This window comes from Centroberyx affinis, unplaced genomic scaffold, assembly GCF_046629955.1.
Source record: "Centroberyx affinis isolate AG114_WGS23_722 - 3 ecotype Tasmania unplaced genomic scaffold, CSIRO-AGI_Caff_v1 ptg004026l_1, whole genome shotgun sequence".
NCBI classification, from domain to species: Eukaryota; Metazoa; Chordata; class Actinopteri; order Beryciformes; family Berycidae; genus Centroberyx; species Centroberyx affinis.
This window is the reverse complement of record NW_027281827.1, coordinates 211,328-355,506: the sequence shown is the minus strand read 5'-3', so window position 1 is coordinate 355,506 and position 144,179 is coordinate 211,328. Positions and strand designations below refer to the sequence as shown.

The window sequence follows — 144,179 nt, the reverse complement described above, 5'->3', positions numbered from 1 at the left end:
AGTAGACTAGAGATGCACAGAAGATAGGCTCGGTTGGGAGCCCAATGTGTATGAGTACCACAGATAAGGACACACAGGTAAGTTTTAAACAAAGTATTGTATTGCAGTAATTTATAACAAACATAAATACAAAACACAAAAATAGGCCTTTTCTGTTCAGTTAGTTCCAAGAGGGAAGAGGGAAAAAAAAATTCAGTTCATTCCTACCACACACTGTGGAAGGGAGGTTCAGTTCAGTTCAGTTCAGTTCTAATCCAGGTTAGTTCGCCATCAAAAGGTATCCAGGTGGTCCAGGCAACACCTGACAGGACAACACAAAAACCCTGACCGCTGACTGTAGAGAGTTTAAGAAAGAATCTGTCAGGGAACGCTGGGCGTCTACCAACACGCCGACCAGCCAATGAGAGGAAGAGGAAGTGACCTTGCCTAACCCGGATATGTATATTTCGGAAGCGATCCGGGATTGGCTAGATTGTTGTTAGCGGTCCAGGATTGGCTAGATTGTTATTAGCTTTTTAACCTGGGTTACATATACTTTCTGCGGAAACAAGTTTGGTTTGATTTGTACTAAATACTAAATAATATTTTTGCAGAAAAAGGAAAAGTACCAAACTGGCTTCGGACTCCGCAGGGTGCTCAGGCTTGCTAGCTGAACTAACTGAATTCTTCACACACCAGCTCCCCACTGCACAACCGTCTACAATTGGTCTAAAATATCATGTGGTTGCTTGTGTTGCCTTATAGAAAAGCGTTTCCATTTCCTTTTCCTTTTGCCGTGCGAGATATACTACTATTTCCAGTTTCCCTAGCTTACGATTATTAATAATTAATTATTAAACTAACAATATGTGGTGACATGTTTCTTTTTCAGGCATCTTTCACCTTCGTTGTTAGTACACTTCTTCCACCCTCCCCTCCCCTCCCCTCCCCTCTCCAACACACTCTCCAGCACGTCTCGCTCGCTTCTCCGCCGCCGTATCAGGATTCCAATATTGGCTCGAGCTCTGCCCCCGACCCCTGACCCCCGTCACCCTCACACGTGTTTACACTGCTCAAATGCGAGGGAGTGGAGTGGACCGGACCCCCTGCCTGTCGCCGCACGCCTCCCGTGATCACAGCCTTATTTACAGTCATCTCCCACAGCCCCCTGATTGATGGCAGCCGTCTCATTAACGCCACAGCAGCCCAAGGCCTCCTAGTACGTCTGATCTGCACCTCCTCCCTCACCCCGGCCGCTGCACTGCAATTAAAAAAAAAAAAGAACAACCCTGGAGACCAGCTACAGCCAAGAGAGAGAGAGACGGAATGGGTCGGATCCCATAGCTTTGCTCTTGTTTCAGAAAGAGAGAAAACGCAAAGAGGTGGGGCGGGGGGGGGGAAAGCGGGGGAAGGTGAATGATTTATTAGTGTGGCTGGACACTTAATAATTACTTAACACACACACACATAGATCACCTTTACAGTATTTCTGTCAGACGACGGCGCGGGAATGGAAATGACGCGTGATTGATGCCAGGAAGCGCGGGCGCGGCCCGGGGGGGGGTGGGGGGTGGTGGGGGGGGGGGCAGTGCAAGGTCTTACTTATAAAAACATCAATCAGGGAGCATGGTGTGTGAAGCCAGGGGGTTGTGAAAAACCAGAGGCGCCCCCCTGCCGCTCCCCCCCCCCCCCCTCCTGCCCCTCAACCTCCACCACCTCTCACTAGCTGAACTAGACTCACCTCAGAGGGAAGTGGGGTTCCTTCGGTCGGTTAATGAAGACGCCGCCGCGGCTACAGACAGAGCAGAATGTGGCGTGGAGTGCTCTCATCACACAAAGGGCCGCGCAACCTTGTTTTGCTCTCCGGGGCTGGAACGAATAACGAGTGAGGTAATAGGAGGCATGCCATGGAGTCGGTCACACTGCCGCCATAACCACTGCTTATTTATATATGCTGAACAAAAATATAAACGCAAACACTTTTGTTTTTGCTCCCATTTTTCATGAGTTGAATTAGAAGCGCTCACTAACACGAATTTAAACAAATTTGTGAACAAAATTTGAGAGCAATAAGCCTTTTGTGTGCATAGAAAAAGTCTTAGATCTTTTATTTCAACTCATGAAAAATGGGAGCAAAACCAAAAGTGTTGCGTTTATATTTTTGTTCAGTGTATATATTTTGACTCTTTTTTTTTTTTTTTTTGCAAGTGAACATTGTTTTTCTTCCTAAAATACAGCAGTGTAGTGCAAAAAAATAAAGACAATGACAGAAAAAAAAGAAACACAAAAAAAAAAAACCCACAGGGGATATGCAGAATTTACCTAAATTACATAAAGACAAATATTAAAAGTTCAGATGGCCTTTTTTGATATGAGAGAGAGAGAAATTGCGTCAATGTAAAGTCTAATTTCCTTCAAGAATAATGTGCAACCTGAGATGAAGTCATCTCGAAAACGACTGATCATTGTTTTGTGATTTATCTTCCTGCTGTTCGCCATGCTCTGTTGAGGCTCTTCTCTGGAGCGTAGGAGGGGAGGACAGTTCATTAGGCCTATTCCAAATGGGACTGGGCCACAATAACCCAGCATTGAATGTAGACTGCACACCGCACATTACAAGTACTTTCAATGGAAAAGAAGCTGTAGGCCAAATGCGATGGAAAATCAGCTTTTATTCAGATTCATCATGCCTGCAGAGAGGAGACGGCCCAACAAAAAACCCCTCAGTGTTACTGGGAACAAATGAATGCTACGCAATTTATCTTTCATGGCTTCTAATGTGTGCGGGTCTTGTGAACCAACCAAGACGTTCTCTGTAACACGAGGGACCTAACTGCAGGGTTGCGGGACGGTGACTTGTTAAACGTGGGCGGGCCAAACATTTGTGTGACACGTTTGACCCCGGAGTAAAAATGGAGGTAAGTAGAACACTGCTCCGTGTAAGTAGGGCTGGGCGATATGGTTGAAATCAATATCACGATAATCATAAGGATTTTTCTCAATATCAAGATATATCATGATATGGTACATGTATGCAAAATCACGTTAAATAATCAAATTAATGTTCATCTCATTGAACTGTACGGAATATTATTGTTTATCGTCTTTCAGTGGAATCATATCGTGATGATATGAAGATATTTTAATATCTTGACATATTTCTGCTGTCTAAATTGATGATGACAAGCAAATTTTACTTAAAAACTCTCATAAAATGAGGTATGGTTTAAAGTCTGAGATTAAAGTCAGAATTCTGAGTTTAAACTCAGAATTCTGACTTTTTTCTCAGAATTCTGACTTTAAACTCAGAACTCAAATAAATTTTTCACATGTGGCCCTAATCCTCTTCCGTAGAACTGAATGGTAATGTTAGGTGTGATGTCAAACAAAACAAAAATATTCAAATAATATTCCTACCATACCTCATTTTATGAGAGTAAAATTTGCTTGTCATCATCAATTTAGACAGCAGAAATATGTCAAGATATTAAAGTATCTTCATATCATCACGATATGTTTCCACTGAAAGACGATAAACGATAATATTGAATTATCGCCCAGCCCTACGTGTAAGACTATGAATTACAACGATTATGAATAATTAGCTAGTGTAAATTGTAATCAAGTATTCTAGAGAAAAGAAGGCGAAGCAGCCATAAACAGTTATTTACATTTTATATTTACAGTGATTTGCATTTGTTTTAATAGTTATAATATGGTTATAATACAGTGCTTGCCTGTTGTCAAACTTTGAAACTCAAAACAAAATTGAATTCTATTGCACCTCATGATGAATAATATACTTTTAAGGAAGTTTTACAGTAACACACAGTACTCAATTCTATGCACAAAATGGCAGTGAAAATAGGTAGTGTGACCTGTTTCTATAACAAATGTAGGCTATTCATTATTTTGGCCAGTAAAAAGTATTCTCGGCGGGTACATTATTTTAGTTTACCAGCAAAAAGTGAGCAAAAAGTTAATTTTGGACACTGCTTACTGACATTGTTAGCATTAGTGTTGTGACTTGCCTAAGTTAGGTTTGGATTAGTTGAATGTCTGGGTGTGATTAGTATTGCATGACAATGTTGGTAGCTAATAATATTTTTTTTTCTCTACTGACACCAGGCACTCCTCCTCCACTGACACTAGGCACTCCTCCTCCACTGACACCAGACCAGCCTCCCCCACTGACACCAGGCTCTCCTCCTCCACTGACACCAGACCAGCCTCCTCCACTGACACCAGACCAGCCTCCTCCACTGACACCAGGCTCTCCTCCTCCACTGACACCAGACCAGCCTCCTCCACTGACACCAGACCAGCCTCCTCCACTGACACCAGGCTCTCCTCCTCCACTGACACCAGACCAGCCTCCCCCACTGACACCAGGCTCTCCTCCTCCACTGACACCAGACCAGCCTCCTCCACTGACACCAGACCAGCCTCCTCCACTAACACCAGGCTCTCCTCCTCCACTGACACCAGACCAGCCTCCCCCACTGACACCAGACCAGCCTCCTCTCCTTACCATGGACACAGAGAGTCAGGAGGAGATTATCAGTTGGTTGCAGCGTCCAGACAAGTCAGATGACGATGATGAGCTGTCTGAGCAGTTTCATGTTCACACTGAAGGATGACTACAGACTTTTCATGGAGGTGGTCAGGGACAAACAAAATATTGAGGTCAATGGAGGCTTCATGACATGAGTGTCGAATGTTAAACAAATTCAAAATCAGTCTTGATTTAATGAATTACACTGTCAATACTGTAATGAAATCAACTTTCTACTTTTTCAAATGGAAGTTTTTGTTTTTTTTAATATTATATAATTTTATATTTTTTATATTGTGTGTTATGTCGTTTATTTTGTATCATATATTATTAGATTTTTTATATTGTGTATTGTGTATTAAATTTTCTTTCCCATAAAAAATAACTGTAAGCAGATGGAGTTCAAGTGTGTATGGATTGACTTCCATTATTATTTATTATATATTAATTATTTAAATGTAAGTGTTCAGCAAAAACCGAGGTGCTACCATAGACTAAAAATAGGTTATTACCTCAGTATCATAATCTGTAATTACATCAGATAACCAGCTGATGGACCTAGTAAATTAATCTAACTGACACATTTGACCCGCCCATGTTCAGCACATCACCAATGGCAGTGAGCCTAGAATCGACTGACGCACACGTTTAGCTCGTCACCGTCCTGCAAGCCCGCAGTTAGGTATCCTCGGCTCCATGTGCAACTGTTGCACAGCAGTCTGCAGCAGAGAAAACTAGTTTTGTGATTTCCTGATTAGTGACAGTGTGCATGGTGGCAGAGTTGTGTCATGAAATCAGAGCTAATTTTAATTTATGTGCTTTGCAACTTTTCCATTTACTCTCAACTCCCCCTGTGGAGCCTAAAAATGGCCTTTTTGAAATATTTTAACAAACCCCATTTGGACTGCTTGTCAGCAGCAAGAGGCAAGCTGACTTGGGAGCCAATAGTCCAAATCAGAATGTTTGTAAACAAACAGATTGGCTCTACTTCCGGGTGGATAACTCGCACCTGTCGGCAGCGGAAATCGTTTGTTTTAAGCAGCGGTAAATACAAGTCAACTAAACAAAACATTAGCGATTATGCTGAAATCGGGTTGTGTTTGGGGCTGTAATGCCAAATATAGCTTGGTACATAATGGATTAGGTTTGGGCTTTTTCCGTTTTAAAGCAACCTAACGCAATCGGTGGATACAGATAGTAGTTTACAGTCTGCAGCTACAGAGCTGGGGACAGGCCGGCATCAACCACTCATGACCGGATTTTGCGGCAGGCATTTTCTTACAGGTCAGTAATAAAAATGATAAACGTCGCTGTTGGGTAGCATAACGTGCGAGCTTGCTAGAGTGACAGTAATACAGTCTCTCGGTTTTGCTAGTCCCGTTTGGGTCTAGCACAGCAGTAGCTCCGTTGCACTGCCAGTCCCAAGGCGTTCCATTAAAAACCGTTCGGGTAAAATCTTTCACTTCATGTAGGTAAGGTTTCCTGACCGAAATTTTGCCAACATGATAAGCTTTCTGAAATCCTTGAGCCCTTTTCTGTCACACGAGTAAAACATATTGTCAAAGTGCCACAAATGTTTTATCCGCACGGTTTTTAATGGACCGCGGTTCTAGCACAGCACAAGTAGCACAACACACGCAGTGGTTTGTGATCTGGCTTTGCTATCATACAAGATGCTTTACAATCGAGTCTGAAAGTAAATAACGAACAGTCCACAGTTTCTACTATAAAACAAAACACTAAAGAATGACTGGTTTGAAGTCGCTTTGTTAGATCAGCACTTGAATTTGAACTTCTGCTCGCTGAATCACACTAACAGCCTACTTTGTGTCACTGGCTGTCACTGTTTGGCTATATAACATAATATAAAATAAAAACAGAAAGTTATGGTTAATTTGTATAAGACAATGGCCAAAACAGAACTTTTAAGCATTTCTAAACATTTTGGTAAAATATAGTAGTTTGTGGACACATGCTTAAATAGGTTATATATTTAGGTTTTGTTAGGTTATACACTAACAAATATCAACAGCAACGACATCAGGAACGTCTCGTTTTCGGTGGACAGCCAGAACGACATAATGTCTGTGTATTTCTAATCACAAGAGCTTAAAAAGGGGTTTTACTTTGGTTAAATAACACGAAAAATACTGTAGCGCCGACGCAGCACCACCGACGTTATCCACCCGGAAGTAAGTCCTTTGTTGTTGTGATGTCACGCTGATATGACCTATAGAGCATCCAGGTTTGAGTTCTAAAAAAAAAAAAAAAAGTGATTAGGATTTGAATGGGGTTTTGGTTAAAAGCCTGAAAATAAGGTCTGTGGTTAAGACAAGGTTAAGAAAGTTTTCACGTTTCGTTCTGTGAGATAAAATAGACCATTAAACATCCCATTCGTGAACTGTGCTAACAAAGTTGCTAACAAATGGCTAACTTAGACTTAGAAATTGAACTACAATGGGATTGTCGCACAATAACACGTCATAACACACAATAGTCCGCCATAAAGCCTCTGAACTGTAGTACTCATGCTCTTTTCAATTTAGATTGTAGATTTACCAATTTATATATTTTTTTAAAATAGTAGTTTCTTAAATTGTAGTATTGTATTTTTAGTTTGCTAACGTGCTAGCTTGTCTGAAGCTGAAGCTTTGAGTGTTTCTGACGTTGGAGGAATGCAACCTCTGCTGTAGTTTAGAAATTATCTCATATAACAAAATGTATGAATATCACAAGCCTGCATTAAACACAGCTTATTTTTGGCATCAGTCCAAAACCAAAAACCCATTGAAGTCATAGTGGGGCTGCAGCCAGCCCACCATGGTGGAGCTAACTTCTGGGTTGTCCTACAAAAAAACTGGACCACTCTATATTCTCTATCGGTCCAAGTATTACAGGTATGCAAGAGACAAATTATATATAGGTCCAAAATGTATGAACTTATCCTTTAAGCTATTTCAACTACTTACTTATTTCAACATGCTCTTCTCTTCTCTTCTCTTCTCTTCTCACCATCAGGCAACATTGTCTTGTGTATGCCATGTAAAGATTAAATGTTATGAACCTATTGTCGGACATAAGTTGGCCTCCTATTGGCCTCCACTTTTCTGAAAGGCTTAATCTTTTTCATCAGTTATTTATGAAGGTATCGAATAGATCTCAAGTCTTTTTTTGAATGCTGGCCTTGATCAAAACCAAATATAGTCCAAGCAGCATGACCTGCAGCAAACCTTATTACTTCTGTGGTTAAGATTTCATACTGTAGTCATGGCTCATCAACTGAGAAAAGAGCTCACAGTAGTGCTACTGCAAGTCATGCAACCTTCCAGTCGGCCCTTTCCTAAGTGCAAATATATTGAGCGTTATTCAAGTGTTCATTATTTTTACCTTCTGAAAGGACATTTGTCAAGCCTTTGTTAATCGTGTATTTATTTTCCACAGGAGAAACAGCCCTCCGGAGACTGTTATGTTCGAAATGTTGATAAGCACCTTATTTATCCTGTGCTCGTTATTTGCATTATGTTACAGTGTGGGGGCAGTGGCAAGGGACGGGTCTGGAAATATGCAAATGAGCATATTTATGCTTTAATTTACATGAAATAGTCATGGTTTTTCAGCAGAGAGAAGGAACATTAGTGCTACTGCCACACCAGTATTTGCCTGTGCAAATACTGAATATGGAGCAGTATTCAAACACATATTGTTTTCCCCATCTGTAAAGACATTTGTCAAGCCATTTTTAATCCTTACTTTATTTTCTCTTAGCCAGTCTTGGCCATCTCATCGGAGACTTTCATGCTGGAAATGTGAAAGTACCTCAGTTTTCCCGTGCTACCTATTTGCATTGCATTACGGTGCAGGTGCAGTGGCTGGGGAAGGGTCTGGAACCATGCTAATGAACAGCCTTGTTTTAATTAACTTCAAGTTAAAATAGCGTGAAATTGAAAATGATTATTGCCAAAGTAAATATGCCTAATTAGGATATAAGGGGTGTAAGTAAATTATTTGATAACTTTTGTTTATTTGGAGCTGTGCGTCACCTGGTTTGGATTTCAATTTAGGAATTAATCTCTGCAGCAGAAACTGAATGCACAATGGCTGACAATCCAATTTTCTGTGTGCAGCGAAGAAATCAACAGCAAGGGTATCAAAGAGCCTACTGTTCTTTTACTGTTAAGTCTATTATCTCACATTTCAATCATCCTACTATAAAATGAGGAAAACTCCTTCTGTCTGTCTGTCTGTCTGCATCCATTTTGCTCCTCAATGGGTTGGCCAATCAATCTGAAACTGCACATGGGCATTGAACATTGGCATAGGCAGGGACTGACCAAGCTGATTTTTCCATTTTCCCAAATTTACGCTGTTTATGCACATTTTTGGCAAGTCTGCGCGGAGTTGTGGCGCGCGCATCCCCGGGTATGGACTAGTGATGGTTATTATGAGGTTATGGCAGCAGGTTGTGATGAAAATTTGTCTCTTCAAATTCTCAGACTAATGAAAAAAAAAAACCTCTTAAATTGTGTACAGAAAAGTAACATTGCTCATGAATTCCTCCACTTGCCTTTTTCATGGAACAGTCGATAAAGAGGATGAAAAAAAACGAATTGACTTACACAGTATTTGTGACACGTATGTCTTAGGGTTTCATCAACTTCACTGAGAGAATAAAGTATACAGAGGCTCCTTGGAAGTGAAGTTTCCTTATTAGCTGGTAGAGGAGTTACAGCAACCGGACTAAACAATGCTTTCATATTTCAATCAGTGCAACGCAGCAGAACAGATTGAGAAGCTGGTGGTGACAGGAAGGATTCTGCCATTGGGTGATGAATGAGCCTGTCAGATTAGGGACAATTTGATCATGTCCATTGGCTCCAAGTTTAATCTCACTGATTGCATCATGAGCGACGATGCATGTACAGACATATGCTCAGACATTACCGTGTGGACTGGCATCTCCTCCCTAGTGCCTCGTGATTCCCATTCTGAACTGTAATTTGCAATGACACGTCAGTGTTGGTATTAACGTTACAGCAGCTCATTGTCGGTGTACTCACTTCAGTGACAGACACTGCACTGGTGTTTATCCTGAGCGACACACTTTTCTAATATTTTGGTTCTATGACACTTGGCGTGTAATTTTGTTTGGCCTGAAGAAAACAAGCTTTTCTAAATGTGAATATTGCATTTATTTTTGTGTGGAAAATGCTAAGCCCTATGCATTTAACCAAGAGTGTCTCGTCACTGAAGTTACTGGAGCCTCATGAAAATATGTCTCCCATTTGATCCTCTGCCATGCTGGATTCAAATGTACAGACTTTGATTCACAGCTTTGCTATTTCTGGAGACAGTCCAAAACAATTAGAATTTCTTTTTCCTTTTTTTTTTTTTTTTTTTTAAATCCTCTCTGCAGTCAGGTGGACAGTCCAACACAACATGAGTAGTTCATCAGCATAACATTTTTTATAAGGTTGATAAAAAAATCATTAATTCTTACCAAAAATAGTTTGAAGAAGAGGTATAGCTCAGTGTTTGCTGAAATAAAATCTGCATAGATTCTCTTTTGAGTGACTTTGGAAAGTGACTGTAGCTCAATATGAAACTTTTTCAGGGAGCAATTGTAATTCACAGTAAGAAACCTTTTATACCATAATAGAACCCTAAATGATCACATGAATACAGTAACGACAAAAATGGATACAATTTGACATGAATTGCCCAGGAAAATGTAATCACATCGCATTAAACCAACCGGGCAAATGACTGAATAAAGAATACAAAGAACAAAGAAGAAGAGGCATTATTCAACTGATTCTAAACAGCAACAATTCCTTCAACTCAGCGGTAAATCACTAGGCAGGAATGTGGCACAGCTACTTAGTTACGGCTGCTGGATTCTCCACCACTTAAAACTCTTCTGAGTAGCTGCAGCTATCTGTAGTTGGCATGCTTGGGCATTTAGGTACATTTTGCACATTTTTGAAGGAAAAAGCTCCCGCAGAACGCAGGCTGCTGAACACAATGCTGTTTTAGTCTTTGTAATTAGTTCTGTTATGACTGTAGTGGCATGAACAAGATAACATTCTGTCAGTTATCGCATAATTGAGGCAGCGTAACTAAATGAAGATTTTATTGAGGTAATTCTACACGTGCTCAGATGTACCCAGCCCTGAATTTGCAGAACAGTAATTTAAATCCTTACACTTCAGCCGGAAACAACTGGCCTAATTTTATCTTATCAATTGTAATTAGAGATAAACGGATCAATAAAAAGCAATAGGACTGCACTGGCCCCTTGCCACACTTTTGCCAAATAGCAGCAGTGCCAGCAGGCTAACCTGAGGGTGTTCTTATTACTGTAGCTGCTGTGCATTTTAAAGACTGGTAGAGGCAGCTTCCTTCTCATTGTTCAATTTAAATAGAAAATATTGCTTTTTTATTCCAAGTGTGCATGTGTGTGGTTTTTACCCTTTGGAAAACCAAATAAAAAGTGTACAACAGATTAGTTCAGCAGTGATAGATTTTATCTGTCGCAGGTGTAGAACATCGTATACAAATGGGGACAATTCTGTCGAGAGCTACTGCTGTTTATGCAACAGGACCACTGCACCATTCGTCACAGTACTGTAACATGTGTTGCACTGACAAAATGTCAGTACATTGTGGTGAACACATCACTAGTGTTGAAAACTAATCAGAAGATGCTTTCCTTCATTAGACTCGTAGGTACGCTTGACTTACTACAGGGTTCTAAAGCACAAGTGTTGTGGTCTTTACAGCAACTCAAGTCAAGGTGGGAATTTAATTACTGTATTCCTGTATTTTGATGGATGTGTCTCAATGTACAAAAGTCTTCGCTGAAGTGCATATCTGGCTGTCAGCTGCCATACGCCATGCCTCACTTCAAGTTTTGAATGCAAGGACCTGCCTGTAGCACATTTCAACACCATTATGTAGCATTTAAAGCTGCAATAAGAAAAATTTTCTGACACGTTTGTAAATAACACACACCAAAGCCACTGCACTACAGAAGCCTGCAAAGCACATACATTGCAAAGCACCGTGCATAAAGGCTAACAGCTAAGCTAACCGGTAGCCTACCTAGGGAGAAGTGTCAGCGGTTACCAGTCTCACTTTGACAGATCTTTCTCCGACTGAAGTGAAGAGGTAACTAGCAAGTTTACTAGTTTAAATTTACTCGCTCGCTTCATTGATTCCGCCGTTATGAGAATTTTTTCAGGAATGGGAGGGGGTGAGCACCGCTTTTAAACAGCGAGGGAGGAGACAAGCTAGCTTAAAAATATAAAGCTACTGAATGGGTCAGGAGGAGCTTCGTTCCAGAGCAGACTTTGACAACAAGCTTTAGAAAAGAGGTGAAAACAGCAACAGAGCTGGCTGCTGTGTGGATATCGGTTTATATCATTATGTCTCAGTGAAATCTCCACATAGCACACATTAGTTTCAGGATTGGTTATAAGGTATGATATCGCTTATTGCAGGTTTAAGTGAAGGTCTGAAACACACCCGTAGTGAGTTAGGCTGGGGACACACAATTTTGACTGGAGGCTAGCTGGTAGTTTGGGGAGATTACAGATTCAATTTTAACAGATTGATCTGAGCCACCCTAATAATATCAAACAATGTTTAATATGTACAACCCGACATCTGGAAGGTCCTAAACAACAGCCAATGAGAGCCCGGTTTAAAGGGAGGTGAGGAGGAAGTGTTATATTTGAAGTGATATTATTAATAATAATAATGCATACTTATGTAAGGTTCTTGAAATCAAAAACTTTGGGAACCCCTGTCCTACAATGAATGTAAGTTAGTAGCCAGGTCAGTATTACCTTTTCTCTGATAAAGCCAATTCACCTTAGCACACATTGACCACCCACGTTTTTCTGTTCTTTCTGCATAATATTTCCTGTTGCCTTAATGTGCACATGAGTGAGTCAGCCATGTGTAACAAGTGTCAAATCTGTTGAATGTACCTGCTTATAAAATTGGTCTTTCTCCCAAGATTATAATTATTGCTATTGTACTGGCAAACTCAAATTGATATTAGTGGCCACCTCTACATGTTGCAAACACATTTGGGGAAAGCAGGCTTACTCAGAGCTGGATGCAGCTGCACAAGCTGTCAAGCCTGTAGGGCTCAAAGGGAAGTAGCTTATCCATCCAACTTTTGTGGAAGATGGCAGAATTAGTCTGTGAGGCAATATGTTAATTTGTGGACTCATCTTTGCATGTTGTACCTTATAAAGATATGCCTATTTAAATTTAATTTTTCAACTTTAAAGTGATAATCCACAAGATTCTTGTTTTTGTCGACACCTTTGATCAGTGGTCATTGCTTTGTAGGCACTGGCCCAACATAATATAAAGACACATCATGTATACTGTATACATAAATAATAAGCAATAAATAATAGCAAAACCTATTGTCCAAAAGAAAAAGAGCCACATCTGTATTGCTCATCATTGTCCCTTCTCATCTTGGAGTGCTCGTCCATGAAAGGCAATGCCAATGTTTAATGAGTTTCTTTTTCCTTGGATTTCCTGTTGATGAGTTTCTGTAGGTGGCGCTCTTTTCTTTTTGTTCAACTACCCAGCTCTTCTTCAGTGTATTCCCAACAAACTGCTGTTGCTGCTTCCGGAAGCGTAAAACGCATCAATGCCGGGAAAGAGGTCCCCACGTATAGCAAATATAAAAGCTTTTATGAAGTAGGTTGAATCATTACAGTGTGGTGTCAATCAGCAATAGAGAGTAGCAAAACAGACATTTATTTATATGAAAAAAGTTGCTGATCCTTCCTAACCTGAGGGCATCACAGTCTGTCAACACTTTTAAACAAAATCTTGAGATATTTTTAGTTTATCTTTTACATAAATATGTTATTACAATCATAGCTAATCTGACCTTGATTTTGTTTCACTTAACTTTAAAGTAGGTCTTGTTTTAATCTACCTCCTTTACTGTGACGCTCCCAATGTTATGCATTCTTTTTTATTTCCTTTTTATCTATTTTATTCTATCTTTTACTGTTACTATTACTATCATTACTGTTATTATTAGTATTACTGTTAATATATTATTCAAATTTGCATTATTGTGTTGTAGTCTTTTATTGATCTTATCTTGTTAAACACTTTGTTTTGCAATCTTGCACAAAAGGTGCTATATAAATAGAGTTTGATTAATTGATTATTACTTTAATGAATAAATGATTGAGTAGATAATTAAATATATAAATACCGAATAAGTAAATAGAACCTAGAGGTTCTTTGGGCTCTCATTGTTGATACATCAACACTTTTTTTTAATTTGAATTGCTCAGCTTGAATAATTGCATTAAAAAACTGAATTTGAATCACATAATTTGAATTTGTATTGTTTAACTTGAATAATTGCATTGAAAATCTGAATAGCATAATTTGAAATTGAATTTATTAGTTTGAAACTGAATTCCAATAAACTTGAAACTGAATGCAATATTATGAAATTGAATTCATTTGATCTAAAACTGTATTCAGTTCTCACAATTCAAATTCAGTTCTTGTAATTCAAATTCAGTTCTTGCAATTCAATTTCAGTTTACTGAGACACACATCCTGGTCGTTGAGGAAGAGCAATCGAGTGCAGATTCACAGAACTCCTTTTCACGTCTTTGGCCCGAAAATTCCAGATCCCTTCAGTTCTCTGGACATGATGCTCCGAGCTGAACGCCATCCGTTTTCAGCACGTCGAAGCACGACCAAAGGCTCGAGTCACAGGTTTGTATAAACATATAATACATCTAAGAAGACAGAAGTAGTAGACAAGTATTTTAGTGTAATTTCCTTGGGTAGGGATGCATTAGTGCAACCTTAACTAGGATCAGCGTGTGAACAGCACAACACACAATAGCCCATTACCACAGATTTTTTTTTTCCATGAAAACTTTTCTCAGAATTCTGAGATAATTATCTCGTTAATTCGGAAAAACAGGGCAAATTCTTTTTCTCAAATGAATGCATTACGCTTCCATAGAAGTGTACTGTAGCTGCAGCTTAAAGAGTGTGTAAACACTGTTTTCAGCCATTCTCCACCTAGTACACAATTTTGAAAGTGGGGTGGCGAGCGAGAGCAAATAAGGAGGTGTGTTTGTGATAATGGATCACCCATCTCTATTTGGGGGCAGTAACAATTTTCTGATCATAAAGCATTTGACATTGTCGAAGCTGAAATACCTGCCTTGACAGCAGCCCATAGAGACAGTACCTGTACAACAACAAAAACACTTATCACATGATTTTCAAGCAAGCGCACAAGGACGGACGAGCCCGCCGTGAGCATGGAGGGTGACGTGGTGCACAGTATTTTGCGGAGAGGGAGGGCTTAGGGGCCAGCAAACAGTTCCAGGTTGTTTTTCTTCTCTGCTCACTCGATAACCATGTCGGCAGAAGACAGAGACACAGCCGAGTTTGGGAGAGCAAAGAAACGAAAACCTGATTGTAATGTTGAGTGGAGAAAAGGACACACCATAGCTTTTGACCAGTGGAGAAAGGTCAAGGTGGAAAACCTAATTTCCTGAAAATTAGTGAAATAATCAAAAAGTACTAAAATGCAAATACGTGCTGAGTGCATGAAAATTTGACACGTGCTCCCATATCTCGCATAGCCACACTTCTGTCTCAAACTCATGGAGGTCTGGAGAACTTCTCTTCAGAAAATGTTGGATAACGAGACCTGGTGGAGCCAGAGGCAGACATTTGATTGGCTTAGCGTTTGAATACACACACTCCGTTTGTTTTTCTGTATATAGTAAATAATAATAAAATAACATGTAGGAAATGTTCTGTTGTCTTCAGGACTAGTTGCTACCAATGGAATGGAATGCCTGCAACTTAAGGCTGTCAATCAAATGAAGGGGCGGGAGCTTCCTCTCCAAGCTGCTGCACTGAGATACAGACATAAACATTGCAGCCTAGTAAACATTAAAAATTAAGAATTTCAGAATGTCTCTGAAGGTAATATATTTATTCAACGTAGTCATCGGGGTCTAACAACATATGCTAGGTCTGGAGTGAAATTATGAATATAAACAAATCTATGTTCTACTTTGTTGTTCATCTTTAAATGCAGGATTAATGCTATTCGTGATACAGAAGTCATATAACCATGTTCACAGCTCAACAAATGGGATTCAGTGCTGATTCTCTTTAAAAAATTGCAATGTACTCATGTTAAAGTATTTATTCTGTCATCGGGTGGGATCTGCATTTGGAGGGAACGGTTTGTCAGAGTGAAGGTGAATAATACACAATTTTCTCCTATCAGCACTTAAGTATTTTAGTGTAATTTCCTTGGGTAGGGATGCATTAGTGCAACCTTGACTACGATCAACGTGTGAACAGCACAATACACAATAGCCCACACCACAATTACCACAGGGTAGAAAAACGACCCGGCTATGAAATAGACTAGAATATTACAACAAGACAGAGAGAAAGGAAGGGATGTTGATGGACAAATAACAAGTGGGATTAGGCCAACATTTGTATCAACAATTTTGCCAGCAATTTGCTGTGCAGAAAATACTTGTGCTGCTTCTGTTCTCTGTTGCTGACCTGACATCTCGCCTCAATTACAGTTCAAAAACTGCTTTTTGCAGTTCCTTTGATGCCATTTGTCGACACAAAAAGGCACATCCTTTTTGGTCCATTGCAATTAGTGACTTGCTTTGCTAACAGTGGGCTGTTGTTGACTATATGTACACTCTTCAGCATTCTTGTGCATCTGGGCTTCACAAAACAAGCACATCACAATCCCCGGCTGCTGGGGGAGGCAGCTATCACAGCCGAGGCTATGGAAACATGCCATTGGGAAGGGCCCAGAGGAAAACATACACAGTGCTCTCAGATTCAGAATAGACATGTATAATTTCATAAAAGCTCGGGGACAGTCACATTGTATTAGCATGATGCAAAGCAGTTAGGTCAGTTTATAATGGCCTTCAAGCCATATGATATGAAATACCCATTAATATGGCATGGAAATATATATTGGGTTCCTTCCCATGCACTGCTCACTCCATGCTAAATTTCTGCCTGTTTTCCTTACTTTCCAGTTTTGTGTTTACCATGCCAAAAAGCACACACAATTTTTTGATCTAACTACTTTATCCTCAAATAACAAACTAAGTATACATTTCAGATTACAGCATATTTGATGGAGAAAAAGTCAATCTCGCAAAAGCTTGGTATTTTTCTGCAGTATTTTTCTTGCATTTATGTGTTTGCTATCCCAGTGTCTGGCCAGACTGAACAATTTCATCACCATAATATTATAGAACCGTTTTTTTTCCAAACTTGAATCATCCAGTGGCGCGGTAGGTGGTGAAAATGAAGACAGTGTTCAAGAAGTGGACTCATGCCCGGACTCAAGTGCCTGGTTTAAGACGCATCTCTTCAGGTTACAACTGGACCCTACTTGCATTAACCTATCTTGTACAATCTTCTTCCCCTTCTACTCTTGATAAAAAAAAACATTCTAATCTAATCATCTAATAAAATCAAGTAATTTTGTGCTTGAAGAGCCAAAATGAAGTCTGAAGTGATGCTCATATATTTCGTCACGTGTTCTTAACTGGTATGAAAGAAACCAGAAAAGGTCAATTACAAGAAAGAGAACAGACAAGTCCATCATGCTTAGCTAAAGTTACAGCGACTGGAATCAGATTTGTTTTGACTTTGCCAGTTCTAGTAATTGTCTGGAAATCAATGTCGTTGCAAAATAATTGCCCTTTTGCGAGGCTTGAATAAGCCGTAATAATAAGTAAATGCGTTGGCTCCAACATTGCAGGATTAGACTTTTTTGTACAGTGACAAACATTCCCGAATCAGGCATATCCTTGAAATTACACACCCTTCACAAAGCATTTTTTTTTTTTTTTTCACATGATAACATTTTGACCAACTTCCCCCCCAAACCGATTAGCACCGTAGCAGCTGCTGATGTGTTCACATCAATGATTCCAGAAACATTGTGAGGAAAGAAATCAATTATTGTTTAAACACTAGGCTCCGTTGTCCAGGAATCAATACTTGAGATGTATTACATTCCAGACACTCTTTACAGCGCAGAGATTTTTTTTTTCCCATGGAAAGGACACAAACATTGCATGGAGGTCTTTGTCATTTAGACTGATTCACGACTTGTGTGGCACAGTTAGAATGGCCGCTGCTCTAACTAGGGCCCTCTGTTTCCAAATGATCGGGCCTTGAGCTGATCTGAGAAATCAACATCGCACTTACTGGGAAGCAAAACCAGACACTTGCTAGTTTCGGAGGTTAAGTATTATAATGTCAGAGTATACACGCATATCTACGCTGAATTGCTAAATTGTATGTTTTCTTCTAATGGAAAGGCTAAGACTTCAAATCTTGCTGGCATTCTGCCCAGAACTGATAGAAATGTATGTGTCTGGAAAGGCAGCATGATTTTTTTATTGTTCCAGAAAATGTTCCATTATACTGTAGCGTTGTCATTCTGCCAGTGATCAATAACGTCTGTCATAATGTGTCCAGAATTCTGTAGGCATGATATCCTAAGGTCTTTGTTACCCCGTTTAGCTTATGCGTTGTTATTTCTGTCAGCTAAAGCTAAAGTGATTAATTATGTTGTCTAGCATAACTACATCAACATTCACACATAATGTATTCGTTTTGCTAGAGTAAGTGGAGTTGAACTCAAAAAAATCGTAATACTTTCAGCATTTTTTATCAGCCAGTTCCCCCCCCCCCCCCCCCCCAATTTAATTTGGAAACGTATTCGCCAGGTGATCATTTTTTTTCAACCGTGCATTTTGCAATTAAGCAGTTTCAGGACTAAATACCCCGCAGTTGCAGTCAGTCACCTATAAATTATGTGTTGTCCTGAGTTCAACAGTGGAAAAAAACTGCAAAAAAGGCACTGATGAATTCTTAAGCGTTTTGCAGAGATAGCTTTTTGTTATGCTACAGAGCACAATGCCATCTCAATCTAAGCTAAGCATGTTTTGACTGCGTTTCAGAGGGGAAATGCAGTTGGATACAAGCACATTAAGAGCTTCATTTTGGATGCAGATAAAAGCCAAGTTCTGAACCAAATACCGCATGGACTGAAAGTGTATTAGAGAGGGTTGATTTAGGACGAATGTGAGGAGAGACGGTGACGGTCTGTGCGATTGTGACAATGAAGAGGATCGGGATATTCACTAGACCAGTGGTTCTCAACGTGGGGTCCGGGGACCACCAGGGGTCCTTGAGGGGGTTCCGGGGGGTCCCCAGCAAATTGGTGAATTGTTAAACTTCACCATTACTTAATTTAGAAGAAGTTAACACAATTAGAGAATGTAGTAGAATGACTACTTTGATCATAGTTTCACTGTTATCTCTCTACCTACAATACAGATAGTTTTCTGGACAAAATCATATCTAACAACAAAAATATTCTCAGATTTGGGTCCCAGAGACAAAAACTCATCAAATGGGGGTCTGTGGCTCCAATGTGGACTAAATTAGGGGTCCTTGATATGAAAAAGGTTGAGAATCACTGCACTAGACAACATCCAACACATCAGAAAAAAACAGGACGCCTTGTACATCGGTCATCCCACTTCTAAAATGTGTGATAGGTCTAGTTTGCTCAGTTTTGACAGAATTCTTTGCTACACACAGACATCATTTTGATGTTGACATGGCCTTTTCTGAAGAAACCAAAAAAAAAAACTCCCTCCTCCTCCAGGCTTTTTGTAGACTTTTACTGTGGACTTTTGTTTGATAATTGGGATGTTCTGTGGGCAGAGGAAGTGCTGCCACATCAGCGACGTCAGACAGCAATTGCAGTTTTCTGCGGTGTTTCCAAGAGGCTTTTACCCTTTCTCTCTGTTCACTACATGCATGCTTCCCGCTGCGAGCTTTGATGTAAAACATTGTAATCTACTCTGAAGTAAAGGCATTCCTTCGTTTCTCGGGATGAGACAGAATATTTTTTACCCCCGTTCATACATGGTAATATTCAAGCGATTCGTTAGTGGTACTTGAATGGAAGATACAGAGGTACGGTACATACATAAAAACTACAAGGTGGTTGGTTTGATCTTTTCACCAACATTGCTGAAGAGCCCAAACAGCTCCGGGGGCCAACCCCGTGCTCTGACCTCTTTAAAGCTTCACTAAGCAAGATTTTTTTATGTAAAAAAAAATCCTCTCAAAATCTTTTCAGCCTAAATCATTGGGGCTGGAAGTGATGAATTGAAACTTAATGCCGTGTTCTAGGGATATATATCGAAATGTGACAATGCGTATTGTGGGAGAAAAATGAATTGTGATATTAGCTCTATTTTATTCTGCTGTAGTAATCACAAATGAGATGGCTAATGTAAATAAATTAATTAAAGGTCCCATATCGTGTAAAACAGGATTCCTCTTGCCTCTGTGATTCTAAAGGAGTTGGATGGTCTATCTAAACATGGTGAAAGTATCAAAACACACAGTTGCCAACTAAATCCACACAATCCATATTAGTGCAGCGAGCCTCTAAACGAGCTGTTTGGACTTCCGTAACTCTGTGGCGTCACAAAGGTTCGCTCATTATCATTTTTGTAAGAAATAATAGACTAACAAAGTGTTTTTTTCAGAGCGGTTGTCATTGTTTATTACCGGAGAGTTTTCCCTACCTGTAGCTGCCGGGCCGCGGTGTCTCACGTTTCACTCTGGAAACAGTTAGCCAATCGGAACAGAGGGGTCGTTAATATTAATGAGCCTTAAAGACACAGCGACAGAAACAGCCTGCTCTTGGTAAGGTTCAGAGAGATGCTGGAAAATGAACGTGTAGAAATGGATTGAGAGTGTTTTTGGTTCATGACACCACACACACAGCTTTGAATGGCCCTCAAGACAGAAAATAAAACACTGGAAAGTGGAGAATATGGGACCTTTAATGTCAAACAAAAGTTATGGGTTAGTGTCTGTAATATATTATATGGACACACAAGCTCAATGCTGTTCTTGTTTGATCATAAAATATCTATATATGTCTGCGCAAAGTGTCATGTTTAAGAAAGAGACTGTAAAATAAGTATTTGGTTTCATCAAACTGTCATACTTCCATGTTTTTTTTCAATACTTTCATTCCTAATAATTTATGTATGGGCTGCAGGGAATTCAAGGCAATGTATAGTGATGAGAGGCTTTCTAAAAACTCACTCTACATCTCATCCAGAGTCATACAAAATACAAAAACGCAACTTTGCGCCAATGGGTCTGCACTATACAGTACCTAAATGAATGCTATGCACTGGGCAATTAAAAACAAAAACACACAAGTACAGTTTTGGGTTCAGGCCACTATAATAATGAAGTAATGAATTGAAAAATATGCTGCATAAAGCCAAATGTAGTTTGTAGACCCCCTTTATGGAAAAGAAGGGCTCAAAATGATCATCTTAAACAATTTTAAAATGACTTCATCATCAGTAGCATCAGTATCATCATTATGATAAATCATATGTCAGGATTTGTGAATGGTAATACACCAGTAAGGCATCCACTGACACACTGTTGCCTTAAATACTGGATTTGTTTACATAGTCATTTATTGGACTGGAGACATTTTTTCTCCCTGACATTCATTATCTGAGCTTTTTTCTCAAGGACTGGCAGTATGTGTACATTTTCACATGCTTTGAGGCAATAAAACATTTACATTTCTAGTGTTTGTAAAGACTAGAGCAACCTGTATTTAGAGTTATGATTGGTTAAGAAAGCTCTACAAAGCTTATTTTCTATCCACACGTTAACCTGAAAGAAACTACGTGAATATGGCCCATTTCAGCAGATGAATCCTGGAATGCATCTTTAATTTGGAATATCAAGTGGCTGCATGATGAACTGCTCTTTTGCAGCCAAACTCCACCTTCGGCGCTGTCACTCAAATAAAGTGTGGCAGAATTATCCGTGATTGCATTTGAAATGCAAAGCAGGGCAAACGTTTTAAGGCAACAGGACGGTTAAGATGCAGGCGGTTGTAGTGCAAACTCCACCACAAACAAGGTCTTATTAGATATTTCTTAATGCACATCTGTATTAGGATGACAGCACGCAGCGGGCGGCCATCTCCTGTATCCGGCTCCTCCTATTAGGATGCATCTAGTAATCTTATTAATTAACTCTTCTAAATTAGACGGCGCAGGCGGGGGGTCCAGGGTTCATAAGTGATGAATTATATGAAATGAAGGAAGACAAACTGTGACTCTGGTGATTTCTGCCTTCAGCTCAGGTGATCTCTCGCTGCGGTTTTCACGACTAGAACCCGGGATGGGGTTGGCGTTATTTATCAGGCGCCCGCTACCTGTGATGTCGAGTTCCAAGCGGAACAGCAGGTGATGCGGTTGACGCGCTGGAAACTCGGTTGAATCATGCAATGGAGCAGCTGCCCTTCAGCAATTACAGTTATGAAGCCATAAATCAGAGCTTAATAGGCCAGAGAGTGGAGCGGAGCTAAAAGACCCAATGACGTATGGGGCCTCTGCGGAATCGCCTATCCACATATATAGCCAGTTCATTTATTAAAAATGATTCCTCAGATCTAGCTCTTCGATGTGCATCTTCATTTGACCAGTCGTGTTAGTTAGACTTTGAGTCTTCAGCCTAGATACATAGCAAAATAGCCCTCAGATATGTTATGGCTTTTGGTATTAGCTTGGGTTTCATATAAAATCGGTGCAATGGTTAATTCACAGTAACACGTTTAATTGGCACGCACTGTGAGGTACGCATATTTTGTATGCATGAACTGTTCTTGCATTATGACCGCATAAATACTCCCAATAGAGAAGCACGCGCTTTAATGCTGGAGTACTGTTAGTTTAGAATTAAACTAAATCAGCTTAATTTAATTCAAAGGTTTTGGCCTACACACCCATTTCCACAGAAGTCTTCATTAAGGGTGCAGCACATTTTCCGAATTAACTTCTAATTTACAATGACATTTACAGTAATTTGCAGTATTACACTACTGCATGTGCTTTCCCATTGGGAGTGTGTACTGCAGCTGTTGGTATGGGAATGCATCACGATAACACACCTGTGCATTTTTTTTTCTTGACGGAAAGGACTCATAATAGCGCATACTGCGATCCCATCAGAACATTGCAATGCAAATGAATCTGGTAGGGCTGGTAATGTACACAGAGTGATTACCGTTGCCCTTGAAAGTATAATAATACCCCGAGTTCTGTTCATAACGGTTACAATTCACTCTAATGTGCTTATAATGTTCTTGTGTTGCAAAACCTATAATGCCTGATGATTGCTGGAGTGTTGCCTCATTCACCGAGAGCCAGGTAAGTAAAAACAGAAGAGCCATTACAGGGGATTTGTCTTTTAAAGCCAACCGGTCCTGGCCGGGTCAGACCCTGCTTGTTACAGACACGGACAAAGCGTCTGGCGGAGATGACGGCAGGTGGGCGGCGGCCTTAGGACAGGCCCCCAGTGCTCCCGGTGCTCCCGGGCACCCGGCTGGCTGTGGGAGCCCTTCCGAGCGGAGACGGGGGGATAAACAAAGGTTAATCCTCCCAGACAGGGAGAGGAGAGCGGCTCCGATGTGACAGGCCCCCCCCCACCCCCGCCCCCCCCCCCGTTCATCCACCGATGCCTCCGCTACCTGGAGGCGGAATCCTCCCCGTCTCTCTCTCCGCAAACCGCTATTTGCTTAAACACGGATAGACACTGGCGTTCCCAGAGTGAGTGGAAATGCACCATCAAATGTTGCTCCGAAATTCTGATACTCTGTCCGCGTTTGCTGTTTTGCTCGCTTGAAGTGTCTGTCATGAGGACTATGTGTATGTAAAACACATTTAAAGGAATACTATGTTAAAGACATGCAGGTCAGGTGAATTGAAGACTCTAAATTTCCCAGAGGTGTGAGTGTGTTTGTGTGTAGTATGTTATATACTAGTGTAGTTTATTTATCACAAGCATGTCTCAAAGGGCTTTACATAGCATCATATATAGTACATGTCATATACATACTACATCATATATACATACTACATATACACATCTATGTCACACAGGCTACATACTTCACATACATCAACTACATCATACACATACTATCATCATTATATACATAAGCCTACTATACATACATACAGTACATACCTCATATACATATACATGGTATATGATGCATATGATGTAGTACAGTGATTCTCATCCTTTTTCATATCAAGAACCCCAATTCAGTCCACATTAGAGCCACAGACCCCCATTTCATGAGATTTTGTCTCTCTGACCCAAATCTGAGAATATTTTTATTGTTAGATATGATTTTGTCCAGAATCCCATGACTGTCTGTATTGTAGGTAGAGAGATATGATCAAAATATGATCAAAATCTTTTCTTCTACATTCTCGAATTGTGTTCACTTCTTATGAAAATGAAATAATGATGAAGTTTAACAATTCGTCAATTTGCTGGGGACCCCCTGGAACCCCCTCAAGGACCCCTGGTGGTCCCCGGACCCCACGTTGACAACCACTGATGTAATATATGATGTGTAGTATGTATATGGTGTAGTAAACGATGTATATGAAGTATGTATATGACCTAGTATACGATGTACAGTATGATGTGTATATATATGCAGTATGTACTGTATATGTATGATGTAGTGTGGTATATAACATGTATATGATGGTATGTAAATCCCTTTGAGACTTGACTGTGATAAAGGGTGATATAAATATTTTTTCCCACACTTATACCTTGATGTGACAGGTGTAGAGGTATGGCACAGGAAAAAATAGTGTCTGGTTTTCAATGCTCTTCAGTACATGACTGCCATTTTCAGCATTTTCAAAAAGTAACCAAGTGAATGAAATCAGTATGGATACCCACTGATATTCACCTGGTCGTTATTGGGCGGAGGTATGTGTGTTAAGATGCAATATATTCTGCTAATTTGTAATAGACTGCTTTCTTGTCAGTGTCTCTGCATATGAGAAGCTTAAACCACATTTCTGTTTTTCTATGATTTGTCACCATTTATCATTTTGCTGTGGCAGTACAATATAAATGCATTCAGTTATGTTCCTGAGGCTGACTATCTTGCTGTTTTACTGTAATGCGTCACATTGTTAGCTGACAGCAACTTCTGGCCGTATGCTGTCCTGAATTGAATGGGTATAGTTACATTACAATACAGTAACATCAGTACCTTAAAGGATAATTTAAAGGTACAATAAAGGTGTAATTTTAGTTTGTTTGTTTTTTTGCCATCAGCATTATTGCCCATGAAACCCATGAAAATTTAAACCTACCAATGTATTTACCACAGTCAGAAGCTACTATTGTCTGTTTGCCTGACCTCCCGGACAGACTCCCATTATTTTCAAAAATACTTTCAAAACAGCTGGCAGAGACATACTGCTTTCCTGCTTTATTATACTTATATGTGGGGTGTTCTTGAGCTAATATCGCGATTCATTTTTCTGCCCCACGATACGTATCGTCACATTTTTGCATTGCGATATATTGAACGTTGATATATCGTCCCATCCCTACTTTATATATCCTATAGAGTGTGAAGGCTTGCTTGTTTTCACAGAATGACACAACTGAGAACCACCTTGCAGTAACGGTTGTAAATGATGATGACGATGCAACACGGTCCTACAGTGTTAGATGGGGTATAGACATCCGTCTTTCCTCTCCCTCTCATCAGAATGGAAAGAGGCTTTACGCTACACCCCCCATGTGCCTTAAAGGCGTGGTCGGGGGCGTTGGGGGAACGGGGGGGGGGGGTTGGAGGGGGGGGGTGTGCTCCCTCCACTCACCCTCTGGGGTGGCAGGGGCAGGTCAAGGGCTCTGATTGTCAGTGTTTATTAATGGGCCCTGCAGAGGGGAGTGACAGCAGGGTGATCTCTGTGATGATGATGTCTTATTGCTTTCCATGAGCGCCGCGGGTGCATGCATATTTATGATGCGCCGCCACCTTGACGCCGGGCTAGAAATATCTGTTTAACACCCGGGCCGGTCGGACGCTCGCTAAGGCAGAGCCGGACGGAAACATCCAAAGTACCTACGCTGCATTTTCCCGTAACAAACCACCGAATGACTTCTCACTCGCATTTGTAAAAATAAAAACCCCCATGGGTGTTATGGAGAAAGAGAAGCCCCTCTGACAGTATCGGCCGTATAAATCTCCACTGTACTGATGTCAGCAGTTCATATTAACCGGATGGCTTTTTGACCACCAATTGAATTAATTTGAACTAATTGGTGCGACAGATTGATTTGTGACACTACACGTGTACGTATTAAATATTAACAGCTAGCACTTCCCCGGGGACAGCTGGGATTTTAAAGGGCAACTTGTATGCAGTCATTTAGTTGATTAATACCGGGCCGCTCATTTCTAGGCGACAGATTTGTTTTACTTTGTCTTCACAGAATACAACTCTCCTTAATCTTTGCATTTTTTTGTTCCGTCGCAACAAGACACACAGCTGAAGACACATACAAGCCGCAGATGGGCAAATGGCATGTAACACTGGCCCAGAGGGTGAGCATCGATCTACATGCGCAACCATGTGCAAATGAAGCCTGTTTATTGCATGAAGAGGAAAAAAAACAGAGCTTCTTCATCCTTTGCATTTGCATGTGTCCTCAGCCAGAAGTCGAGATGATCACAGCTGTCCAGGATATATAGGGAGGGGGGCATAGATGTTATGCTGTACTGCCAGTTACCTTGTTTTTTATTGCATAGCATAAATGCAGTGTTAGTTCAACTTGATAAATCTTAGGTTAAGGTGCTGTAGCATAACAGCAGCGGTAATAATCCAAAAGTCGGAGTGGTGCCTCTGCTCCGACGGCCCACAAATCATTAGCCGCTTGATCTCGTCCTCTGGTTCGCTGTTTGCAGCGCAAGATTTGATCTGAGTTCCTAAATCAAACTGCCTTTATCTCTCTCTCTCCTGTCCTTTTGAACAAACAGGGGGAGAAAAATATCTCTCTTCTGCAAATAAGTTGTAGGATTTATCCTGTGCATGTTACGCCGTGATTTGTGATGACAGCAGCTGAATATTACGATGATAGTGTATGGCACTGTAAATCCACCGCCTCATCTCTGCTCCCACTGTCAAATGTATTCTGAAGTTGTGTTTCAACCAACTGAGCCGGCTGAATGGAGAAATAATGAATGCTGTCTGGAGACAATGTCACTCTTATTTTAGATCTCCCAACTCTCTCTCTCTCTCTCTCTCTTTCTGTGTGTCTGTGTCCATCTTCTGGGGAGGTCTCTCCTCCACCTCGTCTGTTCCACACATTCCCTTTCCGCCTCTCGCTGGCCCGCTCCTCTCGATGCGGAGTCACACCACCCACTCTCTGAGTGGCTTGGCTTGTCTCTCCTCCCCTCTTGTAAGCTGCACCGCTGAGATGCTGTCATTTGCGAATGCACGCGAATGTGGAGAGGCGTTTGCTCTTGGAAGACGGGCTGCTTGGCGGGCTCCTGTGATGGTGCTTCAGAAAGCTGAGGTGGCCTCGCTGCTGAGCCAGCGCCACGCTTACAGACTGGATGCCTCATGACATCTGTTTAGTGCGACACTTCTCTGTGTCATATGTCCCGTATTGAGGAATAATCAGTTACATTACATACCTGGAGAAAAATCAATTTCTCATGCGTCCCATGTTGAGAAATAATTACTCTTAGACAAGAAATTGGTGCAATTTTTTATGTAAAGTCTTAATATTGTGTGGTGCAGTGTTAAAGCTACAATCCACGATTTGTGCTCGTGTGTGCCCTCTCTTGGCTGTGCAGGAGGAATTACAAATTTGCGCCAGAATGTAAATAGGTAGTTATGTATGCTAATATGCTAGAGGTAGTTATGTATGCTGATGACTCAACTTTGTTCTGTGCGTCACCAACATTATTGGAGCTGAGAGAGAATCTACATGGTGAATTGCATACCATTACTGAATGGGTAAAAATGAACAAATTAGTACTGAACATTGCCAAAACTAAATGTATTGTATTTGGTAGTAGGAATGTTCTTGCTAACGCCACAGCGCTCAACTTGTCTATAGATGGGATATCAGTTGAACAGGTCACTAAAACCAAATTACTGGGTGTTAAATTAGATAATTTACTGTCTTGGTCTGACCAGATTGATGACATTGTCTCCAAGATGGGAAAGGGCATTGCTATTTCAAGGAAATGTTCTGCATATGTTCCAACTTCTGTTATGATTGAAGTTGTTCGGTTATTTGTTTTGTCACACCTGAAGTACTGCCTGGTCATCTGATCAAGTGCTGCTGAAAAACATCTAAAAAAAAAACTTCAATTGCACAGAACAGAGCAGCCAAATTAGTTGAGGTGCTAATGTGTGTGAGATGCATAAACGATTATCTTGGCAAAATGTGGAGGCGAAATTAAAATCTAGTCTTCTGTTACTCATGCAAACTGTCATCTGGAATAATACACCACACTTCTTTTGTGAAAAACTAGTATATACTGGTTTTTGTCATGGGTATATGTGTGTATAAGTGAGTACTGGTCATCTGGTAGTACCTAGTCCACGAACAAATTGTATGATGAGAACTGTTCTTTATAGAGGTTCATCAGACAGATCAAAAGACTTTCTTTCAAAAAGTCACTAAAACAAAAATTGATGAATCTCAAATAGCTGTTATTGCGTTGTTGCTGTTTTGGAACCTTTTTGTTTGTTTTTATTTATTTTTTTGGTGCCGTGTGTTTGTGACAATTTTGCTTTTGTTTCTATTATAGGTTACTACTATTTATTGTTTTATGTGTAGAGTCATTTCATTTATTTTCTGATCTTTATATTTGGTTTATATGGCTTTTTCTTGTTGATACTGTGTGATTTCAAATTGTCTTTTTATTGTTGTTGTTTTTGTGTGGACCCCAGGAAGACTAGCAACCACTTTGTGGAAGCTAGTGGGGATCCAAATAAAGAATAAAGAATAAATAGTTTGTTTTTAGCATGCTGACACTAACTAGCATGGTATTGAGATCAAAAGTTCACAATTTTCACAATTGAATACCTTAAATTTTAAATATTTTGAAATATGTCAATTCTTCAATTCCAAACTATTTCAAGAAATTCAAGAACCAAAAAAAGGGAAATCCTCACTCTCAAAGGTAAACGTAGCCAGACATTGGACCCTTTATGCAACTTTGTTTCCTTACTGAGAGACACCTAGACAAGTTTGTTTTTCCCACCTACCGAGCCAATCAGCAGTCACTTTAGAGCAGGTATGGTGTTTGGATGAAAGATGATGTAAGACGAACCAATAAAGTACCAAACTTTGTCATTGAAAGTTTTAAAATATTTTGGTCGGTCGTAGCTACAGTACCAACTCCTACTCCCCACCCATTGGCATTTCACAACACTCTCCAGAGTTTTATCCTATGAATTTTTTGGAACGTGTACAGAAATTTACGTGGCATGGCCTTATTTTCCCTCATTTGCCAAGGGCCAAAGAGTCTTTGGATTTTGACAGGATTGCATTAGAATTAACACAAGGCCAAACATCAGCTGCCCGGCCGCCACCGCACCCCCCCCCCCCTACAGTATCATTTTCGGAATAGAATTCGTTAAATACATTAAAACCTCAATCTGGGCTCCAATGAGGGAATAAATCATTCTGCCAGATGCTGAAGGAGCGCCTGATTACTTCTCTGTGCGACTAAGGAAAGGAGGTATTATTTAGGCATGCATCAGGCAAATACAGCCACACATTTTCATTGAGGAATACACATTTGTCTTTCCTTCCAATTCCTATAACTCTGCTCTCTGTGCAGCTTTATTTTACCACGCCCTCTTTTAGAACTCAACCTACACCCAAGTGGATTAGGAAAAAAACCCACTGTTTTTAACCTGCAATTTTGCCTATTGTGTCAACTCACTTCATTTACATCTTTCATATTTATTTTATTTAAAAATTTAATTAGAGGATAAACCCCTTGAGATGCACCATCTCGTTTTCGAGGGGGTCTTCGGGCACAAAATATAGAAGTTAACAACATATAAACAAAAAAAAATACATAAATAACTAGAAGGGCACTCGGAGAGAGCAGACCTCCGCCAAGGTTGGTGCTATTATTGCTTGTTCGTGAATCAGATCCGGATCCGCTCCAAAATTTAATGGGTTCTTCCTTGGCCCATGCTACACCCTTCCACCAAGTTTCATGAAAATCGGGCCAGTAGTTTTTCCATAATCCTGCTAACAGACAAACAGACAGACAAACAAACAAACGGCACCAAAAACATAACCTCCTTGGCGGAGGTAATACTAATGATAATAAATTAAATTAAACAATCCAACGACACAAAACAATCAGCATAGTAACATTTACAAGGACATACACATACACATAAGGGCTCTTACACCATCCCAAACCACACCCATGTAGCGGGTGTCATCCATGTACAAGTGTCATCTGTACAGAGAATGAACAAGAAATAAAATAAATGAACAGACCAAATAACATTATGTCAAAGTGAGTCTGCGTATAAACTAAAAATGAAGGTAAATACAATAATAAACAAGAACAAGTAGATTTAAGGTAAACAAGCAAAGAAGTCTTGAAGTTATGGAAAGAAGTAATCGATCTAAATGAGCTAGGCAAATTATTCCAGTCTGATAGTGCTTTAAACTTAAAAGCACATCTCCCAATTTCTTTAAATAGTCTAGGCACAATAAAAAAAAGGTTGCTGAGTGTGTCTAAGTGAATATGATGATCTGAATGGAACTAAAAGCTGTTTTAGGTATAAAGGATAGTTAAAGTTAACCTGACGCGCCAGATGGTTTGTTACACAGAACCATCTGGGAAGTCGTCCTTGGAAACTATTTGGAAAAGGGCGGCCACTTTCCTTTTCCTTTTCCTTTCCAGCCTGGCAAGATGGATTCTCGCGTGATCGTGATCTCGCGAATCCAGCTGCCTCGCAAGGTAAAGTTAAAGTAAATGCATTTGAAAACAAAGAGCAACCAATGAAAATGTCTCCTAGAGTGAAGTGGTAGCCAGGTAAGTGTATCATACATGAAACAATGATGCGTGCGGTAAGGACACCTCAGGACAAATCTACAAATATTATTGTAAACTACATTTAAAGGCTGAAGATGTGTTTCAGAGGTGTGTTCTGGTATATGATATCACCGTAATCAATAATGGGAAATAAAAGCTGTTGGACAATTTGTTTTCTTACTTGGAGAGTAAAGCATATATGAATATTTGTTGCAGCTCTTGGCAGGGACTTAGCCATTTTTTTTTATAGAATTGGGCCCTTAATGAGATCATCGCCATATTTCAAATCACTTGAGAATTCTAGTATTTTGCCATACAATGTAAATTGATTGCAGAGCTGTTTGCCTCACAGGACTCCTGCAGACTTTGGTTCATGTTTTTTCAGTATGTCACACATTATTATAGCTTTTTACGTGCTGTGGACACAAAGCCTGATTATTGGGGCAGTGGTGACTTTAATGGGGATTCCGACGGCCCATTATTCCGAAACCCCAAACGGACACCTGATAATCTGTGAAGCGGTGTTATGCCTCACTATGCTCTCCTTCAGTAAGTCAAGAGGATATTTCCCCCCATGATATACTTTGAGCGATATCTTTCACAGGCACAAACAAAGGTAATTTAGTTCCTGCCTTATTTTGCTTGTTTTAGTGTAACCTAAGGCTATTTAGGATGGATCTGTCCAAGTCTCCTAACTTAATATGCCATTTATAGGCCGAGAGGTGTGGGGGGGAAGCAGTAGGCATCGAGCTTTGCGATTGGATAAAAAAAAAGTAACCAAGGAAACCATAGTGCTTTAAGTGTTGTAAATTGGTTAAAACTCGTTTATCCGTAATGCGAGTTGCGAGATGGGTGAGGTAAACATGATCAATCAGCAACGGTGACACAACTCAATTTGTTTAGACACCCAGCTCTGTTCTTGCAATCGGAGCGTTAGGCTGGGTGTTTTCAAAAAATGTTGCAAGTAGACTGCAGGAGTGTTTTTTTTTTTTTATGGAAATTTGGAACATAATTAAGGAAAGCATTTCAAAGGTAGCCTCATAAATAATGGAAATTCTGCGTTAAATGTCCCTGACAGCCAATGCTGGCGCTGCAGAACGTGAACCTCAAGAAAGGCTGAGCTGGTCTGTCTGGTCATCAGGTGCCTCCCTTGGAGTGCTATAAATTGACAGAAGTGGGAGACAGTGCAGAATAAATGGGATCGCTCGAATGAGGAACGATCCCTATTAATAACATCTTTAGCGTGACACTCGGAGACTCCAAGCTGGGACATAAATAGTTAGTACAACAGAAAACCTATAGGGCCGAGCCAAGCTACACAGAAAACGAGGCTAATTTGCACATTACTTGTTCTTCATTTCTCACATTTCAGCTAATATTAACAAACCTGAGATCAGGTAATGATTTGGCATTAGTGTTGTTTGAAATCAGTAACGCCAATGATATTGTTACTATGACTACTGCTTGTGACTACTGTGCTCCAGGACAAAAATATATACATAATGTGGTTTGCCGTGATCCATAATAGATGGAGAAACGCCACCGTTTCCCTGCCACTTGGCACCGAGTGTGTTTTTATGACAATGCAATGCATCAGTCATGCTGCTTTCTGATTCTAGATATTGGCTGTCAGTGGAGTGGAAAAATGTACCTTGCAATTCAAATGCTCCTTGCTCATTGTGATGCTGGCTTTTATAACTTGACGTTATGTAGCGTTCACCCCCGTCCGTGTTTGTCATGAATTAAAATTTCCCCAATTTTTCTTTTCCCTTTCTGCTGGAAAGGAAGCCGCCTCCAGCTTTTCCTTCATTTGTGCTCTTGAAATAGAACGTAACTCCGAACCTCTGTGATACATTAAACCAGTGGTTCTCAAACCAGTGGGGTCCGGGGACCACCAGTGGTCCTTGAGGGGGTTCCAGGGGGTCCCCAGCAAATTGATGAATTGTTAAACTTCAGTATTATTTCATTTACAAGAAGTTAACACAATTAGAAAATGTAGAAGAATGACTGTTTTGATCATAGTTTCTCTGTTATCTATCTACCTACAATACAGATAGTCATGGAATTCTGGACAAAATCATATCTGACAATAAAAATATGCTAAGCTAACTATGCTATGCTATGCTTGGGTCTGAGAGACAAAATCTTTAGGGATTATGGGGTCCTTGATATGACATAGGTTGAGAATTACTGCATTAAACAATACTGGAATTTTGCGACTGGAATTCCTTGACGTCTGTGTTTTGCAGGTCATGAAAAAAACAAATTGTTAACTGTTGACTTTCCACCCCGCTCACTTTTTTTTTTTGCAGTCTTTTGCAACACTGCTTTAGCCTCTTAGGATTAGGCCCATACCTCAAGTTAAGTAGCCGGCGAGGTCTGATATTTTACCCAGAGTGCAGTACAGCCTGTCCGAGTGTTGCTTTAGCCCAAGGGTGTGTGACGGATGTGGGTGATGTCTCTGCCCCAGATCTCCAGGAGTGTGTCCCCTTTGATATTCCTTGACTCCGGGGCTTGCATAAGCGCATTGAGAAAAGAAGTCAAGGTCACTCCCACTCTGTCGCTGGAGCCTCATGAATATTATGATTAATCAGAGTCCTTTGGCTCGAATTAATAACAAACCCCGGCATTGTTGTGAAAAGTGCACAGCCCATAGATTTAAGGCTGGAGGTTTGAAGAACTGCCTCCTGTCGCAACCCCCCGATCGGGGTCGAGTTAACCCGTCCTGGGGTTACTTCGGGGCCGTTTAGGACCTCTCTCATTCACACAAACACACACACACACACACACACACACACACACAGACACGAAAAACAACAACAATGCAGATGTTCAGGCCAAGGCTGCCATAACTGGCGATGTGGCTGTCAGGTGTTCAGCAGAGGATGTTGCCCTGGACAGCGACTTGCAAGCTGCTGCAGCATGTGATGATACAGGCTTATGCATGACTCTAATGGTAAGACCTAAAGCCGTTTCTCTTTTTAAAATTTAGATTCACTTGCACTTACCCACATTAACGTTATCAACTGGAGTAAAATAGCCAAACTCTATAATGTATTTTCCACAATACAATCTAACCTTGCCTTTGTCTGACCTGAGTGTTTATCAAATAACCTGGCAATTGTATTGAGCGCACCTATAGGCTATGTATGGATATTTATGAGATTGCTATTTTTCCTGTGACTATAACCACTGTAGTTAATCTCAACATGATTATACATTACAGTGTCATTTATATATTCAAACTCAAAATTTCTTCAAAGTGACAGAGATACAATCCATTAGTCAACAACAAAGTCTTTTTTTTTTTGCTTTGGAGAACGGCAGGTTGACTCGTACGTGACTCGTACGACAGGTCTGGACCACTCGTACATTTTGTTCGTACCTTAAGAGAAAATTCTAAATTGGTGAATTCTGGTGAGAACAAATCTGTTCGTAGGAGTGGTTCTTGCATGAGGCTCATTGTTTGTAATATCTTACTAGGACATTTTTCATAGCACCTCGGCCCAGTTATCAATTCTCATATGTACAAGAGCCAATGTATTGTTCCATAGTATAGTATCCCTTTCTGCTTCCCTCATCTTGTTCTCCACACCTAGCGGTCATGGTGCTGTGCATCAGATGAAGAGCTCTGAGTGTGTGTGTGTGTGTGTGTGTGTGTGTGTGTTTTCTTCAGTTAGAACAGTTAGAATTCTCATTTGGGTCTGTCCTTTAGTTCTGTGGCTTTGTTAATTGAAAAGAGCTGCCTCCAAATAGTTTTTGTTCACTAGCTATGATTGTGTTAAGCAAAATGGAGAAGGGCCTCACACATTGGTATTTGCCTGGGGCCTCCAAATCACTAAAACCGCCCCTGGCCAAGTGCACATCCATCTTCAACCAGCCAATATGGAGAGAGACAGCAAACAATATCTGAAGAGTACCTTAGCCTATCAGTCAACATACGTCACACAGCCAATATCCAGATAATGTGTTGGATTTTGCACAGAAACACATACAAGAATTAAGCCCCTTTCACACAGATGAGAAAAACTTGTAATAAGCACTCACTAGCCCGTGCCTGTAGATACCGGTGCCGTTTAATTTTAAGTTTAAGTTACTCTTTTTTGCTTGATATCCTCTCCTAGCCTCCGTCAAGTGTTTTTAGAAGACTGGTCTGCATTACTAGTAGCTGTATGTATAGCTTGCATTGCTTTAGAGCATTTTCAAACAATAAAAAGATATTAAAAACATAAATGAAACTTCTATTAGTCGCTTCCATCGTTAGCAGCTGATCAGTGTAAACGAAGCTTGTGTTGCTTAGCAGCAAAAGCAAAAACATATGATATCATGACTAGTGAGGGAATTACAGCTATTCTACGGATATGCAGCTAGGCCAAAACTTACTACCACAGTTCAATGCTGTGCAATTCAATTCAGTTCAGTTCAGTTCAGTTCAATTCAATTCAATTCAATTCAATTCAGTTTAATGAATTATGGTAGTAAGCTTATGCAAGTTATGGTAATTTGCTAAATAAAAAAAACAAAAACAAAACAATCTTCAGGTCTACAGCTCATGTCCATGTTATGGAACTTATGTACTCAGAATGAAGAAAAACAAGCTAACAGCAAACTTGGCGTACCCCGGGAATGATGCAGACCCCTTCTGGGCTATCAGTACCAAACATGTCACCTTGATTTGACTGTAGCGCCCCCCTTGGGCCGGTCAGCATAATTTAGAAAATGCCAGAACTCAGTGGGGAGATGCATCATTTCCCGAAGTTTTGTCAAAATGCAATCAGCGGTGTCGGAGATACTGTGCTTTTTTTCCCAAGTTTCGTTAACTCAGCAGTGTCTGGGATACTGCATGTGACTGACCAACAAACAAACAAACAAACAAACACAAAGAGACTGATCTATAGTCCTCCCCCTATTTCCTTGCAGGGGACAAAAAGGCTTTGCTGTGTGTGTTGGTTGTAACTAACACAATGAACAACTCGACCTCTTTAACTTGATAATTCAACTTTTGCAATTTATTGCTATAATTGCGTTATGGCCCACTTTTCTACTTCCGCACCCATTCATTTATAAACAGTGGTATTTGCTGTAATATCAGTATTGATTATGTATCCTGATTCATGTATGGTTCATGTTTGGATTCCCATCGGGAAATCCGACATAACTCGGTAAACAAATTGATCTCAAGGCAGAAAACGCTTGTATGATCAGTTCACCTCTGTTTTTAATTAGTGTGCTTAACAGAGAATAATTTCATATAATAGCCCCGGAGAATTGAATTATCATGTGAAGTATAGTGGCTTGCAGTGTAAACAAAGAGTAGATTTGATGCATTGATGCATTGGAGTGATTCATTTAACATGTAATTAGAGCTGTGAAAGCAGGAGATGGGAGATAGACAGTTTCCTTTAATGCAGTTTGGGTTTTTTTTAATCAGCTCCCTGGAAGCCACCGGGGAGCTATTACTTTCTGTATATCCAGATGGCATGGGAGTGTAATGTTAATGTGTGTACAGGCTGTAAAACACAAGTCACCGTTACCTTGCTTCTCGGTGCAACTCGGAAACCGCCGTTCCTGCTAATTCATCAGCGTTGATTTTTCTCGCAGGACGGCAGCGGTAGTTTCCTGTTTAAGTTCCCCTATCACTGTCCAATTGAAAAGGCCTTGCTTCTGCGGAGGGAGATCACCCCTCTTTATCTGTCACCGCGTTACCCAAGTGGAAACAGGTGTCTCATTTGATGTTCTGCAGGCCCCCTTTCGCCAACTTTATTTATTTATTTGCTTCAATTCTGCGCGTGGTCCCTCTCGCAAATTGAGTTGTTCCGGGCCCGGCTGACGGCTCCGGAGATGTCCAGGGAAAAGCTTGATGGGCAGCAGACAAGGTTTCGCACAACGACAGCATGGAGCCACGTGGAAGGTCATCATCGGCGGTGGGCTTTCTGCTCTCATTTTGGATTCACAAATGTCTTTTTTTTAGGTATCAGTAGTTGTAAAACTGCGGAAACAAATAAGCCTCATAAAAATGTGTACAGAATTTGGTTAGCTCTTATGTCTCACCACGTTAGTATTCACTTTCTCTCCTCTGCAGGTTCCAGTAAGTCAGTGGTTCTCAACGTGGGGTCCAGGGACCTCCCAGGGGTCCTTGAGGGGGTTCCAGGGGGTCCCCAGCAAACTGATGAATTGTGAAACTTCACCATTACTTCATTTATACAATTAGAGATTGTACAAGAATGACTATTCTGGTCATAGTTTCTCTGTTATCTCTCTACCTACAGTACAGATAGTCATGGGATTCTGGACAAAATCATATCAAACAATAAAAATATTCTCAGATTTGGGTCCAAGAGACAAAATCTCATCAAACCGGGGTCTGTGGTCCTAATGTGGACTAAATTAGGGGTCCTTGATATGAAAAAGGTTGAGAATCACTGCTGTAAGTTCTTGTCACAACTCAAGAGTGTCCAGCTAATTTCAAAATTTGCACAGTGCATCTGTGGCGAACCCATGTCTGCGTTCTCCAGGAGCGTTGCTGGAACCTTTCCCTCCAATCTTAGATTGTTTTTGGTCCTTTCCCTCTGTCTGAGAAAAGAAAATAGAATAGTTTGAAAAAACAACAGCTTTATCACAAATGCTGACCTTTAATTACAAAACCTTTGCGGCGGGAGACCTCGGCTTTTACTTAAGTTGACATTTATAAATACTGAAATGTCCCTGTGAATTGCTTTTTGTTGAAGTCAGTGTATAGTGGAGCCAGATAGCATCAGTCCATTTGTCAAAGAATGTAACTGTGGGCTCAGAGGGCTGGCAGGGTGTGTGAAGAGGACAATGTATGGCTGGGCCTAGCCGCCCATGTATGTGGAGGACAGGACTGTTAGCCAAGGGCTTCTCCTATCAGTCACAATAGCGATGGAAAGGCGAGATAAAGATGGTACTCTACCCCCGCGCCTGTGTTTGTGTGCCCGGGACAAGAAATCGATACAGCTGGTTTCAGAGACTATTTTACAGTCAGGGCAGCTCTCGGCTTAAATGTTTGTCTGTTTTAGTCAATGACACTTCTCTGCAAACTATTACCCATGGGGAGCGGTGAACAAACGTGAAACAAATAAACTAGACGCCCGACCCGTCCCGGCACTGTTTGCGCTTACAGATGGAAGCCGGATAACGTGGAAATTTTCTTTACACAGTGTCAAAGAAAAAAAATCTATCGCGCGCTAAGATCCGAGCCATTATATTACAGCCTCTGAGGAAATATTACTTCTCTGGCTGGCTTGTTTTATCCCTGATCTTTCTGTCCACCCATCATCAGAGGGATATGGAGGCGTCTGTGGGGGGATGCGTGCCTCCCACCCACCCCCCCACCCCCCGACGAAAGAGGATTTCCCGTCTGATATGCAGTAAAGGTTATCTGGATCGCAGTCATGCGTCTGTATAACATGCACTGCCAAGCAAAAAACAGGAAAACATTTCTCCCGCCCCCCAAAACTCATTTCAGCTTTTGCCTTTCATTATTGCCACCGCAAACATACTGCACTTATGTGACCATAATTCTCCTTTCAGTGAGCACAACAGAACTCGGATGCCTTGTGGTCGGAAATGAAAGCAAAATCCCTCGGTGATTCAGAGAAACCTTTAGGGTACTCTTTAGCCCCCCTATGCGCCGAAGCACCATATAGGGGAACAGTAGCCTGAAATGAAATGCTAATAATTGGATATCTGCACAAAACCTTCAGATTATTGCCGTCTCACGAAAGACTAGTTTCACAGATTTACTACGGCGAGAATGCTTCTTCTTGCCGCCGAACAGGATAAATAGGAATTTGAATAGGATGCTCCCCCCCACCCCCCACCCCCATAATCTATTCTCATATTTTTCGGGACACTGATGTAGTTTAGCTCTAATGCAGATTATTTTTAGTAAATTATTTGCTTGAACTTCTCCAACAAAAGCTTTTACTTCTGAGAGTAGGCCTCATTTGACAATTCGCTGTTTGGGATGAGGAAAAAAAAATAGAAATGGAAAAAGGAAAAAAAATAGAAATGAAAAAAAAAAAAGGAAAAATGGTGCCTGAGGCTGAGTAGAGCAGACAAGCAACAGCTTCACATCACTCACCTGGATTCAAAAAGGACAGAAATAGCACTAAAAGCACCCACTCTCACTTTGTAACTGTTCCTTTGTTTCTCTGTCTCTTGCATTAGGCTATCTTCATGGCAGCCCATGCACCCTATGTCTCGTCTCCCAAAGGATTTTTCACCATCACAGGCCCGACTACACATTAAAACTAAATGCCACTTTAACCCATGAGACAGTTAAAATCTGGCAGGTTCACAGTTCAACACATATCTATGCAATCTGTGCAGCAAGTTTACTTGGGCGAAATGAGGGAAAATTAATATTTGTTGTCTTCTCTGCTTGAGTAGAGCAGCGATTACAATCTTTTTCATCAAGGAACCCTAATTTAGTCCACATTAGGGATGAGATTTTGTCTCTTGGACCCAAATCTGAGAATATTGTTATTGTTCAACATGATTTCCCATGACTATCTGTATTGTAGGTAGAGCGATAACAGAGAAACTATGATCAAAACAGTCATTCTTCTACATTCTCTAATTGTGTTCACTTCTTGTAAATGAAATACTGGTGAAATTTAACAATTCATCAGTTTGCTGGGGACCGCCTGGAACCCCCCCAAGGACCCCTGGTGCTCCCTGGACCCCATGTTGAGAACCACTGGATTAGATGATACTATGTAGTGGAGAGGTACAGGAGAAAAGGAAGTGTGTTCAAACCCAAATTGTCATAAGGAGCTTTAGAATTAGTTATATTATTAGTTCTTTCTCTGTCTGTCTCTGCATTTCATTATAATATTTCAATATTGTTTTATGTCCTGTGTCATGACTTCAGCATCTCCCTTCTCGACCGCATTTCCCTCGACAAAGAAATCTGCGATGTCATCCTAAACCGGTTACACGAACATTCATTTATATGATTTATTAAATCATAACACTTATCTCGCCACCTGAAAACAGTTTAGTCAATCCTCTGTTGACGATATCTTTTCTCATTCTGCTGCAGCGCCGCTCTTGCGCTTTTTTTTTTTTTTTTTTTTTGTCAGACAAGGACGATTATGAGCTGCTGAGAGCTTGACGTTCTGTTAGTATTGCAGCCAAAGCGATGACTTGTTGTGACAGGGACAGGGAAGTTCCCTCTCCCCGCAGGAGGCTGATTGATTGGGCAGCGAGGAGCAGGCGAACGTCCTTGACAACGGGCAGCGAAGGACGACTCCTCTTCCTCTCTCCTCCACGAACTTTTGCGTTTTGCTGAACTAATCCTCGCCGTTGACATCAAAGAGCTGCGGCTGACACGGGAATGGTGCTCTAGTGGAAGTGCTTCTGTCAAGTTGGATGTATGGTGGATGCGAGTGGTCCAGAGTCATAAAGTAATGCCTCCTGCTTTGACAGTGCTTTTTTTTCGTACCCGTCCCTGAAGTGCAAAAAATGCGAGCCCCCCCCCCCCCCCCTCGCAAATTCAGACGCATTGCGCTGTGGTGTGGGTCTGGAAGATGATGTCAATCTGTACGTCTTTGCATATGACCGGTATGTATGTGGGGATCTCATGGAATTACTGATCATCCCAACAAACTCTACGTGTAGGGATGGGACGATATATCGAAATTCAATATATCGCGATACAAAAATGTGACAATGCGTATCATGGGGGGCAGAAAAACGAATCGCAATGTTAACTCCATTTTATTCTGCTGTAGTAATCACAAATGACGACTTACTCTCCATCCAAACTATATTATTTCCACTTTGTAATGACATTTTTAAATTGTTGTTTACATTCTAGCGAGCCAATGCCATCACATGCCAACGTAATTCTGCACAGTCATATTTATTACATCGTATCGTGGTTGTATTGAATCGTGAACCCCATATCAGGTAATGTTCAGTACATTCACATGGGGTAATGAAATTCGCTGAAATCACCGGTGTCATGGATCCAATCGTATAAGGTCAGGATTTTACAATTCATCACTTCCTGATTTAGCAAAGCAAAATTTAGCATCGAACATGCATTGAAAAGCGTCCTCTGTTCCACTACTGCTTCCATTTTTAATGACAGGAGGAAGATAATAATCGTGCGTACAGAAGATAAAGAATCTAAAGAATACGGTAGGTCATTTGTCACCGATGATTTCTGCAATTATCACAAAACACTGCACGCCTACTTTGTCTTTGTTTTGCTGTAATGCTGTTGACCTGAACAGAACAAACTCCCACACTAGCGCACAATAAAGTGAATCTTAAATCTTTAACTGATTTATAAATGTAGCTACACTCTACTTCATACACAGATGAATGATTGAACCTTTCGTAGACGTGACTTTCTGTTTTCACTCTTCTGTTACTCTTTTTCCACAGTTGTAACTGTTTTTGTTTTTTTTGTGTTGGCCCATTGTACCTCAGGGCTATCAAAAGTCCATTTCTTCACTGTAATGCACTTCAGGACGGCTGCATGGAGCTGCTGATGCTTTCCACTCCTCCACTATACGTCATATCACATCAAAGCAGTGTGTTGTTGCTTCAAGTCCAGCAGTATAACCATTGATTATTTTGTTACTTTCATGAAAGTTCATGGAAATGGCTTCCATATCCACTGTAACATGTATCTTCAACAAAACTTTTAATCAGTGTCTTTTTTTCCTACTTGCTAGAGCTCAAATATTATTTTTTTTTCCCACAAGATTAACATCTGAGATACAACTAACGGGCAAAATGCGGACAGAGTATTGCCTCCCTTTGAGTCGTGAAATTCTATCTCCCTTTAACATTCATCTATTTCAGTTAGGACCTTGTTAAATATTTGCAGTGTGCCAAGTCATACAGGGCCACGGCATCATCGCCATTACCAATGAGCTGGGCTCCTCTTTTAAATGTTAATTGCCTTCCCTCGCGCTTTCTCATTACACCCATTCTAAATGATGTGCTGTGAGCTCCGCTGAAAGTGTGTCATTTATTCTCAGAATGGTATTAAAGATCCACACAGTTATATTGCAATCACATATTTGCCGCAAACGGGAAAAAAAAAAAAAAAAAAAAAGGGAACTGTCCCCCGCGTTATTTGGTGTGCGGTGCCGACGGGAGAGAGCGGACGGTTTCTGTGAAAAAGTGGTCAGTCGAGTCTTTATCCCAGTAAGTAGAGTGCATTAGTGGAGTGCTGGATGACCACATGTATTATGGAATGTGGTATGATCTTGTTAGGTTTCTCCAAGGATACTGGCTGTTGTGCAACTCCTCTGACTCACTCAGCCCCTGCATAATGCATGGGACTGCATCATTAAATATATACATGCCATTTCACCATAGAGTGAAATGAATCATCATTCAGTATCGTAGGTGAGGTTACCACATTCGCAGGCATTAGACTAGATTTTGCATATTTGATTTAGTGGTAAGCATTTGAGCTCATTTAGCGAGACAGGCTATTTGGCACGTTTTACAGTCTGCTGTTGGGCAGCTGTAAAATTATGACTTGTAGCTGTAAGATATATATATGAATTTTGGTATAGTTTAACAATGTCGTGTTATTTGAATATTTGATATAAACTCATGGCTTAAAGGTCCAATATTCTCCACTTTCCAGTGTTTTATTTTGTGTCTTGAGGTCCATTCAAAGCTGTGTGTGTGGTGTCATGAACCAAAAACACTCTCAATCCATTTTTATACGTTCATTTTCCAGCATCTCTCTGAGCCTTACCAAGAACAGGCTGTTTCTGTCGCTGTGTCTTTAAGGCTCATTAATATTAACGACCCCTCTGTTCCGATTGGCTAACCGTTTCAAGAGTGAAACGTGAGACGCCGCGGCCCGGCAGCTACAGGTAGGGAAAACTCTCCTGTAATAAACAATGACAACCGCTCAACCGCTCTGAAAAAAACACTTTGTTAGTCTATTATTTCTTACAAAAATGATAATGAGCGAACCTTTGTGACGCCACAAAGTTACGGAAGTCCAAACGGCTCGTTTAGAGGCTCGCTTTTCTAATATGGATTGTGTGGATTTAGTTGGCGACCGTGCGTTTTGATACTTTCACCATGTTTAGATAGACCATCCAACTCCTTTATAATCAAAGAGTCAAGGGGAATCCTGTTTTACACCATATGGGACCTTTAAAAATGATAATGGGTGATAAAATCTCACACCAACAAACCAATAGCAACAAACAACCATCTCCTTAGAGTTGAAGGTGAACACCGACCATTTTTCTCTCTCGCCCAATCTTTCTTCTCTCTCTCCCAACTTTGAACTGTCCAATGAAGGCAAAAATGCCAAAAAAAAAACGAGAATGCTGAAAATGAATCAATGAATACTTAAAAAATAGTTTCAGATTATGACAGAATGAGTAGAATAGAAATTAGCAGTAATTTGGAAGAAAAAAATAAAATACCCCACCAAAATAACCTGCGATAATATTGTATATCGCGATATTTTGGCGGGACAGTATCGGGATATTACATTTTGGATATGGTGTCAAACTGCTTGGTGTCAAACTCATTGCAGAGAGGGAGATGAGTGTGCCGATCGCCGGGGCCCGGGGCCCTTGCACCTTCCTCATCCAACATGGCTCCGGATCCATGTACTGTAATACCGACCGGCGGAAAGGTCAGCCCGTCCTGATCTTCAGTGTAGGGCTTTAAAAAAAAAAAAACTCATTTTCACAGCTTATGTAATCTCTGAACACATCTTCCTTCCCGACGAGCCCGGGCATCAAAGTGAGACGGAGAGATATCCATACTAATGCTTTGGCTGCATAAACGTGCCCTTAGTGTGTCATCATCATCATAACTCTCTCTCTTTCTGACTCTCTCTCCCTCCCCCTGTCTCTCTATCCGTCTTACTTGATGGATATAATGAGAGCATCGCAGACTGTCTTCGCACCTTGTATAACTATTTCTGGGGATTCCACTTTTTGACAGGGACTTCCAATGTAATTATTTGATTTCTTTTTTTTTTTCCTGTGTTGAGAACAGGGATTTGGAGGGTGGGGTGGAATGGGGGGAGGGGAGGGGAGTGGATGGGAGGGGGGGGGTGATCTGCTTGTCTGTCACTTAGTGAAACCGGTTTGCATCATCCACCAGCTTCATCTATCAGCCCGGCGTGAGATAGCTGGAGATCCCTCGCCTGGGGGAGACCACCGCCGCCTCGCCAAAGCCAGTAGCGCAGAAAACTGTCATACGCTGACGCCTCCTGTGATCTTTCAGATGTGGCGTGGAGACGGCTTTGATTGGGAGACACTGCCTACCCAGGTAGTGGAGTCAAGCGTTCGGCGCATGCATATTTATGGGGTGCGCCCCCACTTGCGTCGTATCCAGATCTGGAGTGCGCGGCATTGAAAGAATAATGAGGTTCATTATAGGAAACCACCCACTTCTCATGACATGCCTTGACCATTTCTTTTTTTTTTTTTTTTTAATCTTTAATAAGTAATTAACCTGGCTGAAGTGAGTTGAAATTGCCCAAAAATGGTACACCTGCAGCATCTTTTGCTTGGCACCTTGTTGCCTTGGAAACCTTGGACTGGAAGCACCAAGCACTGGGCAAAGATAATGTTGGAAGGAGCATCAGGCTCAGTGAGGGGGAAAAAAAAAATTAATTGGTTTTGAGATTCAACCATAACTGACCAAGAGCAGCTTTTGTAAACATAGGGAGGGAGAGGAAACATTGAAAAAGTTTTATAATCTGAACTCGCCGGAAATAAGGATTGGTTCATGCCATGGACAGGATATGCTGCCTTAGCCCGCGAAGGCTATTTGGGGTGGGAGCTTAAGCCTGACACAATGTGCCTATACAATGGATGGATCTGAAGTCTTGGGGATCTGCGGAGGGAAGCACAGTCGTAACAGAAATCCCCACTACAAAGGGAAGGGGTGAAAAGGCAGTTATTTAACCAGATGCCCCACTCAGCAGAGAGAGGATTAAAATGCACTGCTGCTTATCTGGCGTAAAGACCTTGACTTTCAAACTGCAGGTTCCCTCAAAAACATGGTGTGAAGGTCAGCCTTGTATTAGATGTCTTTTGTGTGCTAATGAGAATGCGGGGGGATTTAGGTGTCATCCCTCTTTTCTTTTTACTCACTCGCGTCTATAAAAGAGAGGAATACAAGGCCACGAACAAGTGCTTTTTGTTTTCCACCGTTTTGAGGGGTAGAATGGGTCTCGACTACAAAAGAAACATTCAGAGAGAACTTCATTTCAACTCTTGTATTAAACCTCTCAAAAACAAGGACATTTTTGCAATAAAATAAAAACGATTATTTTTTCCTGCAAAGCTCTTGTGCCATTTTTTTTTTTATTATTATTTTTTATTTGCTTGATTTTCTGAAACTGTACAAGAGCTTGAACTGTAGACACTGAGGCGTGTTCTGGATGAACTTTGCATTTCAGTGCTCAGAACTCTCATACAGCATATTTGCTTCACACCGTAGTATAAAATTGCTTTTTTTGGCTATATTTAGTACAGGGCTAGTTGAGCATGGCATTTTAGCCTGAGCAATGGCTTAACTAACAACAGTATGTACATCACATAATTGACCTCTGCTGTAACAACAGATTTACATGCTCATTTACACCTGGTGCATTCATGAAGGATGACGCACTCTATGCTCTCCATTTGCATAAAATACATTACTACATAAAGTGCTCCGTACAACACAAAGAATATATGTGCGTTGTTCTTCATTATAACTAAATATCATAATCAAGGACGTTATATATGATTGGGTCGGCAGTAGCCTATAGTGCTTAGAGAAGGCTTGTGACCGGAAGGTTGCAAGTTCAAATCCCAAATGGGAAAATGTGTGTGGGGAAAGTGAATTCATAACTTGCCCATTGTTACTGTCTTTTGCTTACAGCTACATTGAGCTAGTGAAGCAGTTTTGTGTAACAAGTTTGCAATGTCGTAAATGTTCCCAATGGTAACGAAACATTTTGGCAAATACATTAGATTCGATATCTTCTTCTTGACAATGCATCGGTGAATGATTTGGTCGTTCTGATTATTCCAGGACTGTAGTAACTTCAACTACAGTAACAGTTGATGCTGCACCTAGCTAGGCGCCATGCAGCATCTGGACTTGTCTGTGTATTTGTTTCTGTACGAACGAAGTAGAGAAATTCAAAGTGAGTCCTCTTTCTGTTTTGGTTGAGGCTCTATCTTTGTGCCGTAAGTCAATTCTGCACATTTTGTAGGAACTATACCTGGGTACAAATAGAAAAAAACACATAGAAAACAACACAAAGAATGAAACAATTCCCACTGTGATGGTCTCATTTTTCTACAGCCATTATACTATGCTATCAAAATTCATTTGAGAATGATACACTGAGGTAAATATTCAGGGGCTTTAACACAATTACAGAGCGCTCGTAACAACTGACAATGCAGTAAATGTCACATAGTGTAAACACACAAAAAGTAGTAAATATTCATTCCATCATCGCTCAACTTTGATTTTGGACGCTGTTGCTCATAAAAAGTATAAACACTAGAGCGATTATAGAACGCATCGCAGAGGTTCAGTCATTTGCTCTCATCTAGTTACTTTACTTTGTTACTATAATTCTAAATAGCAACTAGTTACTTTACTAAGTTAGTCTTTATTAAAAGTAACTCAGTCGAGTGCTTTCAAGTTACCCGCTTAAAAACTTCACAACCTTTATGTACACTGCTGTTATCTACTTATCTGTTATCTACTTAACAAGCAGCTTTCATTTATTCGGGGTCTGATCGTCTTTATGGTAAACTAGTGTGATCACAGAGGCAGCCTTGATTAATCATGTCTGGTCTAAAAAAAATTAACAGCGGATAGCGCTCACAACACATTGGCAAGTGCTTTCAGTTCTCAGATGTACAGGTAACAATAATCTTACCTGTACATCTGAGAACTTAATCTTTCCCTTTTAATCTTACCCTTTTCTTCCATCAGTTCAAAGTAATGCAAATATTCCCAGGTTGTGAAGTTTATTGTTGTGTCCGTTCTGAAAGCGAGTCGGAGCCTACAGACTCCACCGCCTGTCAACAAGCTGCTGCAGTCTGCTTTTTATAACGCCATGTAACGAAATATATTTTTTTAATTGCACTAATTGCAAATGTAACCATTTGAAAGGAAAATAATAATAATACAGTTTGTACACCAGTCTGCAGAATAGCCTAATGTACCTATATGTTATGTAACTGCTTTTGCAATGTTATTTTTCACTCTTTCTTTTTAAATAACAAGTTTCATTCAAGTAAATCTATTGTCTTTATCCGGGTCTAGATAAATAGCATAAATTGCCTCCTCAGCGTACGTTTTATTCTACAGTCTATTACAAAAGTACGGTCTTGCAGAGCTGTTGATTACCGTTTAATTTGAGCTCAGAGAATTAATCGACGACGTTAGGATAAGAGAGTTCCATGATGTTGTCATGACAACTGAGCCAGCGATGGGGTCAAAGTTCAATCCAATTTAAGTCTCAGCGATGAGCGGCAACGATGACACATCACCTGTTATGATCATCGCCGGTGGTGATGATCATAACTCGCTGTACTATAAACTGCCCTTTAATATGGTAAATCCCTGAATAACCGCTGACCTTTTTTTTCTTGACTTTAAGGTAACCAGAAGTTATTAGAAGATCAAGTACGGCTGGATTTATGTGGAGGTCTTGTTACAGATTGTAAACAATTAAAAGATTCAATTAGATGTAGAAAATCTTGACCCAATGTACTGTATGAATGTAGCGTATGTAGTGTTTGGAGGTCATACATGGTTCACATGGAAATAGAATAGAAGAAGAAAAATGAGCTTGTTCTACTGCAGCATAATTAAAGACATCCAGATGAAATTATTATGTTTTGGAGGTCAGTGTACTGATACACAGACAATAGGTTAGGAATTAGACTAGTTAGACTCAAAAGCAGGTAATTCCCCAAATGACACAGGATTACACCCAAAATTATTCCCATGAATCACAGCCACGCCACCATGACAGCCATCACAATGCGAACATTAAAAGACTTACTTACAAATGGGTTTTTCATGTTCAGAAGTATTATTTTGTGGCCCCTTTTTTTCAAAGACAGAGTTACAAAGTCAGAACGTTTGAAGAGGGAGCCTGTAGTGAAATGCCTGGAAAAAAAAAGAAAAAAGTTACATTATACATATGTGTCATTTAGAAGCAGTTTGGAAGATAGAGATTCAGCCTGTTTGGGGGAGAATGAAATAGATTTCTGTGTGTGTGTGTGTGTGTGTGTGTGTGTGTGTGTGTGTGTGTGTGTGTGTGCTTATGAAACCATGTTTCAGCGTCAGCTTCGATAGCTAAAAGCTTGGTTAACAAACAGATGTGTGTTCTTAGGTTTTATGAACTATATTTGTTTTTTGGAAATGTACAGCCTACTTTGACCCAGTTCTCAAGAATCCCTCATAAATTACAAAACATGTTGCCATGTTCTTGCACTTGACAGTGATGGACAATTAAAGATCTGTATCACAGCACAAGAGTGTTGGAATTTGTCAGGAAGACAGCGTTTGGCCTATTCTTTTTGACTACCATTTTTTTTTTTAGATTGGACAAAAACCTGTTTGTGTCTATTTGAGCCTGAATGAAGGATTGCTCTTTTCTCTGCTCCTCATGCCCACTTCAAAGCCATCAGGTCCTCGCAGTGAGATCAGTATTCTATTCACATGCACAATTGGCTGTAAGCAATGGACGTTGAATTAGGGGAGAGGTTTATGCTGAAGATATGGCTGGAGAACACATTAATCTTTTATTTTCTGTCGATAGCGCGACACAACAAAGGATGAAGGCAAGATTAAGCAACGGTAAACACAACAACTGTATATAAGTCCGACAAGACTACAGAACTGCATTGGTGAAATGATGGACAATTCAAAACAATTTCTGCTATGCATATACTGTGACACAATGGATTTCAAAGCAGTAGCTAAATGATGATATTGTTGCAGCTAATAGGATTTCACTTGGTTAGTACATTTCTTTAATCATTTATTGGATCTCCTCTTCTTACATCCAATAACCCGAATTAATTCCCCCCTCTTTTTAAGAAGTCTAGATGTATTATGCACATAATAGTGTAGTCAAATATGTTCTTTGGCTTCTCAATACTTCTATATTTGAAGCGCACAGTAGTCCCAAATCCTTATCTCACCTTAAGGATTTTAATTTGCGCCTACTCAATGGCTGTGAATGTGTCACATTGCATTATAAAATGGATTAATCAGTCAGTAAGAAAATCAAACAATCAATAAATGCTTTATTATAATTCAGTTTGGTCAGACAATGCACATAATAGTGTCATGAAAATCAGTATATTCTCTGCACCCGGGCTTATTGGGAGTGTGCATAAGCCCTTAAACATAAGTACACTCAGGTAGTGCATTTCTCGGCTGTGTTAAGTTGAAATCCACTCAATATGTTCTTGTTTGCTGCTAAATAGCAGATCAACCCCACAAGCTTAAACTGTCCAGCAGCTAATGCAGAGTATTAGAACAAGGTGACCCCCTCCTTCAGTCTCTATCTTGTTCTTTTGGCTCAAATCGGAATCACCAGAAAGCGGGATTTTGCACGTTAAGGTCAGGGGTCGCTCTCTAGTTATCAGCGGGAAAACAGACGAAAAACGGACGAGGCTTAAGGAGAGCAGCGGGTTTATATCGTGACGCCAAGGCCATGTCGATTAAGAGCTGCAGAATGTTTCATGTGAAGTCAACAAAAAGTCTGCCAAAGCTGCCAGAGTCTTAACTGTCACTGAAGAGTTCTCGTTCAGCATTTACAATGGCAATAAAGCTTCTACTCATGCAAACGCCAATTCTAGATAATGTAGGATAACACGACTAAAGAAACCAGATTCCAACGTTGCTACTGTGATAATAGTTAGTGGACTAGATAAGAGGGTTGTAATGTTGTTAATGATGATCATGTTGCCTTGATTACAGTGCTGAACTAGGCTTCATATTGCCCTAAAAGTCTCATATCTAGAGATTTATTAGGCTTGTACGCTGTCTGCTGTCAATGTCACAACTTCAGGGCGAGTCACTTCTTCATAAACACGTTGACATTACTTTAAGACTTTGCTTACTTTGCTGTGTGTCTACACTTTGTTGTACAGTTCAGTGTTAAATGCCCTTAGGTTACTTCAGTGCTTGCGAGTTTGCCTCTTCTCCTTGGGAAGGTCTCTGTAAACATCGGCGGGGTAATTGTCTGAGTGTGACAGGGCTCACTGACAACATCTTAAAACGGCCTTTCAACATCCCGCTTTAATTCTGCCTTCATCACAAAAGTAGTGCTGGGCTTGTTTTTTTTTTTTTGTTTTTTTTTTACATCATTTTTCCATGTGCCATTTTTCTGATAGATCTTCCTTCATATAGTCCCTTTTACTCAAAATGTGCTCCCTAAAAACGAGCACGGCAAAGTCCTGCAATATGTCTTATGAGAGCACAAAGCATATTGGGGAGTATTGGAGGTCTTTCGAGGTTGGGGAGAAAATTGGCCATTTGTCTGTCACAGTCGGCCCATTCTCCCATTACCTGTACAGACCCATTACAAGCTACAACCCTAATAACTCCTCATGATGTACGACTGGGATGTGGCGACCGGCGAGACACGTGAACACTACGCGGGTTTGGGGTTTTATGCCTACATATATATTCCCGATGTGGGTTCTGAGCCTCTGTTTGTTTTGCTGTGCGAAAGTGCAGTTTGTAAAGGGTTCGGCCGCTTGATCCCCAATGACTTAAATTCTTAATGTCAGTGCTTTCCACTGCACTGTGGTCTTACCTCCCGAGAATAAAAAGCCAATGACATATTCAAAACCCCAGAACTCATTCATTCTGCTCAAGAGTTTCCATCCCCTTTCAAGTCCTCGCCACAGAAGGGGAGCTCATGCAGAAAGGATTTGCCCTATCCAAGTATTGTACCTGCTGTAAATGATAGATTTAGAGAGAGAGCCAGCAAAATGGCAAAAAATAATAATCTCTTTGACATAAGACATGACAAGTGAATAGACATAAAAACGAAACCAAGCACACAGAAAATTGGATTTTCAAGAGTGCCTTGTCTCACAAAAAATGACCAGTCAGAGGGTGTTAGTGAGGCAGACTGGCTTTCATTAGCCTAGTCATTTGGCACCACTGAACCATGAAGATGGTTAAGTGATATTATGTTAACCTCCTGTTTTACATCTAGAGTGAAGATTAAATGTAATTAGGTGGCTTTTGTACTTCCCACATAGTCTCTGGGTAATTGATGACTGACTGAAGTCATTTACTGAGTGTCTGCGCTATTGTTCTGATCTCAGGCCTTGGCGTCTGCCATTTTTACAATGATTGATCGAGACCACAGACATCAGCTAGTTTGCTCAGGCTTTTGGCTTCCACTGTGGCCACATCAAAAGGGAAATTCCATGCCCTGTTTAGCAGCTTACAGTATCTCAGTGGTGTTTTTGGCACAGGGTTGGCTGAACATATATATGATGAAAAATGTTGGATTTCTTTATACTGGTCAAAAACATCAAATAGGCTATATATAGAGGACAAATTGGGACAAACATTGAAGCGCTGTACCCTAGGTCTATTGCTTAACTTTGACCTTCAAAATATAATTGATAGACCTGATTCTGATTCTGGGGGCCTAAGAAAGCATGTTGATATTCTCTGCCAGTAGAAAGTATTTTCACAAGAAAGTAGAAGAGGCTTTGTAAATCTCCTAGCAACCGCAGCTGGGGGCATAATGGAGATGACATCCATAGGAGAGTTGGCTGTGCGCAAATAATGGCCAAATATGTAACTGGGCTAAAGAAAAAATATATGTGAATGTACTAATGTTATAAGTTAATAGTCTAATAATGTACATTTGTTTCCAATTTTAGGTTACTGTGACAGTAAACTTTCTTCCCTAGTCTCTGCTAACCTGAACAACCTGTTTTTGCTTTGTTAGCTAGCTAACTAACCAGCAGGCTAATTTAGCAAAACAACCAATGTTAATGTTAATGTTAATGTGTAATACTAGCCACTGCTAGCACTAGCTTCCACTAGATACGTCAGCTAGTGGGCAAATCAGATGTGTTTAACAACAAGACAGTGATGGTTAGCTGAACAGATACTACTTAGCTAGCTAACAAGGTGACATTAAACACTAAATCAATCAGATGGATCAGTTCACAAACAAAAACAGCATAGAAATGAAGCATGTCTGTTGAAGTCTGTTGAGACACAAAGCTGTTCACAGCCAGTTGCCTAAGAGCCGAGGACCTCCAGCATGGCCACCACAGGGTGCATTACATCAACTGAACGCCCTCTATACCCTGTGACCTTCTGAGCTCTGTATTACAGTAGTTTGTTCTGAGTACCGTTTGTGCTCTGACTGCTGCTCCTATGACAACATCTCTTTTATTTATTTATTTATTTATACAGTTTAAAGTTACAGGGATCGTGCACATTAATAGACATTTCTGTAAATGTGCCAGTTTAGCCACCTTGGCTAATTTTCAACTGCAGTCCCTGGGCAGGTGTAGTGTCAGCTACAAAAGACACATAAAATACATTAGGAACAGCAATACTGTACATATAGCAGAGCACACTTCATAAGAACACATAAAATACTTTAAAAATCTAAAACGCTTTAAAATCTTGACTTTGTCTCATGCAAACATCGGGCCAGTGCTCAATGGACAAATCAATAAGCCATAGTCCAATTGCCATCAAAGCATGGTGATTGCAGGGACATATTCAGTCAGTGAATGTTTACCCTTCCCCACCCACGCTCTACTTCTCTTTTCTCCCATATACATCTTTTAACTCGTCCTCAGTCGGGCCAAGTTTTTGAATGTGACCTCAGAGTCCACGCGGTTTGTCTGAATGGAGTGCACATGGTATTTCCATGGCTGTCGGCTAATCTTTGCTCTTCCTTTTCTGCCCTGCTGGATGATGATGATGATGATGATGATGACGAGAGTAGCTTTGGGGCCAGAGGGGCAGATGGGCCCTAATCCTCCACCATCCGCCGATGGTCTGACCTCCATGTCCCCTGAAAGCATGATACCTGTGAATACCCTGATTATGGCCAGGCCAGACTGCACAGGCCCGCGACCCCTCACTGTGCAGGTGAGTGGCGAGGCAGCAGAGTGGACATGATTGACTCTCACTGCAAAACTGCTAGAGAGCCGCATTCCGACGGGGAAAGAGTGAGAGACGGAGGGAAAGGGAGAGAGCCCTCCCTGCATTTTCTGCTCTTTGGCTAATTAAGTGTTATTATCCAGCACAACAGGAGGTACCTGAGAGATAATTGTCCACAGCGACAGCTAAATGTCCCAATCTGGAGGTGAAGCCAAAAGCACTGTAAAAAGGTCACATGCCATTATGCATTCTGCTGATCTTATTAGTGCTGCAGTCTGTCAAAAGACCCGCCGTTAATTCACAGGCAAAATATTTCTTTGATAAAAATGCACCCTTTTCCCTTGACTTAATGAAAGCCCGTCCTGTTTAGGTGGGAAAATGGGAATTTCTTTTTTGTCCTTGCTGAGCTGTTAGTGTAAGAGCCAGTCCCTCCAATTTTGGCTTTCATGCCCACTTAGAAGGATGATCTCTCTTTTGTAGTACAAATGCCAAACTGAAGAAAATACATTATGGAAAGCCTATAGAAGCAATCTACCATATTATAAGAGAATTTATCCCCAGTAATACATGGAATGTGACATATTTGCCCCTTCTAACTCTATTGTCCAACATGATCACATAATCTACTATAGGTTTCTAGGGATTATATTATCCAAAATTTGATATACTACCTTATCATATACTATTTGGAAGATGCCTTTATCCCAAATGCATTACAGCACCACAAGTGCATACATGGCTCCTGTATGAATCATACCCCTAACCCTGGCAACTAGCCCGTCCCTTGCATTTAGTGCCATGCTCATTTCATTCTTCACTGAGCTGCACAGACACATCTTCAAATCAAAAAACAGGATTCCAAAGTCGACATTTCAAAGAAACAACCAAAGTGTGGGGGCTTTGAGATAAACTCTTTGATGCCGAAGCTGGATAAACTCTTAATATTTGTTAATTGTCTGTCGTGCTTGTGTAATGTAAATAGAATTATTCACATTGGCGGAGCTCTGAACAAATGGCACAGCAATATTTTCCTCCTTTATCCATACTCTGATCATAGTCAAAGTTGCAAAGCTGCGAACTTAGTCAATATGAATTTAACAAAGAGTATCGCATCCAAAATGCTATTTGCAATTCATGACATTCTGCTTGCACTGATGGAGAGTCTGTCTTTATAATTCATAGGATCTGCTCATGATTTTTTAAGGCATTTACTCCATAGTGTTTCATTGTTGTTCTTTTGCACTCATCTTCATTGGCTAAGTGACTGTCCCTCTCAGCCAGCCTACATAGAGTTCATAGAGTTTTGTTTTTTGCATATGCATATGCTACTTGGTGGATGCCTTTATCCAAAACACCATACAGTATCATGAGTGCATAAATTTTTCATTTGGGTTGTCCCAGTCTGAACCAAACCTGAAATCCTGCCGTTGTTAGTACTATGATTTTTGAGTCCAAGTCCAAAAGATCTTGTGCTCAGCCATTAGATGATTATTATTCTTAGTCATTACTGTGAATCTAAAGAAGATAGAGACTTGATTCCAAATTGTAAGAGTATGTTTGCAGGGTAAAGAAATCAATATAACTTATTTTACTTCATTTAAGTCGTAGGAATGATGCCTTTGGGTGTAACAGCAAGTTGGAGAATTGTTGGTTAATGTTTATGCATATGAGTGCCTTCTAGTTGACTTATATCTCTTTTATATAAAATTATATCTCTATCATTTTCTTGAAAATGTATACATATCCAACTAAAATCCTTCCTCAGTTTCACTATGTACAGATTGTTAGTTCAAGGACATAAAACTATGTCCTGTGGGTTTGGATTTAAATGAACAAAATGTTCATTCACTGGTTGGTTTGCTTTAAACATAAAATTTACTGCTTATTAATGTGTTTTTGTGCAATTAGGTTGTCAAAGTTGTGATGGAAAAGTCGTCAGTGAAAAACATTCATTCTCAATTTTAAAATCAAGCATTTGGAGGCCATGTAACCATTTGATAGGTAAATTAAATAAATAAATGACTAAAACCAATGAGTCAGTGAAATATTTGCCAAAGAATCCAATGCCTTTCAAGTGAATAAACTGTGTGTATATAGACAAAGGAAGGATCGTGAAACACCTCAGTGAATTTAATAACATAATTGTCCCCAAATGAGGAAACATAGTCTTGGGACTCCTGTTCTTGCTGAGAGCGAGTGTACCATGAATTAATCAACAACTACTGTTGTGATTCCACCCTCCGCTTTGACGAACCAAAAGGAACCATGGATGTACTTTTAATACAGAGCGATATTGCTTTCTTTATCTTGGCGCCGCAGAACGAAATAAAAATCGACTCGCATTCATAAACTGACCAAACAATATGAGACATTGTCAGATAACCGGGCGTCGCTCTGCAGATGACCTCGAGTCGCGGTATTGTTCTAAGTGCTAATAAACGGCGCCCGTCTTCGGCGTTGGCGCAGCAGCAGATGGTTGACGCGAAAGCTTACCAAATAGTGTAAAATTATAAAAATCCGTCTCTATTTGCAGTTGCAAGAATCCCATTATTGGGTGACTGCTTTGTAATATTTATGCTTTTCACCCCTCGTTGGCCCCTGCTCTAATTGCGTCCCCCCCCCCCCCCCCCCCCCCCCTTCTCCTCCCCCGTCCCCAGCCTCTTTGTCAGCCAATCATTCACCGGATACTAATGACCAGGTGCCGACCGCACTGTCCCTCAGATATCATGCCTGAAGACCAGCGTATCGATCCGGGCAAGATTGATCAGGGCAGAGATGATACAGCAACATTACATGATTTATTCAGGTTCTAATATCTTGCGTCAGGACTCCCGCCCCCCCCGGGACCGGGCTCTCCGGGCCCAGAGTACTTTCATCATCCCAAGTATCAGAACCTCTTTACAGACTACAACTTCAGCTCTTCTGGCGGGAAGTGGCTGTGACAGTCTCCACTTAGCGGGGAGCCTGACTGTTTAGATAAATTCCAACACAGTTTCAGAACTGCTGCTCTTTATATTTAATGTGTTATTGTTGGAGGACATTCCCCCCCCCCCCCCCCATTTCTTTCTCTCTTCCGCTTATACCAAGCAGCCGCGTGGTTTGCACTCGGCGGGCAAAAATGAAAGCAGACGAGCAGTTTTTTATTTCTCAAAAACAAGACTTAAGCAAAACAAGACAATCATGCCTCTGACAATAACATATTAGCATTCATCTGTTGGAAAGACTAATTTGTGATGCATTATACATAGGGATGATGGGACAACATCGAAATTCTATATATACATATATATATTGCAATACAAATATGTGACAATACGTATCGTGGGGCAGAAAAATTAATCGCAATATTAGCTACTTTTTATTCTGCTGTAGTAATCACAAATCACAATTTCACAAGCTTGATTTGCACTCTATAATGACATTTTTAAATTGTTGTTTACATTCTAGCGAGCCAATGCCATTACTGGAAAGATTGGCGTCTCAGAAATAAACAGGATTCTGCACAGTCAGACTTTGCTGTCATTGAACTTTTATTTATTACATTGTATTGTGTATTGTATTGAATTGTGAGCCCCATATCGCGTATTGAATCGTATCGGGATATAAGCATTAGGGTTGGGCGGTATCCAATTTTTGACACCGTTACACCTTCCCCAAATTTTCCCGCGGTATACGGTATTACCGTCTGATTAAAATCACATTGTAGGGCTTGGAGGGAGCCGCCAATTCCAAATGATGAATTTATGTAGTCGCTGCTATACCGCTTCCCGCCACAAGGTGGCTGCAGTGCACTTCAACTGTGATTTTCACACAACGACAAAAATGTGATACATGTTCCAGTTTTATTCTCTGAACATCAGAAACGGAATAGCAAACGTTAGATATTTACAACATATTTACAGTGGATGGTCCTGCTTGGGCAGCAGCAGCAGCGGGGGGGCTTTGAACTGGACGAGATGTTCATCCTCGCAGTGGTTAGCGGGTGACTGATTCTGAGATGGGCACGTAAAACGAGAGAAGGACCGGTTCGGGGCTATTTAGCCGGACTAGGTAGCGGGCTTAGCTTGCTAGCTCTATGCTAACATCCGCCTAGCTTGCTAGTTAGCCTGGCTAGCTAACGTCAATATGGCTAGCCTAGTTCGCACCGTCCGTGCAGGCGGGGGTTGATCTTCGAAGAATGGTCGAATAGGTCCCAGTGAATATCGAATAACGTTAGTATTTTTGCTTGAAATGCCCATCCCTAGTCGGAACCCGAAATGCTGCCAAATTGCAGCAGTTGCATCTTTTTAGGGACCAACTCGCTTGCGCTCGCCATCTTTTTTTTTCTAATTCTCCCTTCTGAGGAGAAGCTGTCACATGACGCGCGATTATGATCGCTTCTAACTAGTTAGTCTTTTTTGACAGGTTATTTATTTGACAAATTACATTGTTTACAAAAATTTCTGTCATCACTTTCATAGCATCTTCAACCACACAGACAGTGGTGCTGGATAAACACTCTTAAGGCGTTTATTATATATATGCGCACATTGGGCAGCAGAATTTTTTTTCATGACGGTAATGAAACGGACACCGTTGCTATTTTCAAATACCCCCGGGATACCGTATTACCGTATTACTACCGCCCAACCCTAATAAGCATATCGTCCCATCCCTAATTATACCTACTGACTTCATGTACATACTTAAAGTACTTATCCTATTTGTTTACAAAACCCCATGGCATGGAGGAACCCCGGTAAAACCGCCTCCCAGCAGCACGCAGAGAGTTTGCTCAGGCTGCTCCATACAGCTGTCGGGGGCGTGGGGTGGTGGTGGTGGTGGTGGTGGTGGGGGGGGGGGGACATGCCTTGTTGTTGCACGGGGGGGGGGGACTGGAGGGCAGGTGAGCTTCTGTCAGAGCGGAGGACGGGTCGGGGCCCGCGATGCGTGCTGCCACGTTCGCCGGGGCGCCCGCCGACGGGGAGGGGAAGAGGGTCAGCGGTACCTCCCAGGCTTCCCGTCCCATCGGCGCATCCCATCTGTCCCGCGCTTGACAGGCTGTGAGCTGAATAGCAAGTCGGCATCTGTCCTATAATGAGGCCCCCCCCGCTCGGCATCAAGACATCAAATGCTAACAGGTAGATAATCAAGGCGGAGGGGGTAGGAGTCGGGGTGAAATATAGCCCCCTTCAATCCACTTCATCACAACGTCTCCCTGTGTAAAGTAAGCAATAATCACAACGTTGCTCCGAGCGCACACTATCAATTACACAACGCAACTAAGAGTGATGTGGCCAGGCTAATATGCTTCTAAACGTGCCAAAGATGTTCGGTTTCTTTGTCCAGTTCCCCGCTGTACTCACATCACACGCTCCTCTAAACCCGACTGAGACTACTGTATTTAGGATTCAAATAGCCCAAGCACCGACAGTGTTCTCCCTCGGCGATGCAGCCCCGGCTCCACACTGCAGCCCCTGACACTATGAACCTCCAAAGAGAGGAAGAGAGTGAGTGTGCTTTTTTTTTTTTTTTTATTAAGAGGCTGTTAGAAAGTAAGCACATTTATTATTTACAATAAACTATATGTGTTGCAGACGTCGCGCATGGATGCTTTTCTGGGTCCGAAAAGATTCAACTGGTGACATTTAGCTTTTGTTCCACTTGCTTATGGGGGGGAAGAGAGGGGGTTTCTTTCATTTTTCATGTGGGGCGGAGGGGGGGGTGGGGGGGGCTGAAAGAACTAAAAATTGCACTTTAGGAAGGGGAAGGAGCGGCTCGCCTCGGTTACTTGCTTTGCCGTTGTGACCTTCAGCTTTAAAGGCAAGAACCCTGCTATTTTACAGGTTGATTATCGGCTGGCCTTTGTCAACCGGCAACTTTTTTTTTAATACAGCGTTTGATCAAAAATTTTACATTTGCGCTCTCATTTCCTTTGTTCTCGCGAGAATAGCTGCCTTTCATTCGGGCTCGTTTATTGACATGCACCTGCAGACAGCGAGACGAATTGCAAAATGCAAAGTGCAGCTCTTCCCTGTACGTCTGCAGAGGTCATGGGATATGCACTTTGTTTCACCCCCAGCAAATGACATGGCACTCACATTCATTGTTTGGGTTTTTTTTTTTTCTCTTGCAGCGAAACATCGAGGGTATGTATGCGTAAGACGATGCATTGTTAAATAAAGCAGTGTAGTGTGTGTGGACTTGAAGGAAAATGATCCTCAGGGCTATAAAAAAATCAGTGAACCTTGCTCTTTGCACTCGTGTGCCAAGCATGGCAATTCCTCAGTCCGCTGCACAGGCTCCCCATATTTCCCTCTCCCCTTTGGGCAATATATTCATACGTATACAGAAAAATGAGCACCCATATGGTCCTTCAGAAGATAGTACAACCTTAATAATGAGAGCTCTCATTAGGTAGTGGAACTTCTGACTTTCATGTACTATTATAACATGGTAGCAGAATTTGTGCTAGCAAAGGCTGAACTAAGCTACTGAACCACACCATGTCCAATCTCAGCATTAATGCAAGCTGATTTGTTACCTCCCAAACTACACCAGTCATTTCAGCATTTTCACAGAGATGAAAGCTCAAGTAAAGCTCTATGTTCTGAATTTGGAATGAAGTGGTGAGTGAATGCCTCCAAATTGACTTCTGCAGTTTCACAGTAAAATCAGCCTAGCCAAAAATTGCTAAAGCCATTTAGCCTATGCGGGTTGTGAGGAACACAATCATGGTTTGGTTTGATTAGGAATATACATTTTTTTTTTTTTTATTAAGGTGGACATTAGTATGGATTTTTCATATTGATAGTAGTGACGCTTTAACAATTCCATAAGGATATTTGTATGATTACCATGGTACTTCCATGGAAGTACTATTATTATTAATTACATAGTTGACTATGGCAAAATCTTCTTTTCAACAAATATCAATCCTCAATAATTTGTTGTTTATCGATCACTCTATCTTGCCCTGCATGTAGTGTAACTTTAAGTAATGCTGTTTCACCTGGCGTGTTCACTTGATCTAAACGCAATTTCCAAAGTCTCCCTCTCTCTGCCCACTTAGTCTAATGTGCTGAGGAACAGGACACTATTTTCATACAACTTAGCTCTTTGCCTCTCCCTAAATACCTGCCTAATTGGTAGCCTGCTCATTTATCTACTGCAGGTCCTTTGCTCACTGTAAACACTGACAAAATGTCAGGCTGCCCACGTTCCCACCTGCACCTCCCTACTGTTGTGCTACTGCTAGTTCTTTTAAAATTGTGGGAAATTCACGGAGAATAGACACAGAACATGTTTTTTACATGTGTAAAAAAGCCCAAAGGACATGTGAAAGCTATTGTGATATTCCTCTTCCAAATCCGTGAAGATAGAAGATATTAGTGTCAGATTGCATTGGGGCACAATTATTTTACATTGTCAGTTCAAGTGGAAACTTCATGATATTGCCATAAGACTTGTTCTAATAATTGTGGCTTCTTCAACTGATTCAATGCAATTCGCATATACTTTGCAATTCAAGTATTGTATTCTCACTAATAAGTGTTTTACAAGAGTGCAACAATTTAATATAATTACAAAATGTACAAACATCTAATACATAAATACAAAAATACATAGTTACAAAATTGATTATATGTAATTACAGAATTCATTTCCAGAACACTGACATAAGTGTCACCTATGTCCCAACATAATTGGCTGTTGCGTCTCATACATATTAATAATAATCTCAATATAATAGGGTCAGTCTTAACCAGTCTTTGAGTATGCAGCAGGCCTTCAATTCACAGAGATTCACTAAAGTTGTACGCAAAAATACAGATCTGGTAATAAAGCTTACACTATATCACCAAAATCACCAACTCAGAAAGTCACGCTATTCACCAACCATGCACAAGGACTGGAAAGCTGCCTAACAGCACAGGTCAAAAAAGCCTCTTTGCACCTGTCATGGTCATGCATCATGGTCATGCATATGTAAATTATATGTAAATCTCATTTCACCTATTAATTTCTAGGAGAGGCCATGCAAATCAAGATTGTGCCCAGTTCACACACTGCAACTCTAACTCCACCGAATTACTGGAGCACATATTCGATCTTTTGAAAGGTGCCATCAAAGACTTTGTGCAAACAGTTTGGCCAGTGAGAATGGCTGCTATCTTTGCTGCAGGACTGATTTTCTTGTGCTTTACCAGACATGACCATCAAACAGACCGGGGGGGTCTGGCTCCTCCGTGTCATTCCTGGATCAGATCAGAGAATGCTCCGTCTATAAAGGGGCTTTAGGGTGCAGGGGTGCCAGCCTGTGCCAGCCACTGCTCTTTTGGAGGCCTTGTTTGCACCACAACTTGATTTGCATAAATTTCTTGGTGAGACAAAAACTCTACTTCTCTACTGAGAAACAAAAAAAATGTGCATTGTGATTTCCCTCACAATGCAAGTGAGTCCAGATCTCAGTGTACATAACTTTAGGAGCTTGAGGACTGCTCTTTCCATGAAATATACTGAGCAGATAAATCCAAGTGAAAGCCATAATCCTTTATTGATTTCACCTATTACATCCATTTTAGTCATGAAGGGAGGGTGCAGATGAAAGGGAGGAGGCAGGTCAAATAGGGATTTTTAAGCCTCAAGGCCACGCAGACAGTGTGCAAAAGTGGGAGCAGGAGGGTATGAACACAAAAAACAGTCCTCTCAACTTGAAAGGCATTGTAAACACAGAAACAGGTAACTTCATTCACTGAAGTAGCCTTCATAGTGCTGTAACAAATCAATCTGAATTTTACTCTCATTGAGCTGGGACCTCTGGTGTTTACTAAATAAAAAAAATAGCAAATATCAGCCTGTCGTCTGCAGCCTCCACAATCCCACACCCTCAAATAAGAAACACTGAGGAAAACAAGAAATACAATATTTTGTAGCTTTTATGCAAATCTGACATTTCCCCCTGCCTCTTCCACAGAGCCAGGTTCTCTATTTACCAGAGATACCTGCCTGTGTTACTGCTGAGGTAGCAGCGGCCTCAGTTGAATTCAGTCTTCTTTACTTGCTATCAAAGCATTAATGCCTCTGAAACAGTAATTACAAACATGCAAGTCTAAAAGTTTAGTTGCTCGTATAGCAAATCTATGGGAACTGTCTGTCAACTTCTATCAATACATAGGCCTATCTTGTGGTTGCACCTTTGGGATTGAATTGGAATGCATAGCTGGCAATTTTTTACCCAGTTCTCCTGGAAAAAAAGATTGAGGCAAAGATATTTTCCTAAAGTGAATTGAAAATACCCATCCCACCAAATCTCAAGAGCATAACTTCATATCAGTGTAAATAGTGCATTTCTGATGGGCATATTTCTGTCTGTGACTCCAGAGTATGAGCAAAAAAATATATATCATATACAATTATGCATTCATTGGCTGATTGTCTACCACTGTCAATATTCATGTAATTTCTTATTTACACCCAATATAACTTATAATAAAGTAGGTACTGCACAGCCAGTTTGGACTCTTGATTAAGGTGCCAATAGGTTTTAGGTTTGTTCGGCATATTGGTGCTTCAAAATGTCATTACCGGAGGCCTTTTAAGTGGTATTTACAAGCATTGACCCAAAAATGAAATTAAATCTTTACCTTAGTCAAAATCCCTGCTTACCCAGATATTTTGCAGCACTTTATGAGAGAGAGACATCACAGAACTAAATATCAATAACATTAGGCATTCTGAAGTAATTAGTGAGTGAAACAGTAAATATACACAAAACCAGTAAATCAGTAAATCATCACTAAATAATTCATTTTTTTTCCAACTTAAGCTGTATTTTTGATATCTCTGGCATGCTAGTGATGTATTTAGACCCTTGTGTATCTTGAGGATTGACTTGCACTTACCTGCAGTTCATTGATCATATGTAGCTCCCCTGCTGGCCCTAGCCTAGAAATTCATCACAATTTCATAGAACATGTTGAGGCTAAAATTCACCCTAAAGCATCTGATAAAATCCACACACGCTACTTCAAACAATTCAATCCATATTTGAAATTAAATGTGAAATGAGAAGAGCATTGCTCGCATTCGCAATTACATTTCCGCTTCTGGAACATGAAATAGCGATGGCAAATGCTTTCACATTATCACTCTCTACTGACCTGTCAGTCATTCTCTCAAAGCAGGACCAGGGACAGGACCTAGTCTAGCTTTACCACAACAGCCAACCAATCAGTGTCGGTGATAGCAACGTATTCAGCTGAACTTTAGTATTTATTCCGCTAGGTCATGTGTGTCTAGTGATGAAATTAAATCAGTGTCCCTCAGGGCTCAATTCTTGGGTCTCTTCTTTTTCATCTTTATGGGTTATCAGAAGTCAGTCACATTGACTTCCATAGCTATGCTGACGACATCTAATAGTATATTTCCTGCTTTTTATCACCTAAAAATGTTCAAAGGTGCAGGGTTTTGTATATGCTGATGCAGAGAAAGTGGTACACGCTTATGTTACCAGTAGATTAGACGACTCTAATGCTCCTTTCTTTGGTTTCCTTAAAAAAAAAACTCACTGGACTCATTCAAAATGCAGCAGCACAGGCTTTAACAAGGTCGAGAAAAACAGACCATATTAATTCAATTCTGAAATCGCTGCACTGGCTTTCAGTCAACTTTAGAATCAATTTCTAACTTCTTGAACCGGCTTTTAAATCCCTTAATAGTCTGGCACCTACATATTTATAATTGCTTCTTAAATGTACTGTCTCCTTTCTATGTTGTTTTGTTTGATGTTGATCTTTTATTTCCTTTGCTTTGTTTGTTCCTGTATCCCGGGTATCTTTTTGTTTCCTATGTTTGTAAAGCACTTTGAGTTGCATCACTGTATGAAAAGTGCTCTATAAGTAAACTTTTACTGGACTTGACATGGTGCCAACAGTTATGAAACAAAAATATGTGTTTATGTGCCAAAAATATATGTTTATGCGGCATATAATCACTCCTGCCACTGTCAACATATCCACAGGTTTTCTTGTGTTGTTGCTTTGAAAGAGACTTGCTTCTGTCCACAAGCATGAATTGAATTGTCCAGGAATATAGGAGACACATTATGTAAGTTCTTTCATAAGGTAGATTAAAGGTAGAGCAACATTCTGTGAGTTCTTTTCCAAGGTAGATTTTCACTTTAACAACACAAGAGATAAGGTATTCCTTTCCAAGCTTGAGAGCTACCAGTTTATTGGTACATATCTTGAATTACTGGACACATTATGTTTTGTAGTTTCTGTCTTTTGTTCAGCTCTACGCTACAGCAGTCCCTTTGCAGCCAAGAATGAAATGACTCAGAACTCTGTTTAAAGTTGCAGTGAAACAGCATTTTGAGAGCATCTTGCTTCCTTAATGTGATGTATTTCCTCTTGAAACAGGATGTATGCGCAGGACATCACTCAAAAGTGTAAACCAATGGGATATCAGTTAGGGAGAGAGAAGCAGTTTTATTTGATGAGAAGGGCAGAGGGGCGGGATTGTTACAAAATCTGTGATGGTTTTATTGGTTGGAATCTTTATGTCTCCTCCTGGTACACAATGATGACCAGGACCATGATGACTTAAGATTTTCCGTTTTCCAGGAAGTAAAAGTAATGAGATTTTGATAGAAAAAATACAATAAAATATTTTTTTGTTATAAATTGTCAGTTCAGTGTGACTTTAAAACACATAGACTGTCATATATGAAGACATGGGCTATCGCTACACTGTGAATTCTTCACCGCAGAAATGGACATATTTGAGTCACATTTGTCACAGTACTGTCAGAGTATTTTGTTCTGTGACAGTCCCCATCATATTTCATTGAGCCTGTTGTGCTGGAGTAATAAGGGAGCTCCAGGGGTACAGCAACTTGATACACTCTCAGCCCAGCAGTAAAACAAGTGACTGAATTGACTGCTAAGATGTCAGAGACATCTGAAATACACCTTAAGTAGAAAAAAAAGAAAAGGCCATGATCACACTGGACACTTTTTTGAACACACCTGTATCTTTATCATTATTTTCAATGGTTTGGCGCGCATCTTTTGGCACGTGATATGGAGACATTCATGTCTATAAAGACAGACAGATTGTGTTTTACAACTCTGGAAACACTAGTTTTGGTGCGTATATCTCAGCCGAAAGAGAAACATAACATGTAAGGCACTTTTAGCCTACAACTCAGAGGAAAAACTAGAACAGGAAGTATCCATAACCAGAAAGGAAGTTGCTGGGGTTTTTCAATGTAAAAGCCTAGTTATACAAATTGTGTAATAATTTGCTGATAGGACCAGCAGATTGTAATTTTACCACATCCTAGATATATTATATGAAAATATGATTGTAGTCATATTTTGCAAGGTAAAATATATTTCTTATTTAATCAATGTATGTTTGCTACTACACAATCAGCTTAGGCCTGATCCTTCCTATCAAGAAAACCAAAATAAACTAAAATACAAAATTTAAATAATACTACTACTAATATTATTAATACTATTGATAATAATGAAAGCAAATATCATAGGACAAAGCTGTAGCCTACTGCCATTTTCTAATGTAGTAATGAATGTGCCTTGATTAAACCACAACTTTTATTTTGAAAACGTCAAGGCAGAAACCACATGAAACACTTCCGGTCCAGAATCAGGAGAACGCTGTCTATGTATTCATCTTGCTTTATGGGTGAGAATACAAACAGGAAAGTCTGAAGGTAAAAAAAAATATATAAATCTATAAACAGAGATGCAACATGAGAACTGAAGGTGTAAATAGTTATTCATAGTCATAACATAAGGATTTTATTTGCAATACATGGGGTTGCAATCCTGTTTATAGATTTACAGGACTGACTTTGGGTTTTCAAATTGCTTTTTTATGATTGAACCATTTCACAGTCTTGGGTTACGTGAAATTTGTTTTTTTGGGGGAAATATACAGCAGCTCCATAGAGTCTCCCCCAAACTGTGCTCCAGGCATTTTGTCTTTTGGGGTGCTGCCCTGGGCTCCAAGTTGAACATGACTCAACTGTAGCTGCACTGCGCACTACGTCAATGCAAAAGGGCTCTATCTAGGCAGACGAGATAATAAAACTCCCGGTGCTCTGCTCTCCCGTAGGAGGACATCACATCCTCTGTTTCAGAATCGCTAACTTTCTCATGAACATTTTTATTTTCAGCGTTACCCCCTATCCCTATGTTACTTCAGGTTAGTTAGCTAAGAAGAATGATGTAATGCTCCTTGTGCCCTTTGTCCTCTTGTTCTCTGTTGCCAGCGATGCTCACAGCTGCGCTTTGCATTTAAGATTCAGAAGAAAAGTGCTCTATCTGATGGTGGTGTAACTCTTGAAGTTATAATTTAGATGGTTTATGATTGTGTTGCACTTAACCATTGAGCTCTATTATCCCCTCTAGTAACGCACTGACATGTTCCTGCAATATGCATCATTCACAGTGTTAATTCATATATACAAAACGACTTAAATGTCAGCGACATTTTATCCATGCACATAGTGGGGACTTTAAGCACAAGACATAAACAGGGTTGGGTGCGTGGAGTGTTATTGGCTCAGACAAACAAATATAATGCCATCCACTCTTTGAATGGTTTTCATGTGCCAGATGTGCTTGCATTTTTTCCCCTCACATTTGGTATTTAGTCGTGGCCCGGGCCGAGAGCTTTCATCCCCCACCCCCTCCCCTCAGAATGATCAGCACCCTCTCTGAGACTGTAAATAAGCCCAGCATCCTCTGGGAGCGACTACATAAAACACTCCATGTCCAGCAGACCTCACCGCCTGCCAGAGGCATAGCTAAACCATGGAACCATTAGTTCTATCAAGTGAAGGCAATATCCTAGATATCTCTGTGTATCTAGCAGAGGAACACACTATCAAGACACTATCCCTCTGCGGTCAGCGGTATAAAAAGCCCATGTTTGAGGAACTGTGATCATATTTTTCTGAGATGGGAAAAATATACAGGAAGAAAACTGGGGTGGGTTGTTTTCAACCAGTATATTATTTTTTGTCCCCGCAAGTGATGGGGATTTTAACCCAGCCAATGAGGTAATTTATCACCGCTTCAAGTATCTGATTATTCTTAGTAAGGATTTTTTGCTTGAATGTGAATTTTCCTTTATTTACAGCAAAAAAAAAAAAAACAATTTATGGTGTTTCAGAGCATGTGTATTTCTCTCCATCCTCATGATCAAGAGAGATACAGTGGGATGGGAAGAGAAACAGATCTCTAGGACGTTTTGTACCCTTTAGTTAGTTCTTCAGTCTCCAGTAATCTTGCGTTTCCGATGTTCCCGCAGCCTCGACTTGGCACGTGTATTTAAAGCGGTTCAATTCACCTTTAAATATGCCGTTCCTCTAAAGGTCCCAGCCCCTTGTGATGTGACCCGCATGACTAATCCCATTTAAAGGGGAATAACATGCATTAGGGATCTCACTTTTCTGCCTCGCATTTGCATAATTTTGTTTGGCAACTTGGAAAAGGGCCATTAACAGTACAAAGACACACTGTAAAGGATCGGGGGCGAAGGCGGATCGATACTTTATTTCAACGTCTTTAGCAGCATCGGGGTCCAGATCAGGAGGCATTCACTAATTCAAATTCGTGCAGGAGTCTGTGATGCTACCATTAGTTCCTGATAAGAGAAGACCGTTGTACTGCCTCTCTTAATCTCTGACAGATGCGTCCGCTCGATCAATAGTCTTCTACTTTTTTTGTTCCAGGGAGAAGATTGATTGCCAGCAGTTGCCTCATCATGCTCATTGCCACTTCCTCTCACTCCTCATTATTGTTCCAATTAGGCATTCTCCAGAGACCTTATTGGGGGTGGCATTAAACAGCGGTGACCCCCCGTGATTCACATCAAGCACCGGATGTTTGGCAGAGCAACCTTTGACACCAACTTTATTCCGGTCAAGGAGCGCCTTCCAAACAAGTGGATTAAGCAGTTGTGAAGCTGTCTGTGAGAGACACGGGGATGACCGGGGGAAGTTGCGGCTGGCGCCAGTGAGGAGGAAATAATCACAATGTTGCCTTCTCATGAATTATTAAGTATCCCCTGCCTATTTTAGCACGACTCAAAATGCTGCATTTTCATCTGTGGGTCTGAAGCGGAGAGCAAGGGTGGGTTTTTTTGACGGCTGTATTACTGCTGATAAGCAAGACTGTTTGAGCTGATCAAGTAGTGAGACAAGCGTCGAGAGCAATAGCAGCACAGCGGCAGCGCTCTAGTCACTACGAGCCGTGGCGGCAGAGGCAGCAGCAGTAGTATCAGTCACAGCACAGGCAGCAGCAGCAGCAGCAGCAGCAGCGGCAGCAACAAACTCTCCTGCCTTTTTTTCTTCTTTCTGGAGTTGTATCTTGCTCGCAGGACAAAAGCCAAAGGAAGTAGGAGGGAAGTGATCCAGGGCTGATAGCTGCCATCAAAACAAAAACCCAAACGCAGACCTGGCTGCCCCCATGCCTATCGAATTTGTTTGCAAAATCAAATTTGCAGAGGAGGATGAGAAGCAGAAAGCCAAGCAGGATGGGGACAAGGAGAGCCTGATCGAGGAGAGCTGCACACCTCCGGCCAAGGACTTGGCCGGATTTGCCAACTCCTGCTCCCTACACGGGATTAACCACATCTTTGTCTCCGGTCGCCTGGGCATCCGGCAAACCCTCTGGGCTCTCGCCTTTTTGGCGTCACTGGTGCTCTTTCTCTACCAAGCGGCTAAGTGTGCCATCTCTTACCTGGAGCACCCGCACGTCACGGCTCTGAATGAAGAGGCGACCCCCGAGATGGTTTTCCCCGCTGTGACCATCTGCAACATCAATCGCTTTCGCTTCTCCGCGCTCACCGACGCCGACATCTACCACCTGGCTAACTTGACAGGTCTGCCGCCCAAAAACAAGGATGGGCACAAGCCTACCGATTTGGTGTACCCTCCGCCCGACATGCAGGACATCTTCAACAGGACGGGGCACCAGTTAGAAGAGATGCTCATGAGCTGCAATTTCAGTGGGCAGAACTGCTCAGTGGAGGACTTCTCTGTGGTGAGCGAGAAAGTTTCTCAAAAGTTCTTGCTTTGCTTTTTCCCTGTCAAACGCGTTAAGCGCAAATACGGTTTCTCATGTCGGGAACAATCTGAGGAAGGGTATGTAACTTTTCGGGGCACTTCTTGTTCGTACAAAACTATCTATAAACATGAAAAGGAAACTGTAAGGGGGAGCGTAATTGAAATTCTCTTTGTGCTGGTGCTCATCTCCAGGGGCCATGTGGTTCCCAGGATACATTTCTGCGTGCAAGATTCAGGGCTATGGCTTAGTCACCGCGCTGTCTTTTATCGAGTTCTAAGCAGCAACAGTGTTTTTCTCCAGCCGTGTTTTTCCATGTGTACCAGAATCTAATGTGCCATGGAACAAAGGCTCGCTCCAAAGGCAGGGAAAATAGAATGCCTTTGTATGTGGTTGTATACTTTTCCAAGACAAACTGTGCTTTAATGCTGCCTCCGACTCCAGTCGCTGCGAGTGCATGGCAACAAAATTGTTTTCGAAAATAGCCGACTCTCTCTCTTCCCTTCCCTCTCATCTCCGTCTGTCTCTCTCTCTCTCTCTCTCTCTCTGTCTCCCTCTCTCCTTCTGACATTGCAGAGCAGCTGCCTCTCTCTGAGCTCCTTGTAGCTTTCAGCAGGGAAGGAGTAATGCTCCTCCGACGTTGTATTTCAGTCTCGCTGCTGTTAAGATTAAATATTTAGAGACAGACATACATGATTTTTGCATTAGCCAGATTGACTAAAAGGAATGAAACAATTTCAATAAGAGAGAGAGAGAGAGAGAGAGAGAGAGAGAGTGAAAGAGTTTGTGTCTGTGTTCTGTGCACTATTTATTAAAGGGACTGTCCTTGCAGGAGATGGATTTCCCCATCTCTCCTGCAGGAATAGGAATATGCAATTGCTTTGGTGATGATAAAGTGCGGGTGTCAAGTCTTAATAGGGTGTGTTGAACATTGATATGCTCACCTTCCAGAGACCTAAGGATTCTGTCTTATCACAGGGATTGCACCGCACTACCTTTGATGTGCGGTGTTACAGACCAAAAGGAAATATGACATCTCACCGCTTCCCCCTTTGGTTTCTGCAACAATGTATTGGCACATTTCTCTTTCTTCGTAGTATTTCTCCTGCCTTCAAAGGCGGCGCCTCACTTGTAGACATAAAATTACCTGTGACGTGCGAACGGATTACCCTCCAAGAATTTCTCTCTGTTGTTTAATCCGGTGAAGGGAAATGTCATGCTTCTCGGGGGAGCCGGAGAAGTTTGACGAAATTCGGTGCGAAGCGACAACATGACTCTAAAAGTTTCTAATGTGCTCGCAGCGCGTTTGATGAGGATGTCCTCTGACACTTTGACACTCGGTCCATCCCTGAGTACATTAATTAGCAGGCGATCCTGACATCCAGGAAATGTCTGTCCTGTGTCAGTCTTTTGAAACGTCCTGTAGCTCTCGTCGGACGCCGGGGCCACTTCATCACAGATTAAGATCCCGCCCGAAAGTTCCCTAAACCGCTGTTTCTTCTCTGTCGGCTATGTGATCTGCATTTTTCGGGGGTGCTGTCAGTTAGATTTGTTACAGGCTACTTGCTGCCTCCATGCATGACAAGTCACTTACTCCACCCCCCCACCCCTCCCGAAGGGCAGCAACACTGGGAGCACATGGGGAGGCAGGACTGGGAGTTGTGGGACCCAGTGAAAACAACAGTGTGCAGATGAAACCCACTCCAATATGAAAGGAAGCCATTATTACAGGTGATGCGCTATTAATCACATGCAATGTGTACATACCCACTTACTCACACATGCAAAAGTCTCCCGGCCATTATTCTTCCTCTCTTGGGGCCTCTATCAGGATTGGCCTGTTGCAACGTGTGCTGTGTTTCGATTGATCATCCGGGGAGCTCCAGATGTTTTATTTGGGTAATGGCTGTGTGGTGCTCATGGGAAAACTGCATGATGAAATGTAATTTAAATATTTTCTGACGTTTAGCTCTTTTGTAAACATATCTTCCCTCGTGCAATGGATTTCCGCGTTGCATTTTGTTTTATTCCACATGGATCTCTCTGATAAAATGCTCATTGTTTAGTTGCATATTGCATTTGACTGACCGCTCAAACGTGCTTTCAAATACACAAAACTGGAAATATTGCAACCTGCTTTTTGTGATATTAGATTATTATAAAGACATATAGTAAAATTGAGCACTTGATAATGCACTTATTTGCATTCACTCTTCACAAAGCAGTTGTCTAGAGTTTAATAGAATAAGAGTCTCACACAGTCAGAACAAAATTGTCTGGCTGATCTAATTTGGAGCATGAAAATACATAATCACCTAGCGGAAAAATTTGCCTTCCTTTTGTGGATCGCCGCGATTATTTGATATAGGTATTAGCAGCATTCTTTATAATTAAAGATTACATTATTGACTCGGATTAATCGCGGCAGATAAAGCTGACTCAACAAGCCATGAATAAATAGATTAGTATTTTTCTCCTAGTCCAACTCTGAATAATTGTTCATCCACTGTGTGGTCGAGCCCTTTGGCTTTTTTCAACAGAGCGCTGGATTGGTTTGCTCTGACTCTCAGCTGTTTTTGTTGCTGCATTATCAGATTTTGCTCTCAGCAAGGACAGATCCCTTCTGCATATATTCATGGAGTTAACTAAACGGCTATAGGATGGCATGCGAGGTGATCTATAAAAACCCCCGGTTAACAGGGACACCATTAAAGGCCCCTCCCTCCACACTCATATCATCGACTGAAGCCCCTTTTGTTGAGAGGAGGCTGTGTTTTTATAGATAATTGAATGTTGAACAGTATGAGCCACAGATGATCCTGACCCCCCCCCCCATTCTTTCATATTGTGATGAAATCTTCACCTGCATTAATGTAAATCAATACTGTGAAGAGCACAGTATTGAGCACCGAAGAGTCGCTGCTGATGATGCGAGCTGCCCTTCTGCGGTTTCTCTCCCATGTTCCAGTGATGGATGAACGACCAGATATCAACACTTTTCTGTAAAGAAGCGCGTTAGAAAATTGATTTGGCGTGGTGAAGGAAAATGAGTTTATACTGGGAGCTTAATTACTGAAGGCCCTAAATAGGAAAGGCAAAGTAAAGTCTGTATTGTGCTAGAAGAAGCCACATGTTCTGTGTGTATTGTACACACAGAAAAATAAAGGTGTGTACTGGACCTTTTAAACCTTTTCTAGATCCACAAAGAACCTTTCAGACCAAGGTTCTGTAAAAAAAAACATTTCTGCTCTCCTTTGCTTAGACGCCTGCATTGTGTTTTTGTTTATCTGGCCTTGTATAGCCTCATTTGCATAACATATACTAGGGAGGGGTTTTGATTTTCCACATTTATGCCATCACCCACCATCCAATAACTAAGAATTAAGAACCTTTTTATATTATATGGTTCTTTGGGATGTATGTGTGTATGTGTGGAGAAAACTAGAGTAGAGCATTATTCTGTGGCTGTGTACCAACCTACAGTACAAGATTTAGCTCTAAAGAAGCAACCGGAAGAGCTGTTTCACTTCCTACCGCCTGTGTGTTCACATAACATAAATCCCCTGCCTTTGTCTTGTGCTGTGAAAACTTCCCCCCATGCACAGGCACGGTTGTGTGTGTGTGTGTGTGTGTGTGTGTGTGTGTGTGTGAACGTGCGCTGAGTGCTGTTCTTGGATAGTGCTACACATGAGCAGATGACTGCGAGAGTGACATCCGGTTCCCTGGTGGGTTCAACGTCTGCACACCAACACACACACCCCCACTCCCCGCCTTCACCCCACACACACACACACACACACACACTTCCACACTTCCACACTTCCACACACCTCCAAACACTTACCCCCACCCTCGCCCGACCACCCGCCTTTCCCCTGGCGGAGACCAAGGACTGTGGGAGCGTGAAAGTGACTGGCTATCTGGACTGGCTTCGTCTCAAACAGCCTGTCAATTAGCCATCTACAGTTCCACTGCTGTGGGTGTCCCTGCAGCTTAGCACGCTGTCTGATATCTGATCCGCACACCCGCCCCTCGGCGCCGACGGAGAATGTTATTACCCCAAACAACCCCCCCCCCCCCCCCCCAACCCCCACCACCACCCATGAAACACACATACACAAACAACGCTTTTCTTTTCTTTTCTTGTCTTGTGTTTTGTTTTTTTTGTTTTTATACCCAGGGAGCTCTTGCTCTTTGCAAAATGCAAAACCGAATCACGGCGAATGTTGCACCCAAATCACGCCTCCCCGTCGGAGGCTATAGGAGGACTACTGCTGCCTGTGTAGTCCATTCAGTCCCACCGCACTCCTTCCTCACCCTCCTCCTCCTCCTCCTCCTGCATATCAAAGGGAGATGAATTACAGTGCAATTGGTCGGCTGCTCCCCCCCCCCACTCCTGATATGCATCACCACCATCTAATCAGATGAAGCCCACCTGTGACCAGCCGCTGGATAAACCCAATATGCAAACAGTTTACATTTGTGAAGATTTACCTTTTTTCTATCATTCCCTGAGCTGGGGGGTTTTAAAACCCTCTTACTGCGCCCGGGGTCTGGAGCACTTGGTTTTGATGAGGAGAATCTCGCAGGGGCGGCTTTTAACTCGAAGATAAAGGCTTCCGATGCCGTGGTACCGCTAACCCCTCCCCCTCCTCAAGCACCCCCCCCACCCCACCCCCCACCCCTCCTCCTCCTCTAACCCCTGGGAGTCTTTTACTCACACAGACATTTGTCTCCTTCTGACAAGTCCATACACCCGAGCCGTTGGTAGTGTTAATGTGGCAGCACATTACACACACACACACACACACGTGTATTTATGTCTGAGTGTATGTTAGATGGAGTGCTTCCGCATACAGAATCCACGCGCAAGTTTCATCACGAGAATGAGAGAGTTGGTTTCGTAAGATTGATCATGACTCCCGACTCGGCGCCCCTCCCTCTCGCGGGGATCGATACATCCTTCAGTCAGATTGCTTCCCTCGCCCTTCCCACTCCCTGAGCCTGGTGTGACTAATTATCTTGTGCCTGTGTTTCGGGCTCCGGCTCGGTCTGCGTTTGTTAATGCCGCCGGAGTCGGAGAAGAATTTGATCTTTAGAGCAAGATATCTGTTTATATTACCATACATCCAGCCCAAATCAATCAATACGGACCGTCTACCTTCTTTTCCCTAAAGGATGCTGAAATGATCAAGCAATATGTGATGATTCACAACTTGTACCACGTATTTATGGCCATTTTCAGGTAGTGACTTGAGTTTTAGAGTTTGGAGACAAGCTCTCCATAACGGATCCATCTGAATTAGGCAACAGCTGGGGGTGGGACCATGTGCTTATCTCACGATACGATTCGATACACGATATGGGGTTCATGATTCAATACAGCTACGATACGATGTGATAAATTAAAAAAAAAGTTAAATTACAACAAAGCGTGACTGTGCAGAATTCTGTTTATTTCTGAGCCACAAATATTTCGAGCGATGGCATTGGCTCGCTAGAATGTAAACAACAATTTAAAAATGTCATTCCAAAGTGACAATAATATCATTTGGATGGAGAGCTTGTGAAACTGTGATGGTCAAGCGTCTCATTTGTGATTACTACAGCAGAATAACATGGAGCTGATATCACCATACATTTTTCTGCCCCACGATACGTATTGTCACTTCTTTGCATTGCGGTATATTGAATTTCGATATATCGTTCCATCCCTAGCAACAGCTAATAAATAGCAAAAAAAAACTGGAATGATAGGCATGATAAGATTGAAAAGAAACCAAAAAATACAAAGCGAAGGATACATGTTTGGCAAGGACACCAAATCTCTTGAAATGCGTTACGTTACTCCGCCACCATTGGAGTGGTGTTTGGTTGGGTGGGATGCATGGCTTGTTTACATACAGTTCTGTCTTCTTGCTCTGCTTCCATAGTGCAGAAGTCCTCCCCAAAAACAGTGTTAATAAATTGCTGTGGCATTTTCGAGGCGGGTCCCTCCTCATTACCAGTTTCCATGATTTCACACAAATCAGTTTCTACCCGACTGACTTCACTACCCACACCACCCATCAATATCTTTATCTATAATTGTTTTAAAAAGGGATCATTTGCAGTGTATTTTAGACATTTAGACATATTCTGTTAATACAGAATTATAGTAATTGAGTGTACATTATCGTAAAAATAAAGTCAATTCCAACTCCATTTTGGATAGGCGGGTATTCAACTACTCATTCCCACCCATTGCATTTCTTTTACAATGTACATAATGATGAAGCGCATTCACAGTGCATTTGTAGACAAGATAGCTATGATTATGAAAGTCTTTGGCCAAGCATACTCTAAACACATTCCTTTCTTCTTAGCTGCCAATGTGAGCTCTTTATTTTGCTGTATTTCACAGCCCCTGAATACATTAGTGGAAATACTTCTGAAAAATTAAACAAGCATGCTTTTAGGCCACAGCAGATAATGGATTCGTGCTTCTTCATCCTTTACGCCAGTATGGCTTAATTACTTTGCCAGAGATTACGCATATATTTGATATTTCAAACAGATTTCAAATGTAAAAATCATGGCCACTGTGACTTGGATGGAAATGTCACTGGGCTACCATTCAGCCAATGGAAATGGCATAGAGCACAAATGTCATAGTGAATATTTACCCCTGGCATAGTCTGAGCATGAGGCCCGGGTCTGTCCGCTTGGCTGGACAATTGGCCCTTATTCTGAATTATGTCTAATGTCACACACTTGGCCGTGGCCCTCGCTGCTTTTTCGAGTGTGTCCGCAAACTTGAGTTTGTTACCAAACACATTTCACATCACGTCGTCTCGGCAAACACACTCTCTCTCTCTCTCTCTCTCTCTCTCTCTCTCTCTCTCTCTCTCTCTCTTTTGGCTCCGAATAGAAATGCAAACAGGGTTTGACCTATAATACACAAACACTAAAGTGTTATGACAGGTGTGAGATTATGTCTGAATCTATATGCGTGCTGGACGGGGCTGTGGTGAAGACCACTTGAACCAGGCTTCGTGTGTGTGATGGTGCTTGGCATCCCTCGTAGCTTCCCCCTTGGGAGACGCCCGCAATGAATTGTCAAATCGCTTTATGGTGTGTGAGGTGGGGTTTTTTTTTCCTCCTGTGTAATGCTCACACTGAAAATCAATGACATAATTCTATACTGCTTAATAATGTACACTAAGCTTATGGAATGATACGCTATGTTAGAAAATACTAAATTATTCAAGCTAATGCCTTCCTAATGTCGTTGGCTCCTACCGGCCATCGTTGAAGTCATTTGCTGTGGACGGACCCTGGTTACGTCTTTTACTGTTTATTTAGAGTTGTGTGGAAGCGACGGTGGAATAAAAAATTGTCTTCATCAATTTGGAATTTAGCTCACCTTTTGTTTTTACCTTTGCTGAGCTTGAGATCGATCAGAACCGCTGTTATCACCGCGAACAGCAAACAGTGCGAGAACTTATCTTGGTTGGGGTGTCCTTGGTGGCTCAGTTGGCTAAGGTTTTTTTTTTTTTTTTTGTCAACTGTTTTTATTGGTGAAAGTGAGACAACAAAAGTACAACATAGTCAATGGTCAATTACATATCACCATATTTTACTTTTACTGTAACTATAACATCACAACTCAAGAAGTTGTAAAAGAAAAAACAAATAAACAAACCAAAACCAAACAGCAACATAAGAGGGAGAGAGGGGAAAAAAAATAAAATAATGAAAAGAAAAGAAAAAAAGGAGAAGAGAGGGTAGGTCAGGGAGACATTGTTATTTAGTGGAGTAAATGGAATAGACTGACAGGTTATAAAGGTACCAGCATACTTAATAGGTCAAGGTAGGAAGGACAGATTATACATGTAGTAAACAGGCCCAAGATTTGATTCTTAGTCTGGAGGAATGGTTGACAGGTTATTGAAATACTCAATAAATGGTCTCCATAACTTGAAGAAACCATCAGTGGTTCCCCTAAGAGAGAATTTAATTTTTTCCAAGCTCAGAGAAAACAGTTGGCTAAGGTGCACACCAAGTCACCACGACATCCCGAGTTGGAATCTCGTCCTCCACCCTCTCTCTCTCTCTCTCTCTTCCTCCTATCTTTTCCTGTTTCTCTCCACTGTGACTATCAAGTAAAGGCCATATTTGTTCAAAGACTTCACAACCATTTACAGCTTTTCACACTTGGTGCAAGGGCAAGGGGACGCATACAGGGGCAAGACATGCTATTAGGGATGTCATTCAGCATTGAGTATCTGCCAGATCTACCTTTCCATTACACTAACATTGAAAGCAGCTCTGTCACTGCCGCCCCTCAAAATACTTCCATTGCAAGCATTAGCAGTTTGGCTAAAATAGTTCCACACTGCAGACTCACAATGCACCTCACTGCTGTAATATGTAGATAACACCTGTTTATGGCACATGCATGCGCACACAATTTGCTTACATGGAGTACAGGGGGGAGAAATTAAATAAATAAATGGATCGGGATTTGATGGGGCCTCATCAAAATCGGTCAATTAAAATACGCCATGATCGGGTCCGATTCCGATCTTTGATATCGGCTTGGTACATAGACAGTAGGATGTAGTACATATCAGTACTAGGCTTGGGCGATATCCAAAATATAATATCGTGATGTTGTCCCGCCAAAATATCGCAATATACGGGGGGGTGGGGGAGGTGGTTGTTTTTTTGTTTTTTTTTGTGGGGTAATTTATTACAGCAAATTTTCTAGGCTATAATTATAATTATTATTAACAGCCTAGAAATTTGATCTTACTATTCAACCATTGGAGGAAACAATGGCCATTTGATATAATTTGTTCGTTATCGTGGGAAAAATCGCGATATTCGCATCAAATATCGGCCCAAACCCAACCAGTACTACATTCAGTGATTCCTCCACACACACAGAATGATTCCACATTTCTCCCCATCCTCCAGAATGCCCTATTCCCCACGTCTTGTCAGGGGAACGCGGACAGTGAGGTGTTCACCAGACAGGCAGCCTTGTTGTCAGGCTCTGCCCGTGTTGACAAAACACTCGACCTTCAGGTGCAGCGAAATGTCATCTGATTTAGCACACGCCGCCTGATTCGCCACCATTCATTTTGTCATCCGGATGCACTGCGTTTCAGCCCGGGGAGCGTCTGAGGAAACGCATTACGGTGTAATGAGCTGGCTAAAAGCAGGCGCATCACGCATGTCAAGAGTTCTAATATCATATGGGTATAGCATTTACATACCTGTTAGTGCATATCGGCTCTTACAGCTCATTAGAAAGAATATGAAAAGAGACAAATAAGCATTGCATGGTATACTGTAGGCCCTGCTGCAAATCTGCGGGTCAAATAAATGTGATGCATCCGGACTCTTCTGGCCTACAAGATGCTGGATTTATGCACTACAAATCTTCTGAGTGGCATTCATGCCGAAGAACGTGATGTTATCCGAAATGACAGTGAGGAAACCTGCGATGCACCGAGGTCCTGCAACATTTAGGGCGACGCTGTATATCGCTGTATCATTATACATGTATAATGGAATGTATAATTTATACATGGAAAACATCCCGTCGCCTCTCCTCACCCGTCTCTCTCCTTAATTTATGCCCCTCCTCCAGTTTACACAGTAGCTTTTTGTCCGGTGTAATTTCTGTCATGCTGCATCTACCTACAGCCACTTCTCACATGATCACCAAGCCACTATAAGCGAGTGTTTGCTTAAACAAGCGTGTAACTGTAGCCCTGTTCCCCCGATGGCGTTGTCAAGATTAATTCTGTTTTTTCCTAATGTATGCTAATGAGAAAGTTGTGTGCGTTTGATTGTCAATAACGTGAAATACGGCCCCGCTCCCTAAATGCCGGCTCCGTTCAATAACCTATTAAAGTTGAATCACAGATAACTTGGCGCGCATCAGGAAAGCAATCTGAAATTTGTGCTGACATTGATCCAGCAGGAAGGAGACCTATTGCTCCGATTAACACTGTTGCCCCAGGAGAGGACTCCCCTGGCCATTAATAGCCCACTGTCCTAGATTTTACTTGTTATCTTGTAAAATACTTTTATTTATGAGACACATAAGGGCAAAGCATTTCATGGACGCAGTATATTACCAGTGTCTTTGACTGTGTGTAGGTGCTGCGAGAGCTTTCTGTTGTTGATCATGCTGCATTTCATATCAAGGTAATATTCCATACAAACCATTCAGCCCATATTATGCTTTTTTTTCCTGAATGTCAGTAGAACTTGGTTTATTGATTGCATTGCACTGTAATTAAGTAGGGCAGTGTACTGTACATGGACGCTTTTCTTAGAAAAGGTGTTGGAAAGTACATGAATGCATCTGAATTCCCAAGGTTTTGCTGTAATATTCTAAATTATATTCAATAACTTAATTATTATACATTGTATTAAGAAAATTTCATACATACAGATGGTGTTATGAAGCTCTGTGAGTGCTGATTTATCTAAAAAAGAGGATTCAAGTTCATTTTGTGGTCATTTTGGTACCTGGAGCTGCAAGCTGCTCTCATAGATAACATATAATTCAGATTAAATGGAGATATTGTATTATCGTATGGCAAAAGAGGAATATGGATTGTAATGGAAACGGGCGAGAGGAAAAACAATTCAAAGAGACTTCAATTCAGGTGCAATGTTAAACTGTTTAAAGAGACTTCCACCCATGCCGGCGTATGTGACTAGCATTCGTATTTTGAAATTAGGCGGCGGATACATGAAGGGAAGGGAAAGCTCTGAGACACTTTGAAATGTGTTACCTCTTAATAAGTGTCACATGTGCCTCGCTCATCCAACTTAAAGCGGAACTTAGAACTCTATGACCTTTAGGGACCCCTGATGGCGACCGGTAGGAATTGCAACACGGATAGAGCCGATCTCTACTTGCACCCCGCACCCTTCCCGCCCGTTTAGTCTGTATTTCGACAACATCAATTTTATCATCCAGAATTCTTTTTTTTTTTTAAAGATTTTATTTTCGGCATTTTATGCTTTATTCGAGAGATATAGTGAGAGAGAGACAGGAAGGTATGGGAGAAAGAGCGAGGGGAGGACATGCAACAAAGGACCACGGGTCGGATTCGAACCCGGGTCGCTACGGGAAGGCCTGAGCCAAATGGTACGCACTCTACTCGGTGAGCCACCAGGGCGCCCCATCATCCAGAATTCTGATTGTCATGACACAGTCGTTGCTGTTTGGCCTTCTGTTTTGTAACCATAAGTTTCTGTCAGGTTTTTACAACACTGCACATGCCTGTGCTGAGTTAGCACCAGTAAAAGATTCAAGAGTACTTGAGTGCAATATGAAGAGTCGCTAAAAGGAACATTACAGCAGTTTTGACTATTATCACCTAGTCTGCCATTCAAGGACTGCCAAGGCCGGCTCCATTCAGCTCAAGGAAAATACTAAATAATTCTCTGCGAGGTGCTAAGTGAATACTGGCAGATAAAGGCAAATAAATGTTTATTAAAGCTGCTGTTTTGTGGCACTGAGTTACCTTGTATGGTTACGTTCTGACTGCAGAATAAGTTAGCTTTGATCGCTGCTGAGGCTGCACATACTGCCGGCACCCAAACGCTCATTTTACATGGAAATTGTCAGTTGGGTGCTGTGTTATTTAAGGGTATCATCGGACCTGCGTATCAGATACAGCAGTGATTCTCGACCTTTTTCATATCAAGGACCCCTAATTTAGTCCACATTAGAGCCACAGACCCCCATTTGGACAGTCTACCCTTGAGATTTTGTCTCAAAATGACCCAAATCTGAGAATATTTTTATTGTTAGATATGATTCTGTCCAGAATTCCATGACTATCTGTATTGTAGGTAGAGAGATAACAGTGACACTATGACCAAAACAGTCATTCTTCTACATTCTCTAACTGTGTTCACTTCTTGTAAGTGAAGTTTAACGATTCATCAATTTGCTGGGGACCCCCCGGGACCCCCTCAAGGACCCCTGGTGGTCCCCGGACCCCACGTTGAGAACCACTGAGATACAGCATCCAGCGCCAAGCGTTATTGTACCGTTGCTGCAACTGCACAGCTACGACTGTTGTACTGTGACCTACCTTTGGCATCATAACCAATATGGATATCATTCTTCTTCTTTTTTTCAATTTTGGTCATAAATAATGAATACTGGGGAACAAATCCAAACGATGGACTTATTATTCTGCTCTCTCTTGTTCACCAGTCACAATGTTAAGAGTTGGAAACTGACTTCAATATAAAGCTGAAGATGGATGCTTTAGTTTGGAGCAGAGTGTTACACATGCTTGAGAAATGTGTGTGTGTGAGAGTGTGTGTGTGTGTATGTGTGTGTCATTTTAAGATGATCACAGTGTAAAAGAAGTCCTTCAGCCATGAAGATCATCTTGGCATGAAAAGTAACTCCTTTACCCAACACTCTATACAGCCACACTGAACAGCCAATTAACTTCACGCTTAACCCTCTTACAAAGGGGAGGGAGCTAACCGTCATAAATTGATATAACATCATCATTCATATCAATCAGTATTCATATATTCATATATTCATATATTCATATCAATCATATCAGTCAATCTTATTTTTCTGTTTTTGACGACATGCACCTGATTTTGTTTTTCAGCTTTTGGAATCAAGTTTGAGTTTGTTTATTTCTACAGCATTTTCTCACTTGCATATCTCAGAAGAATCGACAGAGAATAAGCCTAACTAGATCTAACTGATCAACAATCAGCCATACAACAGAGTGATATAGGACAAACATCAGGGAGCAGATCAAAGCACAAGACACACAACAGCAGACTTTAGCAAGACATAACAGCCTTGGAAAAACTTCCAAGAACTCCTTGTTGCTCTGTGTGCCGACTGATAATTGTATTTTCAAACACTTGAAAATGAGTCAACTCTCACCACCCTCGCGTCTTTTTTTTTTTTTTTTTGCCCTTTCCAGACTCAGATGTGGCATTTTCCGAGCTGCTCCCAACACCTGACTGAGCATTTGAAGTTACAGCGAAGGACTTTGTTGCACTTTTTGTGGCGTCTCACAACCAGCTAATGGGCATCTTGACACATTTTAAACAGTCACATGAGCACCTGTAAAATGCCCACGGACCCCTTTTTAAGTGTGCCAATTATTTGAATACCAGATGTCTTCTGTGCCTCAGTACCAGCTGATGATGGGCGACTGAAACGCAACCGCTGCTATAATTAGACATACTTAACATTTGATCGTCTGATCATACGACCAGATGAAAAACATATAGCGTGCATCGTGCCCCCGGATAAGACGAACGGCTATTCCGCTAAACGAGCGGCGGGAAGTAGAAATCGGAAATGACAGATCTTTTTCGAATTTGTGATCTCATCCATTTAATTATAAACACTGTGATAAGGGCATCTCCTTAGAATAAATATGACCAGTAATGAGGTGTGGCATCCCCTGTTCATGTTTACGCGTGTCCTTGACATTCTCTTTGAGCATACGGAAGAGGGTAATGGCATGTTTCTAAACAGATCTTGAAAGTCCGGGGAAAGAAATAAATGTCAGCGGGCTTCACTCACAAATCACTGGGCTTTTTTTTTCCTCTCTTCTCTGACCTTCACAGTGTCTGCTCTGAGGAGAATTAGCGGGATGTTAACGTTTAATTGGTATGTATACTACGATGAAAGCGGCCCTCGGAGACGGATCAAATATGTTTTTCCATAAAAGAATGCCCTTAACCTGACAATTAATCAGCGCGTTTGGGTAATGATGAATAATTAATTAGCGTGACAGTGAGGGATTTTGGGGACAGCGCGAGAGCTGGATGTTTTCCCCCATGCCTTCTAAAGACTATAGCGGTAAATCCACTGTGTTTGAATATGGATATAATCTAATAGGTGTCATCATATCTCTCTTGGCAAGAGCTGAGCCTGAGGAGAGCGTTTGTGGAAGCGTGCCGTGGCCGGATCGATAGAAGTAGGCGCGATGATGTTGCGATGATACACTGGAGAGAGAGAGAGAGAGAGAGAGAGAGAGAGAGAGAGAGAAGCTTGTAAAACCCGCAGAAGGCTGATTCGAAGAGAGGCGGCGGCCACACCTCTTGGCACCGGCCCCCTCTCCCATGAATGAGCTTGGCGGGAAGCGGGGCGGTCAGCGCGCCCCCCCCCGCCGTCCGAACCCCAACGCAGGACCAGCTGGCTCCGGAGCTGAATCAGAGCCCCCCTCCCCCACCCCTCCTTCGTTTCAACCTGCCGTATGCTGTTGAAGTGTTCCAAATCAAGCCATTATTTGCTTCATTTCCTGGCCGTCTGACTCAGCGTGTAAACCGGGTCGAGTCGCTCTCAGTGGCAGAGGAGCGTTTCCACTCGATGACGAAAGAAAAAAAAAACAAAAAAAACAAAACTCCATCCATCTAGAGGAGAGGGCTTAAAAACTCACTGAATGCGAGATGACATTCTGGTTCTCGTTAGAAAGCGAGCGGTTTTAGCGTTTTGTTGCGATGCAATACAGTGGTAGAGCAGCGGTTCTCAACGTGGGGTCCGGGGACCACCAGGGGTCCCTGAGGGGGTTCCAAGGGGTCCCCAGCAAATTGATAAAGTGTTAAACTTCACCATTATTCCTTTTATAACAAGTGAACACTATTAGAGAATATAGAAGAATGACTGTTTTGATCATAGTTTCTCTGTTATCTCTCTTCCTACAATGCAGCCACGGAATTCTGGACAAAATCATATCTGACAATAAAAATATTCTCAGATTTGGGTCTGAGAGACAAAATCCCATCAAATGGGGGTCCTCATGTGGACTAAATCAGAGGGCATTAATATGAAAAAGGTTGAGAATCACTGTAGTAGAGTATGAAGAGGAATTTTACCCGCAGATCAATAGTAGCAATGTGTCAAACACTCATTTTCTTCCCCAAATCTCCTTTTGAGTGCAGCAACACAAGACAAATAGCAGCTTTCGCACATGCCTCTCTGAATAATTAAACTTCCCGCTCTTGGAATTCAGTTATGGGCCGGAAAATAAATCAGAAGCGAGCATTACGGAGCGTATAATGATACTCGGAAGAGGTCACCTTTAACCGTGCTTCTTTCTACGTGGGACTGCGGCCTGATCTCACCAGACAGAGCCTGTACACAGAGTAGATACCACTGAATAAATAAAAACCTCCCCTCCTCCGAACAACGGCATAAGATGCCGAGGATTAGCATCTCATTTGCCGGGGATCGTGGACAAAGGAGTGAGAAACGGAGAACCGGCGAGTGACTCTTCGAGGTCTGAATATGAAAGAGATGGTTGCCCACCCCCCCCCCCACCCCCCCATCCTTGGAGAATTAGTTTGATAAACATGTACAGACTGCCACACTTATTTTTCACTGGGAGGAATCTCCTGTAACTGGCTTTTTTTTTTTGTGTGTGGATATTGTGAGCTTGTTATCAGGCGTGGTGATTACCTCCATGTCCTGTTACACTGGCTGCATCCATGCGGAATACTATATAAAACAACATGTCAGCGTGGAGTAAACAGCGGGCCTGGAGGGGAAACGCAGGCAACAAGTTTATAGAGGCAAAAATCCAGCGCTTTTGAGTGAGAGATTAATGCTAAAACCCGTGCGGAAGGAAGGAAGGAAGAGGAAGGCAGGCAGAGGAAGACAGGGTAATCTAGCGGATACTTAAACTGGAAAACTTGTTGACAGTTTGCCACGGAGATAAATTGGCCACAGTAAAAATGTCTCCCGCTGTTGGCCAGTCTGTGTTATCTGTGCCATGAACATGCAATTACCCTTGATTCGGCTCCCCGCGAATAAGTAAAAACGCTCAGCGGAGAGGTAAACTGCGGAAGACGAGTGCCCGAATGACAGCGGCGACGGTCTGTCTGAAGAGCACCAATTCAGCCGCCTAATTCACAGAGATTCTTTCGGCTTTGGATATCCGTGTTTGTCGGTGCCCCCGCAGCCTTGTGTTGGGCGCGTCTGTCGTGCCGCCTGATGGTAAACATTTGCCTCCTTTTTCCAGCCGCGCGTCTATTGAAGATGACGCTCGTTAGTGAGCGCGTGCGTCCGGCGTGGCTTCCAAACATCCCGAGAAAGAAACTTTATATCCACGCTGATTTCCTAGATGTCTCTGGGAGGTGTGCTGTATCTCAGTGATTCTCTACCTTTTTCATATCAAGGACCCCTAGTTTAGTCCAGTGGTGGAAGAAGTATTCAGATAAGTAAAAGTAGCAATACCACAGTGTAAAAATACTAAGTCCTGCATTCAAAATCTTACTTAAGTCAAAGTACAAAAGTATTAGCATCAAAATGTACTTAAAGTAGCAAAAATAAAAGTAGTCATTATGCAGAATGGCCCATTTCAGAATCATATATATCATGTTATTGTACTATAATTATTGATGCATTAATGAGTTCATCACTTTCATGTTGCAGCTGGTAAAGGTGGAGCTAATTTTAATTACTTTATATACTACTGGGTAGCTTAACCTATAAAAATATATCATAATTTATTAGTTGATTTATAATTTGTATTAATAATCTAAATCTGCAAAGTAACTAGTAACTAAAGCTGTCAAATAAATGTAGTGGAGTACAAAAGTACAATATTTCCCTCTGAAATGTAGTGGAGTGGAAGTATAAAGTAGCGTGAAATGGAAATACTCAAGTAAAGTACAAGTACCTCTAAATCGTACTTAAGTACAGTACTTGAGTAAACGTACTTAGTTACATTCCACCACTGGTTTAGTCCACATTAGAGCCACGGACCCCCATTTGATGAGATTTTGCCTCTCGGACCCAAATCTGACCACATTGTTATTGACAGATATGATTTTGTCCACAATTCCATCACTATCTGTATTGTAGGTAGAGAGATAACAGAGACACTATGATCAAAACAGTCATTCCTCTACATTCTCTAGAATGTAGAGGAATGTTCACTTCTTATAAATGAAATAATGCCGAAGTTTAACAATTCATCAGTTTGCTGGGGACCCCCCGGAACCCCCTCAAGGACCCCTGGTGGTCCCCAGACCCCAACGTCGAGAACCACTGCTGTATCTGACTGATATGAATGGAATTCAAAATGCCTGGACTCGCCCGTGTCCCACACCACCACCTCAATTTAGCCATACAACTAGTGCTTTGTGCTACTGGACGGCTAGGTTAATAGTACAGACTGGCATGGAACCAAGTTTTAAAAAGGTTAATGTTGGTATGTTAATGCGGTTCCCAGGTGTTTTGTGTGGCAAGTTGAACTAGAGGAGGTTTTTTTTTCCCCCCCATATGGGTTGTGAAGCATCAATTTCCATACAGCTAAAAGTACACATGGGTGAAATATCCCTAGCATATATTCTCTAAATTGAAGCTGCAGTCGGGATTCTGATGGAAATGGCAGCGGTGTGTTTACCTCTAGGTGTTGATAGCAGCATAATCCCCTTCTGATCGTGAGGCTGTTCCCTCTTACAGGCAGAAATATAGAACACTATCATTAAATCCCCTTTATGTCACTATGAGCGGTGCAGGAAATCATACTGTGAATTGTACTTTAAGTTAAACATGATGTACCATTTGCCTCGGATACTTGTCATCATGACATGTGGGCAGCGTCTGAAAGTAACTTGTCTTACCTCATAGAAATAGAAATAACTTTCCTACCTATTTTTTTAACGCTTTTAATTTTGTGTTTACAATCCTGGGTCCTGGGTGACACATTCCCCAAAGAGCAGACTTTAATTTAAAACCCATTTATGCAATTGATCTTTTTCTGTCTTTGATTAATGTTACAAAAACCCCCACTAAGGCTCGTTCACCAGCAAGGCAGCAGAGAAACAGTACTTTAGACCGGTTTGTGTCGAGCAGCGCAACAGGCAGCCAATCAGAGCCCTTGTTTTGCTTTGATTTGATTGGCTGACAGTCAGAGGGAGGGAGTGTACGGTGGAAACAGACAAAGACCAATGACTGTATATAAATGAGACCTTCACATTTTATCGTCTCTAAAAGTTACCAGACAGTGTGGCGGGTGAGCCGTGTTGATTTATCTGCCGAAGACAAATTTACTGGCAATTGTGGCTTGGCAGGTGGGAGTTTCAGACCCTGCATGCAGGCGATTTCATTTTTCATCAACCCAACTCTATCGCCTGGCTCCCTGTTTATCAATTCAATCATAAAAAATGTAGATAAGAAATGCAAGTTCTGGGGTTTGATATAAGTTGTGCTTTGACCCCAATGACGTCCTGTCACAGCTCTTTGAAAGACTATTTTGGTGACTAATTTTCTTTTTATTGGTGTTTTTTCATTATTGACGAACCGCTATGTGGTACCTGCTGATGTTCTGAAGTGTAAACTTGGGTAACACTTTCAATTACAATCATTTTTTGTAGGATTTCTGGGGTCAATTTGACCCCAAACATAAAAGGCGTTTCTTCCTTTTAACACAATACGAGGGTTGAACAATCCACAAGGCAGGTAACGTCTCCTTTGAAATATTGACAAGCGGGTCTGGGAACCGCTCATCCCACATTCTCCTCATGCCCAGAACTTTAGATCTTTTGATCACCCACCTCGGAGACGTCCGCAGCGGTGATTTACACTCTGTATTTTTTTTTTATCTCGCCGATCATCTGTCGGCGCTCCGTGCACCGGGGCCTGAGATTCTCGCGGCGTATTCCATCTTCCAGATTACGACGGGGTTCACAAGCCCGTACCTCCGCCCACCAGTCAACAGAAGCCTTTGTGGGGCCCGGGGGACGCGGGCTCGGGGCCCCGGCTATCCCGAGATGTTGGTGGGGGTTTAATCCCCGCGCTGTGAGAAATGAGGTTCTCCCGCTCTCCCTCTTGCTCCCCGCAACTTTGATCAAGCCCTAATGTGATTAGGCAGTGACCCTGACATGACTGGCCCAGGAACTTGTAAAAGAAGCCGAGGAGGAGGAGGAGGAGGTGGGGGGAACTATCTGATCTGACCAGTAAACCAGGAAAAGAAAGGATATTATTCTGAAGGTGTCTTTCCTCTGTTGCTGCACCGTCTTTAGGGTAATAAAGGTTTCATGTATTCATTTTACCCCGGCAAAAAATTGCGATCTATAATGACCTGACATTTCTTTTTTAAAACTAGCCAAGAGGCTCATGATTTGAATGTTAACCAGGGTCCTTCTTCACGTCAGGTGTAATGGGAGGAGGAGGCTCCCTTTGCATCCGACAGGATCGAGGCCCCACGTGTGTCTTCATGTCAAGCTATTTTTTTTTTTTTAGACCATGGGCAAAAATGACGGTTCCACACACATCCTATCATCGCAGTTTTGACGTCAGAATTCCTCTTGCCGTCAACCCGGCGATGATGTGTGGGGTGAAACGCAGTGCCTGAACTCCAGGCCAAATGTGTCAGGTCTCGACGCATTCGCCTCACTCTAATGGACTTTATCAGCTTTAGTGCAGAAAGTCATGGAGATTAGAGTGAGAGGGAGTGGATGCTTGATTATTTTTGCATTCTGTTCGGTCCCTCCTCCCCTCCGTGCCGCGCCGGCAGTGGCACCGGAATACTTGAAATGCCTTCTCTGAATCTTGTTTAATGTGGCGTTATACCTCATCTTGAGGTACCTACATTCCCCCTGTACTGACACGGAGGCTGGCCACAGCCCCGTAATCTCCATCAGTAATGAGATCACGATGATTCAAGGCTGTGTTTTCTCCATTTGCTATCCCCCAAGGGTTGTCAAAGTCGTATGTTAAAGGGTAGGTACATGTCAAAGCGTTATTGATTTTTTATTTTTTATTTTTTTTTATCGTTGAAAACGCCGTAGAATTATCGAATGTAGGGGGAAAATATATTCTCGATGTTCGGCTGTTTTTTTTTTCTTAATAACACTAGCTTGAAAATCCAGCTATTGTGTATTCCTCGCTTGTTTTGGCAACCCCAAAAGGGACACAGTCAAAGAAGAGACAGAATGTGAAAGATGTCCTGTACAATTGGCAGTGAAATGGAAAAAAAAAAAGATGCTGCACCACGAGGGATCTGCAGCCATTAGCCTAGAATGAGGGAGCTGGTATAGAATGGAAATAGCTTGATTTACAGACATGATGGTGCGGTGCGCCTAGGAAAAATGTGCTAAATCACTCACGTGTTCGCCTGCATTTGCGGTTTATTTTTGAGGGAACATCCAGAAACGGCCTCAATTAACTAGTCAGGCTTTGACTTCCATTAGTAAGCAGACGCACGCGCGCTAATTGTGTGAGAGATATTCAGAAAGGTGGAGGTGGACCTAATAAGGCAGCACCATTTCCTTCCAACACCTAAGCCCTTATAACTTTTAATGGCCTCTCAAATACCACAGCCGGTATAGAGCGTGGCCTACTTTTACATCAAGTCCAATTTCAATTCAGTTCAAATCTTAAAGGGGCATATGTATGACTTTCATCAACCTCTATCCATGGCCACTAGGAATTGCAATAACGTTGACAGCTCTCTGACTCCGCCCCCTGACCCCATCTCCTCCCACCCCTCCCTTCCCCTTCACATATGGTGGCCTGTAAATACCACAAATAATAAAATCACATTTTGACAGCAGAGACAAGTAAGCTAGTTAATTAGAGCAGAGATCCAACACAAACTCATTGGTCACTGGCATTGATCAACAACCCTATCAACCCCCCACAGATATATTATGGTCATTTTGTGCTAGGTGGCAGTAAAAATCTTACTTATTGCACCTTTAATTGTAACAAAGGGTTTGGTTTGCAGACAGGGTTTTAAAGCTGCGATAGGCAATTTTTTTTTTAGAATCATTTTGGTCATATTTGGTGAAATTCTTTTGACATCCTGACAGCAATCAATAAATCAAATGCTCTGAGAAAAAAAAAACAGTCTCTGTGGCTGTCCCAGGACCTGTCATCAGCCACTCCAAAATCTCAGGGCGCCCGGATCTTAACAACCAATCAGGATAGCTCTTCTGCAAGGAGGCGTCCCCCTGCCTGTCAATCACACACGCATAGACAGTCTAGTCCTGTCTGCCCTGCAAACTGCAGTGAGAAAGCTAATATATCCACAGAGGAGATGACATGAAATAGACAAAATCCAAACTGAATACTGGGACTGGAATAAACTCGTGTGAGGAAGCCAGTTGTTTTCCCCACTGCTCAAGATGTGTTCATCAGGAAGGAGCCATATTCAGGTCGTCTCGCAACGGCAGTAGCTAATCTGTGTGTGACAATTTGTTGTTTTTTTTTGCTGGTGAATATTTCAGTAACAACTAGAGCTGTGTTTTGAGCAAAATATTTGTAATTTAAGTTTGCCCCCGCTGTCATGCACAAGCCTGAGCCTCATTTGCTTACCCCAGCTTTAAATAAAACACATAACACAAGTTAGAATAACACTCATCATTGCAGAATACCAATTTTTACAAAGTCATGCAATCATTTTTGTCCCATAGAGCCCACCAGTTGCAGCGATGTCTTGGTAGGAGAGACACGCAATAAAACAACAACCAATACAGACAACCAAGACAAACAATACATTTTGGTGTACACCGGATATATCACGATGAGATCACGATGATTCAAGGCTGTGTTTTCTCCATTCGCTATCCCCCCAGGGTTGTCAAAGTCGTATGTTAAAGGGTAGGTACATGTCAAAGCGTTATTTTTTTTTTATCGTTGAAAACGCCGTAGAATTATCGAATGTAGGGGGAAAATATATTCTCGATGTTCGGCTGTTTTTTTTTCTTAATAACACTAGCTTGAAAATCCAGCTATTGTGTATTCCTCGCTTGTTTTGGCAACCCCAAAAGGGACACAGTCAAAGAAGAGACAGAATGTGAAAGATGTCCTGTACAATTGGCAGTGAAATGGAAAAAAAAAAAAGATGCTGCGCCACGAGGGATCTGCAGCCATTAGCCTAGAATGAGGGAGCTGGTATAGAATGGAAATAGCTTGATTTACAGACATGATGGTGCGGTGCGCCTAGGAAAAATGTGCTAAATCACTCACGTGTTCGCCTGCATTTGCGGTTTATTTTTGAGGGAACATCCAGAAACGGCCTCAATTAACTAGTCAGGCTTTGACTTCCATTAGTAAGCAGACGCACGCGCGCTATAATGAACCAGGAGCATTCTTAGAGACTATATGAGAAAGATATAGTAGACCAAAGTTAGACTATTTTGTCTCCATCCTTAGTGCTAAGCGCTAGTTGCTGTGGTGTTTCTGCACTGCACTTCCCAGATATCACCTGTCAATCAAACAGTGTGGGCGGGGCTTGGATTTTCTGTTGATGCAGTTTGAGTTTCTGTAGGTGGCGCTCTTTTCTTTGTCTGTTCAGCCATGGCGGCTATCACTGCTCAGAGGATTTTTTCCCAGGAAAGAGCTACCAGACACCAGGTGTTTAGAACAGCAAATATAAAAGCTTTAATGAACTGGCTATAGGTTGAATCACTACTGTGTTATATCAATTGGCCATAAAGAAGAGCAAAATGGACATTTATTTATATGAAAATGTTGCAGATTAAAGGAATATCTACCATTTCTCTCCTTCTGTTTATGGAGTCGAGCATTGCCCCGACAGGCTCAGCCTCTCTCTGATATCTCATGCAACAAGCAACGCAACTAAAACCACACTTAGCATATTCTATTCCCCATATTAAGACAAACAGAATTGATTGAAAGAGAGTTATGGCAACTTCGTTGGTTTGGAATGAATAAACACCGCGGCTTATTGTTCAGAAGATTAATTTGTCAGCCTCGATTTGTCAGCCTCGGTGCATGTTCGTTCTAAGATCACATGGGATCTTAAGCTCACTTCATATGGTATTTGTCATCTCTTTGCCCCGTTCACTCCTCCATCTCCACTCATTTTTGAAACGCGCTGCAGAGAAGTTCTGTCTTCCATTTCCCACCAGAACATTGGCCTCGAAAAGAAAAGACGAGGCAGCTCTTTGTACTCTGCGCAGAATACAAAAAAATATATATATACATCAGCTAAGTAGTTTGCATCCCACACAGAGAACGGACCAGATATTCCCACCTTCTCCTTTCTTGGCCTTTTGTTTCTCCTCTTCTCTATCATCTTTTCCATCACGCACACACACCCGCTGTCCTTTCAGCTGCATTGTAAACTATGTCAACAGAGACCCTGAAGGAGATCTGAGGCAGTGTCCCCCCTGAGGGAAGTCAATCAAAGTCTCCCAGCGGTGAGCTATTTCTCCGGGCCCAGCTGATCATTTTCCCCCTAATATCCCCAGTCCCGGCAGCTCAGAGCCTGATCAATGTTGTTGAAAATAGTGAACTGTCCATTCTGTCTGGGAGCAGCGGGGGGAAGTGAAAAACACACTGAATTGATGACTTTGTAAAGGGAAGCGGGGCTAGACTTGTATTACCCGCGGTCCCCCCCCCCCCCCCCCCCCTCAAAACATGTTCCCGTCTTCCTCATCACAGACGAATTAGCAATTCAAAGCGTGGCCCTGGGGTTGCCAGTGTTTATGTGGATGCCCAGTGTGATGAAGGCTCACATTTGTTTCCTGTCACTGACCTGTCACTCACTTGGCCAATCGGAGCCAAAGGCAACACTCGTTTTGAACCTCAAATACGAGGGGGCGGGGATGGAGGGAGGGGGGGGGGTGGTGACTTCAGCTGTGGCCTAAAAAGAGAGAAGAAGAAGGGCAGAAAGAGAAGGGGGGGGAGAAGAAACGAGGGACGGGAGGAGTGTTTACAAGTTCTCGAACTCTCAAGTGTGAATTTCCCTCCTAAGACACCCCCCCACCCCCCCCCCTACTCCTCCTTAAGCAGACATTATACCATCAAAGCAGGCGTTAAGGCAAGAAGTGCCCTTCACAAAAAGTGGTGAGCTGGCACACTCGGTCTCACTGTAGATTACGTGGGTTTTTTTCTGTTTTAAAACATTATGATATGGGATCAATATTCCTAATTAGCACTTCTAAAGCGCTCCAAAGCAGTCATCAGATTTCGAGATTATATTTTCAACCGCTTGGATCAATTGTCCGTTTGAAGTGTCTTCTTAACAGTAATTCTCTCCGCCGAAGGCTCCTCTGCCTCCTCTGCCTCCCCCGGGGGACACTCGGAGGCTCACCATCGTCTTTCAAAAGAACCTTACAGTAACTTTATGTGTAGTTTCGGGGGGGGGGCCGGAAGATGTGCGCTATGTAGATTAGAGGCAAAGCGCATTACGTCGAAATGGACATTTAATGCTGTACATCACACGGATCCAAAATACCGACAGCAGTGTTCAATTAGATTCAGCGCGAGGAACGCCGGTGGGTCGGTGGAGGCGGAAACGATGCCTTGTCTCACGCAGGTGGTGGTTTTTTATTTTTTATATTCATAGGTGTGCGCTCACTCTTATCTAAGGAATAAATGGTGGTCATTAGGCAGCCATACAAATTCAAAAGATTCATCCTCTCATCTTCAATGAGAGCCAGAAGCTCAGGAAAACTCATTTTTTTGTTTAATGGCACTGCGTATAGATAAATTGGTCGGATGTCACCTAGTCTGATCCTAAATGGAACACGCACTCACTGCAAAAACTGTCATTCATCGCGATCAATTGCACCTTTGATCTGAAAGCATGTGCACAAGTTGGACAGGTGAATATGCAGTTTCATGTTACAGAAACTAAATAAGTCTTTTTGTAGAAGTTTCTCATTTATTGAACTCTACATCTTTTATCGTTTTCTCGTGGAATTATCAACTGATCAGCAAATCGTATTCTACTGAAATAAAGCTAAATGTAATGTAAATGCCATGATCAAAGACTACAGTGTTGTGTGTCTCACACTCTCCTTACACATTGGATTTTATGCATAGGTTTCATCGGCAGGACGAGTTCTTTACGATTACCTCAAAGCCTGAATCTGTGGTCATTTTGAAAAATTGCATGATAAATGAGGGACACTATACGAAGACTGATGGTTTTAATGCATAGCACTTATTGACTTTCACTTCGTGGCCCCTTTTTATATGCACGTGTATATGGATATCTTTCAATAAATATCCACATATAATAAAACAGAATAATGCTTGCTGCGTAAAACCAGTCTAAGCAACGTGTTATTATATCAAACGTTGTTATCCAGCAGCTCGACGTTAAGATGACAGCTCATTGTAGCAGCACAGTCCCATTAAGCTCAGTGGTGATCATGTCAGCTCAGTTTTTATATGTGCTGTTTGTCCATTGCTGACCCTAATTATGTAAATGTAGCATTAATCCTCAGGATCCTGGGGATTGTGAAGCTGAATTAGGGTCAGCCAGAGGTTAATGATGGTCAGAATTATCTGGACGGTTATCAACACACACTTAGAACTTTCTAAAACCCGTATTGGATTTGGCTGCTGTGTAATTATAGCTTGTACATTCAGGCGGATTACTTTAGCCTACCTTGTGGATGGACTGTTTTCTTCACATTTTGATGTTTCTGGATGTAGGCCCAATTTTAACCTGTGCTCTGTGTTGAAATATCAAATGTACGGAGATGGGACGATATGCTTCTCTCATGATACGATTCAATACGCGATATGAGGTTCACGATTCAATACAACCACAATATATACATGTGATAAATGAAAGTTTGATGACAACAAAGCATGACTGTGCAGAATTATGTTTATTTCTGAGCCACAAATCTTTCTAGCGATGGCATTGGCTTGCTACAATACAAACAACAATTTAAAAATGTCATTACAAAGTGCAAATAATGTCATTTTGATGGAGAGATTCTCAGGACTCAGAATAAAAAGCATTGCGATTAATTTTTCTGCCCCACGATACGTATTGTCACATTTTTGTATCGCGTTATATTGAATTTTGATATATCGTTTTTTACTGCCAAACAATCCTTACATTTGGCAAAACGAATCAAAGACCGCAGTATCAAGTCAAAATAACAGACCCGGCCTGACACATTCATTCAAGTTCACCCAACATGAGATTTTTTTTGTTTGTGTTTGCCAGATTTGTCACAATAAGCCCATCATGTCGGACTATTAAATGGTGCAGATCTTAGTGGGCTAAATGTCAAGGCTTTATTGCTATTATTTTGAATATAAAAAAAAACTGCGTCTGAGCTTTTGTTGTGATGTAGCCTAATCAATAAGAGCTTGGGTGGCCACTTTCATTTCATTCATGTGGGTACACTTCCTCAAAACAAAGCACTGAGGAAATTGACTGAAATCAATAGCCAAAACGAAAAAAAAACCCACTGAAGCAAGGTGAAAATGTTTAGAATGCATATTAGACATTTGTGGACAGCTTTTGATTTTAAACATTTAAGAGATCCTGAAGGTTTTAGTGTGCTCTTTATCAGCTAGAACCTTCTACACACACTGTATTTCAGGCGACACTTTGGAAACTATGCACATACACAGCTCCAAATGGCACTGAGAGGTAACAGTTTGAAAGCTGCTTGAACCTCAATAACCAGAAATCATGTGACATGGGTGAGTCTACAGCATCTCAATGAGCGGGGACGGGTGTTGCGGCCCCACTTCGCGATTTAGTCCGATAAGACGGGGCGTACGTCTACATAAAAGTCTTGCCTGTAGCTTCCAGTATAGGAATTGGACATGCTGCTTGTATCTAGGTTTCTAATAAGCATAGAAATGTAATAGGGAAAATCCATCTCCCAGGCCTTAAAGATCTGATTGTACCGACACTTTTTTCCTGTGTGGTCCTTTTCTGGTTGAGGCAGAAAATCAAGAACGAGGGGCGAGGAAGCAGAACAGTTGCCTGCTTGTGAGCTCAATAAGGAGATCGGGGGTGGGTGGGGGGGGTGGGGGGGGGGGACCTGACAAGAAGGGGTTTAGCTTAATTAATAATGTGTCATGGCTTCACTGGCATACATGTAGTATTAGATGCCCTACGGCTCTCATCAGGGCTAACATGACAGCGGCACTAGCCCGTGACTCGGCATAAACAGTATCTAAGGAGGAGCGCACGGGGGCCCAGGGGTGCACTTGATTCGATCATCAACATAATGAGGTAATTTTAAACAGATTGCCACCGAGACAGATAATAGGCACATCATCAATGCGGTGGCCTGACCTTTACTAACAAAGCATAGAGCTGTGTCTTGATGTTCCGGCTCACAGGGCAGCAGAGCCTTAAGGTTTCGTATCAAGTGATATAATTTCCTTTGGTCTCGGTTTGCTCTTTGGAAAACTATGTGAACTAATATGGATATGTTAATGAATCGGTGCTCGGTCTCTTAAAGGTCCCATATTCCATGTAAGATTATTCAGTTGTCATGATTTTGTTTTCAAATCTAAGAAACATTTTCTCCATGACGTTTTGTTAAAGAGATATTTGTTGGATGAATTTGAAGACTAAATCGAGACTAGTCACAGTGCTGGACCCTGATTGGCCGACAATACAATACATCTCCTGTGGGGAAGGAGGCAGAGCGACTTTACTGATTGAAAGGATGTTAGCAATTATTTAGTGAGGGGAGCCAATCAAGGCCAAGTCCAGTTGTGATTGCGTTGATTTGAGTTAGTCTTTAAAGATGATGGGTTTTTGAAAAGGCAATGATTTTAAATTTAAGCACTCAAAAAAGCTCATTTTAACAATGTCTACATTAAATATCTTTGACCACATACAGTACTGTGCAAAAGTCTTAAGAGTTTTTATATAAATTGTGTCTTTGATGTTTATTCATTTTTTTCCGCATCAGTGTGTCGGTGGACTACTAATTATTTTTGAAAGCATCTTCGCTTTATTTTTTTCTTTTACATGTGCCTAAGACTTTTGCACGGTACCGTATGTATATAAATAGAGAGGAAAAAAAAGAATTTCTAAAAGAGTGCCCCTTTAAAATGTTTCATTTTCTCATCTAGACGCTGTATTGTATTTTTTGGGGGATTTATACTGGGTTTAACTCAAATGCTCCCATATCCAACGTAGGCTTACTGTGTGGTTTTGTATGACCTGGAAAGGATCCACCCTGGATTGAAACTTCACCGCATTATATGGTGGAACTGGCTGTGCTGGCCCATATATTTCCTCATACAAATCGACAGCCTCAAATAGAAACTCTGTCCTGACTGATGTTCTCATCCTGTCATGCTGCACTATAAGAGCTGTACTCTATCTCTGGTCAGTGAAAAATCATAGAGTGCTTTTGCGGAGATATGCAACCTTGTATGCACTGTCAAGTCTCAGCAGGGCTTAGACCCAACCGCTGGAGTGGCTTTCATTTTCAGAACCCAAGTGATTTTTTAGGTTTTATTTTCTCTCTCTTTTATATATTTTTTTTTTACCTTGTCTGCCCTGTATTCCCTTTTGCTGCTGAGAACACACGGCTTTGACAACCTTTTTATACCTGTGTTTTTAAGAACAAGATCAACACATTGTACATCCGTCTGAACAACTGAGGCAACGCAGGTTAACAAATAAGACAACTGAAGTACAACTGAAAATTGATCTGCCAGTCAAATAGCTGTGTGGTTCATTGGCTCTTACCGTTCCCAGCATTGACTTAGACCTTTGAGGGAAAAAAAAAAAACATCCGGCGCAAGAGAGCGTTGCGTCATCTTGTAAACCAATTTTCAAAATACTGAACATAACAAATGTATGTACCGGCGACACAATTCAATCGCACAGCATGGATCATCGGTTACTAGGATGCTTGTCTGTGACGTCCCAGTCGTTAGTCATCGTGGATAAATCCTCACTGTTTGCTACAAAGGTGGAGAGATGGACCACGGCGGTCTGCGCAAGCATCTATTTTCCATGGGGGTTTTTTTTTTTTTTTTTCCTGCTCGGTCACCCTCGTCACCCACATAATTATTCAATTATAGCCTACCTTTTATGCCCGAGTAAACCTTTTTAGCATTAGACTGAAATGTGCTTTCAGATTCGGACGGATCATTCTACCCTTCTCTCTGTTTTTACAGCACCTGCATGTCCAGTTTAATATGATTTGTGAGTAAAAATTTGCATATAACAGTGAGCATGCCTAACCTAAACCCTACACTTTCAAAGCATCACGTATGGACATTGCTTATATTTGCTGTGGTCTGCTCTAATGGATTATCCCAAATTTATTATCAGCCGCATGGGCTGGAAAAACAAATTTTATTTTTTTTTGGTGGGGGGGGGGGGGGGGGGTGATGTTTTTCAAATAAATGTGTTTCTTAGATTAATGTCTCCCCCTCCTCTCAGTCCGTGTCGGCAGTACAGTAGATCACATCACCGGGGCGAAGCGCCGCAGATTAAAAATGTCAATTTCAAACGTCACACCGCGCTCTGTGATATACAGCCTCGGGATTGGGGAACGCACACGGGAGCCTGAACAAGCACTCTTTCGCTCGGGCTCCACGGCGAACAGGCTCCAACTCCGGCCACATTCACTCACACACACACACACACACACACACACACACACCTAGGGACGTGACTGTCTCGACTCCCCCCCCCCTGACACGGGCTATACACTCTAATCTCCTGCAGGGCTTCAGCCGGCGTGCCGCGTGCGCTCCGGCCTGAGTGATGTCTCCCCGTCCCTCTGCCTCCCTGAGCCCGCACCGGCCTTTGACTCGTTTTACTCAGATCAAAAGATGCGACGGCGAAAGTCGGGGGGGGGGGGGCGGATCAAGTGGCCGGCCGCGTCGAGGCGTAACTAGTGTCAGCGTGATGAAGGTGAGGGCGGTAATGCTGTATTATCTCTCTGCCACATTGTTTAGGTGGATACAAGAGTGAGGGGGGGGGAAGGGGGGGGAGCAGGTGTGATGAATGTGTGGCACAGACACAGACACACATTTCTACCTGTCTCTACCTGTCTGTGGAGAAAGGAGGAGGGGGGGGGCTCTATTTAGCTGGGGGGTGAGGAGGAGGAGGGGCGGGGGGGGGGTGTAGCTATCCAATCTGCAGATGTTTGCCGGTTGACGGGGCGGAAGCATCGAACGGACGTGGCGCTGTTTGGCCCCGGGGAGATTTCCGTCTGACACCGCCGGGGGGGAGGAGAGACGGGGAGCGGGGAGGGGGGGGAGGTCAGCGCAGGACAGGCAGGTGTCACCTGATGCATTGTGGGTTAACCGGCTCGGAATGACGCGTCGCACAACAGAGACCTCGGTGCAGACAGGGCCGAACGCTGCTCCGGTCGATCCTCTTCTGAACCAGATGATTCCAACAAAGCAGTTTAATGACTTTATTATATTGGGATTTAGTCAACAATAGAGTCATGTAAAACTTAATTTAACCTCGCTCTTGAGAGCAAAACACTAAAATTTCCATTGCTCATCAATAGGAAATACGCATTTCTGTATTTTGTATCATTCATCATTTATCATCACGTTGTGTGTTTTTGGCATACACAATAATCAGCAGTTAATTACTTCCCACCTCTAGCATGCAGCCACCAAGGTGGATTCTAATGTGAAACGAGCACAAGGTGAGAAAAAGGAGATCGAATTATGTCGGTGTCAGATTTCAAAGAGAGGATCTGGTTTAAACATGTAAAATAATTATAATATAGCACAATGACCTTTTCCCTGACCCTTTTTAAAGGGTGCTCTGCTGACAGGCTCTAATTAACATTAGCCTCCAGCAGCTGGAGTCTTCTGGGAGGCTGAGAACAATCCTGGCCCGGCTGTAGTCCTGTAAAACACAGCAAAAGGCCATCGGTTCATCTGTTCACACCCCACTCCTCCACCACCCCCCCCCCCCCCCCCCCCCACCTTCTCCTCTCCCACTCTGGTGCAAAAAAAAAAAAAAACAAGCTGGACAGCTGCTCATACATGCTGCTATAGGAGAGTCACCCGATATTTTTCACATTTACCCTTTTTCTCCATATTGACAGTTATGTGTCTGACTGACAGCGAGCATGTAATGACATGCAGGAGGAGGTGGAGGAGGAGGAGTTTGACGTCGGCCCACACAAACACAGCCTTTTCACAATATATTATAGCACAGTGAAAATTCATATTAAAACAGCTTTGCAGGGGTGGGAAGAGTGCTAAGACATTCTGCTCCAGTAGAAGTAGGGATATGTTGCTGATATTTTACTTAAGTAGTAGCAGTAGTAGCAGTAGCAGTAGTATAAAATGACTGACTTTAGTCACTCAGGAAAAAGCTACTCAATTACAGTAACATGAGTAAATGTAATTAGTTACTTCCAACCTTGCAGCTTTGGAAACTGTTTTGAACTGATATCAGAAAGATATCTAGATCATTATTTCACAAGACTGGTAACATCTATTCAACAACAAAATGTTTACTGGGCTTTTTTTTTTTCTTCTTTTTTTTTGGCAATACTTAGCATGGATAATTTACAGCCAATAAAATCAACCCAGAGGTTGCCGTGTATGAACAGGTCCTCTGATCTATGTTCATATTTTGCAGCCAAGGTTAAAACATTTTCACAACTCCTCAAGGAACGCGGCACCCCCCCCCCCCCTCACCCTCCAAGATAGATCCAGTTAGTGTGGGAATATCCGCTAAAGACGATCCCCCATACCTTAAACGATTTGTGTAGCACAGACAAGCGCTCCCTCCTCGCCTGCCATTTTTCACAGTAAAATCAATCAGCTGCGTCAGGGGGGCTCATTTTCATCATCACTTCATTGACTTTCTCCCCAGCCAAATTTCCTTTACAGCACATCTACTGATACTGCTGGAGGCCAGGGAGATCATAGTGCGTCTTAATGAGCTTGTGTGTGTGTGTGTGTGTTTTTTTCCTTTTTGGGTTCTAGAAAATAGCCTTGTTAGCTGACATTTAAGTGAAAGGCGCTTCACATGTTGCTGACAAAAGCGCTGACCTATAATGCTCCGGCTGGCTGAAGCACGCATGTTTTTGCCTTGATCTCGGAAGCTTTGAGGCGCGATCATCTAGCATCGCCCAGGTGAGATAGAGGCGCCCCCCACCCCCCCACCCCCCCGCTGGGGTTTTATGTTGATATAGCAAATTTCTGTTTTTTAGGGTCGCTTGTGATGGTCTTGCTCACGGCAGGATGGAGAAAGGATGAAAAAAAAGTCTTGCTTGCTTTTCTTGGTTTGTGTTTATATAGTAGGTTAGAGTCAAAGTTGTAGCCAATATTTATGTTTTCTTTTTTGTACATTCAGATGGATCTTGAGCCTATAAATACTACGCCATACAATTACATATCATGCATATTACTTACTAGGGTTAGACCGATATATGAGGCCGATATTGATCTTTTATTAAATATCAGATATCAGCCAGTCATGTCGCCCACCTCTGATATGATGGAGGTTCCTCCCTGACCACAGCTACAGAAAAACAGTCTGCAAAACCTGACATGACATTCCTCATTTAAAAGCCTAATGTATCCCAGAGTTCCCTATCATTGAATAGGTGTGGAGGGTCACCCTGCCTTAGAGCTAGTAACACTAAAAGAATTTTAGCCTGGGTATCAGTGGAGAGTTTTAGTGTCCTATGATGGTCTAAATGCTGATTCAGAGGCTTTTCCACGCTGAAGAGAATACAATTCTGAGCGAAACACTGAATATTTGTCATTTTTTGGGCAAGAAAATATCCATAAGTCAAATTCAAAAACTTAATAGAGTAATAATATTGGTATCGGCATGGGCCTTCAAAAGCCCATACTGGTCAAATCTTATCAAATAAGCAGCACAGAGCAGGGACTAAACTCACTGATAATGTAATAACTTCCAGATAACTTGTGAAAATGCTATAAATGCTATAAAATGTCCCTCTAAATGGGTCAACACTGTATTACTTCAATAATAATGTAGTAACTTGATTTTTTTTACATTCTTCTTAATCTTATGAGTTATTACATTATTAGTCAGTATCATTATTTCACGATCAATTACAAATATGTTACAGCCCTTACGTGGTAATAAACACCGGTTAATGTAATAATGTGATGTTAACATACCAGAGTTTATTACATTTATTATAAAATTTGTACAAGTTATTACATTATCTGTCACTTCTTACATTATCAGGCAGAAGTTTTATCGAGATTTGTCTCGGGTAACGTAAACACCAGGTTACATCCTGTGCATCGATCCCACTTATACCCAACTCACAATGCATAATACAGTCCTGTTTGTCTGTTGCCATGGAGACTATGGTTAGGGGGGAAAGTATTTTCGATCATCTGTGATGGAGAGAGACGTTTGACCGTGCTGCAGCTCTGATGACTTTTGTATTGTAATGTTAGTGTGTGGGCTAATTACGCTAAGCGCCCCCCCTCCACTCGGACGATTACTCTGACAACACAGGCTGGGCTTTGCCTCGCCTCGGCTTGGAAGAAGCACAGGCATCCCCTTAAAATGCGACAAACTCTCCAGGGGAAGGGAGGAGGGAGGGAGGGGGGAGGGAGTCGGGGGACTGTGTTTGTCTAATAAACCCCCCTATCTTAACTCAGCTCCGTCCGTGTCCTCGTCGAAGTCTCCGTGGCTTTTTGGACGCTGACCTTATTCCCAGGATGTGTGATGTGATCCAACGTGACATTCAAGTACGTCCCCTGGACCGCCGGCTGGCTCTTAGCGCCGTGTGCCATCAGAAAAGGCCTGGCTCTCTGGCTCTCTGGCTCTCTGGCTCTCTGGCTCCCCTCTGCTATCCAGGGGGGGACTGAAGCGACGGTCCCTTGTTTTCCAAATGAGCCTGAGGTTCCCACTGAGGCAGCGAGAGCTCCCACTCGGTCAGGCAGTACCGTGGAAGAGTGTGAAAGACAGTCACCGAGGAGCAATGTTGGGCTAGTTACTCGGAAAATGTAACAAATTACTCTTTACTTTTTAAAGTAAGTACCTTATTTAAAAAGAAATCACATGACTTACTAATTACTCGACAGGAGCAGTAATTTCCGTTTCGTTGGCAGTAGATGCTCCTTGTTTTTCACTGAGTTTCACATTGCTGTTATGTCATATTAAACCTGCAATAAGCAATATCAGACTTTATAACCAATCCTGAAACTAATGTGTGCTATGTGGAGATTTCATTGAGACATAATGATATAAAACAATATCCACACAGCAGCCAGCTGTGTTGCACTTTTCACCTCTTTTCTAAAGCTTATAGTCAAATTCTGGTTCAAAGCTCCTCCCGCTTCATTCAGTAGCTTTTCATTTTTTTAAAACTAGCTTGGCTCCTCACTCGTAATGGCGGAATTGATGAAGCGAGTAAACTTGTTAAACTTGTTAAACTAGTAAACTTGCTGCCTACCTCTTCACTTGTCATTGTGGGACATGTAACCTTCAAGCAGGAGAAAGCTCTGGCAAAGTGAGACTGGTAACCGGCGACACTTCTCAGCAGGTACGGTTAGCTTAGCTATTAGCATTTATTCTTCCATTTGTCCTCCGTAGGCCTCCATGGTGCAGTGGCTTTGCTGTGTGTTATTTACAAATGTGTTTCGGTTTCTGTCACCCTCTAGTGGTCAGAATAATTGCTTATTGCTGTGTTTTTCACATTTCAAAGTAATGGGAGGACTTCCAGCTGCTGAAAGTATGCATCTCACCCTCCATTCTTTGTTTTGCTTTTTTAGCTAATAGCCAACTTAACCTGCCCAGTACGTCTTTAAGATACCTATGACGTAAAAACCAAACAGGGATTTGGAAGAAAAAAGTGAAGAAAATGTCAAAGGAGAGAAAAGAAAAGGTTGAAGGGGGTTCAGGTTTAAGTAACGCAGTAACGGAGCGTTACTGGGATTAGCAACTGTAATGTAATTTCTGAATTTGAAATCCCTTACACTACTCGTTCCTGAAAAAAGTAATCACAGTCCTGTACCGCCCAACACTGCTGAGAGGAAAAAATACGCATCTCACAGCTTGCTGTGATTTGGTTTTATGCCATCCAGATGTTCAATTAAAAGCAAGGAACACGAAGGAACAGGAAGCACGCTGTAAGATGGCGATCTCTGAAGCCAGCGGAGCGTGTTAAACAACCTGAACGTCCAAATATTAGCGGCCAGCGCGGCCGCGGCCTCATCTACAGGATGCGAGCCGCTCTAATGGAAATCAATGAAACCACTGGCATTTCAAATGTGGCTTGATGAAATGTGTGAAGTTACCAAGAGAAAAAGGAAATGAATTGATTCTGGGAGTATATTCATGCCGGCTCAATTGACGGATGAATGACAAAACGCTCTCTCTCGCGCTTCTCGGCGGGGGGGGGGGGGGGGGGCTTTTGTGCCGAATGCGGCCCGGCTGACCTACGGCTTTACCTCGCCGTTGTCCCCGGACTATTGTGTCAGAAAGGTGGTGGGGGGTGGGGGGGTAAAAGCGCAGGTACATCGCATCACCGAGAAGGAGAAGACAAAGCCGCGGCGGTATAGGCTGGTGTTAAAAAACGTTCGTCTGTGATATTACTTCATATCGGTACGGCTCTTAAACGGGAGCGGTGTGGGCGTTGGATGTGTTTTAGAAGGTTCCCCATGAGGATCGCGGTGAGATGGAGGAAATGTTCTTTGCCAAAGGAAGAAGGAGAGAGAGAGAGAGAGAGAGAGAGAGAAGCGGCGTTCTCGCTCGCGTTCACAAAAAAAAAGCGCGGTTCAAAGGTGACGCGCCCGCCCCCTCATCCCACCTTCTCTTATTGTTATTTCAGAAGGCGTGACATGCTTCTCCTTACGCCAATCTACCTGCAATGAAACACAGTGTTGTTCTGTGTGCTCGCTTCCCCTGTGTTTGTCCGGTGTGGAAGCAAGCAGCCGTAATGACACATTTACTGTTTATCTTTCTCGACCTTTTCCTCTTCCCAAATCTATATAAATAAATCTATTTTCCTTTAAGACACGCATGCATCCGTTCTCCCTCATTTGAATCGCCTGTTTGAAATGAAAGTTGGAGGAACAGAACACATAATTGCCATGCTTTGCTGCACTATTTTGAACATTTTGACTTGAAATAGATGGCTGATAACACTGCTAATCACTCTTAATTATTAAAAGTGCCTGTTATCAGCAATTTGCAGGGCCTGTATCAGATAACCCCCAGTGGGAGAGGGAATAAATACTGATGAATTTCTCTTCTGTTAAGAATAGGGATTATTACCATTACTTCTGTTTATTTATTTATATATTTTCATCCTTTTGTGCAATTTAATATTTCTCATTTATGAGGGAGAGGCATCTTATAAGCCCTTCTGGGTTTCTAATCCCATCTTGCACTATGTATACATATTTCTTTTTTTCTTTTTTTGGTCTTGTCTTTGTAATAATTGTGCAAATAAATAAACTCATGCTTTTCAATAGAGGAACGCTAAACTGCCATTGTGTAATAGATTGACTGCCTGCATCTTATAAATACTGTATGTCCGCATCAATTCCCATCGCCGTCTGATTGAGGCTTTACGAAAGAGCGGCAGGCCCTGTTGAAATAGTTTTGATACAAAGACTACCTAGGGAGCCTGTGAACAATGGCACAGATGTTCTGTATGGTTAAATGAGTATGTGGTTCATTGGGATGAAGGGAACAAAGTTAAAAAGAAAGCTGGGAGAGGCTGAGAGGCCGTGGGCAGAAAAGCTGCCCATTTGGCAGAGAGACAGCTGCTGCAGCAGCTCCCAGCAGCCTTCTGTTGACTTTGCCTTTGACAGCCGGGGATAAGTGGTCATTAAAATCCTATGATCACTTAATACACCTGTCATTAGCCATCAACTGTGCATTAACACTGTGAACCAGGTCTTACCGCAGCAGGAGAATAGCAACGCGGCCTCATTTCAAAAAAAAAAAATGCCCCCCATCAATTTACCAAATTGTCTGGTCATTTAAAGTGAAAATCCACCTTATCATATTTGTGAACACAAATAAAGCTCTGGAGACAGCGAAATCTCCAATGGGTAATATCATTAAGCGACACTTTTTGGAGCTGTTCCACTGACAAACAACGGAAGAGTGAGTTTGTGGACACTGTGACAGTACTTAGAGGGATTTTCCGGGACTGTGGGCTCATTTTCTGGACTGTTAGCTCGACTATGAAGCTCATTTTTTATGGAGAAGTTCAAACAAAGAATCTGAGCCCATTAAATCTGCCGCGCTAACATCGTCAGTGGATCATCTCCAGAAAGCGTGGTTTGATACCGGCGCAGATTAGAAACTCGGTTCTCCCTAATTCTGCCATTCAGAGAAAGTTCCTGGTGTTGAAAAATATTGGCAGATTTATCCAAGATCTGAGAAGTTTTATCCTGTAAAGAAAACAGACAACAGCATCTTCTCTCATTTCTGTCAAAAAAAAAAAAAAAGAAATAAACAAAATGGACATTGGTGTTGGGACCTCGGCCAGTCAATGGAATGTTATCATTAATAGAGTCATTAAAAGAATAGGAAGCTGTATATGTAGAAATGGATTTTCTGGTAATTGTTTTTGTAGCCTGAGGCTTGGGATGCGGATTTGTTTTGTCGGACTGTTTATTTCTTTCAGTATCAAAGCGAGACGTTGCCCATTTTCTGCATTAATGTACTGTTTGAACAGCCTGGATACTGGGGCCATTTTAATTAGGCCAAAAGTCCAGAGCAGGGCATCTTTCCCCTGCCAACAGTTTTAACTCTTCTCCTTCGCCGTGTCAGACAACGATTATGAAAATATATATCGCCAAAGTCATTTTGAGCGGCCCATCTCCGCGCCGAGCTCCGCTGATTCTCTTAGGTAGTTAGTTAGTTAGTTTATTGACCCCGGGGGGAAATTCTTTTCCACAAAACTGTACATCACAAGGAGAACCCACAATGCACTTTACACACATCATGATACAGCAATACCAGGCAGTAATACCCTTACCTCTTTAAATGAGTTTAAACTTAAAATAATGGAAGTGGTCACTGTTAGCTGCAGCTGCTTCAACTAACAAACACTTGATTAAATATTGCTGCCTTGTTTTTGTTCATGCACTTTATTATGTAATGTATTCTTGTTGTACCTATTGTTGCTGTTGCTGATTTGATGTTGTTGTCCTGTTATGTGTTTGTTGCTGCTATTTGACCCTGTCTTGGCTTGGTCTCACTTGTAAAAGAGGTTTTAATCTCAGTGTGACTTCCTAGTTAAATAAAGGTTATAATAATACAGTAACAATGCGTAAAGTATAACACAGCAGCACATAATAGTGGTGGGGCAAAAACAACATAAAAAGACAAGACTCATACTTCCCTTAGCGAGTCACCCTGTTTAGGGCTGCAGGTTCTCTTGTAGCGTTTAGTGACGGTTCAGCTGCAGCAACCGCAGCATCATTAAAAACACAGTCTGCAAGTTAGGAAAGTTCAATGGCCTCGGGCGGCATTATAATATCACAGGTGTTTGAACAAGAGTGAAGTCATTTTTTTTTTTTTTTTTAAATGCTCCACTGGCAGCCAGCGTCTAGACACCGGAGTGGGGAAGTGGGGGAGTGGGGAGTGGAGGGGGGTCGTGTCCCAAAGGCAGCAGACGAACCTTCATTTCCACCGTAACCCGACATCACCAACGCCAGTACGTGACATTTGCATGAAATTTGAATTTTTCAAATCTCCATCGCTTTGTTCAAATAAACTCCATCAGATATGACCCCTTGCATTGGTTTATCTCGAAATTAGGGAGAAGGCCTCCAGTTCACAAAGTGCGCCTTTTCCAGGAATGTTAATGGAAGCCCGGGGGGTTTATGAGGAAGAGGCGGCGGCGGCGGCGTGGAGGCCCCAGACGAAGGTGCGCTAACGGAAGGCGGAAGGTAGAAAAGAGCGAGGTGCGGTGAGACAAGGTCAGGGAGGACGCAACAGGAATGACAAAGAAGTGAAAACAAACACGCGCCACATACCGAGGGAAGGCTGCGTTTCGTATCATTTCTGGCCGTGAATGATAAGCAGCGGCTGCAAACGACAGCTGGAAACTAAACAGGGATTTTTTTTTTTTTTTTTTTTTTGCCTCCTCGTTTGCGCTAATTGACACAAATTCCTGCAACGCCGAATCAGTCTCAGGCTGCGCATTCACCGCTTGCCAAGGTCGCAGGCCGCGAGCGGGGGCCCTCGAGAAAGACCCGTCCGATCCGAGGCCGCGACCTTTATAATGTCGAGTGAAAGTCGACCGACAAAAGGTTTTTTGAAATCCTCGCGGCCTTGTCGTTCTTCCCAGAAGCCGGGTCGATCGGCCCCGGCCTCTGCCGCTCGAAGGGGCGTTCTCTGCCGTTAACGACAGATTAGCTGAGTGTGCTGCATGCCCACGGTACTAGCTGCCCTTGTGCATATTACACCCTCATCTGCTAATCAGAGCCACGAGGTAAATTGCACGGTGGGATGTGCCTCCCTGATGAACATGCATACTAAATCCGAGTTTCAATTTTTTCAAATAGGCGTATTTGCTGGAATTCATGTCCATGTGGGATTTCGCTTGTTTCTGCGCAGCCTGAGGGCAGTTTGACAGCTGCTCGGTCTGCCAGCGCCGTTTGCCTTTTCCCACATCGCTAAAGCGGGGCGATGAGTTCCAGTCCTCTTCTTCTTCTTCTTCTTCTTCTTCCTCCCCGGCGGTCTCGCGGGCCCAGATTCCACTCCGTCTCATCGCCGTCTCGCTAAAACAAACAGGGAGATGGAGGGCGCCGGGGGACGGAGCGGAGCGGGGCGGTGTGGGAGTCTTTGTCGTCACCGCGAAGCCGTGTGGTGGTGGGGGGGGGGCGAGCAGGGCAGGCTCGGTGTTGGGTTGGCACTCGTGCGGCTGCAGCTGGCTTGTCTTCCCCTCTCCCCCCTTCACCCCGGCCACCCCCCCCCCCCCCCCCCCTTTACTCCCCACCCCGCCCGGCGCTGAGTGATCTCAGACAGTCAGGGATGCTGGATGCTGAAGGAGAGAGCAGGAGACAGAGATAAGCCCCCCCCCCCCCATACCTCCACAGATTAAACAGCAGGATTAACCTCTGTACTCCGCCACCGCCACCACGGCTTCTTTCACCCCCTTATCTCCCCCCACCTCCCCCTTTTCTCCTCCAACATTTGCCACCATACATTTGTACAGTTGTCATGATGTGGGAAATTGCTTTTTAACCCTATGTGGCTTTGCGCTGTCCCTGGTAATTGAAACATAAGAAAATGGAACAGGCCCTGCCTGTCAGGCAGTGTCTCTGAATGGAGGTTTTTTTTTTTTTTTTCAAAAATGTTTTTCCGATCTTGTCCCAAGACAGACATGAAATGGCATGTCTGTAGAAATATGGAGAAAAGGAAACACTGCTGAATATGTCACAGATTACAACAATTCTGGTCATTTTGACAGTTTGTGACTTCTTTTCTTCCCTCCCCAGATTTAATAACTTTGAAGATTCAGTTGCAGCATTTGAGTTATTCATGTTCAAAGGAAGATGGGAAGCCAGCAGCACCAATAAATAGTCCAAGAGATAATGTTGTCCTCAGCTGTGCCACCCTGAAGCCACACTACAGAAATGATTTGTAGATATATATTTATTTCACACTCCGAAGTTCAGGGCTCCAACCACGCTCCCAACAATATCTGTCCAGTTCTCGGCTGTGCTTACTTTCATGGTTATTGGATGGCAATCAAAAAATATATATGTTGAACGAGTCCACTAAAATTGAATGGTATATATTTACATAATATGTATCTGAGGATGGCGTGGCGTTGCCTCACTCAGTATCCATTCAGAAGTCAATGCATTTCAGCTATCTTTGCCTAAGGCTTGTGCAATAATTATACAAAAGCTACATTACAAAGGCCACGGTTTTGTTATTCTTACAGCGGATTTATTTTATTTTCATCCATTTTTTCCATCTTATTTTTTTCTCTATTAGATCAGGGCAGAGTCGGAGCAGTGCACTGGAGCAGGGTAGAGCTATCTATATGTATTTTGCAGTTCCTTAGTGCAGGACTGTCATCCACATCAAAAGTGTCTAATAATAGTGCCTCGCCTCTGGTCATGACAACCTATTCACTGGAAATGTAGTCCAATGTAAAGAGCATGTCGAGTCACTCTGGCACAGGCTTTTATTTCCAGGTAGTGACTAAATTACTTAAATGTCATTAAAATTAAATCTTTGGTTTTGGCTATCAGGATGGAGGGAAAAGATGGAGGAAAATGCAGCCCCCAGCTCTCCAGACTGGGCAATTAGCATAGCACCCCTTCGTGTTAGGTAACTGCGATAAGAGGGCTAGTGACCAAGTGAGCTATGACGTTCCATTGATCCAGAAAATTGCTGCAGAGCCAGCCTTGAAATTAGTTTAAATTGCTGAATCAAAAAATGTTATCCTGGATTCTGGCAAGGCCAGCGTAAACCGTATGCCTCTAATCCTCAGACTGATGTGAAAAGTTGTCAGGGATCGTGTCACCCACCGCCGCGATTGATGGGGGAATTTGGATTCCCTCTGACAGAGAGAGACACATGCAAGCAACTGGGATTTGACTTGGATGGCACTTATGGCTACCGGGGTCGTGACTTGATTTCAAATCTGCAGGCTTGAGGAATTTCGAGTGCGATGTACCAGTGGCTTTGTGCTTTTCAATTCAATTACACGCCGACTCTTTACTCCGTGACAATCTCGGATCCCGAGCTCTCCTCGTTGTGAGTTGAGTCATAACTCTTAGCTTTGACACACAGTTCAAGGATTGGGAGAATAATTTACCATCAGTCAGGTGCCTTATTTTATCCCCTTTTGATACTCTCAAAATAGCAACAAACACCAGCGCCGGAGCTCCAGATTGATGGAAGGAGGGGAGCAGGCGGGGATATGTCAACTGTAAACATCCCTAATGTGGAATAAGTGCTGCTAAGTGGATCACTGAAGCAAACACAGGAGTGGATTAAAGTCAAACGTATTCAGTCATAATTACAATTATTATTCTGTTCAACAACAGAGTGTTTGATGAAGAGTGGATCGTCGCTGTTGTTTATGGAAATCCTAGATTGCATTTTTCACTGTTTTTTTGCAGAACAGGGCAAACACATTGACTGCCAGCGAGGCACATCGTGGCACGTCAGAAGAAAGTTGTAATTCGAGCCTAAAGAACTCCCCCGCACTTTACATTGGCACATTATAGTTTGCACTCTGTAATTAAGTGGGCAATAGAGCGAGCCCTCTAAATCCATCTGAGTGCGTTGCCTGGCTGAAGTATGCTACTGGCCAGGTGTTGCTGGGACTGGAGGCTAATGGACGGCTGAAACGTAATATTAGCACCAGCGCGGTGCAGTCTGGCACTGTCAGAGATGCAGATGTTGCGTCAACTGATCCTTGGGGGAAAAAAAAGACAGGTGTTTAGCTTCATGGTCCTCACACACCACCCACCTCTTCGGCAGGAGTGGACCGCTGCGCATTCAGATGCCGTCGAAGCGTTCCCTCCGTCTCCGCCGCTCGGTTTGAAAAATGTCAGCGGTGAGAGATAACAGATGGCTTTTCATCTGCCAATTTGATGGGGCAATTTTTTTCCCCCCACCAACCCCTGTTTTTTTTTTTTTTTTTTTGGTTGTTTATCACGTCCCACAATGTCAGCAAATGTAAAAACCTGTCTTATTTTAGCTCCTTTTTCTTTTTTGCCTCACATGGAAAAAAGTTTGACTCTAAGTGGGTGAAGCTTTAAGTCTTGGACGTAATCCCTCTCCCTTCTGACAGGAATAAGAAACTCGCCCTAAAGACCACTCAACAGATTTTTAAGTTAGTGTGTGAAAATCTTGCAGGATAAGAGAATGCCCCACTGGATACACTGGGATTAGTGCGTCTATTGATTTGTGTTATCGTGAGGAACATGCAGTATATCGCAGCCGCATTAGAAGACAGTATCTGTCCACATTAAAATGAGAAGCAAAGGGGCTGGGAAAGGACACTTCAAACAGCTGCTCAGTAACTTTCTGATTTGCTGAGTGTGTTTCTTCCCTACAGGTATGTAGTAATATGTTTTCATTAAAAGCTGAAACATCAAAGCGAGAAAAAAAAAACCCTCTTATCTACTAACTAGGACCGGGTAGTTTTGTGTTCAGGGAGGCGCTTTTTAAAGCTCGAGAACAGCTCAGAATTTGATGATAATCCCACAACAGCATGCCGGGTGATAGAACTGGCATGAGTCCAGGTGGAGCGGTGACCACAGAAGCACTCGGAGCCGTGTGTGTCCTCTTAAGGCTCCCACTGGGGGGGGGGGGGAATGGAAAGCGCGAGGCCTGACAATGTGTTGACTCTGCAGAGGCTCCCTGGTTCCTGGGCGGCCGTACTGTCCACACTTGACACCGCGGAGCACGTCACGCTGAGGAGCGGCGCGGAAGCCAAGCGAGAGCAAAAAATAGACAGCTACGGCATGGCTGAAGTCCAGCAACGCCGAATAAGTCCTGCCCTTATCGCTCCACAAGCCTTTCTGATGTGCTTTCTATCCGTGGTGGCGTTCGGTTGAAGTCTTAGTTACGTTCCCAGGGAAGCAATGTACTCTGCTTGCGTAGCCCTTACAAAAAAAAAGTCACATGTGAAAACCTACGTGTGAATTCAAAGCGTTTCGCATGTGGCAATTTCACCTGTGAATTGTATTGTGAAATTAAGTTTTCACATGTGAAACAAATATTGACATATCTAATAGCAGGCGAAAATGTGCGCAAAAAAAGTTCACGTAGAAAAAAATGCATCTTACATCTGAAGTAAAAACTGTCTCGTGACGTCAGAATACAATGTGAGAAAGATTGGTCACGTGTGTCCAGAAAGCACACGTGTTTTGAATTCACATGTGGGTTTTCACGTGACTTTTTTTTGTAAGTGATGTACACAAATAGCGCACAACTAGATTGCTTCCTTGGGTCGCTGGATTCCCCCTAAGTTCAAGAACAGTAGTCTTACAGAAAGGAATTCCTTATCTGTCCAAATCGAACACATACAAAATAAATATACCTGTAGGCATCTGAAATGTACAGAGCCTCCCAGGGGTCAGCTGGTAAAAAAAAAAAATTGAGGTGTGCACAGATTCCTAAACTGTGTAATATACGTTGCACATTGATAACATCAAAGAGGGACTTTTAGGAATATACAGTGAGCCATAATAGCCAGTACACCCCTAGGCCTATATGTGAACCATAACAGCCCATTGATTGATCACATGAGTAGGTCTAATTTATGAACCAATGTGTGTTCTTCTCATTCCCAAATGACTGTCCGATTTGGTGATAATATGATCTGTTTACTTGCTATAAATAATGCATACAGCTGCAGTATAAATGTTATATGCAACTCTATGGGCCACTGTGGTGTCCCTCTTTGACGCTATCAACATACAATGTACATACTAATACACGGGCACGGTTTAAGAATCCGTGTGCACAGATTATTAATCCGAGGGCACAGTTTACTAATCCGTGCGCACAGATTTCCTCATCAATTATATTTCTTTTACCAGGTGACCCCTGGGGGTCTCTGTAGAAATGACAGCTACACACTACAAAAAATATTTAGGCAGTTCAACTTAAAAACAAAGTTTCCTTGCTGCCTTAAAATTGTGAGTTGACTGAAGTAGTACTGAATAGTTCGGTTAAAGATCATTAGTTAGTTGTTCTAATGTAGAAAAGCTAACTGAGTGAACTTAAGACAATAAGTTCAATCAACAAATGTCTAGTCATGCTAATTTGCGTTTCCAAGTTGAATGCATTAATTGATGAACTGAAATCCAGTGTTATTTATTTTTTCACAAGGTTTGCTTGGTTTAAGTTTGAGTTCCTCTTGTATCACATGATTAATACACAGTTCAGCATGTAGTCTGCAGCTGCAATACACTTAACTTGTAGTGGATTGTACTTGCCATGTGCATCAGAGAGAAACTTACTTGATTGTGAATTCCCAGATACATAGATAAGATAGATAGTAGATTTTATCATGTTTTTTTATTTTTATTTTTTTTAATCAGAAATTGACCTATTATTCACCAAATAAAATACATACATAACAAGTCTATCCTGTAACTTCATTCAAACCAAAAGAGTTTCTGGAGAGTTAAACCGAATGCAATGCATACTGGGAAGTCTGCTAATAAACTAACAGTGTTGAGTTTAGTGAATGCTTTATAAGGTGTTCTCTCAACTCACAATTTTAAGTCACAAGATGTGAACTCATGATATTAAGTCATGAAGCTCATAACTAGCACTTTTAAGTTGAAATTGCCAAACACATCTATATACATTGTGTTAATGGATAAAGATGAGTTGATTTCACTAAATTGCACTATGAGTTTTTACAGTGCATGAATAGAATATTGGCTAGAAAACATTAACATCTAACAAACCATGCATCTCCCTTGCCTAATATGTGGCTTTATTATGTTTTAACTAATGTTATAATGCTTCTATAATCTATGTAGATCACCTTTAAGGGATGTCTGGAACCTGTTGAATTTCTCTAAATATTTACATTGTAATATCATTGTCTATGAATGTTTATCATGTCGTACCGTCCGCCCGTCTTGTGGTGTCATCTCTGCGTAGTCACATGTTAACATTTTTGTGGACCCCAGGGAAACTAGAACAACATTTATCGGATTAATTTATCGGATTAATTAATTTTCATGTGATTTGTTTGATGGTAAGGTATTGCCGCCTGATCCAGCAACACAACAGCGCATATCTTAGGGGAAGGCAAGTAAAAGGAAGTGCGACATAAGTTGATGGATGAAGGGCAAGCGAGGGCCATGCAGATACTGTAGGCAGAATATTCCGTGTGAGGGCCACTCATGATGACAAAAGGGTAAAAAGCATACCTTTTAGTTTCATTCAGCAAAGCTGCTCCGTCGTTAAATAGTTGCTACGCCAGGGCCTCCTGGGAAATTAAAAACATATTGTGCCACAATTTTCCTGTGACTCAGCATGTCCCTGGGGAGGGCACTTTTAAAATTTCTAATAAAGGAGACTTCAAATTACAGAGAGGGGACCTGGCGTTAATTAAGCTGGGGATTACAGCAGGGTCAAGCTCTCATATTTATCTGTTTACATCCATGGTTTGGTCTCCTATGAAGATTGTTTGGTGTATTGAGGTCACAGCTCATGGGTAAAACAAACAGTTGGAAGTTTTCAAGTATGATATAGAGGTGATTTATGTGTTACAATAAACCAAATAATAAGATGATTAAATGTGTTGTACAGAGGAGTCGTGCACATCTGACAAAACTTGCTGCTTTTTCCTCCTTCGATATTTCATCACAGTGGAATGGGATTGCTCCTTGATCATCAAACTTGAATTGTGTCACCTTGTTTCACAGATTTAACTGGGTTTGCAGTCAAGGTTCCAACTGGGTTTCTCCTGCCCACACCACCACGCCGGATTTCCTCCTGCACCTATATGAACCTGCCATTATTTCCGGTGTCCCGCCCCGCAAATGATCACTCCGCATCTACCTGCAGTTCCGCAGGGGCAAAAGAAATCTGTGATTTACTGTGTCCTGCCACAGCAGACTGCTGTGACTTTATATAAGATACTGAAGCTGAGGCTCATGGTGCAGACTTGACTTGGTCTAAAATGCGTAGCCCACTAGCAGGGTTGCAGGCAAAGCTAAAAGCATATAGCATAAATTATATATTTTTTAAAAGGTTTTGAATTTTATCGCATTTCCTTGACCACATGTGTTTAATGTGTGTGTGTGTGTGTGTTTGTGTGTGTATACCTACAATAATATACTATAATATAATAATATTAAAATAACCCTACATGCAGAAACTGCCCCTCCGCTCCAGAGGCCATCTCAACATTAAACCGCTGCAAGCCAAGACAGTGTGAACATTGCTCAAACACTGTAAAAGGTTGTTATATAAAAGTATTTGCAGTATAATGCAGAAGCAGTGGGTTGCTTTTTAGCCTTTTCGTCTGGATATATCTTGGGTCAAGTGGTTATTTAGCTGTCACTGCTGAGCAGAAAAGAGGAAAAGGCTGGAGCAGAGCTAACGTACATTGTTAAAGCTGCACTCAGAGGTAACTGTTTGAATTATCTAAAACTCATGGAACATGACATCAGTAAGGTGGTGCCATCGCTGGTGAGTCAGCTTTCTGTGGACAGAACGCTCGCTTTGCTCACTGTTGTTTAGGAGACACTTATGGATTTTGCTCTGCAATATGCTACTTTTTAAAATAGCAATAAATAAATAGTATATATATTATATATTGTGTTATGAGTGTGTGTCTGTCTGTGATGGTATATTCAGGTTGGCTGGTCATGGCTATCTAGCGACCAGAAAGCAGGGAAGCCACAAAAACAACAACAATGGAGGAAAGCACTAAGTAAAGAAAGTATAGTGAAGCTAAACATGCAGCAGACAAGACAGATAAGCAGTAAGTAAAGAAAGTATAGTGAAGCTAAACATGCAGCAGATAAGACAGATAAGCAGTAAGTAAAGAAAGTACAGCGAGGCTAAACGTGCAGCAGATAGGAGCGCTTAAAAACCACAAGACACACAGAGCTTCTTACTGCTAGACAGCTAGGATGCTGGCCTGTTTGCTAGGTTTTCTACGTAGCAAGCTAGCATGCTATTATCCCAGAGTTCAACAGACAGTTCATCAAGATGAGTGACAAGACGGGGGAGGAGGCTGGGACTAACAATACACTTACTGTTTCAAGGCAAAAAGTAGCATTTGTTAGCTTTAAGTTTCACTTCCTGTGGGCGGAGAAGTGTAAATACCAGACACCGGAATGTAATTTGGACAAATAGGGCGACTCTAAAGTGTCTCAATTAGTGTGGATGGGACGCTCTTCTCTGTTGCAGTTCCACTTTGTTATTTGGGCTGAGAAAACGGCTGGATTTTTACATACTCTAGCGCAGCTTTAAATCCCCTATCAATAATTACATGGCACCCCCTGGTGGAATGATGTTGCCCTGCTACTTGGTTTTCATTTTCTGATTCGTTGGAGTGAAGACATTATGTTCGTACAATTACAGTACCAGGTGGACCCAGTGGAAGTCCAAACCCTGAAACCTATGCAAGACCACTCCACTTTCAAACTGACTGACAAAGCTTTTGAATAAAATGAAAACATGTAACCACTAAACATGGATTTACATGTACTTTTAAGCTGTAAAATAATTGATCACAGTGGTAGTGTTTATAAATGTTGAGCTAAAACAGACCTGTATTTTGAGATATGATGAGATATGAAAGCTGAAATAAATTCATATTTTACAAATACAAATAAAACCACTTAGGAATCTATGTAAATGCACCTGGATGTTACCACAGTTTCTTCCACCGCTGATATATATCTCCAGTTTTACCTATTAGAAACGTGGAGAAAAGGAGTTGGTTACTTGTGCCTCGGTTATGGTACAGACCATGGTTGCATGATTTTAATTATATTGTCTGTCTAGCAGAGCGGTCGCACATCAATCTAATCTGCTCTGCTGTTTCTGCATGCAGCACCCCATGCCACAAGGAAAAGCTCTCAGCTGACACGGGACCCGCAGCAATACAGCAAATAGTCTCCGCTCTAGTTTCCATTAACATACTTGACAATCATTTCTGTTTGCTGGCGTTAAAAGCTTAACAAGAGGTTGGACCTTGTGATTACACTGCCTGTGTTGTCAGCTTCTTTTAACAGTACCAGTAATTGGCCTGTTCATCGGCACAATTTTAGAATCCCAGCTATTGTCTCAATCTAATCTGAATGCATCCCAGCTGTTATATTTTACATATTCTAAGTAGAATTGTGAGAATGAATGCAGCTAAATCAAGCTTTACATTATGTGAATTCTGCATCATGATTTCATATTCTGCACGTGAGGTAAGATAAAAACAATATGAAACTTTATTGCTCCCCATGTGGAAATTGGGTCGTTTCAGCAGGAAATAATAGGAAACAGTGAAGAAAAACAGCATATAAAAAATAGAATAAGAATAGAACAAATGGGGTTTATTAAAGTGAGAAACAACAAATGAATGAAAAGTATGAGATGAACATGAATTGCATCATGTATGCAGGCTGTGAAAACTTCATTGAGACAAAGAGGGAATTAATGACAAAAGATATATGTATGTCAAATGAGAAAATGGAAGACTGTGAGGAAGAAAAAAAATATTTTTACAGCATATAAACAGGATACAGCATATGGCGATACATTTGTACATAAAGTGTCTACAGGTACAGATGTGCAATATTTTAAAATAAGTATTTTTCACATCAAATATATAAATCTTACAGCTGTTGATAACATATGTACAGAACAAGCAGATTTGCATATGTGCATTACTATTATTCACCTTATTAAAAACTCCAGATAGAGGTGAAAGTTATTGAAGAGTAGGACCCATACAGTTGTAAAATATAGATATACAGAATATAAACACTTATTATTATTATTATTATTATTATTATTATTATTACATTTACTTGTAAAACACTTCTCAAAACAAATTTACTAAATCCTATAGAGGAACCTTAGCTTGTGGTAACCAGGGAGCAAGTGACTGATCTTGCTTCTTTTCTCCTGTGTTTTTTTCATCTATGCATGTAGTACTTTGAGGTGAACTTCTCACTACGTACTCATGCGTTGGTGACTGTTACATAAAAGCCGTAACATCCTTAAGTACACTCTTTACTGTAATTATGGCTACTTTGACGCTGCAGACCATTATACCAATCATCACAGTAAAAAATTAGCAGCTGCGGTATTCAAATCTGCCAATCAGTTTGAGAATGAAAAACGTCTCCGGTCCTAGGCTATAAGCCTTATTGTTTTCATTTAGCATTACAGATTGGGCCTTTTTAGAGATGTTTGATCAAGCTTAATTGAAGATAAGCCCGACTTTATCTTCGGCCCGACCAGCAGCGGGGCACAGCAGAGTGGGAGTGATGGATGGTCTGTCCTATAGCTCCTCTTGTTGTTTGTTTCGTCCCTCGCTGTGCTTAAAAATGACCCTTCAAACAGGACCAAGGGTGGAAACTAGTGTTCTTCGCTGTGCTGAGGGAGGACATGCTTGCTTGGGTAATCCTTTACCATGGCTTTTACAAGGGCCTTTCTTGGCACCGGGGCAAACCCTTCAAACATCAATATCGGGTGTATGCGATCCCCTTTGGGTAAGTTCAGTTGATGGCTTTCCATCCCTGTATGAAGGCTCGCTGGCAGAGATGGAGGTGCTATGGGAATCCCCTGACATTGATTTCTTCATCCCAATGCACACGCTGATGTGTTGACTTCAATGCTGATCAGTTGGAGGCATTTTGTTTGCTGCCGTGCGGCGGGGCTGAAAGACAGTGACCGGAATTTTATCAGACCGAGTCGACGAGTCAAGGGGGCATTTCATTTCATTGCAACACACTGATTTTGTTTCTCTTTTCGAAAATGTTCTGCCCTACGTTTTTTCTTTTTTCTGTAACGTCGCCGTAATTTTTATTATTGTGTTGCAACACTCGAAGGCTGTGGGAAGTGAAATCGGTCATACTATGGTTTAGAAAAGAAGTGTTGACTCGCCGTTGGAGCTGTGATAACTTCAAATGTGATTATGCTAAGGGGAAGGGTGCAGACAGTAAGGCCTGCTCTCCTCTGTTACACTTACTGCCATTCACTTGCACTCAGCTGCACGTGTTTAAAACGCCTATGCAGCCGCTGAAGGGGTAAAGACCCATGGAGAAAACCTCATGCTCAACCGGAAGGGCCTCTTCTTCTCTTCTTCTCTTAGGTCTGATTTAGGAGTGATACGGGACCTCGTAATCAGAATTTAGTCAAACTCATGGCCCCATCAATTCCTAATGATACTCATGCATTATACAACAATTCGATGACTTGTGGATGGTAAGGCATCTGACATTTTTTCAGAAGTAGACTTTGCGGCTTTATGTCGCAACTCGGCTAAAATAAACTTGCTCTGTTTCTGACATCTGTCAAAGGGAATTACAGATCTAAAGGAGAGTTGCAGAAGTCACAATTCTTCTTCTTCTTGGTTTACAGCTGCGTTGTTTATTATTAGATTTTTTTTTTTTTTCCGAGCCCGGCTGGTATCTTACGGATGCCTACACGTGCTCCGGAGGCAGGAGACAAAAGGAAATACGCTGCAGCTGCTTCCCCACCTGCAGGTAACAGAGCTGATTGTGTGTGTGTGTGTGTGTGCATGCGTGTGTGTGTGTGTGTGTGTGTGTGTGCGCGCGCATTCCCCCGGAACAGTCTGTGGGCACGCAGGCATGCATGTGTTTCCCTTCTCCAAATGACCTTGTGGCAAGAGAAATAATCAGGCATAGTTAATGGTGCCGTATCAAAATGTAAAGGCTAAATTATTAATGGCATGTCCTCACTCATGCCCCTAAATTCTATTAAAGCCTTGAAATTCCAATGGTAAAATCTGATTATTATGTGAGTGGTGCCATTTCTGAGATGCGATAGATATGTGAAGTAGGCTATTTGCATTATATCATCGCGCCTACCTTGTCCTGTTGAAGTGGGAAATAGCAAGGTGGGGGCAAAGTTGGCTTTGTGTCTATTGAAGGAAAAGCGAAATTGCAGTGAGTTGAAATACTTTCATTTCCTCTCGTATTAGCCGGATCCTCAGTCTGAGCAGTGCGGGACAAGGTCAGAGTCGGAGGCCACCGGCTTTGAAATTGATTTGACACAGCTTCAGCCACATGCATGTCAAAAAAAGGCATTATGTCTTCTATTTATTTGACCATCTATATTTTGGCTGTATTCACCGCTGACTTATAAATGGAAAATAAATACACTTTTTTCACTGTATGAATGGAAAAATTGATATACTCATCTGTTGTCTAATAGATGGAAAAAAATATATACTCATCTTCTGTCTTATAGATGGAAAAATAAATACACTCATCCGTTGTCTTATAGATGGAAAAAATTATATACTCATCTTCTGTCTTATAGATGGAAAAATGAATAAACGCATCTGTTGTCTTATAGATGGAAAAAATTATATACTCATCTTCTGTCTTATAGATGGAAAAATTAATATACTCATCTGTTGACTTATAGATGGAAAAATAAATACACTCATCTGTTGTCTTATAGATGGAAAAATGAATAAACGCATCTGTTCACTTATAGATAGAAAATATACATAAACTCATCTGTTGGCTATTCGCTGGGAAAGTAAACATACTCATCTATTGTCTTACAGATGGAAAATAAGCTTTTTCTTTGCCCATCATTAAATATGTAAACAAACACTCTGAAGAATTACAACACTGTACATGTGAAGGTTCACTGTCTCATGCTGTCATCCACCGCATCAAAAGCTTGGACAATACATTTCAGAGTGAAAATGATATCTCCAGCTGATTAAATCACTATGTAAACAAAGCCGGGCGCAGGCTGAGAATGTGTCACACTGCAGTTATGGATCTGACTTTTAACCATTGACACTGAGTATATACACACAATGCTCTTTGACAAATGTATTTCTGCAGTGCCTACCGTACTGTCACCTTCTCTATTAATATAATTGGGTTATATATTAGATATTCATATGATGGCCTGTATTGTTTTGGCCATTGAATTGCGATAGAAGTCGCGCCATTTTAAATGCATCAGAGATACAGCGGCAGAATGCATCGTCACTGTTGCAGTCCGTCTCTGGTCTCGCTCTGACAGTGATTAATGGGGTTCAATAACGAGCCACATAACGGTAATGATCATCTTGATCTCTGCCGCATCTTTCCCCCGAGAACGCACCGGCGCCGACCACCTCTGAGGCTTTTGACTGTAAATAACAACAAACAACTTCGCCGTGGATAAACTCCAAGGAGATCAAATGCACATTGACAGTCCGGGCTGGAGCCACAGGAAGCCTTCCAATATTTTGAGCCCCTATCACAAGCAAGTTCCTCAGCTGGCAGTCACAACCGAGGCAACAGGCATGGGATTGTCACGACTATGGGATATACAGAGCCCGCACATCAACTCTGTCTAATCCACACTGAGCTTTGTGGCCTCTGACGCAGGATATCAAACGCTCCTGTTATGTTCATGGCAAATGAAAATTTGAAAGTGAGGCAGCTTTGTCATCATCTTCTGAAAAGTTTCGGAAGCAGATGCAATTACCTTGTTAGCGCGACGTGAACTTGAGCTGTGTTCTTTTTTTTTTTTCTCCTGACCCCAGACTTGTCCTTGAAGTTTGGGAGCTTCACAGGCTTCCTGGAAGACGTCCTGTGGTCTCCTGATCCCCATTTGGCAGCGCCGGAGTCCACATGCCAAACATCTGGGCAGGTGGCATCCAGCCACTCCGCTAATAGCAGACCAGATATCTGGCCTGTCTTTGATGTGCTGACGGGGATCACAGTGGTCGGCGGCACTCGCTCTCAATCACCCCATCTTAAAGGGGGCGTTGCGTAATCTGTAACCTTTAGCGACCTCTGTCGGCCACCAGGAGGAGTTGCAACAACATTGATAGACAGAGAGAGACTAGCTCAAACTAGCTCATTAAAGCAGAAATCCAAGAGAAAGAGGTAATATATCGCTATGCTAAATACTGGAATAACAATACTGCTTTGTCATTTGCTTTATTGGCTTTTTACTGCCGTCCTCCATTGTTGAGCAGTTGAAAATGGCAGGTGGGGAGGTGGGACTGGGAGTGTCTGGAAACCCCAGTGGGTGGAGAGTTTTTGTTCCAAAACAGATTACTGGCAGGAAAGCGAGTTCTGAGAGCCAGAATTCTCAGCACGTGACCGAGTGATCGTTGAGTCATTGGTATTAATCACCAAGCTTATCAATGCCCCACTGATACATTATGGCCAGCTTGTGCTACGGGGCAGTGAAAGTCTCCCTTATTGCTCCTTTAATCAGAGGCATTCGATGAGCGGATCGATGGTCTAAAGATTTCAGTTCCTGATTGGGATGTTGGTCCTTTGTCCAATCCATGGGCGTAGGAAGCAGTTGGCCATGGGGGGTGGGGGTGGGGGGGGGGGGGGGGCAGATTTGACTACTGGCGTCCAGGGGTGTTTTTCAAAAAACAGCTCTGCAATACTCATTTCTAGTAACTTTTAAAAAGGCTATCTGAAAATAAAGAAAGAATGACTCAGGTGCTAAGTGACAAATCAGACTTTATGTGTTGGTTACAGCAGGCTTTCAGCCAATCTATCTAGTTTCGCCTGTTTCTCATGAATAATAATACAATAACAACAATAATAAATTCCGTCTTCGAATTACAGTGTTTTATGTAGTTGTATTTTTCCTTCCAACTAACTGCACTGATATTATCTGGTTTCTAGTCATTTATTTTTTGGGTGCACTGGTCCTTTTTAAGAGCCAAGTGTGTTTTTTCTTTTTGCTACAACACCTACTGGCTTTAGCTTGAAAAGACGTTAATTATAAAGTACATACAAAAAGCCAGCACAGTACCTGCTCCATTACGGCAGGATAATGAGCCATGCAAAGAAACGTTTCAGACAAGATGCAAGCCATCCAATATGGTGAAGAATTAAGTTTAAGTTTAGCTCCTAACCTACCTTGCCATTTTAAAAAATCAGCACAGATGAAAATATAGTACTGTAATAATATCAGAGAAAGATTACATACTTACAAGCATACAGGACACTAAGGCAAATAGACAGAGTATTGTCCTTACATAACTGACGGACAGATGTGTCTGGAAGCAGTGGCAACAAAGCTATTGACCTTTTGTTGTTGACAGTCTTTTACACATTTATTCCTCCTTGGCGCAATATCATACCTTTCATTTGCTGCACATCCTCTTTTTTCTTTTTTCTTTTCTCTTTTCTCTCTCTATCGGCACCTGACCAGTGGTGTTGATTGGACATCTTGTTTGATTACCACGAATTTCTTCATTATGATTCACACTTTAACGGCCCCGTGCTCGCTGACTGCTCTGCTCCATCAGATCAAGTGAAGAGGCATCACTCTGCTCACGATATAAATGTTTTTGGGGTTTTTTCATTCCATTGTCGTTTTGCCCACAAAGGCCTGCATCAGAATGTAAGCCATTATATTCTTTACAATCTGCCTTTGCGGGCCAAAACGTCGGTGGAACGCTTTTAATATTGCAGAACAGAACACGTAATTACAATTTAATTTAGGGGCAGAGTGACACCTCTTCACATGATCTATGCAGCTTCGTTTTTGGCTGCAGTTTGGAGCGCTGCCTTGGCTGCTGTCTGCTCCTCGCCGATATGAAGCCCTACCAAGTCTATTTCTTGTGGCGCACTTTTTTCATATGGAGATACTTCATTCAACTTCATTCCATCCACATTGCACGTCAAAGGCTTTTCAAAATAAAAGTCCCGCGGTTGATTTTTCAATGCGAAGGCAAAATAACACAATGTTGGTTTATTTTTTATGGGGGGCATTTTAATCATCTTTTAATATTGGAGGGGGCATCTCCCCCCCTGCCCCCCGTGCTTCCTACGCCCATGGTCCAATCCCGGCATTAACTTGTTTTTTTAGCTCAATCAGTCTAGAGGACCGTGATTAGAGGCCGTGATTAGGTGTGTGGTCTGAACTACTGTGTCCGCCAAAATCTCTCGGGCTCTAGTTTTAGATCCAGCTTAGTCTAATGGACTGTGAGATCTGCTCTTGACTCGACACAAGTTCTTTGGCTCGAGCAAAATCACTAAGCAGCACTTGTTTACTCGGATGATTTATGTAGCGCGGAGAAATACGAGTCCCCGCGCTCATAAATGTTACACAGTCGAGAGGTAAATATTGTTCACCCAAACAGGAGGTTTGGGTGAGCCTCATATGTTGCACTTACTGCACCACCTTGTGAATAAAGGAAGGGTTGCATGTCATTAGGAATACAGTCCCAGGACATTGGTGTATGTGCCTCACTGGATCAACAGTTCTTTATTTATATTATATTGTAAAATGTTGCTCCGGCCGCATAGCAGTTTCTGAAATGCTTGTAATCATAAGGGTTTGGATATGTCCATAGATATACAGTATGTGCTCAGTTTTGAATTACCTGTCACATAATGACAAGTGAAAGCGGCCTATATTCATGTGTACTCCCCCCCCCCCCCGAGGGGACGGCATATTTTAGACCGATGATGATTCATGTCACCAGATAGTAGATCCCGCTTTTCCCTCTGTGGAAGTTTCATCAACCCGAACACGTGGCTTTGTTCCAGCAGATATCATTTCCCCCGAGTTCCGCTTGCGAGAGAAAAAAAAACAAAACACACACACAACAGAGCAGGTGTCTCGGTTATGATGAATACTAAATAAAAGGTTGGCCAGGGAACTGTGACGGTGCTTTTTTTTTTCGGTGGCAGTTGGGTGGGGAGCAATTGCACTTGGGAGTAGGTGCCAGAGTCTGAGAGAGAGAGAGGGAGAGAGATTGAGAGCTTAGGAAATGAAAGTCTATGTTAATGACAGAGGTACCTTAATTAAACCTGAATATCTAAATGGCTGCAGAAAAACAAAGTCGACAGTTAGACAAATGCCTAAGGCGGGACTGTTTGCTAGTGCAGCGCCCAGGGCAGATTTCTCCTTGGCTCTATCAACTTCTACCAATCAGAATAAATGATCAGAACCGTGAGCTAATTGAAGTGAAGGTTGGGACAGTGCGGTGCAGCGGGCACATGTGTGATTATTAGGGATACGCTCCTTTTGCTTCCTGGAGAGCCCCATTAACACGTTCAGCACTGTACTCCTGTAAATAGCCTGGGATTGTCACTCAAGCACCGCAGGCCCAAAAAAAAAAAGAGCTGGTTACACATCATTTGCATATATCTCACCTCAGCTGTCAAGACTGGCTAATGTACTAATGTATTAATAGGTGCTGTTCAGTCTGAGGGTTAACGTCAAGAAAGTATTGTTTCTGTAATGGCTTCACTGTTGAAGTTGGGCTGAGACTCAGGCTTTACCAGTGGGAAAGAATTTATCACCATTCCATTTAAAGGCTGATTAGAGACCCGTCTCTCTATGGCGATACAAATTAATTCTGCCCATTATGACGATAGTTTCTAATCACATTTGTAGAACAGCGTCTTTATGGGCCGTCGGCCATGATGTTTCTGCGTTCTGTCCTCCGCGGAGAGAAGCTTTCATGCTCCTGGCCACGGGCGACTGTGGAGTACTGTTCTATTTGTGAGTTTCACATTGTGCGAGAGAGCCTTTCCATTTCCAGCCACTTTTTCAAGAGCATCTCTTACTGTTCCATTAGCCGAACACGTTGAGGGAAATAGTGGCACGGGAGAAAAAAGGGATGAAAAATAGGAATGCTAACATTTGAAGAGAGAGAGAGAGAGGGGGGGGGGGGGGGGGTTGACTGAGTGCACTGTTCTGATTTTGGTGCTCCACTTCGCTTTTGTTGCTCTGGAGGAGAAAACCAGATAGAGAGCAGCAAAGGCAGGAGAGAGATGAAAGGCATAACTCCTACACTAACAACTTAAATAATCCCTCCAGGTTCATATCGATGTCCCTCATTTTTAATGTACTGGGATATTGTCAAGTGGAAAGGCAAAATGTACAGGCGTATTATTGTAAATTATCAAATAAGTTAATCACCTTGTAGCCTAAAGCTGTTAAGGATATATTTTTTGCCGATTTTGATCATGAACACGGTTGTTTTATGCAAAATTCAATCAGAATAGATTAGATTTTCTTTTCCCTTGATCCATTGAAGGTCTGGCAGAGCATGCTTGCTTTTTTTTTTCTTTCTTTAAATGCATACAGTTACACACATTCACACCTTGTAGCTGCTAAAACCTAATTGTAAACCTAACTAAGCCATCTTCAAGATGCATCTTTACAATAGTCATACAGTGCTTTTCCTTTGTGTCTATTTGTATTATTTGTTGATAAAGATTTTTCACAATTGTTATAGCAAGCATTCATTTACATTTCATATGGTATAAGGAATTTACTACACTACCAGTCAAAAGTTTGGACACACCACATTTTTCTATATTTTTTACTATTTTCCACATTTTAGAATAATAATAAAGAGATAAAAACTGTGATATAACACAAATGGAATTATGCAGTGACCAAAAAAAGTGTTAAACAAATCAAAACTATCTTATATTTTAGATTATTTAAAGTAGCCGCCCTTTGCCTTGACGGAAAGGCGAAGGCTGTGGAAAGAAATTCATACATAGGATCAACTTCACTATTTATATTTGTCTAAGAAACTAATTTCAATCATTTAAGCAAACATAGTGCATTCAATCAGCTGTGTCCAAACTTGTGACTGGTATTCTACATTTATTAATCACATTATTCTACCACATTCCGAAGAGAAACCACACTCATAACCTGTTGATTGAACCAGTGTATTTACACTACAGAAAGACTGTATTACAAAAAATACCATGGCGATATAGGCAGTCAGTTGTTTAATGAAGTGGAATGTGTTGAATGGCGACCCAAAGTCCGCATCCCTGGTGCCGGCTTTAGAGGAAGGAAGGCATTGAGATGGAGGTTAATGGTGCAAAGCTTTGCCGTGCCTCACATTCCAATCTGCCCCTGTTTAGGCTCCTTTGTTTGAACTTTTTATCCATTGAACATATCTGAAGTGTGAAGCGCTGACCCGAGAAGAACTGTGATCTCTCTGACATCGGCTTCCCCTAATAACAGGATGATTATTTGTGAATTATGCAGCTTAAGTGCCCATGGTGCATCCGTGTCACCCCTTCTGGTCACTGAGTTTTCTGGACCTGTGTCACCATCGCCGTCATTCTGCTTTCCTGTAATTTCGAGCTCAGGCATGTTCAGGATCTGGTTCAGGTCTGTGGCCTCGCTGTTAGCGCTGACAATGACTTTCTGAAGGTTCCTCTCATACCAGAGAAGCCCAAATGCGGTGCCTCGTGGTTTCCTGCCCTGTACTTTAAAGCTGCGTTCACCCTGCAGGCCTTCATGCTCCATTCAGAATTGCTGCTCATATCTGATTTTGTTGGGGGGGGTTTTTTGTTTTTTTTTGGATGACTGTTCATATCTATTCTAGGATGTAACTCATATTTGATACCGATATGAAGTGACAGCGATGTCGAAAAGACAATAACAAAAGACGTCACCTCTGTTTTTGTACCTACGCTTCTCCCGCTTGTTTTCCAACGCTTCTCGGTTATGATATGTGCCTTTCGGGTTTTGACGGAATTGATGCATCTCCCCAAATTCCAATCAAGTTGACTGTTTGGCTTCCGTTCCGTTGTTGTGTCTTGTCCTCTTTGCTGCTGCCATGGCGCCAAAACTCTCACAGATGAATGACATAAGATTAATTTATTGCCAAGGCAACGCAGACAAATTCTGATTCAAGCGTTCAAATGCAAGTCACATTTTTTGTACCACACGTGATCCAGATCAGAATTGGAAAAATGTGACTCATGCTTAGCACACTGATGAAACATTAGATATGAGTCACATGTGAGGGAAAAAAATTGGAAAACTTTAAGCTGCAGTGTGAACGCAGCCCCCAGTGGCATCCAACATTTTCACTTGAACCTGTTTAGTAAATCCTGCCTGGCAGCGCGGGCCCTCCAGGGAGAGCAGCGGCATACAGTATAAGGCCCCGAGAAAAAAAAAGTTCAGAACTATCATGTAAATATTCAATCAGTTTATGTCACATGATTCGGTGCTTTCTACTAGGGGGGGGGCTGTAATGAAGCCATTAAATCAGAGAACATCCTGTCTCAACCTTAAACCCGCGTGAGCCGGCCTGAATGGTTTTCAACTGCCAATCAGTGTGCTCCGGCGTATTCTACCACCCTCTGCAAATGAATTCAAATCCGCCTTCCTCGTACTCGGAGAGCTAGCCGATGACACGCAGCCTCGTGTCTGGAAATGGATGTCCTCCGGAGAAACGCTTAAGTGATTCTTGCAGGTTATTTAAACGGGGAAAAGGCGCCAGAGAACTGTCAGATGACAGACATAAAGAGGGCGTTTAAGGGTTTACCCCACCAGGGCTGCTGAATTATATGGTATGGGGTTGGTGTCTTAATGTTTTTCAAATGAAGAGAAAAGGGAATGAAACAAGGCACTTTGGAAGAAAAAACACTGCCAAGATTCTTAATGGCGTGACATTAAGCCCAATTAAGTTATAATAGGTGAGATATATGCAAATGACGTGTAACCAGGCGTCGTTCCAAAGCACGTTACTGCTATAGACGAGGGCTTCGTGTTAATGTGAGCATACTATTACTGCCAATGTGTTTAGACCTTTGACTACTAGTAAAGTTAATATAAACTAAAGTTATTAAAGTGAAGTTATTATGCCCTGGCAGCTGATAGAATGCTGCAGAACTGGAACATTTGTTGCGGTATATTTTTTATTACCGCAGAAAAGGCAGTGGAATAAGATTGTTTCTAGACCTCTGGACGACACTAAAGAGAACAATGCTATGCAAGCGCCACAGTAATTAGCTCTTGTATACATCTCGACTTACTCCAAGGAATACAATACCTCCGTTCATTTGGTTTGTAACTGCCACGCTTGCTGCTCTCTCTCAGCATGTCAACACGCAGCGCCAAGTCCCTCCTTGGGAATTGCCAAAGTCAGTCCTGTTACCTTCGCTAAATTTGGTGCAAGATGTAACAAGAGAAAAATGCTCCATCAATCACATTGCAGATGCAGACTCTCACACAGAGAGAGAGAGGGAGAGAGAGAGAGAGAGAGAGAGAGAGAGAGCGGGGCACAGAAGCTGAGAAATGAATCAGTGGAAGCTCTGCCAACAACCATTTCCTGGGTGAGATGATGGGAAAACTTCGCCCCGGTCTCTGGGGACATCATTTCTGAACACCTCGGCGTCCTCTCCGGAGCCCAAAGTTTTTTTTTTACAGCAGAACCCCACCTCTCGGTCGGGGGAGGGGGAGGGGGAGGGGGAGGGGGGGGTTGTTTTGAGCATTTCCAAAGTTGAATCCTCCGTTACCTCTGATGCCTGCCGGATCAGATAAAGTGCGCCTGCCGAGGCTTAAGTGTGTCAATGAAGGGGGTGGGGTGGGGGGGTGGGGGTGGGGTGGGGGGGTGGGGGGAAGGGGGGTGGAGAGGGAGGGGAGGGGGATCAATGATAGGTGCGGCTTACCTCCTCAACTGCGCCGCACCAGCCGAAGAGAGATTAAACCAACTCAGCCTAATAGCACATGTCAGTCAGAAGTCTCACTGTGAATACTTGAACCCACCCACCCCACCCCACCCCACCCCACCCATCACCATCCCCACCCCCACCCCACCCCACCACCCTCCTCGCTCGCCACGCTGACTAGCAAGACGCTGTCATTTGCAAAAGATGCGAAGCGGCTAACACAGAACTAACAAATTTTCCGCCTAATCAGAGGCTGGGCCTGAGGTCTGTATTTCCTCAAGCCGGCTCCAAATCCTCCGCAGAGTCTAGTTTGCTTTGAAGGTTATCATAGGAAATGCATTCAAGAGCACACACACACACACACACACAGATCAAAGGCCTCGAGACCTATCAATATTGCATAAAATACATCTGTGTGTAAACAGCTACTCATTTCTGGCCCTAATTACTGTTGTGGATATTGCAAAATAGCCCGCTGTTGCAGAGAATTACTCCACCTATTCAGCCGGGGCGAGCGCGATCGGCACTTTGATTTGTCCCGCGGCCCGTCGGAGACGAGAACACACCCCCGCGGTCCGTGAATGAGAGCTTGTGCTGTTCCGCCGGCGTCCCTTATTTAGACATCGCAGCGCTCATTAAGGCGGATCGAGCCGATATCGAAGTCGAGAACACAGACGTCGGCGTTACAAAAGGAACGCCGAGGCCCCCCCGGCGCCGTCCGTGAAACGATGTGTCCGCAGTCCGCTCCGCTCTGATTTCTTCTTCTGATTTGTCTTGTCAGCTGACCTCTACCACCATGCGATTTTCCACCCGCTTTAATACTTTCATGACGGAGCTCCTTTACTTGATGTTTGTTCGAAATGCATCCAATAGACTGATGTGTCTGTTGTTTGCTTGCACACTGCAGCCTAACAAGTCATTTGGTGTCATTTTCAGTCTTAAAATCCTGTTTTTCTTAAAAGAAGGGGGGTAAAATCATTGTATTTGTTTCACTTGTTTAAGGAATTTTCTCAAAACGAGTGACAGAATCTTAAATCTTAAATAAATCAGACCGCTCCACTAGGATCAAGATAATCACTTGATTCAAGAAAATTCTCAAAGCTGGCGAAATGATCTCGCACCATTTCAAGGGAAACCCGCAGCAGATGAAATGGCTTAAGATGGCTATTTCTTTTTTTTTTTTTTTTTTTCTTTTGCAGTGCAGCTGCTCAGATGAGGGGCATAAACAAAGAGGTGATACGTCTTCCTTAGAGACAGCTGCTCTGATATGCGGTGACGCGATAGCTCTGGCTCTCCGTTATTGTCTTTTGTTTTCTTTTGAAGGAGGATGAAAGAATCCCTTATGCCATTTGATATTTCTGCGGGACGCCAGTGCTGCTGAGTGGCATGCGGCGGGGTTCTGTGTGGCGGGTGTTGCCCGTATATAGGCTATTCATTTCATGTTCGTGCTGACAATAAACTATACTTTATCAACTGAGGAACCCCCACCCCTCCCTCACACACACACACACACACACACACACACACACTGTTGCCATGTTATTCTCCCCTGGCAGACTGCATCCAGGCTCCAGAGGTTTGTAGCAGATATTCAATAACTTCAGCTTGTTTATTTTCCGCTCCATATCTCCAACTTCATTTCAATGCGCCGCTAGTGTGAGCTTGTCACAGCCGCGGATGGACATTGTCGTGTTTATTGTGATGTTCCTGATACTCATCTATTCCCCCCCCCCCCCCCCCCCCCCAGGTTTACACCAAATATGGGAAATGCTACACTTTCAATGGCAACAAGACGACGTCCAGGAAAACCAAGCAGGGCGGGATGGGAAATGGGCTGGAGATCATGTTGGATATCCAGCAAGATGAGTATCTTCCCATCTGGAGAGAGACAAGTAAGCCACAAACCTATTTGTCCAAGGCAGTCTTATCCCATGTTACAGCGTGAGCCTTCCCTTTGGAGGTTTTAAATCAGCAGTAACCCCTGTCCCTTTCCCCTGGATCACATACATGATGCATTTTTTTGATTACATCCTCGCAATATCAGGTGATTTAAAACAAATGATTCCTGAACAAAACAGATCTGTACAAAGCTGTAGATGCTCCGACGATATTCGTCTCTGCCGGTTTTATTTTTCAAACATGACTGGAACATTGTTTGCAATTAGCTTCAAACTGACCCCAAGCTGTCAGATGAGAGCGCCCGCCAGAAATCCCTTTGTACTCTCTCTCTCTCTCTCTCTCTCTCTCTCTCTCTCCCTCTCTCTCTTTCTCTCCGTCTCTTGCAACTCTGCACGCTCGCCGCTCCCGTTTCATCCCGAAGACGAGACGTCCCTGGAGGCCGGCATCCGAGTGCAGATCCACAGCCAGGACGAGCCTCCCTACATCCACCAGCTGGGCTTCGGCGTCTCCCCGGGTTTCCAGACCTTCGTTTCATGTCAGGAGCAGAGGGTAGGGGTCTTCCTCATCGCCGCACACTGCCCCCCCCCCCCCTACCAGATTACTGTTCACCTGTGACCATTCAGACTGGGGTCTAATCAATCTCTGTGTGCTTAGCTGACCTACCTGCCCCAGCCCTGGGGGAACTGCCGCTCCACCAGCAAAGAGAAGTTCCCGGGCTACGACACGTACAGCATCAGCGCCTGCCGCCTGCTCTGCGAGACCAAGGAGGTGCGGCGGCAGTGCCGCTGCAGGATGGTGCACATGCCCGGTATGATCACACACACACACACACACACACACACACACATCCCCCCTTCCAACCTCACAGTACATTGACAATTTAGGAATTCAGCTAACACTCTTATTCAGGCCCACTTACTCATTTATATGCACCGAGAATTCAGTTCTGAACCCGGTTATTCAAGGTTTTATCAGTAAGCTCACACTCTTGATTATGAGAAACTTGGTTAAGATGTTTGGCTTACTCCCATATTGAACAGCTTACTGTGGCGTGGAAACATCTTACTGCTCTCACTTTAGGAGAAAGTACACTTATTGGTCTTCTTCTTGTGCTTCACTAGTGGTTTTCGCAGTCTGCGCTAAGGCAGACCCGCACAGGATTATGGGTACATCTTGACTAGGGATGGGACAATACGCTTATCTCACAATACGATTCAGTATGCGATAATGGGGTTCACGATTCGATGCAACCACGATACGATGTACTGAATAAAAGTTTAGTGACAACAAAGTCTGATGATGGCATTGGCTCGCTAGAATGTAAAAAACAATGTAAAAATGTCATTACAAAGTGCAAAATAATATAATTTGGATGGAGAGCTTGTGAAACTGTGATGGTCAAGCATCTCATTTGTGATTACCACAGCAGAATAACATGGAGCTGATATCACGATTCATTTTTCTGCCCCGCGATACGTATCGTCACATTTTTGCATCGCGATATATTGAATTTCGATATATCGTCCCATCCCTAATTTTGACAGACAAATATAGTGAAGTTACTCCATGCGTGTAAACAAAGCCAATGCGTTAGCAGGTTGGGGTTCAGTGTCTTATTCTAGGACACATGGCTGTTGCTGGGATGGAACTGGAGGAATCCCAGTTACAGGACGGTCTCCCTCCCTTCTGTTTACTTCCTTAATTTGTTCTTATGGTAATTGCAAAATTATGAAACAGTTGTTACACTGACACAGTTGTATTAAAAATGATTGCATAATTAGTGCAATTAGTACAATTAGTCACAAGTGTTGCTATCCCAAATTAAAACCGCATAATATGAAGAGCTAATTGTAAGATGACAGGAAACAGCATTCCAAATAGCAAACTGGCTTGAATCTTAAAAATTATTTCATCATAGACATGAGGGGGGGGGTTGTATTTCAAAACACTATATATCCATGTTGGGGTAAAATATCATTACCAGAAGTATCTGCATGTATCATTTTGTGGTATGTATCATTTTCTCTTTTTGGAATGAAACTCTTCCAACATACAAAGATTAGTTTAGTCATTTTTTTTGACATGATAAACAAAACTGCAAAGTAAGATTTAAGATGATTTGAGGTCATTCCTCTTATTTGAGGTCTATCCTCTTAGCAACTGCAATTCTATAAAATAATAGGGTTAGACCGATATATCGGTTTGCCAATATATTGGGCCAATACTGCTCTCTTTTAGATCAGATATCAACCACTCATGTCATCCACTCCTGATATGATGTAGGTTTGTTCCTGACCACAGCTACAGTAAGAGTTTATAAAACCGGCAATAAAATTGTGATTGAGATTTTATTTCTTAATTCAATTGTTGTAAATTAATTCTTTATTCAAAGGCCTATCCCAGAGTTTCCCTACCATTGAATAGGTGTGGTGGGTCACTCTGCCTTAAAAGGCTGCTAACCCTTAAAGAATTTCATTAGTCTGTTTCAATGGAGTGTTTTAGTGTCCCATGATGGTTTAAAGGCTGTTTCAGAAGCTTTTCCACCCTGGCAAGTATACAATTCTGGGGGAAACACTGACTACTTGTAATGATTTTTTCCTTCAAACAACAATGTGACAGGATTTCAAATGAATCCAGGTTATTTCCACTCATTGAGAGAAGAGTATTACCATGACATCACAGCAGAAACACACAGGATGCACACACCCATCCCGAACCAAGAGTGTGAAGCCTCACTCCTCAGATCATAACCCCACTTCAGTGTCTGTTAATGAACATTTCTTGAGGCAAATTGAAAAGGGAGACCCCCCCCCCCCCCCCCAAAAAAAACACGAACATTTCACACACCTCTGACAATTAACTGTGCTGCTGATGAATACCTGTCATTAGGGGCCCGAGCCATGTGTTTGTCTGCGAGAGAGTGAATCATTGATTGGTTTTTAAAGACTTTCTAAATATGCCTTGGGGGGGTGGGGGTGGGGGGGGGGCGGAGCCAGCATGCTCCATTTCTCCACGCAACCGAGGCCGAGGCGTCCGAGGCGGGCCCCGGCCCCGTGGATGGAAGCCATCCTCTCCTTTCATTTACAGATGAATGATAAGCGGCGGAGCGGCGGTTCCACAGCCACAGACACGGGTCGCCGATCATTTTGTGTTCTGATTGATCAGACTCATTTTGTGTCCTTGTTTCTCCAGGAAATGACAATATCTGCGCCCCCAGTGAAATCAGCTGTGTTGAAAATGCGCTCGGTAAGAGACAGTCTTCCTTCAGTTCTTTTTTTTTTTTTCTCATTACAATAGATTCCCCCCAAAGGGAAATGGAAACACAATCAGTATGATCAGGAAATATATGGTTTTTTTTTGTTTGTTTTTTTCCTCTGTAATACGAATACCTAGAGGTAGGCTTGATAGATATTTTAAAATGACTTTTCCTCATTGCGGTTGAGTCAATTTGGAGCTTGATGTCTATACACTGCTGCCACCATGGAACTCTTAATAACAAACTGATGCTCCATTACTGCATATCTACAACCCCCCACCACCACCCTTGACTCTCACCTCCCACTCTTTCCCCACAGCCATTATGACTGTACAAAGGTGCCTTGCTTTCAAAGGCATTAGGGTGGCAGTAAAAGAGACGGTTTATTAGGGTGATGGGAGACGTAGAAGTACAATTATGATCTCCAAGCCAAATAAGCCAGAAATTTAATTATGTCCCTCTTCAGTGAATTCCAAAACCCATTTAATGGACGGCTGAATGAAATCTTAGATATATCTTACAAGAATGGTCTATATTCATATGTGACGTATTCCCGATTCAAATAGTGTGAATGGATTCGCCCTTTGTGAAAGGTAATAAGTTAAAATATAATTCAGAGATTTATATTGTAAAGGTGTCCCCCCCCCCCCCCCCACACACACACACACACACACACATCAGACTAAGAATAGATGCTTTCCCGCTCCTGCATACAAATAACCTAATTATAAGAGTTATAAAACACATAAATCATCAGATTTTTAATTGCCGTTATCAGTGTTTTCCCTCCGTTTTTTTTTTTTGTTTGGACTGAATAGAATTAGAATTTGAAAAGCGAGATTGGAAAAAGCTATTTACAATGGCGTGCGCACAGCATTGTTTTTAGTGCTGGGATTGTGAATGTGTATTTGTTAACATCCGCATTTGCAAACAATTCATGCCTGCTTGTTATTTGTATGTCTGTAAGTCAAGGTCCCTTTTGCATCGCCCTCAGTAGCACTTATTTCAGCGTCTATCCTCTTAGTAATTGCCAGATTACATAACTGCAATTCTATTAAATAATAGGGTTAGCCCGATATATCGGTTTGCCAATATATTGGGCCGATATTGGTCTCTTTTAGATCAGATATCAGCCACTCATGTCATCCACCCCTGATATGATGTAGGTTTCTTCCTGACCACAGCTACAGAAAGAGTTTATAAAACCGGCAATAAAATTGTATTATCCTTTGGAGATTTTATTTCTTAATTCAATTGTTGTGAATTAATTCTTTATTCAAAGGCCTATCCCAGAGTTTCCCTACCACTGAATAGGTGTGGTGGGTCACTCTGCCTTAAAAGCCCGCTCACTCTTAAAGAATTTCATTAGTCTGTTTCAATTGAGAGTTTTAGTGTCCCATGATGGTTTAAAGGCTCTTTCAGAAGCTTTTCCACCCTGGCAAGTATACAATTATGGGGGAAACACTGACTACTTCTAATGAAAATAGAAAAACACAGAGTAGAGGTCTAAACTCACCTGCATCAGTGTGGTGGATAAAAACCTAGGCGGCCAATGGGCACAGCTTAGATCATACAGAGCTATGTATTTATGACCAGGGTTATCCAACTGTGTACTGCCTTCAGACTAGCTTACAATATGTTTGGTCTGTACTTCATACTTGTTTTTCCCTCCAGATTCTGTGTAGTATCTTTTATAGACCTCTGGTAGAGGTCTATAAATTCCTCACTGACCAGCATGAGATTTAACTTCACCAGTGTATTGTTTTGCAGCGCTGCTACAGAAGAACAGTGGGGACACCTGTCCATGCGAGACGCCCTGTAATCTGACCCGCTACGGTAAAGAGCTCTCCATGGTCAAAATCCCCAGCAAGGGCTCGGCTCGCTACCTCTCTAGGAAATACGACAAGTCGGAGGACTACATCAGGTATGAAGGGGAACATTCGACGAGACATCACTTAGGAGGGCCGCTTATGAGCAGTGATGTGGTGCTAAACTAAAAGGACAGTAATCTACAACCTCCGGTCTGCGATCACCACGAGGCAAACAACCACCAACACAAACCAAAAAAGCAATTATATTTTCAGAAAAGCATCAATTTGTTTTTCAGTTTTTCTCCCTTAAAAGCCCCTATCCCAGGCCTGGAATTAAGTCATTTTTAGGGCAAGGCCACTTTCACGATTTATTTTAGGCATTTTTATGCTTTATTGGACAGAGACAGTGTGAGAGAGAGACAGGAAGGTATGGGAGAGAGAGGAGAGGGGAGGACATGCAGCAAACGACCGCGGGCCGGATTCAAACCCGGGTCGCTGCGGGAATGACTGAGCCTTTTATGGTACGCGCTCTACTCGGTGAGTCACCGGGGCGCCCCCGGGCAAGGCCACTTTAGCCTTTGATAAATACAAATTTATTGGGGCATGGCGGCCAAAATTTCAGGCACCACGACCAAAACCAATGGTTATTAAACTCCTTTTTTCAGTCCTTTTTCCTCAACAAAACAAATATCCTAATAGAAAAATTAAGTGCTGCAGTGTGATACAGTACATATGTAAGATGGCTCAGACTGCAAAGTTAGTTACATGTCCAGTAACACACAATAACGTAAGTGTAACCCAGATTATTTTCTGTAGCTACAAATTACAGATGTCCCCTAAACGCCTCATTTGCAGGCTACTGCTACTGATAGCGATTTTGCCCAACCCGGTTAATTTTGCTATATTCTTCATTACAGCGGCTAATTACCCGCTGTTCATTTAAACTGACTCTAGTTCTGCTCAAGCACTCATAGCTCTCTCCTTTTAGTGACTTTCTTGCTAATCCCACATTTGTTTACACGTGTTTCAGATCTGCTAGTTCCTTAGTTTAGCAGTTAGCGATGGCTTCTCTCTCTCCCTCTCGGTTTAATTATTAATTATTAATATTAATTATATATATATTAATTTAATTATTAATTAATTAATAATTAATTAGCTGTTAATGTTCACGTTAACGTTACACATATATTTGCGGGAGTGGGAGAAATCTCGCGCTAGACAGTGGGAAATGTGAGTTTGTTTATTTGCTGCGTCGCATGTAGTTTTGAATGAGGAAATCCACAACTTTCTTTTAAGGGACAACGGCCAGTTGAAAACAGGGCAGCCAAACTGGCCGTGTGGGTAGTTAATTTTAGAAGGGGCATTACAGCCACGCTCCGGGGCATCCACGGCACTGGCTGTTTGGCCGTGGTATAATTCCTGCCCTGCTATCCTCATATAACCATCAGTTTGATACTAGTTACTATTAGGGATGAGACGATATGCTTATATCACGATATGATTCGATAGGCGATATGGGGTTCACGATTCAATACAACCACGATACGATGTAATAAATAAAAGCTCAAAGACGACAAAGTCTGACTGCAGAATTATGTTTATTTCTGATCCACAAATCTTTCTAGCGTTGGCATAAAATGGAACTAATACCATGATTCATTTCTCTTCTCCACGATACGTATTGTCACATTTTTGTATCGTGATATACTGATTTTCGATATATCGTCCCATTCCTAGTTACTATGATTACTGTGAGTTTTCATCATATCGTTTTAGCCTAAAAAAAAAAGGCGGTAAACTGTATTCCACAAATAAAAAGATGGTTGCGCTCTCTTTGAATTTAGAAAGTCTGGTAGTGCATTGTGAGGCATCATGAGGTCCCTATGAGCATATATCCAACATTTCAAAATCTCGATCCCGTCTGAAAATCATATTTACTGCAACATATTATGAGTATTATTATGAGTTGTGAAATGTCTAACGGAGTATTTGCTAATATTCAGATTATCGTGATGAATGTAATGCCTTTTAATGCCTCATAAGCAGGGATGTAGTGCAAGGTAAACCCACCTAAACTGATGAGCTCGTGACGCCTCGCAAGGCACCAGACTTCCTAAATCCGGGGAGATCAGTGGCATCGCAGTGCCTCAGCACGCAGCCAATGTTCATTCTCTAGCTCATCCCAGTTAAACCCTTAAACACCCCGTAATCTCACAATCGTTAGCATGATCTATGTTAATTGCGAGGCATGACAGTCCGATCATGATAAGTTATGGTGAGCGTAAAAGTGACATGGTCTAGTATGTGTTTTGTGGAATTACCCTAGATTTAAAGCGGGGGTGGGAATGATTTTCACGTTATTATTGGAGAGTAGTCGTTTTTTTTAATCCGTAACACTCTCTTGCTTTCCAGAGACAACTTCCTGGTTTTAGATATCTTCTTCGAAGCTCTAAACTACGAAACAATCGAGCAAAAGAAAGCGTACGACGTCGCCGGTTTATTAGGTAAGCTTTACTTTAATTCTTCCTCGTTATTTCCCGCATAATTAAATAGAGCTGTTGGTATATAATGTAATAATAACAGCAACTGCCTCAATCAAAAACCTTGACGGAGTGTCTTTTTGCCGTCTTGTCTCTCCTCGAACGCTCTTCCTATTCAGGTGACATCGGCGGCCAGATGGGCTTATTCATCGGAGCCAGCATCCTGACAATCTTAGAAATACTGGATTACATCTACGAGGTACTGCGTCTGTCTTCCCGCCCACAGTCTATCGCCAACAGACGTCACACAGCTAATATCGGACGCACACAAACATGCAAAAATAACAGCAGCCATAGCCGTCCAACTGCTTTCTCTGCTGGACCCAAAGTCACTTTCTTTTTTTAAACCGCTCTAGTGCTTTCACTTCTTTTTTCCCTTTCGAATATTGGCAAAGCTGATTCTGTAATGTGAGGAATTTATTCAGTTCCAACTACTGATCTGCCAGTGTTCTGTTCTTCCTAGTATCATTTTAAAATCTGCACTGGCAGTGTCAATGTATCAATTATTATGAGTGTTCAATTTGAAATCGCAGGCCGGAGAAATTAATATCCGCTACGGTCTGTACTGAGGACACACTACTAACGCCGGTCATGTAATGAACTCCTGCCTCAGCTCTAAATTGTTTGTGCTCTCCAGCCAGCCGCCTGCTGACTGCCAAACATGTACGCATGTAAAGCAAAATCAGAGCGAGGGGCTACAATGCCGACTCGGTAGTGAATGAACTCTTGACTCCGCTGAGTCTCTCGCCTCCCGCTCTTCATCTCTGCTCTCTTTCTCTCTCCCCTGCTGCTGTATTCCGGCGGGGAAAAAAACCAGGTGATCAAGCACCGGCTACAGCGTCTGCTGAGGTCACAGAAAGAGGAGAAGAAGAGCAAGCAGCAGACCAGCACCGTTGCAACTGTGGGTCTAGAGGAAATTAAAGCGAAGGTACATACTGTGGCGAATGTCGACTATGCCGCATTCACGCCGCGTGCACAGCTTTCCCTGCAGTACTGGAACTGGATTAATAGACTACAGGGGAATTATTCAGAGCGAATTTAATTGATAGTTCTCCATTCTAAAATAGTGAAGTGTGTAATGTTGCCAATTAGTCTTAAAAATTATACAAAGCACATCCACCCCTGGAGCATGTGTTAGCTGTTATGACTAGTTATTGCACACAGAGTGAAGAATTCCACGTTGTAGGAAGACAGCAACTCCCAAGAATGCACTGCAACAGTATTCTGCTAACACATAATGCTCACTTTATTGTCAGAGCTTTAGCAAGCTTAAAGTGAGCGTTACGTATTAGAAGAATATTGTTCAAGTCCATTCTTGGGAATTGACGTCTACAACGTGGAATTCTTCACTCGAGTTTGCCTGTTTGAACAAGCATCTGATCCCAGAAAAGAGCCGGCACACTATCACAGAGACAGTTATTGCACAGCTTTGTTGAATATTCAGTTTTGAAGGCATTCTGAGGTCTGATATTTCACTGTTTCACATCTAGTTCACCCAAAAATTAAAATTTATGCCAGTACAAATCCGGCTCACTGCTGGGGAAGCTTTCTTTCAAACAGTTGTAGTAAATGGAGGCCAGTCTTTTAGGCTTCATGATTTGAGTCTTCTGATGCCACGTGAGTCAGTGAGTGAAAAAAAAGACTAAAGGACTGGTCTCCATTTACTGTAATTGTTTGGAAGAAAGCTTCTCCAGCAGTGAGCCTGGCGAACTAATGGTAAATTGTATAAAGAAAAAAAACTCAAAAGATTTTGTACTGGCATGATGATGAGTAGACAATAACTGAATTTTTAATAAGCAGTGTTGGGAAACGCAAAGTAAGTAATTTCACTACTTTTGGCAGTAACTAGTAATGTAACTAATTACTTTTTCAAATTAAATAGCGCAATTACAATTACTGAAATTTGGATTACTGGATTATCCGGTTTATGATCATCCGACTTTACGGTGGCGCAAGTGAATCAAAAGTCTACCAACCTCCCTGGAGACTTTATTTCTCAAAGCGACTAGCGACAAATCTGCCGACTTTTTCTGACCATGGGAAGCAAAGTTAATGTGTTGAATCCCAAAGCATTTGGCAATAAATCAGTACGGCTGATGCCGGTTTTCTCTACTAGCTCGTCTAATCCAGAGAGTCTGATAATCACAGCGTGGCTCCTCCCTCTGCTGAGAGCAGGGACTGTAGGATAGGGTCCACTTGTAATTGTTACGGCGTACGCCGAAACTGGCCCAGGTGGGCGGAGTCAGCACTTATATTAAAACGGGCTACGCCGCGGCGTGCATAACAAATGCAGCATTATATATTGATATGCAAATTATCGTATGACATCATCTGGCGACTTCTAGCGACTTTCTGAGCAGCCAATAGCTACTTTCCTTGGAAAAGAGTTGGCAACACTGCTACCGGTCCGTAACTCAGCCCACACAGTGAACTAATGCTGATCTGAAGCCTGTCCAGGCTACAATAAATACGCCTATCAAAACATATCTATTGTGTTTTATTGTTCCACTACTTACTTTTCATCATAGTGATAATGGGTACAATGATAGATAAAATTTGACAGTTGTCTTGTCCCACACTGTGCCACAGCAACACTAAAATAACATAGCTATGTGTAATAAGAGAATTGAAGCAGACATTTAAAAATAACACAAAAGTTACTTTCCCTAGTAACTAATTACTTTTATTATGCAGTAATTGGTAAAGTAATTCAATTACGTTTTGAGAGAAATAACTAGTAACTGTAACTAATCACTAATTTTCAGTAACTTGCCCAACACTGGTAATAAGCAGGATAATGTACAGCAAGCTAGTCATTATTACAAAATAATGACTAAATCTCTAAACTAAATGAATAAATCTTGATTCACCCTGTCGGAGATCATGTTGGAATAACGACCCGCTCGCTCCGTGTCTCCAACAGGAGCCCAACGACATGACGAGGAATCACCCAGAAGGGGCGTACGCCAACACGATCCTGCCCAACCACCACCACCACCACCACCACGCCGGGCACCACGGGGTGTTCGAGGACTTCGCCTGCTAGAGCCACCGGTCACGTCCAAGTCCTGATGACAACAAAAGATACCAGCCGCCCGCGCCGAGATAACGCATCAGACCCTCGGCGCCTCCGTCGCCCCGTCCTTTGCTGTCACCAGGGCAAAGCTACAGCCAAAGTCACCAAACGTGCGCTGCTAACAGACCACTTGTACGTACAGTATGTAGGCACAAATTGGACACCACGTATTTTTTCGCCCCGGGTGGGAGCCGACTCCCAGCTTCGGTCCGCTTCGAGCGAGAAGCCGGGCACTTTGCGATTTCAGGACCAATCGTTTTTTGGTACATGGTCACCACATGGGAACAAGACAAGGACTGCATGTCATCTTGATCCAATTTATACTCCAAATAAAAAAAAGAGAGAAATGTGATTTATTTATTTATCATCTTTCTGATTTTCTGTCTGTTCCCTCCTCAAACTATTCCCCTTCATTCTCGGAAAACACGCTGTACCATATCAAGCCATTACGCCATCGTAAATTATGTAATTATTTAAAGACATATTATGAGTACCGTTCTATATTGTATACAAGATGAGAATATATCAGAAAGCAAACCATATTTGTATTACATCAGTCCAAAATATGGGGGGAAATAATGAATTATTTAGGCTGAATCATATTACCTTGGCTTAGAAGATCTAGCAACATCTTTCCACATGGTACACTTGTCTGGTTCGTGGTTAAGGTGTTAGAGAGTAGCATTATACTTGTACATAAAATCCAACTTTAAAATGAGAAAGTTCTAAAGTTCTGTTTCAATGGTTGTTTATGTTCAATTAATATATAACTTCTGTAATACTCATTTTAGTAATTAATTTATACATTTTAGAAAAGATGTTTATATAACAATAACAGTCATGATTGTAGCAATTACTGTACACTTACAATCTACAGATTCTTATCAACTGTTATACTGCTGAAAATCAATTGAGACTTTTGTCCAGGCAACAAAAATCCACCATATGGATGGTGAATATTATCTCCATCATTATTTTCACTCACTGATTTTTACCAAATAATTGACTTCTTACTCAAGTCCAAAAAGACACACAAGTCCTTTTGGTCTTCTACATATGAATGAACATGTATTTAGTTTACATTTAACCTGTGACATGGTTGTTAACTTATTCTAATTAATTCTTATTCAGTTCATTGCTTCCCACCACCAAGCCCTTAATTTGCAGCATTTTAACTCTGCTTTAAGCCGACATAAGCAATAAGAGACAGAGTTAAGGCAGAAATAATCTCATTGGTTGAGTTAAACCTCAGTGGGCAGAGTCCATTGAGGTTTTCCTCAGTTTTCCTGAGCGCAAGTTAGCTAACTGGCAAACTTGAATGGCAAACAAGGAACTCCATGGCATCATGATGTTGAAGGTCAGCAGCTAGCTAACTAGCTTACCTTGTAAGCTATAGGCTAATATGGCTAGTTTTTACCTTGAAGGTCAGCTAAGCTAACTAGCTAAACTAGATAACTTAGTATATATGTTGCACTGTTTCAGTTAGTAGCAGAGCACTAGGCTTCATAACATTAGCTCCCTCTTCTCTTACCTCTTGTCTTTCACTGGGCTTCAGTCTAATGTTACTTAGCCAGAAAAACTGTGGTTCTTTGGCTCCGCCTATTGTGGTTTAACTCAACCAATGAGATTATTTCTGCCTCGATAGCTGCTCTGCCTCACCAGAAATGTTACTAAACTAAAACTCCAATCTGACCTAGAATGTCTGTGAACTCAGCTCAAAGCAAGCCTGCTTAAAAACCCACAATTCTGACTATTCTGTGACAATCCACTCTGTGTATAATTCACCCCATATGTATGGACATATGGGCAATTTACAAAATACTTCATTTTACAGGATATTATGTTCATAAATGACTACATAATTTTTCTGTTAATTTGATAAGTGCAATCTGTTACCATTATATTGCTATACATCACTTTAGTCCACAATGAGATTCC

At 42.0% G+C, this 144,179-nt stretch overlaps 1 protein-coding gene across 1 annotated transcript; it reads left to right on the top strand.

The window, feature by feature from the left end:
• The first annotated feature begins 68,260 nt into the window (after positions 1–68,260).
• Positions 68,261–142,211, top strand: asic4a (acid-sensing (proton-gated) ion channel family member 4a). The gene is made up of 10 exons (XM_071542156.1): positions 68,261–68,836; positions 131,407–131,551; positions 131,980–132,107; positions 132,213–132,366; positions 134,751–134,804; positions 136,585–136,738; positions 139,038–139,129; positions 139,285–139,364; positions 139,983–140,093; positions 142,089–142,211. Exons 1-10 carry the CDS (start codon positions 68,261–68,263, stop codon positions 142,209–142,211), a joined length of 1,617 nt encoding a protein of 538 aa, XP_071398257.1.
• The last annotated feature ends 1,968 nt before the right edge of the window (positions 142,212–144,179 follow it).

Bases quoted from the DNA above. Each gene is read 5' to 3' on its own strand.
- asic4a (XM_071542156.1), top strand. From the start codon at position 68,261: ATGCCTATCGAATTTGTTTGCAAAATCAAATTTGCAGAGGAGGATGAG. The intron at 132,367-134,750 runs GTATGATCACAC...TTGTTTCTCCAG, and splicing joins CAGGATGGTGCACATGCCCG to GAAATGACAATATCTGCGCC. The intron at 134,805-136,584 runs GTAAGAGACAGT...ATTGTTTTGCAG, and splicing joins CTGTGTTGAAAATGCGCTCG to CGCTGCTACAGAAGAACAGT.